Genomic DNA, 144,179 nt, shown 5'->3' with positions numbered 1-144,179 from the left:
AAGGTCAGAAAAGTTCAATAAAATAAATGAATCACAGAATGGAAGAAATCCATGCATGTAGCTATCCTAATTGCTTTCTTGGTTTTTGCAGTTGGATAAAGAAAACATAGTCCAAACCTCCATTGTAGATTGGTTAGGAATTGAATCAGATTTCTGCAATTATTAAAATAATGTAAAAAAAAACTCAAACCCTCATACTGTTGATCTGTCGTTGAGCTTGTGTGTGCTAAACATGGCCCACACAATGAATAAATAACTGCAAGAAAAGGCAACTGGAGGACAAAGGCAGGAACTGTAATTTGACCTCCAAGGAATCAGTCAAGCGGGATCATATTATTTCTGCAGCACCTCTGGTTGTAAAATGTATGGAGATGCCTTGGGCATTCTGAATTAATCTAGCAGCAGGGACAACTCATTTACACAAAAGTATGTGGTACATATCTCAGGGGTTTGTCATTTTTTTGTCCATGAGCATTTATCTACAGTGGCCACTGAGGATATGATAAAAAAGAAAACATGTCAAGTTGAGATCACAAGATAAATGAAAGTGTTTAGTTTAAACTGTTTTGTCAAAATACTGAGATTATTTATCTTGTGATCTTGACAAGCAGTTTGAAATGTCCAGATCCTGAGATCATTTTGTGGCAGGATGAAGGTAAGAAGGAGGGATCAAATCTGCCGCCCCTACCCCCGACAGGTGATGATGCTAGAGCTATCATCCTGCTGGTCCGCACCAAGATGGAGCATACCTTAAGCATAAAAAGGTGTTTCGAGCTGCGCCTCCATCAAAGCCAATGTTTCTCCATGGAGATCATTTTAGATTTTTGTCCCTGTCTTTATTTAGCCACCATACATATCTACATGTCTGGCACCATGTTCAGATCTTGACAGGGACTAACTTAATTTGTGCATGTCTGCTTTTCTTTTCAAACTGCTGAAATTTAAAACCAGACTTGGTAGGGAATGATTAGATTTTTTAGGTCAAATTAACTGGCCAGGGGTCAAGTTTGAAATTGGTTAATGAGAGACAGTTTCTTCCTATACCATTTATTCCTTGCTTCAGGTTATATTACTTGTTGTCAAAAATGTCAAAAAGATGCTGACATATAACATATTGTAATGGCTGAATATTACCTTCCTCCTACTCTTCATTTCAAACCATGGGGCTGCATTGACCCCTAAAACAAATCCAATTTTAAACGTACTGTTCTCATAACTGTTACCATATGTTTTACCATATGTAATATATTCCATTGCAGTACATTAAACGTGGAGATGAAATTGGGTAATGATGGGTCATATTCATAGAGCATAGAAACTTTAGCTGTGCTTAAACCCTGTGGTTATTCTTAGTCGCATATTCATAAATCATGTTTATCTTTGCACGCACAGTCTTTTTTAAATTGTGGACATGGCTAACCAGAATACAATAGAATTTGTTAAACAAGGGCAGAGTTTGTTTATGTCCTGTTAAAAGATCCTTCGCTCTCATTTACGCAGAACTAAACAATACTCAAGCCATTCATTACTCCACAGTGATTGTAAATAATCACTCCACGCTTACTATTATTAAACATTCCACGATTTCTTTCCAGTTTAACAGTATATTAACCCTTTGTCAGCGGCAGTGAGGTGAAAGAATCCATTGCTAAGAGAGATAGCAATGGATGATATGTGGGACATATATATAAAATAGGAGGAGTGGCAAACACTGTTGCAGCAGCAAAGGTCATTCAAAATGATCTAAACAAGATTCAGAACTGGGCAGACACATGGCAAATGACATTTAACAGAGAAAAGTGTAAGGTACTGCACGCAGGAAATAAAAATGTGCATTATAAATATCATATGGGAGATACTGAAATTGAAGAAGGAATCTATGAAAAGACCTAAGAGTTTTTGTTGACTGAGAAATGTCTTCATCTACACAATGTGGGGAAGCTATAAAAAAGGCCAACAAGATGCTTGGATGTATTGTGAAAAGTGTTGAATTTAAATCAAGTAAAATAATGTTAAAACTGTACAATGCATTAGTAAGACCTCATCTTGAATATTGTGTTCAGTTCTGGTCACCTCGCTACAAAAAGATATTGCTGCTCTAGAAAGAGTGCAAAGAAGAGCGACCAGAATTATTCCGTATTTAAAAGGCATGTCATATGCAGACAGGCTAAAAGAATAGAATCTGTTCAGTCTTGAACAAAGAAGAATCTGCAGCAACCTGATTCAAGCATTCAAAAATCTTAAAGGTATGACAATGTCGACCCATTATGCACAATGAGACTACATATTGAAGCACAGGAATGTGTTTACACAGGTTTTTTTGTTGCGTTCATTTATTTTAATTTGTACATGTTCAGTTTCCATATACAATACAATATGTATTTTTGATAGCACAGACTTGTTTGTTTAATGAGTATTTTGCCACTGAAAAATGGAGACTAAAGGGTCCTAAAAATGAGCTGAAATGTAACATGTGTTGATTGGAACAGCACATCCTTTTCCATTTCCTTATTCCTGTTTATATTGCCATTCAACCTAGCTTTTATATTCCACTCTTGCATTTCAGCAGTGCCTATCAAACTGAACTGGGTGGGCGTTGCCTTGATACCATTGGCTAATCCACCAGTGTGCAGTCGCAATCAATTAGACTTGACTCCAGTTTGCACGTGTATAAAGTTAAATGCCTGGCAAACATTGTTTATGAAACCACACTATAAGCCTCATTTACTAAACGGTGGTAAATGACCAGAATTACCGTGTGGCAGAGGGAAGCCACACCACGTGCAAAAATGAAGCTAGTTATATGTACAAATAAAGCAAGCTAAATGATTCATTTGCAAGTTGTCACATCACACGGAATTCAGCACTCAGAATTATGCACAAGGTTTACACACATTTTATTATAGTATAGAAGGGCGCTTGAAAGAAAAGGTGAGTATGGTTCTGAATTTGTCACAATGAGCGCAGGGGGAGGAGGTGTGTGTCTCGCTAGCCCCAAAGAATCACAGCTTCCTGCGAGACAGTCAAAGTGGAGAAAGTAATTGTTAATGCAACATTTACATTTAACGCTGCAATTCAAATCAATATTTGTTTGCTCAACTTGATCTCCCTTTGATTTATTTTGTAATATGAATCAAAAGCTAGCGAAGCTCTTGCTCAGTCAATTAGAACTTCACTAGTTACATTTCAAAAAGTGAAACATCCCTTTTTGAATGTTAAAGTGATGTCGTTTGATTGCTTGTATTTATGACTGCACCTCAACTCTCACTCTGTACATTTATTTATTGGACCTTTTATAGTTTCCAGTTTTCTTTTGTATATGTTAAAGCTATTTTAAGCATAGTCTACTTAAATATCACGTGTACATGGTGACAATATAAATATATTAACATAGCCAAAATAGGATAGCATAGGACAAAAAGCCAGCCAGCTCCATATACACCTGCCTCGTAACTTTCCTATATCCCGGACTGTCTGAGGATGTACGAGTCGGGTGCTGTGACCACATCAAGAATCCTCAATTTTGCCTCACATCAAAAAAAAAAAACAGCACATTTCACAGCGTGAACTATTAAACAACGAGAAACATTAACTGCAAACCTGAAATGACAAAACCGAAGCTTCTGTGGTTTTCATCATACACACTGTACATTTCTAGTAGGATGTAGAAATTATTTTTTATGAAGTTTTAAAACCACGGTCAAATTATCAGTAAATTATATAACATCACATATACCACTGGAGCCTATCAACCTACAAAAAAAATCTTATACGACTAAGCATAGACATAAACAGCTAGTTTATCTATTACAAAGGCAGACACACAGTTGAAATCAATGCCATTCTTAATGACAGCCTGATTTACTAGTACTACTGTTGTGTGGTTAACAGAGTCAAGATGCCGCAAATAAACAATTTCTGTGAAATTTGTGATATCATAAATATAAAGCTGGTATGATTCTGTGTTCAATCTGTATCTAGTTATTACCTCCTGTGCAGCTCTTCTGCTGGGTCTGTGACACCACCTGGTTTCAATAAGCGGCTGTGACGGAAAGAAAATTGAGTTCTGGTGGTAAATCTCCCTCCTGACCTGTGAGGGCGCTAAAGAACGGGAGGAGAAGTGTCTGGAAGCGCTGGCCTGACAGTTCGTTTCCGGGGCCGGGAAGTCGGTCAGCCTGGAAAGAAGCGAGACTCTGTTGTATGACGGTGTTGACCTGAAAGGTAAACGAGGGGCAGCTGCAAGCAATAAAACAGCTGCAACCGTTTACCAAGATGTCATATGGGATTGCATATAGGGGCCAGGCAGAAAGAAGGACTGAGAGATGAGCTCTCAGAAAAAGGAAGACGTGTTATGTGTTTTGTTTTGTCTGTGTTGTAATTGTTCGTGTTTTGCACCACCAGACAGTTAAAGCACAAATCTGGAGCTGTCGCCGAGGGTCAGCACGATCCGGATCACCAGTGCACCACTGTCACGAAATACCTGTGTCTGCACTCACCCAGGACTGGTGACCGTGTGTTTGTTTTTGTTCAGGATTGTGCCCTGTTTTGTTATTCCCGTGCCTTACACATTGTTATGTATTGCCAGGGATTTATTATTTTACGGTCACCAGACCTGGAATACAAAAAAAGCACTCTCCACTGGATTACAATTGTTTGCCTTTCACTCCTGCACCGCATCACGGCTACACCTGTTCCCCCTTCACCAACTGCTTTGCCACAGCGGTACTTTAAAAAAAAAAAAATCGTTTTTATAGTTTTGTATGCACATATACCTGTTCACTTGTTTACACACTAGTTTCTTTTGAAATGTTTATTTTGTTATAGTTTTTCCTTTTTTGAAGTAGTGCTTTATATATGTTCAAAAATAAACTCTTTTATGTTTAATTGTTCATTTAAATACGGTGTTTCGGCTGCGTAGATGTTTGATGTGATTTTAATATTGATGTTGTTTAAAATGTAACTGTCATAATGACTGCTGGTGGTGGTTTTAGGAATGAGTATAACCGTTCTAGTGTTAAGGCAAATTCAATAATGAAGAAAACCCTACTGAAAACCCCCTAGAAGGAGGAAACCTCCCACTAACATACATGCAGGTTTCTGTAATCAAATGAGTTAGAACAAAAATTTACTGTGTGCAATTATCATAGGAAACTTATTTCAAATCAATGTCCATATTTATTAAGTGATCACTGATACATGATTTTGAAGTTTGTATGCCTCCCAATTCATGGCCTCATAGAGATAATAGGTCAGGGGACTATGTAAAATGATCCCATCAATCCTGCTAAAGTCATAGAGAAACTTCAGTTAAAGACTAGTGTCAACACCTAAGCTGTGTAAATAGAGGAATCATTATCTGAAGTAATGGCATGTTGTATAACCTTTCCTCTGAACTGTTCTACCACCAGAAGATTGGGAAAGAACAAATACAATAAAAAAAGATTAGACATGTATAATTCAATTGATGCCTTAGGTAAAGCTGCACCTGGACACTGTCCAACCAATGCCTTCACTTTACCTGGTTGCATATTGTGTAGTACAGACACGTTTAATAGAAATGAGGCCAATTTCCACATATCCTAATGGCATATTCACACATTGCCAGGACATGTTACTTTCTCATCAAGATAAAAATCATGAACTTTTGTAATTCTTTTCCCATGATCTAACACAAAAACAACGTTAACTTCACAGTCGAATGACTTTTACTTTAACATTTTATGGGCCTCTTAGCAAAGGATATTAGCAAAGCGTATCAAATCGGGAGGTTATGAAAATATTCTCTGGTCTTTAATGCACCAGTCTGCACCCACCAGGGTCAGTCAGCTTCGCTCAGGGTCAGTCCACTCTTTAGATCATTCACTCTGCTTTGTCTAAGTCTCTGGTATGACAGGCTTTGTGGTGTACCATCAGATCTATTTTATTTTCAGCAAAGACAAAATTACTTTTCACACAATCTGGCAAATGCAGCAGCAGTTAATGCGGCTTTGCTCCCTGTTCTGTTGACACTGGAAACTAATTCCAGATTTCATACAGATAAAGCCAGACTCTGCAGTGCATCTCTGTGATCTGCACATGTGTAAAGCACATCTTTACGTGCATGACACATGCTCAATCAAAAAGGAGGCTGCATTATTTTTCAGTTACTCCAGTAGTTATTAATGCAGAGTTGAAACTACCCCAGGAGGTGGATTAGTTAGTCCAGTAGTGATTCGCACTCAAAGATGCATTAAGATGTGTGAACTAAACAGGTTGCGAGTCTTGCTTCAATACCGCTATAAAGTGCCAGTGTGAAAACAATAATTCAGGACCATATTCACAAAGAATTTAGGGCTTAGTTTAGTTAGGGCCAGTTATTTTTAATAACGTTAATGTTACAAAGCTTCAAATGAACTCAGGAGAGTGTCACAATATAGAACTTGCTAGTTATTAGCAGTATGTTTTACTTTTTACAAAAAAATGGTGCTAACATAGCACTGCAGTAAATGCTTTGTTAATGTCTGTCAGTGTTTCACATTGAACACAAAACACTGAACATTAAACGCATAGGGCTTTATTCACTAAACAGCGGTAACGTGTTTTGCACGCAGTAAGCCCCTTTACTGTATGCTTTATACACCTGCTGTATTCACTAACTAGTGTCAGGCAGTGTGGAAGTGTATGCAAATTACACTACCGCAAGGGAGGTATTTCATATGCAAACCATATTCACTTAAGGGTGCTACCTTTTTACTAGGTGCCTCAGCATGTGTTAAAGTAACATAAAAAAAGAAACTCAGAGCACAATCCACACAGATGTAACGCTTCTCAACTTTACCACATACTGCTCCTTCACACAGATATCAGAAGTTTTATTTTTATTGTATTTAGCTACTTGGCGTTGTTTTCTCTTGCGTGTGTCACTATGTATAGAATTTAATCCAGGTTGAGCTGCATTTGCCTGCTGCTTTGTAGTTTTCTGATTGAAATGTTTCTGCAGAAGCTCTGTGGCTAGCTTCAAGATGAAATCTCTCCTACTGATATTTTCCCTGGTGCATTCCTTGTACAAAATGAAGAAATTGATGGCTGCCAGTACATTGTAAAATATAGCAGCTGCCACCGGGGAGAAGCGGCCTTCATTGAGTACTGACGTGCTGTCTGGTCTAAAACGTCCTCTCCACACTTTGTGTCATTGTAGAAATCCAGAGCCTCCCATTTTTTTGTCAACAATCCCGATGGCAACTGGCGTACGAAGGGAGCTGAGAATAATTCCCTGCTTTTTCAGCTTGTACTTGTAAACTTTGTGTTTCAGAATTGTACTGGGGTACAGCTGTGGTTGCAAGTTTTGCGCAGATGGTGGAAACTCTCTTCTTGCTTTGTTCACTGTTACAACCAGGCTGTTTTTTTTTTCAACTCTTTTGCCAATCATCATTTTGTATCCTATGTGCTTTTGCTCCAATACGCGTTGAATGTGGTATAGCATTCGCATATCGATCAACAAATGAAAAGCACTGAGTTACGTTTTGTGTACTGCATGGGACCTGAGGTTTCAGTCAAAACATTTTGTGCAGTCCATCTTCCCACAGCATCAACACTGGGATTTATAGTTTCCCAATTAGTGCCATCCTTCCCAGTCTCTTGAATTCCTGTTCGTGCAGGTGATGCAGCTGGAGTCATTGTCCTTGATACTGCTGTGGATGAAGCATTTGGCATGGCTGGCACACCTGCAGCTGCTGCAGGAGACAGTACAGGCAAAGTGGCTGGAACTGCAGAGGCAAGTTCAGTGGAGATAAAGATAACAACAGGCTTGTATATTAAAATAGAATATTGTAAGTTATTTTAAAAACATGTATTATAAAAGGCAGTCAAATGACTGCTTTGGCAGGTCTAGGTGGGCGGTATTATAACGTCCTTATTTTCGCAATCCTGTCTTTCAAATGCCGCCAGGGTATTTAATACATGCATTTAGGCAAAGCCATTAACTGACAACCGCATAACTTTCAGACACAGAGTAATTTAAATTTGAAAACCTCAAACCGTCAAAATGACTGCCATGGCAGTTCTAGTGTTAAAGCAAATAAAAAGGTATTATACCCTTTGGGGTGGATGGTACAATTTGCCATACCACCTCATTAGTGTGGGGTGGTCCTAAGCTATCTTCTATCCCAAATAGAGAGGTGGCACTTCAAACAGGTTTCTAATTGGGCACTGCAATGTTTTTGATATTTATCCTAGTGTTGTAGGAGTTAATAACACAGTGACACATTGTGAACTATCCTTTATACTGTGCTATTCAATGATACTCTAGCTTGCTACCCTTGAAGGAATGATACCAAAGCAGGAGCTGAGGTTCATGCAGCAAACTTATTCCTGACAAATAAAACACAACTGTATTTGGAACAGGCAGTTTCATACAGCAGTATCCTCTCTCTCAAACTCCCAACTCACACAACAAGACATATTACTGAGTACTGACAATACTCCAGCACAGTATAGTAGGATTGGATCAGATTTTTGGGACAAGAAAATAACATTACATAAACAATTTCCAGTAACTGGTTTAAACTAAAACAGAGCTGAACCTATTTTTATTTTAAAATGATACAAAGTACCCAATATACAGCTGTGTCCAAAAGCTTTACATCAACTAGAATTTTAGGATTGAGGCATAATTAAAAAAAAAACTGCATGAACATAATTTAGATCTTTTATTTAACATTATGTAATCAATGAAACTACAAAATGATATCAGAAAAGTCTAACACAAGCCACAATAGTAGTAAAGTATTTCATGTTAGATTTTGAAATGCCACATTTTTTAATTTGTCAGTTTTTCATGAAGTATATGGAAAACTACAAAGTGGTGTGTAATTCAACATTAATGTAACATTATTCAGCTGGTTTCAGGGAAAAACCCCACCTGTAGGCAAAACATGTGAAATTTTCGGTCCTCTAAAATAAAGGGCTTTACATAATCTCTGTAAGTAAGATTTTGCAGTGTCCAAAGTGAAAACACAACACAAAATAATAAATTAACATCCAAAGTAGCACTACAGCATTAAAATGTTCAATACAAAAAAATGGTGCCTGAGTTACAAGGTATTGGTGTCTAAAAAAAAAAAAATCTAGATTTGATCTTATTGTCACAAGGATGGCTGGTGGATGACGTCACAGACCTGGAAGGAATACACACAGACAGGAATACTGGAGTTGAAACTGAGGCCTTGAAAACAATGTCTCATTCTTGCTGCAGACAAGACTCCTACATCACCTTGCCTTGTATATAGCCTACTGTCTGACTGCAGCAATTAACACCTGCTTTTCAGAGCTCTTAAAATAATCACACAAATACGAGGCCCGCAATTACCGGCAACTTTAATAAATTAGACTGAATATTTAATAGACCTCATCTGCAAAATCCCCTCCCAACTTTAACAGTTTCATTCAGAAACGCTCCAGAATTACATATGCATATACAGAATTACATATGCATCAAGGGCTAACCCGCACAGAGACATTGCCCTCGCAAATCACGTCTTAATTGCGTGTTTATGCCATTGCGTGTGTTTTATAAATCCCATCCAAGAATTCAGAACGCTCAGCGACTGTTTTACGGTGGTAAAATATGGCAATCCTTTTATAAATCTGGGCCTCAGTAGCTGGTTAGTCACGCATCCTCACGAGGGTTTCTTAAAATAAGAAAATAACAAATACTGGCGGACAGCTTTTCATCTGGCCTGTAAATCAAAATACATTATCATACCGGCTTTTGGCAGGTCATATAGTTACAATAACTCGTAATACACAAAAGTAAATAATAACAGCGCACATATACTGTATACATAGGGGGCGTGGCACTCTGCTACAGGATTGTAAATGGAAAGCGTAATCAATCAGACTGCGGAATCTGGATCATCTGATCCATTATCTGAACCTGCATCATCGATCATGCAAGCAACTGCCTGAATCATTCAATGCACAGAGCATCTGCTTACAGGCAGTTTATTTCTAATCACGTGAGCCACAATATTTCCCTCTGGCATAGTTATTAAAAACCGGAAATCAATGAAGAAAATTTGACTTTCAGCTAAGAGTTGGGGTGGGGCGATCGTTCAAACAGCAGCATTGACTAGGCAGAATCTGGTAATTAAAAAATACTGCAAACATGACTCAATACATATTAACAACTCCTGTATCCGTATTTATGGACTGGTTTGAGACATTATGAATTTTGCTTTCAGAAGAAAATGTATCAGAGCAGAAAACACTAAACCCACCTTCTATGGCAGAGCAAGCTTCCAACTGAAGCTATAAAGCATGTGGCAAATTAATTAGTTGCGGTTTCCTCCACCAGGGTTCTCCCTTTTTGTTTTTTAATTTAGTCGTTGCCAATTATTTTTATTTTCTCCCAATTTCAATTGGCCAATTATTATTTAAGCTCAGCTCACCACTACCACCCCTGCGCTGACTCGGGAGTGGCGAAGACGAACACACGCTGTCCTCTGAAGGGTGTGCCGTCAGCCGACCGCTTTTTTACACACTGCAGATTCACCATGCAGCCACCCAGGAGCTACAGCGTAGGAGAACAACACAGTTCCCGGGCAGCTAACAGACAAGCCCACAGGCGTCTGGCCAGACTACAAGGGTCGCTGGTGCGCGGTGAGCCGAGGACACCCTGCCGACACTCAACCCTGACCCTAACACCCAATCCTGACTCCCTGACACTCAATCCTGACCCTGACACTCAACCCTGACCCTAACACCCAATCCTGACTCCCTGTCACTCAATCCTGACCCTGACACTCAACCCTGACCCTAACACCCAATCCTGACTCCCTGACACTCAATCCTGACCCTGACACTCAACCCTGACCCTAACACCCAATCCTGACTCCCTGACACTCAATCCTGACCCTGACACTCAACCCTGACCCTAACACCCAATCCTGACTCCCTGTCACTCAATCCTGACTCCCTGACACTCAATCCTGACTCCCTGTCACTCAATCCTGACTCCCTGACACTCAATCCTGAGCCACTCTCTAGCATAGATTGCCAAACTATATAGTCGTTTTTTGACATGGACTAAAGTTGAGCAGCTAAACTGAGACCACCAAACTGGTTTCACTCGTGATCTGAGCTAGACTCGAACCCAACTTCCTGAAGGGAAATGCAGAGTAAAAAGACAAGTGAATTATAGCCAGCTCCACCACGACATAATTTAGAACCAAAAGAAAAAGTATTTAAATTCAAAGTTTGAATAATGCACACCCTTTTTTCAATCCATGTGCTCCTTTTTTTAAATGTTTGTATGAGGAGCATCTGTCATAAAGTGGGCTGCAAACATATCCACGATCAGCATGCTGTTCCTCGAGCAGCATGTAAAAAAGTAATAAGACTCTGGATTGAAGATCCGCGTTTGCTTTAATAACAAGCTGAAAGAAGGCAACTGCTGACAGGCTCTTGGGGAGCTTGCTTTAAAGACCACAGCACACAGCTCAACACCACTAATGGCTTCATTCACCAACAACATTGTCATGAGTCACACGGTTGCCATAGCGACCTCCACTCTCCCTTTGCTGTTAATCTCTATGAAAAATGCTCCTCGTCTTTAGACAGATATACAGATTGAGAGCTGCGGATTTCTCAGATATTAAGGGAAGTGGGAGGAATAAAGCCTTGAGATAATTCAATTTGGAGTTTCTCTTGTTCTTAAGCAGTTTCCATCAGGTTGATATTTGCATATCAATATGACATTGACTGAGGTGGCTGTGAAAGATTATTATTATTATTTTTTATTATTTTCATAAAAGCACTTGAAGTCAATTAGAGGGAACTAACTGTGTTATGGAATAATAAGTCCTGCCACTGTCAGGTCACACACGGCTGTAATATAATTGGTTGCTTTATACAGATGAAAAAATAATGTGCAGGAATTTATTTCATGCAGGGAGCACAGCAGGGAACAACTAATGTACAGAGCACCTCCCTCTCCAAATCCGAGGCCAGAGGGGCTGGTCTCAACCTTACAATAAGAAATATATGAAAAGTCTTACAACAATTCTCAAATCGATTAATAATTCCTGCACTATTTTATTTAATCAATCCTTTTCCAAGAAATCTGTGTTGATAACACTACTGTTGGAAAAAAAGTCTATTTTTCCTTTTTTTAAATACCTGTCACCAGGCCAAGCAAAGGCTTTACCCTGATTGTTGCTGAATTGCTGGAAATTAACAGCTTGCATTGAATAACTATAGAATAGCTTATCTCAAAATATATCACCACAGTCAAATTGAACCTTGGGTTTCACAGTGAATCTGTTGAGTTAGGGGTGGACCTATACTCTGATTTTTACACTAGCAGGGAATCCATTTGGATATTGCATTGCTGGCAACAGACTGGGAAGATAGTCATTTAGAAGGTATTTGATTTGTCAAGGCCTTGCTGACATTTTTAATTTAGTTGTGTTGTTGAATTAAGACCCTGGATTAAAAGAGCACACAGATGAAGGAATAAGCCAAACAGGACTTCTTTCAAAACCCACAGTAGAAGATGTTAGCCTAACGGTATACATTTGTGCTGCTCTGTTTACAGAGTGGTTTCCAGGATAATTGTTCAGAGTCTAGTACACGAGTGAAATAAATAAATCCACAGAAACACATATCCTGTAATCTCTCTGGTTTTGTGTCTGGGGTGAAATCAGCTTGTTGCTCCCAAGGTGACATCGACACCAGGGCTGCTTCCCTCTGTGTGAGCACACTAAGGGACAGTTTGGGGTTATTGTAGAGCTGGATTGGTCCTAATGCTCGTTAGGTTGGCTCACAGCAGGACAGCTGTGTTTACATTGGCTACAAAAGATCTCCGAAGACCTAACAGTGGAAACAGAGCAGACTTGAATTTGTTTCTTACGGTTTTACTGCAGAATTTATGGTTGACTGATGAAAGCTATGGATGAACATCTTTATCAGCTTGTACAAAAGTGCAAAACTGTAGTGTAGGCCTTAAAACTGGTCAATCGTTGATTTCAACTAAAGGCTGATGTAGTGTACATGAATGGGTAGCAGTTCACATTAACTGGCTTTAATTACTGTGTATTTACATAGTAGTTACTTGGTAAACACATGTATTACTTTATATAATTACAATGTTATTATGCATAGATACAATATACTTAATGTGCACATTTTTGTGCATGAGATAACCCTAATCCTAACCTTAACCCTAACCCTTTCCCTAACCCTTTTCTGATACAATTGTGTACTTACATATGTTGTACAAGAAGATGTATATGTTAAGTACACTGTAGCAATGCATAATGACATTGTAATTATATGTCAGTACACCTATATTTACTATGCAACTACTATGTAAACACACAGCAATTAGAGACAATGTAATTTGTTACCCACAAATGCTTATCTAATCAAGTCAATTATTACAATATGTATGCATTTGTTTTCTCTGTTTCACTGCTGCTTCTGTCCATTGACTTTTTTAAGAGATTTGTCAACGACCCATATTTAACCAGCATAGTGCAAATCATTTGAAACCCATGGACTTCTATTCAATTCTAAGATTAGGATCAGGCATTTAGAGTAATCAAGGTTAGTACAAGACTTCCCAGATTAAGCAGGGAAGCCTTATTTCAATAAATCCAAAACTCTGACACAATAGTTAAATACCAAGTAACCGATATACAACAAAAGGGGGTGATTGTTAGGAGAATGGGGTCTGAAATAGGATCCCTGATGTCACAGTCTTGACCCAGGAAAGTTTGAGAGCCCCTAGTCTAATTTTCAATACTCTTCAAACCCTTTTTTGGAAATTAGTGTGTATACCAGGTACAAGTGGTTTATCAAGACTAGATGAACATCACAGACCAATGATGGGGTGCAAACAGTGCATACAATTGCACTCCCCAGCCCAACATCTGAACCACTATACAAAACAACAAGGGTAGCTATGGAGCTGAAGTATTTTCTGAATTATCTTCCTGTTTAAACTGCAGAAGACTCATACCCATTCAATCACTGCATCCTCGGACATCTTCTGACCACTCAATCACTGCACCCTCGGACATCTTCTGACTCATTACAATGTGCTTTAGATACTATTACTATGCTATAATCCCAAAACTGCTCTTTCATTATATGGTATGAGAAAGGATCATAAGATCTTCTTAAATGTCGAATCACGTATGTTGAAGAAGATGAACGCCCAGAATACATTTTCCTATGGGTAGTATAATAAAGTATATCTATATATAATTATATAATATATAGGTAATTACAGAAACTGAAAGAAGTCAATATGCTATATGCATATTGACTTCTTTCAATCTGGGGCATCTGCATTGATATGGGTTTGAGAGGAAATCAATGGGAGCGGAAGGAAAAAATATCCAAATATCTTTCTTCTTTTTTATCTCTGAAATGAAAGACTCATACCCCCCCTCCTACACCTCCCAACACTTCTGGAAAGGACTGGCGGAGGTAGAGAAGAAGTTGTTTGAGCTGTCAGGACCTGATGAAGTGTTTCCAAGCCTACGGAAAAGGGGCCTCATGCTGGCTTCACTCAGGGATTTTTCTTTTTTTTCTCCCTGTGGCTGATATCCACAACTACAACACATTCCTTTAGATTAATTCCAGCTGTTCTGTGCCCTGCTGGAAGGCCCCATATATAATAGAATATGATCTGATTTACACAAGCATTTACCCCAACACTGCCTGAACAGAAGGGGCGTGGGGCGTGGATTATGTCGTGTAATACAGAGCCTCTCCTGCCTTTCTTGGGAGCAAGCGGCTATGTACCTCTTTTGTCATGACTAATCCTTTTGACTTATAACCTCGTTCCTATGTCTTTAATGGATCTTTTCATTACCTGTCGTCTTTAAGGACAACATAGTGTATTGCCTTTTGTCATCTTAAAAGAGCAGAACCAAAAACAAATACCCCCTGAAGACATAGACTGCCCCAATGGCGCTGGGGAAAGTAACAACACATGTTGACAGAGATGGGTAGTGTGTTTGCAATTACTAATTTCACTAAACTGAAACCTGACCCTTTCTTTTTTCTCAAAGTCTGCGATATTCTACAACACATTACAATAATGTGGGCATGTAAAATCATTTGAAAGCTTAGGCTGGACAACCCACATACTGATGGATGCTTTAATGGAATCTAAAGATGACAAAAGGACTTTGTTAAGCAAGATGATCCACTTTTCTCAAATTGATCTTGGTCAGTGACATAAGGTTTCTGTCTGGAAAACTTAGCAACCCTCCTAATTCATGAGATAAACGATGAAGTATCACCTTATTCACATGCATATGGCACACGTGACATTGAGCAGTAATAGTCAACAAGCTATTAGTGCTAGATAAATCACATGTTGTGTTTATTTCAAAATAAAACAGTGTACGCTGTCTTTAAACAAAATACTAAAGCCTATCATAGTCCCAAACACAAGTACAGACTTTTCCAAATGATTATAGATTCTTGAGTGGGAGATGAGAACTAATACAAAACAACATGTATTGCTCATCCTTCACATAATATTATTATCAAAAGTCAATGATAGGTAGTTGTATTTCCTGGGTGAGATGGAAGAACCCGAGAATCCCCTTAATTCAGCAACATGTTTTGGGGTTTGGTACATACAGTAGCTCCAGGTTTCATCTTCAGAATCTAACAACCCTTACCATAGCTGGTGAAGTTACCATATCTTATGTCATCATTTGGTTTTATTCTTTATTGCAGCAAGAATAAAAGCACCATGCTTCAGGGTCCACAATAAAGCATGTGTAGTAAAGTATTGAAGGTAGCATTGCTTATTCTGGTTGCCTGTTGGAACAGACAAATACCATCTTGAAAAAAAAATGATTTTGATTGATTGCAGTGTGGGACATTGCACTGTAGTGAGTGGAGGACAGCACACACAAATTGGACAGCCAAAATTTGCAGTTCAAAACCAAGTGTTTATTTAGACCGTACCAGTTTTGTTGCAGGAAACTTTACAGGGGTGGGGCAAAATAAAGAAACAACAAAAACACATGGGTAACACTGGGTTCTGACATTAACAGCCAGTGAATGAGTCAGCCCGAGTACCAACAATGGCACTTGCAAGGTAACACTGGGTTCTGACATTAACAGCCAGTGAACGAGTCAGCCCAAGTACCAACAATGGCACTTGCAAGGTAACACTGGGTTCTGACATTAACAGCCAGTGAACGAGTCAGCCCAAGTACCAGCAATGGCACTTGCAAGGGATCCAAGGAAACGCAGGCGCCGGCAGCCAGGTAATCCAACCCCAGGTTCACTTGGGTGATTCTATGTTACAAGTCTGAAGCAGGATCGATGTCCTCAGCAATCCTGCAAACACTGTTCACAGCACAAGGGCAGGCAGAAAATAATTTATATAGCTCTCTGTGTGTGGCTCCTGGCATCCCCCAACATGACTAACACATGAATATGCACACCTCCCCTATATATTCCAGACTCCACCCCCATCTTTAACCTACCACACAATGATTTAAAACTACAGATTGGTAGATAAAATGTCAAAATAATTCTAATAGCACAGCATTATATCGCTCATATAAATTAGAGAATAATGACTGTACAATACTTAACTTAATGTTACAATTCAGTAACACTTTACATTAAGTGTCTTTAATTACTGTGCATTTAGTGTAGATTTAGTGTAGATTTACACATCATATGAACTGATGTGCACCTTGGCTTTGTGGCACATATCTGTCTCTGGAATCTCTGTAATATCCAGCACATTTTGGACTCAGCTCGCCAACATAACAGAGCTTGAGGAATCGCCAGTGAGGTGTGCGTTTCCTTGGCTTGAACACTCATTACGCTGTTTTCCACAGTTTTCTTTGGATGCCTCCCTTCTATAAATCATCAGCAGTGTTTCTGTGTTCTTCCTGTCTGCCTCGCAGGTTCAGAAATGCAGTAGCCAGGTTTCCTTCCGAGCTCAAATGATTAACTCATCTATCTAGGTCAAGTCATAAAAATTATATTGTTTAATAACTTGTTTTAGCTAAGGTGTGGGCCTCCTTTAACAATTTGAATCAGCACACATGTAAGAATAATGACAGACACATGTGTATGTGTGTATACTGTGTATGCATTTATTTCTTCTTATCATTGTTCGTTATAGACGATAACATCTTCGCATCAAACCTAGCCATATTCAGAGATGTTGTATACTGTAAGGATTCACCAGCTACCACAGATTCTATTACACTGCATTACAATTCGCTTCTGCTTGTTTTTCATTGTCATTTCTTTATTTTCATTTAGAGGTTGGTTCTGTATCACAATTTATTTGTTCACCTCAACTCGAGGAAAGCTCCTGTCATGCCAGAAGATAATTCCATCCTTCATCATGAGTGAGATCTGGAAATATAATAGATTAGTTTGCATGTTAATTATATGTCAGTCCCAGGTGCTTGAAAGTGCCATTCATATTTGTACGTACTCCTTTTTCGATTGAGGTGCACATTTAAAACATGGCAAGCAGGGGTAAGGGATTTCTTGCAAACTATTACAAATGTAATGGGTTCAGTACAACTTTATTTATAATATGATTCTGGTCCTGGTTTATGGTATATTATTTCACAGCACATACAGTATGCAGAGCTGACTCGATCATGTGGCTATGTGTCTCTGTGATGATGCGTTCTGTTTTTATATGCTATCATCTTTCAATTACAAACATTTACCATGTATTACCATTATTAGCAAAGTGCATTTGGGATTGCAGTGTATCTAAAAGGCACTTCAGAATAATGTATGATATGTATAAAAATATGATACTACATATCACTCATTAAAACATGTTCCCGGGCCACCATGTTCAATTAATTGTCCATAAAAATGTCCTTGAATTCAGGAATAAAGGCAGAATTATTGCTGGCAACAAAACTGTTTAAAAATGTATGGAGATATACAAACAGAAGTCAGGTTGAATATTTGTACTGATAACCTTTTAAAAGCATTTCTGTAACAGCCAGAGAATTTCTAACTCTCGGACACCAAACTGCACAACATTCTCTACATAGCGTTAATAAAGCTCTGATAAGCCATCTTTAAAAATAGGAGGTGGTTCCCTCATATATTTTACATAACTACATTCACAAGATTAACAGGAAGATGCATTTCATATACATATATATATATATATATATATATATATATATATATATATATATATATATATATATATGTGTGTGTGTGTGTGTGTGTGTGTGTGTGTGAAATGCATCTTATACTCCACACCCCACTGGGATGCCATTTAGTGTTGACTTATCCAAGGTGTCGAGTTAACCACGGGTGCACACTAGCCATGGCATTAACATGCATGTACGTAACAGAATTCACACGTTTACAGTATTACAGTATTTACAAGTTTATTTTTAGTTAAATGTCCTTATGAAAATGGTTGAAAGAACTGCAGTGAATGAATCAATTATAGTATACAGCAATGCACAATCTCAGTACAACTCGTATAGTTTGATTGAAATACAGTCAGCACTCACATATCCGACCCTAGAAAACGTTGACTTCAGTACCAGTTAAACACGTGCGATGCATATCTGATCATTTAATTTTGGCCCGTGCCAACCCTTGTCCGCTTTACAGGAAATACAAAAAAGATACAATGTCAAAAATACATAGTGGAAAGGACTATTTTAAAATAAGTAGACTTCCATTTAGATGTACTTAGTTGGTTTTGTTGGTACAGTACTATATTTTCAACAGAAGAAGTATTTTAATTCAGAACAATATGATTCTGAAAATATCACTTACCAAAAGAGACGACATGTGGACTTAATACAGTACATACCGGTACGTACAGTGGCAGTATGTAAAATTGCAAGTTAATAACCCAGCAACAAAATGAAATCAAAATGTTACCCATGTTTAAATTGTACACGTATGTGTTTGGGTAATTGGTAAATGGCTTAGCTGTCCAGGTGATTAGTTTAGAAACTTGGGAAAAGTTTAGTTTAATGTTTCAAAGTGGAACTGGATTTTGTTTTGTTTGTTTTTGTTTTTGTAAATACAAATAAATATTTTATACAGGAAGACAGTGTGGAAAGGTCCTGAAGAGTGACAAGCTTACCCTGGTTTGCCACATATCCAAGTATCTAAAGTAATCACCTGGAAGGTTAAGTAATTTACCAGTTACCCACATACGTGTACAACACTGTACCTTTCCAGGTCTGACCACACAGGTCTCTTCTCCGATGACTTCTCAGACCTTAGCCTTGACACAGACCTGTTTAAATACCTGCCTACTAATTACAGACAGGTGCTTAACCCTGTTAACAATCAATATCTAAAAGTTATGACAAATTGTGTTTTCCGATGAGGACAAATGAAGTGAAAGGCTCATTTTCCACAGGCCAGATTCTGGAATTAGCAACCACAAATGATCTGTTGATTTCTATTATAAAATGGCTATTTGAAATACTCTATACTGATTGGTCAAAACAGGTCACATGGGGGTATTAAAATTACAGCATATCATCATGGGTCAGCACTTTATTTTCAAAAACGGGCAAATCACTGGCAAATATCCATTCACTAGAATTTAAAAACAAAAACGGCAGACATATTGGAATTTATCACAATTAACATGACCGACGAGATTTATGTAAATGTTGAACTTTTGGGAAACTGAAGTGTACGTGAGATATTGAATGAATCTGAATTGGACACCAATGATTAATTAAAGTAGTGAAAAAAAGCTAAAATATTCAAATAAATTCAAAACTCGCCATTCTGATCTTTCTGTTCCTTCTCCCTGAACTACGACATTTCCCTATCCCATTTCGAAAATAAATAGTTTAAAAAATATCTCTTAAACTTTTAGCTTTTCATAAAAGATTTGGGGTTAAAAGATGTTTTGTTGCCGTTGCTCCCGTTGTCTGTTCTTCGGTCTGCCTGCCTGCTGCCACTGGACCCACCCCCTGCGCAGCTGTGTGATCTTATACTGAACACTTATACATTCATCTCGACAGTTCCTGCCGTACCATTTAAATGTGCCCCGTATTGTTTTAAATGGTTTCTTAACACTGACCCAGTAGTTCTCCACGTTACCAAGCTGAGAATTGCAAAGTCAGTTTGATAAGTGACCGGGTATTCCATGCAAATTACGTCTTTCTCGCCACTGTGAAGCTGTAGCAGAAATCTGGTATAGATACCTAATGTTACTATCCCTGATAACAAAGGATGATTAAAAAAACGCACTCTCACCTGATACTATTGCAGGTCTTGTGAGGAAGGGTCTGCGTGATTTAAAGGCGGTTTTATTTGTGCTGCGTGATTCAAAGGCAGATTCATTTGTGCTATGTCATGATAAAAATGGGCAGTAATATTTTACTTTAAAAATAAACCAAGAATTACAAGAAGTGTAACGAATCAAAACTGCACTTTCAATGGCAATGTTCAATTCAACATCTGAAATTATTTTTTTAATTAATGCATTTTTTTATGTTCTAATGGATTATTTTTTCTAAGGTTAGGCAGAGGTGGAAGGATATTTAATAAAAATGACTTTTTTGTTAATTAAAACATGTTTTTACGTTTTTTTTTTTTTTTTTTTTAGTGTTGGTTGATCCATTGTATAAGTGCAATAATGCACTTCAGGTTGTGGGATATACTTTAATATCCACACGCCCCGGGCGGTTGAAGCTACTCGACTTCGCCTCGTGCCTTATAACACACCCAGGGTGTGTGGATATTACAGTATATCCCACACCCTGTCATGCCTTATTGCTTACAAAAAATATTTCAAGTAAACAGATTGTACCTGAAAATATTGTTAACAAATTGGAAAAGCTGTTAAAATGATTTCATGAGCTTGAAGTTTTAAATGACCTCTGGTCATTTATTGGTGCTAGTGGGATACTCATTCTTTCCTTAGTCATAGGATGAATTTCCTAACCCACAAAAATATGTACTTTATTAGAACCAGATCTTATAGCTTTGTAAGATTTCCAAGATGTTTATTCGAAATGAATGGCAGCTTTCTATTTTCTAGCTTTCTCAGCGATCTAGACCTGTCTCTGTTTTGGAGCACGCTGGTTCCCAGTGGGGGTCTGTATCAACCCCACCTTATTGCTGGGTGGGACTGAGGTACAACAACAGACTTATTTTCCACCAAGGAGTTAACAAAACCCTGAAGCCCGTATGCTCTCTGCTCTCTGATCCTCAGTTTGAACAGTTTAAAGTGATGTCAAAAGCTATGTTTGCTGTTTTGTAAATGTGTTTTAAAGAACGTGTGTGTGTGTGTGTGTGTGTGTGTGTGTGTGTGTGTGTGTGTGTGTGTGTGTGTGTGTAAAAATGATGAAGGTCACGATAAAGAGAGATTAATATTGTTTACAATCAAAGCCAAAGTCTTCAACTTACAAATACATTTACTGAAAGAGTAACAGCCACTCTGTTGTGATATTGCAATAACAGCACAGGACTGCTTCTATATCTCTAGCATGCAGCCTTGGCACACCAGTGCCCATCATTAATCACAGTCAGAATGCCAGCTGATGACTTTTGAAGGAACATACTCTTTATGAGAAACTATAGTTTACTAAATTAACTGGGTTTTAGATTGAGTTAGTATTTGGGTTTTAGACATAGTTAAGTTAGCTAGACAATTTTAGGTTTAATATTGATTGTTGGAGCAGGAAAGCCAGATGTCAGGGAAGTTTTTAGTGTACCTAAAATTTTATGACAACCTAAAAGGCGATTCCACTTTATTCTGTGTTTTAAGGGAAATGGCAGCTGTCTAAATGTCCTTTACCACAGTTTAAACTTCAAAGAATATTGGCAAAAGGCTTACTTCTTTATTCTTCTCTCTTCCTCCCTTTTCAACTATAGTTTTGTTGCCTTATGAGTGAAGCGGTGTTCTCTTGGAGATAGAAGAAAGTGGACTCACGTGGTCAATGATATGACTAGTTGAAAAAAACTTGATAAAAAATCAGTATGTAATTGTCTTTTCTGATAGGTTAAGGAATAAGGGGTGATGTCATAAGAGAAACTATATTAATCAGAACATTGCGTTGTCTTGTTGGTTCTATTATAACTTGTGCGTAAGGAAAACAGAGTACCCAGTTGCTCAGCTGTATCTAATAAAATATCTTTGTTGAAATCTACAACAGAGTTTGGAATCACAACAATGTTCTACTTACAGATGCACGATGGAAAAAAGAACATGAAGAAATGTATTTTAATTCCCTAGTAATTTCTACAGTGACTGCAAAGGTGAAGGAGGGGAGAAAGAGAAATGTGTGAAAGAAGCAAGGGCAGTGAAAGTTTCTAAAGGTTACCTTGTTTTTTTTTCTGGAAGTCAGTTCAGCTTTTTTAAACTCTATTGAAAATATTAATTTTGTACCCAGGTGTATTCTCGCAGCTAAAACATAAATGCAATACAACTCATTGGAAACATGAAGAAAAAATAGAAAAAGCACTGCAAAGAGCAGAAGAAAAGTAAAGATACACAGGTTTACCAGCATGACTTGTATTAATACTTTATCCCCACTGTCAGTGAAGCAGAATTTTTATTTATATTTAAACATCAGACTGTGTTCTGATTTTACTATGATGCTGTCTAATAAAAGCTAATGTAATACAACGTTTTATCATCTTATTAATAGTTGTGTTAAATGAAATAGTTTATTTAGTGTGAACTTTTGCACAAACTCCAGATGTATAATAATTATTAGTAACAGCATTGGAAGCTTACTTGTACAATGTCATGTGAACTGTAAACATCAATCCAATAGCATACTGTACATCTTAACATCTTAGTATTAAAAGACATGTGTTCATGGTTTTGCTTTACATATTTAGGTCCCATGCCAAAAATAAATAATTTGACAACAATGGCAGACTTGCACAGATCCTCCAGGGTGCTGTGTTCAGTCTCTTATGAAGTAATAGTAAACTCTGTCTGGACGAAGCACGCACACTGAAGCAGATTTCGTTTCAAATGGTCCCGGCTCTTCAAACTCATATTTGCTTTTCAATTTTGGATTGGATGAAGGATAAAAGATAATACAAAGAACTGCATTTTCATTTGCAGTCAATTAAAAAATAGAAAAACCACCTTCCACATTCAGATCAACATAATAATTAACCACTAAAGTTAAAGATAACACAAACACACACACACACACTCATATTGGCCATTAAGCTTGAATTGAGTGTGTGATCCAGCTATTAAGTGATACATGTCTTCTCATTGTAGTGAGACACCTTGCCTTTTTCTTTTGCACAGCTGAGATGCCCTACGGCCCTCAGAATGATCTGGAAGAGACGCAGTGCTTAATGTGAATTGCTTGATGCATGTCTGAGTCAGTGTCGTTAGCTAAGAAAAGGGTAATCTTCAGTAGAAATCAATACAGCCAAGTAGATTGGGCATCATTAAGGATATGTCAGTGGGCATCTGCTCTTCCCTGAGGGAGTGGGCTTGCAGCTTCGGGTTGAGTCAGTAATAGCAGGACTCTTCTTGTTGATTACAGCCACGTCAGTGACGGTAGTAAAGGACCTTGGACACAGCACCAAATTCATATTTTTTAGATGTAAATAGTTGGTAATCCCAACTGCATCTGTTGAGATGATACACTGACATGGTTAGTGGATGTAACGGATTTGCAGGGAATGTTTGGGAACACTGTTTTTGATATAATGAGGCTTGGATGTCAAGCTTCAGTGAGATAATGAAAATGCCGGATTAACATCCTCAAAGCTTGTTAACCCGTTGCTTTCCTTGCACTTTGACATTTCTCTCCAAGCTCATTCAAAGAATACCATACTAAACATGTATTATATCTACATGTATTATATCTCCTCAGTTTCCACATCAAATCAGCATATGATGTTCTCCCATCACCACAGAATCTAAACCTCTGGGTGGGTAAGGATCCCTCATGTCCTTTGTGTTCATCACCTACAACATTAGGGCACATTTTGACAGGATGTAAGGTGGATTTTAGCCAAGGATGGTTTACTTGGCGCCATGACCAGGTGCTGCGATGTTTGATCTTAGCATTGGAAGACAAGCGTAACCTGATCAATAAGTTGCCACCAATTCCATCAAAGCATTACACACAAAAGACAATATTTCTCCATCCAGGAGAGCAACCACCAAGAAAAGGTGTTAAAACCAAGACTCGCTCAGGACAACTGGAAGCTGCTAGAGACTGGAAGATGATGGCAGATGTTTGTCAACGGCTTATTTTTCCACCTGAGGTTGCCACCACTAACCTTCGACCAAACATTGTCTTGTGGTCTGGATCAGCACGCCTTGTCCATCTGGTAGAGTTAACAGCGCCATGGGAAGATGCTGTGGATGAGGCATATGAGAGGAAGAAACTTCGGTATGTTCAATTAGCTGCTGAAGCGGAACAGCGAGGATGGAGAGTCCGAGTTTACCCAGTGGAGGTGGGATGTCGAGGATTTGTGGCACACTCTACAACCCGGTTTCTCAGAAACATCGGGTTCAGTGGCCAAGAGTTGCGTTGCACAGTGAAGAACTTATCTGAAACAGTAGAAAGGAGCATCAACTGGTTGTGGTTGAGACGGAAAGATTCTGGATGGGGATCTCAAGCACAATAGAAAGGAAGCAACACTGATGTACAGGTAAGTAAGCTGGGCTGAGCTAAGTGCGGGATGGAGGGGGGTGATGCTGGGACGCCAGAAGCACTGTTGAGCCCCCTTGAGGTGTTGTGGGCTAGTCAACGAAACACTGAGGATGGAAGGTGCCCACTTGAAGACCCCAGAGATGTACCCTACTTAGCTCAATCCAGACAGTTGTCATGCTGATGCGCTGGGGAGACCGCACTGGGTTGATCCTCAGAGCCAGCATCGCAGCCATTGTGTGTGCTGATGCGCTGGGAAGTCAAAATGAGCTGATCCCTGGAGCCAGCATTACACTTCAACAATCAACATCAGACAGAAGGATATCTACATCATCAGATGGAAAACAATGCAAATGGGTGGAGATGCAGATGGATCACATTAGTTTACTGTAAAACTACATCTTAGGTGGTTCGTATCTTGGCGAGAGCCGAGTTCAAATCAGCATTAAGTTCAACATCTACTCTCATGTAATGGAAATCATCATATATTCAGTATGTTCGATAATTGAAATGTGTGGTTTGTTTTTCACTGAAATACTGTGTGTCAATTGTATGGTTTTCTTTTGTTATTATAGGTTAGGTATTGGTTTTTATTTGATTGCTTTACTATTAAAGGTTGGTTAATTGCTGTATGGTAATTTAATTTAAAGTCTAGTTTTAATATATGGCAATTGATTTGATTATGAAAGTTGAGTTACTGTATGAATTGATTGGATCAAGACACTATTTTGGATTATTGTAGCTGTTTTCTATTGTTGTTCAATTTGATTGTACTAATTTATATACCCAGATTATTTGAATACCTTTTTGTGAAGATGCTTTTTTTTACTATAGTTGTTTTCTGGTGCCTCACTCTGTTCGCTAGCTACCGTAATTGTAAAATATCCTACTTCCTGGGTTATCAAACATGGTGGCAGCTACGCTGCTCTGCTCAAATCCAGTTAGAACCCAACCTAGCCAGGACAGGTTTCGTTACTATATATATACACACACACACACACACACACACACACACACACACATATATACACACATATACATATATATATATATATATATATATATATATATTCTTATATGATAAGAGTGATTTATACATCGTATATACAAACACCTTGGGGCGCTGTGAGTGAAGACGAGTGCCTTCAACCCCCGAGAAGTCCTTATGTTCAACGTATATGGATGCCCTAAAGGGCTTTTTGCATTCATAATCCAGGTCAAAACAGTGGTCTATAAAGGAAAAAATTCTTTAATTTTAAGGGCAAAAAATATTAGTGTTTTTACTAATTAAAAATCCTCTAAATATCCTTACGCCAAATAAAGTAGTCCCATGTATAACTTTGAACTATATACTAAGTTAAAATGAGATGGTCCCATTTTGGATTTAAAATGTTAATTTCTCTTCCATTGTAAATCGTATGCGTATGTCCTTTTCCTAAATATATTAATTAAATATCATGAAAGGCGTCTGATAGCCAGAATCGCAAAAATGTTAAAGTTTAAACAGTTCTACCTTGACTCGCCACGCAGGTCAATTTGACCCTTGCATTACAATACATTTTTTTTTAATATAATGTAAGACATTCTTTTTTTTTTGTAAATACAGCAAACACGCCTCCTCTAGCACACGTGTTTTCAAAATTGTTCCAGTTCATTCAAATTCCGAGGACCGCTTGTGCACAGCCTTCTCATACAAAGATTCTCAATAAGATTTAGATCAGGACTTTGACTGACTTTTGATGTGTGCTTTGGATTGTTGTCATGTTGGAACATTGAGTTGCACTTTAAACCAAGTTTTGTAGCGGAGGGTTTCAGATGATTGGACAATATCTTTTGGTATGCAATGGAATCCATTTTACTGTATTGGAACTAAATTTCCCTTGTCATTAGAGGAAAATAGCCCCATATAAGAATATTACCACCTCCATGCTTCACAGTAGGTATGGTGTTCTTTTCTTTGTACACTTCACCAGACATTATCCAAACATAATGATTATCAACATGACCAAATAGCTTGATTTTTGTTTTATCACTTCACAAAACAACTTTGGACAAAACTCATATCCATCACTCAAATGCCATTTTGCAAACTCGAAGTGATTGTCCTTGTGACGTTTTCCTAAGAGAGGCTTTTTCTTGGCCTGCAACCGTTGAGACCTCCACCATGCAATACTCGACCTATGGTTGAAATGGAAACCCCAGTCACACTTGGAGCCAATTCACTTTGAATATCTTTGGCAGTCAATCTCAGATTGCTATTAACCTTCCTCACAATTCTTTGGCTTGTTCTTGGTAAAAGAACCTTCTTTCTTCCAGCGTTGTGACAGTACCATGAGTCTTGTACTTCTTGATAATAGAAACGTTGAAATTGGGATATTCAAATGCTTGGAAAGCTTCTTGTATCCTTTAAGAAAGAACTGGGGCTTCTAGTCTTTGAGCTTTTTCCTTGTTAACCCTAATTAACGGACTGCGATTTTAAGATGGAATACATGTTAGTGACTGGGGTGCTTGCAACGGAAATGTCAAGCAATACAAAAAGTGTGACGACACGGAAAGATACTTTTACTAAAATAGAACATGAAAGATTTGTTTGTGGATATGTCAAATGACATATGAAAAAGCAAATTGGAGAGTTAAGGGCATATCCCCAACCTAATGCTGAAACGTTTCCCAAGCAGAGAAAAAATGGTGTTCATGTTTTATTTTTCAGGCTTAAATTGAGAGATTAAGGTCTGACAAAAAAAGGGATTAACCACCAGGAACATTCTGATTTAGAGGGGATTGTTGCTATTATAAACCAAATTGTGCAAAAACAGTTAGTATCATAATGGTATTGCTAAAGAGTAAGCAGCTGAAAATGCCACTGTATCGTTTTACTGGATGTTTGCAATGAGTGTAGCTCCTGATGCTTCAATGGGGAGTCATCATAATGTTTCTCTAAATATGTCTGTAACCTGCTTCTTTAACAAACATGCTCATTTATTTAGACCTTATGACCGTGTGACCTTTGAACTTTGCTGGCCTCACCAACTCTACAAACATGTAATTCCTCCCAGAACACAGTTACCATTATCCTATGGTCTGCAAAGCAAAATGATAAAAGAAAATAAAAAGGCATTAAAATAATAAATATATAGCTACAGATTATTATTGTTTATACAGTTTTTAATGAGTCATGTTAAAGGTAGAAGTGTTGTGACTTATAGCTTTACACATTTCTAACAATGGTTATATTCAAAAAAGACAGTGGCGGTAAGCAATGGCAGTAGTGCTGTTATTACTAAAACAATATTTTTTATCATGGCATTGTGGTATGAGTTTACAGCCAGCTTCAAAAGGTTGTTCCAGTGGGGGAGTTGTAAATGAAGAGGGTAGGAAGCTTGCAAATTCTAAAATCAAAAGTCTTTACAAAATCATTGTAAAATCATTGTAAACATCCTGCAATATTAGAATAGCCTCTCCTTATTTACAATAAAATGACGCCCATTGACACAGCACTGATAAATTGTCATTGTAAACTCTTGTCAAAAGGAATACTAATGCTACTATCGTAGCGTGCTGCCTCTATTTTCGTTGGAAACAAAGACACACAGTTGCAAACGTGGCTTTTAATGTGAATTGCTTTAGATTCAATAACAAACACAGAACAGACTAAGCAGTAGTTTAATTAATCACATTTTCTCACACTTCACGGTGATGCTTTGGAATGGTTAATTGCACTGTATGATGTTAAGTGTAAAAAGAGGGTTGCCACATGCTCCCCAGAAAAGCAATACAGATAATAGAGCCTGTATATAAAACATACTTTATGCCCATTGTAGACATTATTTTATATCATAAATACATCATCTCATAACAATATCCTGTATAAAATCGTGACAAAAGCCCCTTAGGAAAAAAATAAAGGAAACAAACACATATTTACAGATTTCCCATAGTTTTAGAAAATACATTTAGATTGGTCTTGCAAAGGCTTATTATTGGGTATACAATGTGTTCTGTTAAAATACAGTTGCTCCATTGGTTTCCTATGTAAGCTCATGTGCCTGGGTCTGAGTGTATGCACCCCCATGGTTGATGATAAGTGCAAAGGTATATGGGTTAATAAATGTGCATTACTATACAACAGCACTGAAGGTTGTAATTGGAAAATAGATCATTAACCTCTTGACTGCCACCAGGTTTATTATTATTTTCTTTAAGGTCTAAAGGTGTATTTTCCCTGTGTGTACTATTTAATCTATCCTTATCTCCTGTCACAGGGGTTTCCACTGTAAACCAAGCAAGGCTGTATGTACTAGTGTGAGCAGCCATGAATAAGCTACACCAGCTTGTACTTGCACTGAACTGCTCCACACCTTGCTAGATTCAACTACTGCTCCGATATATAACTATTTACTACACTGAACAAAAATTTAAATGCAAAATGCAACAATTTCAAAGATTTTACTGAGTTACAGTTCATATAAGGAAATCAGTCAATTGAAATAAATTCATTAGGCCCTAATCTATGGATTTCACATCACTGGGAATACAAAGATGCATCTGTTGGTCACAGATACCTTAAAAAAAAAGGTAGGGGCGTGGATCAGAAAACTAGTTAGTATCTGGTGTGACCACCATTTGCCTCATGCAGCACAACACATCACCTTCGCATAGAGTTGATCAGGCTGTTGATTGTGGCTTGTGGAATATTGTCCCACTCCTCTTCAATGGCTGTGCGAAGTTGCTGGATATTGGTGGGAACTGGAACACGCTGTCGTACACGTCAATCCAGAGCATCCTAAACATGCTCAATGGGTGACATGTCTGGTGAGTATGCAGGCCATGGAAGAACTGGGACATTTTCAGCTTCAGGAATTGTGTACAGATCCCTGCGACATGGGGTCGTGCATTATCATGCTGAAACATGAGGTGATGGCAGCAGATGAATGGCACAACAATGGGCCTCAGGATCTCGTCACGGTATCTTTGTGCATTCAAATTGCCATCGATAAAATGCAATTGTGTTCGTTGTCTGTAGCTTATGCCTGCTCATACCATAACCCCACCGCCACCATGGGGCACTCTGTTCACAACGTTGACATCAGCAAACCGCTCACCGACACAATGCCATAAACGCTGTCTGCCATCTGCCCGGTACAGTTGAAACCGGGATTCATCCGTGAAGAGCACACTTCTCCAGCATGCCAGTGGTCATCGAAGGTGAGCATTTGCCTACTGAAGTCGGTTACGTCGCCGAACTGCAGTCAGGTCAAGACACTGGTGAGGACAACGAGCACACAGATGAGCTTCCCTGAGTTGGTTTCTGACAGTTTATGCAGAAATTCTTCGGTTGAATGCAAACCCACAGTTTAATCAGCTGTCCAAGTGGCTGGTCTCAGATGATCCCGCAGGTGAAGAAGCCGGATGTGGAGGTCCTGGGCTGGCGTGGTTACACGTGGTTTGCGGTTGCGAGACCGGTTGGACGTACTGCCAAATTCTCTAAAACGACGTTGGAGGAGGCTTATGGTAGAGAAATGAACATTCAATTCTCTGGCAACAGCTCTGGTGGACATTCTTGCAATCAGCATGCCAATTGTGCATTGTGTTGTGTGACAAAACTGCACATTTTAGAGTGGACTTTTATTGTCCACTCTAAAATGTGGACTAGAAGGATGTACCTGGATGTACCTGGCACATTCAGTAGCAGTCAGCTGGTTAATGGGTTGCAGAACATCATGCAGTATTTTCAGAAAACACAAAAGATGGCTCCCTGATTGTTTATCCCTTATTCACACACCAGCTGGAGAACCAAAAAAAACACATTTCTCCAGGAAAAAGACAGCATGTGTTATTATCCTTCATCAAGTTTTGATTTGAAATGTATCCAGGTGCTTTTTCTCTTAATCTTTGTTTTTTTTACAGTGCCTTTCATAGTGTACCACCATCACAAAGTGCTTCACAAGATATGGGACTAGTGTGTGAACTATGCATTAGTTGCAAAGTCAACAGTGACAACAGTGTCCTGGAACATTTTCAGGATTGTGGCTTTCCAGGACCAGGGTTGACCCTCCCCCCAATCTAGTACATCCAAATAACAGCTGGAACATAAGAAAATAAGAACATAAGAAAGTTTACAAACGAGAGGAGGCCATTCGGACCATCTTGCTCGTTTGGTTGTTAGTAGCTTATTGATCCCAGAATCTCATCAAGCAGCTTCTTGAAGGATCACAGGGTGTCAGCTTCAATAACATTACTGGGGAGTTGATTCCAGACCCTCACAGGTAAGCATCTCATGCCTTGTGTTCATCTGACACTGGAACTTGCTCTAAAGTTGTTGTCAGACTGCTACCTTTCATTTGTATATGGACACTGGTTATTCAACTTCCTCCATCAGAGCAACGAGGCCAGAGTGAACTCTCTCAGTCTGTTTTCCAAACTTGTACAAGTCCCTGTTGAAATGGAAACAAATGTCCAAGCTACTTTCAACTCTGTCTAACTGGCTGATGGAACCAGATCATTACAGACTTGACAAGCCTGTTAAAGACAGTTAGATTATGCCATGTCTACATCTGCACCATGAAACTAGTCTGCAGAGCACAATTTCATCTTTTCCAGTCACAAACTGGGGCTACCACTGGTCCTGTCTACAGTGTACAAGCCAAGCTTCAACTGGACGTTACACAAAAGCCATCGATGGTCTCTATGTATCACATTTTACATAACCTCCATTATTTACCAGATTTTTTAAACACATTTTTTTTTTTGCTGTAATCCGTAGTTTAAAACATGCATTTAGCATACTTTGCCCTGGACAACAATTGGTTATTTATTTTATCAGAGAGACGGGGTCAGATTAAATTCTCTCAGCATTGCATTTCGTACTGTCAGAGTCCTAGTTAAAATAGTGATTATATCCCTCTGCTAATGGAAACTAATCAGATTGCCTTCAAAATTACTGTCAACTCAATCCCAGTGGCAGATGGAAACACTATTACAATGCAATCATGCCATTCTTGGTGGACTGCTGGGACCACAGCAAACCTGTGTGTAGGGGAGGAAAGTAGAACTGAACCCAATGCAGAAGATGAGAAGACAACCAGCTTCCATTGCATACAATCCCTTGATGAGACTCAAGTGCCACTGGTACGTATGTCAACTGCTTGTTACACTGACTTGAACCAGAAGACGGTGGTCTACTTTGAAGAGTCCTGCTAGAATGTTCTTCCATATATATTTACTTTTAAATACTGTATGTAGAGATTTAACTCCAAATTCAATATGACCATACAGTAATCATAAATTCCATCTCACTAGCTATGTTACAAATGATTTAGCAGTTTAAATTTGTACAGATTAAAATACAGATGTAAGTAGTCACTTCTTGAAGATAGGTGGTTATGAAAGGGCAGAATATTGAAAGGTGTCACTGGAGAAAAGCACTTGTGCTTGTTGGGCTTTTTGGTAATATACTGAAGCTTAGAAGGAAGTTTGTCAAAAATATTGAGGTTGGTATATATATTTAAATGGCAAGGTATTGTCGTAACATGATGCGGTCATTTTAAGGTTAGGGTGTGCTGTTGAGAGGCAGTAGCAGAGGTACTGTTCAGGGGTTATACAAGAAAAACACAACACTTTCTGTAAGGTTTAGGGCTACCATGGACAGCCAGGATGTAATTTACTGAACGTGATTGAAGTCTGCACAGTACTACAGGTGTTTTGTAGGGATACCCGACCAGTTAATGACTACCACTTTATTAAGTGAATCAGACTAGGTTGTAAAGTCATTGTTGCTCACTAAACACCTGTACTTTACACACAACCACTTTCCAGCCTGATGCCTATCAGCTCTCAGTCATTTACTGGGATTCATCTGCATATCTTATGAAGGAAGGCCTACATGTGTGCCACATATCACAGGTGTACTGAATTTGTCTAAAACCAGTACATTAAAAAGCCTAAGGCATCCTTCTAACATGAGCATTTTGCTATTTCACTCTTAAATATGATTTCTGGAGATCACCCTGTTCTGATCAGATTTTATATCTAGCCCCAATATCAAATTGTACTGTTTTGTATTTGCTCTTATTAGGACATTGTATTTTGTATCTTGCTCTTAATTGTACTGTAACTCTTGATATGTATTTTTTGTATAAAACTGTAAGTCGGCCTGGGTAAGGGCAGCTGCTAAGAAATAAATAATAATAGATGCTATATCTAGGTGAAAGGATAGAGATAACAATCTACTAGCAACGATACCTGTCCCTGAATGTTTTGCCACATTATAAACGTGTAACTAAAGGAAGACTAACAGCTGTTTGTAATGTGTGCGCACACTTTTCACGAGAGCTCTTGTAGAAAGTGTCATGTGGTGCAGACAGAAAAAACATTTGAAGAAAACAGAATTAGTTTTGTGGCTTTCAATAAACTCATTTATTATTTTCACACAATGAATAACATATTAACAGGGTCAACTTTTATTTAAGTGCTCTACACTGCTAACCAATAAAATGGCAGCAAAAAGATGAGCTTCTCTTTCAAAATAAAAAGGGAAATTAATCCAACAACTAGATCATGAACAAACATGACCAAAAGCATGCCAGCATATATATATATATATATATATATATATATATGTGTGTGTGTGTGTGTGTGTGTGTGTGTGTGTGTGTGTGTGTGTGTATATGTACCTATATATATGCTAAATATTTGCAATTTTAATATCCATACAATGTACAAAAATGCTTCATGAATTAAAAATCCATTACAAAAAACATATCAAACAATGTACAAGTTTTCATCCGTATTTAATTAAAATACAAATAACGTCCCCTTGTCTAAAATATGTATACATACAATCAAGTTGAACATGCAAAAGAAAACAAAACCAACTCTATTAAAAGAGGTTAAAAACACTATGTATACAAACTAAAATATGCCAGCACTGTTAAGAGCTCCATGTGTGCTCCTGTAATATACAATGTTACATTAAAGTTTTATTTATTTATTTTTTTTATCTCAATACTTCATTTAGCACTTTATTATTGAAACAGCATTATCTGTAAAAACTTGAAAACACATTTTATCAATTTTAACACACAGCCTGTGTTGACATGGGTGTCAGTCTGGACATTATTTTTCTCATTAGTGTTTCACAGACAGAACAGGTCCCAGCTTTGTGAGGAGGGGCCAGTCTTCAATAATTGTAGGGGAAGGTGTCTTACCACATAAGTTGATTAAGCCTGACTCCAAAGGCTCTGTTTATTCCCTGATTTCTCTGAGCAGCCAATGAATATGGAACCGGAATTTCCATGAGTTCTGGAAGGCATCATTAAAATGTGTATAGCTCACGCACAAGCCCTCAGTTAACCCAGCTGTAAAAGGGTACCATGGTGCCAACAAATCACGGAATGACATTGTGGACGAGCCGTATGCTAGCCATATGTCCCCTCCTCTCTGCATTATGGTTATAAAAGGATACACCTTGACTAGTGTTTGTCCAGTGAGCCTATGAACTGGGGCAAGAGAGTTACAATAAATAATTACCAAATTGTGGTTGAAGCTGGGACTTCATGGCTTTTTAAAATGACCCATACCAATGAAACTGTTTATTCTCAAGCCAATCAGAATCAAATGGCAGATTACATTTGTGTTGCTGCTGTACAAGGGGCAGAAGAATGTGTGTTACTGGGCTACTTGACTGGCTGGGTAACTAGCCAGGCCAAAAGGTATTAGTTTCTTTACATTTCAACTTTTCAGGAACCTTCAGGCTCTTGAGGACTTGTCATGAACCATATAAAAGGGGACCCATGTCTTCATTACACAGTTTGTATTCATGCAGTCTAATCCAGTTTATATACAGTATTTACAGTTTCACTTTTACTTTATGAATTCAATCTCAGATTAAGGCTCCACTGCAAAGAGGACCTTCAGATCCTTTGCAGCAATAGTTGCAATGATAGTCACTTTTTGCTCAACTTGCAAATTATTATTACTACATTTTATTTATTTAAACTTAAATAAGACCACTTATTAATCTTTGTGAAAGGGTGGACCCAAAACAAAAATCTGAATTTACTGACTGATTTTATAGTTCTTACAAATATGCCCATCTCTTGCTACCAGCAGCTTGCTGGTGTATTTGATGCATAGCAAACACAGTGGGAAAGCAACAGGGCAAATATGATTGAGTATAAATCACAAGTGACCAGGATTGGGATCAGCAAGAACTTGGGCATGTGAGGCTACATCTGTAGTGGGTGCCTGAAGTAAGTGCTACAGTAAAACTTGATTTTGAATGGGTTACTCAACTTTTGAAGACATTTTTATAGCATGTTTTCTCTGAACACATCATGGATCAGTGACTTAAAACTGGACGTCCAATTTTAGTAAACCTTTGGAATCTGGTGCCTTGTAAAATGAACATAAGGCACTCCTTGTCTACTATTTATATTAAGGCTGAAAAACAAATTTATTGTTTTCCATCTATATTCCATGTAACTGGATCCCAATGCTGGACTCAAGGTAAAACAGGGTCAATATTTCCAGCCTATTTTTAAATCAAATTGAGATTGTTGTCACAATGATTTCCCTAGTTTATTGCCACACTGTTGGACTGCCAGGGTAATGGAAGAAGGAAGAATGAAGATTATAAAATGAAACGTTAGTTAATCCTTGACAAGCTTCTCTAAACTTTTGCTTTCTGAATGTGTAGAGTTTGCTCACATTGAGTTGGCATTCAGTTTGACAGGGTAAGTCAATTGGAGGGAGCAGGAATATAAAGTTTGCCTTAACACTGAGTCCTGCTACTGTAGTCCTGTGCAATAGCTACTGTATGTGATCACAACAATATTGCTTCTCTACAGCTCAACCAGCCCTAGATGAATACACCACACAAGCACGTCTCTAACAGGACTTCACAAATATAGAACTATGTAAACTAATGAGAATACATAAAGGGAAGTTCAGGGTTACATATCTTTAGAAACATGGAAGTGTAATTTAATTTCTCTTTTTTTAAACTGCTGGAAGAAACTTCATTTCACTTTCATTGACTATGTGATTTAAATCCTTCTCAACAGTCCCTAACTCTAGTATATGTTGGGTTACACGAGCTGGGCTAAGAGTTTTTATTTATTTATTTATTTAATCAATCAATCTAAACTCACTCCCCATACCATCCCCACTACCAAGGCATTTCTACATCTCTTTCAATTATTTCCCAAGGAAAACACATCTGTGTTTCATTAAATAAAGGGGCCCTCTGCACACACAGACTTACTGGAAGACTAAAATGGGATTTGTAATCAGGATGTTGGGTCCATCATTTTGAGACTTACCACAAACGTAAAAGGAACCAGCCCAATGGCAGAATTACCAAAATAACTGCTCTAAACTTGACACTCCTGACAATGTGGGAATTAATGGATTGGGATGTTTTTGTTTTTGGAAACACTCTTGTCTTGAGTCACACCCAGATCTATTTCTTTTTGGTTAAAATCAATACACAACTTTCTTGTTCCAGGGTACAAGCACTCATCCTTATTCTTCTTTTAAGCCATTCAGTTAAACATACTTTCTGAAATCCATTATACAAAAAAAGGCATGTACCGTCAGAATAAAATGTTCCTATATACAGCCAGACCTCTTGTGTATGCAGCTGTGTGGCAGCCTACATTAGTTCCTATGATTCCAAAGTGTCCTCCTTCTCCAACAATTCCTTTATACTACAAACACTTTATGAACCTAGAAGAGGGTGGTTGTTCAACAGACATTCACTGAATGCACTGTGCTGTGACAAAGGGAGAAATGCAAGACAATATCACTGAAGCTATGCAGTGTAAGCTAATGATCATTGTTCAGATACTTGCTGGTTATGTATGGCATAGCCATTGGTGCAGAGTGAAGGAGAGTTCTGGAGTTGGGACACTAGCCATTTGCAGAAGTTTGATCCATCATGACGGTTTGTCTTAAGATGGTCAACAAACGTTGCACTACTACTGTAGGTACAATAAACATGTATAATTTATTTTTTAAAGTAAATTCTGGTCGAAGGGACCAAGTTCTCCATTGGTTTCCTCAGAGAATGCCCATACAATTATCAAAAATGGCTAAAGTGCAAGAAGAATTCAATGGGCAGAGGGCACTGTTGGATAGCCGGCCGGTGTAAGACCGGAGCTGCCGTACTTTCTCCCAGTAATGGGGGTTTCTTCTTTCTCAATCCCTCAACACTTCCGTTGTCTCTTCGATCTCAATTCCTCTTGCTCCTTGTGCCGACGTTTGCGGCCCCTTTCTGGGGGCACCTTGTGCTGCTCCCTGGCCATGTGGACGACAGCCTCAATGGCGTCCATGATGGAGTCTTGGTTGGAAAACTCCAGAGGCTCGGGCACCAAGTGGGCACGAGAACTTCTTTTCCCAGGCAGGTCGATGCATTTCTCCAGCACAGGCATCTGACCCATTGCTTCCTCCTCCGAAAGCAAGGACTGCTTTTTGGGCCTGCCCCTCCTCCTCCTCTTCACAATGTTGTTGCCCGTCTTCGCCTGTCGCTGAAGCCTCTTGGCTTTCAGGATTTTGTTGACGTGGTCCAGGTTCTTCTTGGTGGAAAGGATTTTGGAGAATGTGCACATTTGGCGCACCTCACACTTCATCTCCTCAATCTCTGTCCTCTTGAACCTCTTCTTCAGTGGCGGACTAGGCTCTGCAGAGGGAAGAAGGAACACGGCAGCATTAATGTCAGAGTTAATCGGTTGATTGTTCTCAACAGTTATTTAAACGTCTCTGTACGTCTTTGAAGAACTCTGCAAGTTAACCGTCAGCATCGTCAGGTGTTTAAAGCTACCCAGTTTCACTAACAGGCTAAGATGTTTCATTCCTGTTTCAGTGCAGACATGCAGATGCACAGTCATAAATCTTCTGTGCATCTCTCACTCACTCTTCCTCAATCTCAGACTCACATATGTTCTTCTATAAACAGGATTAAAATTATTGCATTCCCAAGCCTGATCCTCATTAATTATATGTACCTATGATAAAACTAAACTTCCATATGGATCCCAACACCAATCCATTCTAATGAATCACTAGGAGAACTAAACATTTTACAACTGCCTTGTTTTAAAAAAATAAAAATAATACCATAATGACTATCACTACTTACAGTTGTGGCCAATACAAGCACTCTTATTTGATATGCAGAAAGAAAGGAGAAAACAAATAACACTCCACAGCTGCAATACGCGTGTAGGTTTTATTTCACACAAGGACTCACAAAGGCCCCTGCTGTAATGATTGGAAAACAACAGAAATGTCTCCTTCAGCCATTAACAATGTTGTTTCAACAAATTATCTCTCAACATCTGTGGTGCAAATAACTTTGGTGTTCTGTGCACAAAAAAGGCTGTGTATATAAATAGGGCTGGATAAGTGTGACTTGGGAATAACGGCCAAACGGACCCTTCTATAATCATTAGGGTGCCAAAAAGGTAAATTAGGGCTTTGTGTTAGTTAATAAACAGGGGTAGCCAACCCTAGTCTTGGACAGCCAAAATCCTGCAGGTTTTCTAGGTATCATTTAATCATCAATGGCTAAAGGCCTAGAAATAAAACGTGCATTGAGCAATTAAGAAAATAATTGGTTCAGTAAGTAACTGAGAACTCCGGTGAAATTAAACCCAGAAGACCTTGTGGGTCTCCAGGACCAGGGCTGGCCACCCTGCTCTCTCCCCTATAGCAGTGGTCCTCACTAAAACCTATTCACTATGAAATACTCAAATGGTAGAACATGTAGCAATACTAAAATCAATTGTAGCGACTTCAATGGTGACTTTTTTATAATTACAGTACTACCTGCTGCTAGTGTTGTTTTAAATTTTTTCACGCTTTTGTGTGTCTTAGGGATATGAATGTCTGTGTTATAAATATTAATATATATATATATATATATATATATATATATATATATATATATATATATATATATATATATATATATATATATCCACTTTCCATTCATCTGTTGGAAAAGTAAGTTGATTCAAACTCTTGAAGTAGTTACCAACTCAGACTTACATAAAGCACATCCATTCCATGTCATTGTTGGAATATGGAGTTAGGTTGCAGACTGATGAAATTACCTGATACTTCATACGGGTGAATATGGAATTTTGGTCCGGAACTAGAAGTTTCAGGCAAGATGAGGGAGCTAGCAAACAGTTCCCTCTTAGGTCGTTAATCATCCCATCTGGGCTGGCTTCTAGTATAGAGGTCCTACAGAAATATCCACATCACCACATGAACAAAGGGAATAATATTTTTTGTATATTAACATGCATCCTAAAACCACGTGTGCATAACATGTGCAGAGAAAACATCTACCTGATCAACTTCCATAAGGGTGTTATGAACTTTATGTACGACTAGAAGTATGTTCACGTAGAAGCTGTACACTCAAGTAATAAACAGAGTGGCTAAGAGGCAAAGGTGATTAATTCACTGCCTTTCCACTTCTGGGTTTTGGAACCAAGCCCAGACCAAAAACAGAAATTCTGCAGGCACCAGCCTCCTGTGGAATTAGTTCACAGATTCAGCCTTGCCCTCAAAATGCTGCTGGCAAATGTATTCCACCTCTGAAATCTACCCTGAGTACACCTGTCCTTGGAGGACTGGATTCAATCATATGACTGTGTTACAAAGGCATTTTGTAAATTGTATTAAAAAAAGAGTGCAGCATCACACTTTGGCGAGTTGGATGTAAATCATCACGCCGGTGGGATACAACATTATTATTATTATTATTACTACTATTATTATTATTATTATTATTAATAATAATAATAATAATGATATTTATGGTGACTGAATTGAAGCTTGCATGAGTAATCAAAGCTCAAAAGTAAAAATGAATTTCAGCATGCGCTGCAAGCAGTTTTACAGTTATGTCATCGACAAAAAGGATGTTATGCGCATGGCCAAGTCATTCAGTTAGGGTTAGGATTATAATTAGGATTTCACTGACATTTCGCGGACCTGTTTAAACATTAAATACACCTAGACAATATTTCATAGCACTATAAAAGCCTAAGAATTGCGGTTCTTGCTTTCTTACTAAAACAGAGTGCTGTCATTTGTTAAAAGGCAAGCATGCAACATCCCTAACAGTTGCTGCTGACATTCTCTGTCTGGTGTGGATTTGCCCATACATTGAGACTGCACGTCTGCATCCACTGAATTGGTTGGAAGTGCAAGGCAAGCTTTGCCAAGTTATACAGATGTGAAAATCAACTAGAAACAGTCCCAGAACTAGGCTACCCAAAGGTATCTGGCATTCTTTATTAAAGTCCATATATGCAGCACGTTCGTTGTCATGTTATTTGTCCCATCCAGGAATTTACTTTATCAGCACCCTGTCAAAATAAAGAAAACATGCCTATTTGGGTCAAAAATTCTAACTGCATTTAAAACGTAAACAGCAGGTTGTTTAAACCGAGGTAGCTGTGCTTGATTGTACCTGAAGTGCTGAATTAACTTGGGTACAACCAACACAGGAATACTTTTTTGGTCTGCGCTGCCTTTCCAGTTTGTTTTCTGAAAGCTGTTTGCTTTACATTCTGTTCAGCAGCCTCTGTAGTAGCCTTTTCTTTAATGTGTGACTCTGAAGCAACCAATCGTATTTTCTTTGTCACGTTACAAGATGTGCAATACAGTTACCTCTATCTGCAGGTACAGTTTATTTGGGAAATGTTTTGACACGATCCTCAGCCGAAATATACTTTGCTTACATTGCTTTGTCGTCCATTTCTGGTATTTTACATCTAATGCTGAAAACTAGATTTTAGCAACCTAAATCAAAACAATGCAGCACTGACTTAGTCCCACCCCCTACTGTACAGTACAGGCCACAGAAAAAAGCCAATATAGACACACTGATAGGCTGATTAAAACATTGCTGCCATCTGAACAGTAAATAAGAAAGTTAACAGCTTTTTTTTTTTTTTATATATTTTTCCACGTTTTTGTTTTTGCCTAAGTGCAATACACACAGGAAGGCTGGGGACAAAAAAAACAACCTCTCTACAGAAGAAAGATATGTAGTTTGCGTCACTTGAGCTGTGCAGAAGTTCATTTAAAATGAGGTTTCTATTCCCCCAGCACCAACTGAAAGTGTCCTGATTTTTCACTCTTGCTATCTGCTCACCCTAATCAGGGGTCACTGAGCAATTTCACGCAAGATATTACACCGAGTCCGACTACTACAGGACTATTAAAGAGCTGAACAAAACGTACAGGCTTAATCCCCCCTATCCTGAACCAAACGTACAGGCTTAATCCCCCCTATCCTGAACCAAACGTACAGGCTTAATCCCCCCTATCCTGAACCAAACGTACAGGCTTAATCCCCCCTATCCTGAACCAAACGTACAGGCTTAATCCCCCCTATCCTGAACCAAACGTACAGGCTTAATCCCCCCTATCCTGAACCAAACGTACAGGCTTAATCCCCCCTATCCTGAACCAAATGTACAGGCTTAATCCCCCCTATCCTGAACCAAACGTACAGGCTTAATCCCCCCTATCCTGAACCAAACGTACAGGCTTAATCCCCCCTATCCTGAACCAAACGTACAGGCTTAATCCCCCCTACCCTGAACCAAACGTACAGGCTTAATCCCCCCTACCCTGAACCAAACGTACAGGCTTAATCCCCCCTATCCTGAACCAAACGTACAGGCTTAATCCCCCCTATCCTGAACCAAACGTACAGGCTTAATCCCCCCTATCCTGAACCAAACGTACAGGCTTAATCCCCCCTATCCTGAACCAAACGTACAGGCTTAATCCCCCCTACCCTGAACCAAACGTACAGGCTTAATCCCCCCTATCCTGAACCAAACGTACAGGCTTAATCCCCCCTATCCTGAACCAAATGTACAGGCTTAATCCCCCCTATCCTGAACCAAACGTACAGGCTTAATCCCCCCTATCCTGAACCAAACGTACAGGCTTAATCCCCCCTATCCTGAACCAAACGTACAGGCTTAATCCCCCCTATCCTGAACCAAACGTACAGGCTTAATCCCCCCTATCCTGAACCAAACGTACAGGCTTAATCCCCCCTATCCTGAACCAAACGTACAGGCTTAATCCCCCCTATCCTGAACCAAACGTACAGGCTTAATCCCCCCTATCCTGAACCAAACGTACAGGCTTAATCCCCCCTATCCTGAACCAAACGTACAGGCTTAATCCCCCCTACCCTGAACCAAACGTACAGGCTTAATCCCCCCTATCCTGAACCAAACGTACAGGCTTAATCCCCCCTACCCTGAACCAAACGTACAGGCTTAATCCCCCCTACCCTGAACCAAACGTACAGGCTTAATCCCCCCTACCCTGAACCAAACGTACAGGCTTAATCCCCCCTACCCTGAACCAAACGTACAGGCTTAATCCCCCCTACCCTGATCCAAACGTACAGGCTTAATCCCCCCTATCCTGAACCAAATGTACAGGCTTAATCACCCCTACCCTGATCCAAACGTACAGGCTTAATCACCAAACCTGAACCAAGAGTACAGGCTTAATCCTCCCACCCTGAACCCAACATACAGGCTTAATCTCGCCTACCCTGAACCAAACGTACAGGCTTAATCCCCCTTACCCTGAACCAAACGTACAGGCTTAATCCCCCCTACCCTGAACCAAACGTACAGGCTTAATCCCCCCTATCCTGAACCAAACGTACAGGCTTAATCCCCCTCCACTGAACCAAATGTACAGGCTTAATCACCAAACCTGAACCAAACGTACAGGCTTAATCCCCCCTACCCTGAACCAAACGTACAGGCTTAATCCCCCCTACCCTGAACCAAACGTACAGGCTTAAATCACCCCTACCCTGATCCAAACGTACAGGCTTAATCCCCCCTATCCTGAACCAAATGTACAGGCTTAATCCCCCCTATCCTGAACCAAACGTACAGGCTTAATCACTAACCCTGAACCAAAAATATGCACTCCTCGTTCTGCATCTTTAACTTTATGTTTCTCCACTAAATACTGCCCAAGCATTTTTAAAATGAGAAAAGGTACTTTATTTATGCAACTAGATTCCGTTTCTTGTACAAAACAATTCCCACAATCCAGCAACACAAAGCTGCGCATGAAAAACGCTGGGATGTGAGCAGTGTGAGGGGTAGATAAGCATTGTATCATTTGTGATACAGAAACGGGCTAATTATGTTTTATCTTTCTTATATTTATACCCATCTACCTATAAAATATTTACACTTCTCTGTGAAATTAAAAAAACAAAAAAAACAACATAATGTCCACAAGGTATAAATCTACTAAAATGTACCAACCGTCTTTGCATCTCAGAATCAGCTCCAGGCTGCATAAACGAATGAAAACTCAGACAGTAATGGAAGACAGACCCACTACCCAGATAAGCTGAAGTGAATCATCTGTGGCTCGGTCAAATGATGTAGAAAAAAGTTTGAGTTTTTTAATATTTACTCCCAAAAGACACACCGCACTTTCAGTCAGAGCGAGGTCTCCCGATGTTTAATTGAATCCCTGACAACCCATCTATTCTAAAGTGCCCTGTGGTTCTAGTCAGGATGGTAGTTAAAAGCAGTGCTTCCTGCGGTGTTGTTTCCTTAAGGAGCCAGTGGTTTTAAACTGAACTAAGAGAGCTGTACCCACACTAAAGACTACCTGTCAAAAAATGGAAAAAGAAAAGGTACAGTTTAGTTGTATATTTATGAATTCTAGTCCAGTCATCCTACATTAGTATTCACACTGCATTCGATTTTTGTCAGATGAAGGCAAAGCAAAAATCTTTGCAGCCTGTATAATTCTGGAATAGTTCTTTTGACATTTTATTTCAAATGCGATAGCTGTAAGCAGTGTTTCCCACAGTCCGTGCTCCCTTGATGTCCAATAATTCAGGAATTCGGTTAATTTACTGCAAGGCCACATTGACAGGAAAAACTGTATAAAAAGGGCCGTTCACTTATTCACCGTTTTCAAGGTTTTTTGGATAAGACTGAGGGAGCAGTATGATCGATTGACTTTTTAATATTCCACAACTGTAATAAGCTTGAAGGTTTTATTTCACATAAGATTTTTATAAAATCAAGTTTATACTTTTATATGTTCCCCTAACAATTTCAATAGCTAATAGACTCTGCTGTTGCTTTTATAATGAAGCTTTTTAAAGCAATAATCCTTAGGTCACTTTTAATAAGGTTTTCAGCTTTTACAGTGCGGCTGTAAATCAAAGCAGAACACAGCCGGAGCACAATTTGTGATTCACACTGGGTGTCATTGTAATTTAAATCAGCGTAATGTGTTGTATAACACACTCTGTGGTATAACGGTGACATTTTTGTTATTTACACCTGCTTGCCCATAACTCTCGCTGATGCAACACAAAAAAGACATGGAACATTAAAGATTTCAGTTGAAATGAAGGTCTGATAGTATTACCTAGTGTACTACGTATCTTAAGATAAGGTGTTGTATGAAAGCATTTTAAGCAGGGATTCAAGAAGGTTAGGCCATCTGTGTTTAATATGCCTCAGAATTACAGGTAACACCTGCCAAATGAAATGCGGTTTACAAAAAGGTTGTAAAATAAAAAAAAAATAAAAAAACCAACAACAACATTGAATTTTATGGTACAGATTCCTCGAGTTGCACTACTGGCAGTAAAGCAGTTAAAAAGCAGTCACGGTTCCCAAACAGATCACTATCACTTGCCTATTAACCACAAGTCCACATATCTCATTCTGTAGGGCGAGCTGTCCAGGCATCAGGACTAAAAGCTATTGAGCATCTGCAGGATAAGCAGGACAGGAGTTAATGCAGACTATCAACACTTCCAGGTCAAGATGCCAAGCTACAGCACTGCAGTCACAGTGGGGTGAGGAAATATACCTCCTTCAACATATTTAGATATGATCAGCAAAGCTGTGTGTGCTTTTTTTCCTAACAATTTCGCATCAGGGATTTGCATGAGGCAGGGGGAACGAATCTGAGTTAGTGGAGTATTTTACAGCTCAAGTAAAGGTCATGTGTAATGACTGTTAAAGGGAACAGAGGAGCCATTTCCATAATGAGCACAGCTGCAACATTCACCACTATATTGTTTAGTTTGATCTCCCGCCCGCCTCTACCTCTTGCCCAAAATAAATCCCTATTCAACTGACACCCCCTTAGTGGGCATATTGATGGCATTCTCAATAGATTTTATTGTTGCAACTGCACTCTTCACACCAATTTAAAAAGACAGCTTCACAAAACAAAACAAAAATAAAAAACACACAACACTCTGCACACAAATTGTAAAAATAAACACTGCAGAGATGACCCTGATAATGTGGCAACATTCTTCATTTGCTTTTAAAATCAAGAGTTTTAAATCAACCCTTCCTTCCTGCTCCTTAACCTCCATTAAATCGCCAAAATCGTTGTGCAGGCTTCCTCTTTTCCAACAAGCCATGTAGAATTGACATTCATTTTCAAAGGGGTCCGTCACAAGCCATTTATCCTCTGAATCTCTACCTGCACACTATGTTTTTCATTAGGGACACTGATTTATGGACTTGCCACTGCGCTCCTTCTCCCTCTTTAATGCAGAGGCCTACTTCCTGTTGTCATGGTAACTGCAGCCCAGAGTTCAAGGTTAAAATATTCCCTGAACACATTTACTGTCAAAGCACAGATTCTAGCTGTGTATTTTTATTGACTTCTGAAGGGCACTGAAAGGTCAAAAGACAGCTCTGTCACAGATCTCTGCTTTGAGGGCAAGTCAATATTTTGTGCTCCGAAAGGCTCATCGGATGTTTGGAGACCTCGTTGGTCAATTACAGACCTTGAGAGTAACAAGGAACATAGTTGACATTTCACCTCTTTTCCGGTCTAGTGGCTAAACAATATGCTCAATGTCTCTGCAGAAGTTAACTGTCTGCAAATAAAAAAGACCCACGGGTCACAATGAGTGAATGCAACACATAGGACCCTATTCACAAAACGTTAGGACTACTTTAGGCCTTTTTTTTTTTTTTAAAGCCCTGTATTTATTTGAAAAGTGTGAATACTACTGAGCAGAAGGAAGCAAGTTTTCTTGCAGGACAACCTTGTACTTGGCTTGATTCATGCCAATGCTGCCAGATTCCAGCCTTGCTGAAGCCTTGAGAAAGACTGGTGGAGAGCATGCCAAGACGCATGAAAGCTGTGCTTGAAAATCAGGGTTATTCCACCAAATACTGATTTCTGAACTCTTCCTAAGTTAAAACATTAGTATTGTGTTGTTTAAAAATGAATCTGAACTTATTGTCTTTGCATTATTCGAGGTCTGACAACACTACATCTTTTTTGTTATTTTGACCAGTTGTCATTTTCTGCAAATAAATGCTCTAAATGACAATATTTTTATTTGGAATTAGGAAGAAAAGTTGTCAGTAGTTTATAGAATAAAACAAAAATGTTCATTTTACCCAAACACATACCTATAAATAGTAAAACCAGAGAAACTGATAATTTTGCAGTGGTCTCAATTTTTTCCAGAGCTGTATACACACATACACACATACACACACATTGAATAGGACCCTTAAATGGTTTCACATTCATTTCTTCAGGTAGTAAAGTATTTGATGATTCAGTTATCTTGGAAGGCACATAAATGACCAGAAACAATTCTAAAGATCTACAGATTGAGCACTAACTAGTTTTGTGTGTGTGTGTGTGTTTAACATTACTATCTAATCAAGTGGAAGATAACACCACTAGGAATCCAAATTGCCAGCACAAAAATGAAGAGAGAAGCATAAAACAAAAAATGTATTTCCAATTTCTGTTCTGCTGTGTAAATTAAACTGGCTAACAGCGTCAATCACAAGCACCTGCTTAACAAAGGCCACAGAGAACCCCAAGCCAAATGATAATTAAACTAACATACTGCTTTGTGTGTGTGTGTGCGTGTGTGCGTGCGTGTGGCCTGTTTGACAACATCGTCGCATTCTGTTCCTGGGCAGGAAGTAATCAGGAGAAACAACTACAAGGTCTTTTAACAAGAGTAATAGGTTCCTACCAGTCAGCTGGAATGAGAAGAGAGTAAAGACTAACGCTCACAATGAATTCCTGAAAGCATAAATGTTAATAGCTCTTGCAGGAATCTACGTTTGTATTGTGTTCACAGAGGGAAGCCGTAGATTTCCAGCAAGAGCTCCTAACAGTTGTTCGTGTATATATTTTAATACAGAAAAAATCATAATACAGCGTGATATTACATTTCACTAGACCAGTCAGATCAGTCACTGCAGAATAAAATATAGTGGCACAATCTACAGCTCTGGCCAAAAGCTTTGCATCACCTAGAATCTTAGGACCAAGACATAATTAAAAAAAACAAAAAAAATTCATACATTTTAGTTTCTTGATGTTTTACTATGATCGCAAAAGTGTACCGGAAGCCATAACAGTAGTACAGTGTTTCATGTTAGATTTTGAGATGTCACATTTTTCAACTGTCAGTTTTTCATTATGTATATGGAAAACTACAAAGCAGTTTGTAATTCAATATGTTAACATAACATTATAGCTGTAAGACAGTAAAGAGCAGTGGCTCTCAATGGTTTAGTAAGACAGTAAAGAGCAGTGGCTCCCAATGGTTTAGTAAGACAGTAAAGAGCAGTGGCCCCAATGGTTTAGTAAGACAGTAAAGAGCAGTGGCTCTCAATGGTTTAGTAAGACAGTAAAGAGCAGTGGCCCCAATGGTTTAGTAAGACAGTAAAGAGCAGTGGCCCCAATGGTTTAGTAAGACAGTAAAGAGCAGTGGCCCCAATGGTTTAGTAAGACAGTAAAGAGCAGTGGCTCTCAATGGTTTAGTAAGACAGTAAAGAGCAGTGGCCCCAATGGTTTAGTAAGACAGTAAAGAGCAGTGGCCCCAATGGTTTAGTAAGACAGTAAAGAGCAGTGGCCCCAATGGTTTAGTAAGACAGTAAAGAGCAGTGGCTCCCAGCCCCTGTCCTGGAGACCCCCTGTCTGAAATTGTTTTCAGCTCTTAACAACTGCATATTTCAAGTTAGCTATACCATTTTATAAGTAACTTGAAATCTGCAACTGTTTAAGAGCTGAAAACAATCAAAAAGGTCTAGTTAAGAAAATGATCTGTTTAATTAAGGGTCTAGTTAAGTAATTGAGAGCTCGGTTGGAATGAAAACCAGCAGACACAGTGGGTCCCCAGGACTGAGGTTTGAAACCACTAGTATAGAGCATACTTTTTGTATTGCTTTTTATCTACAACACTGCCACTGGTTGTTAAGCACAGCTAAGAGCTGATTTTCTGGCTACCTCCTGCCAACACTTCACCACTAAGATCCTTCCCAAAGGCATCAATAAGTGGATCACACTCTCTCATCTCTAGTGCTGTAGTTCACTCCGGGGAACAAACAACAAGATGACAGCACAGAAAAGCTCTAGAAAGATCATGAATACCAGAACCGAAACACAGGCAACAGTCTCCAGAGGACATGCAAAGTAAGGTACGAACTTTACATCAAAAGTACCAGCAGTACTTGAATCAATTGTACATACGCGTGGTGTCTGATGTGCAGCACAGCACCGGTCGAGTGCATGCATCAAAGGACAACCTAGTTAACCTTGTGAAACAATGCTACCGCGTCACAGCTACAGGGCAGCATGTATTCACATACAGAAACGTGCACAACATTTTAAAATAACAGGAGACAATCACTGGGAGTTCAAGCGAGTGCTTTTCACTTTCCACACTTAGGGCTTGCTTTTCAGAGCTTGGTAACTTGGTAAAAGGTGTGCGCATATTTACTTCAACATGGACACTGAAACACAACCTAGCAAGAAGTTTAAATGCAAAAGGAAAGCAGAGTTATACTCTTGAAATCAATACAAAGGTCAGAGCTGTTCGTTGCTACTACTCTACTTAGAAATAAGATTTCACGTTTGACAGGAGTGGATTCAGTGCCTTTAGCCTTGTTTCTGTAAAGGCCAATGAGGGAAGCATGTATGAGGCCTTCATTATCAGCATGGGCTGCAGCTTTCACTCAGACATCATGTGAGCTATGGTCTGTTGGAAACTGGGCAGCCTTCCCTTCAGTTTTGTACAAATTATTTCGACGCTGTCTCTCATTTCATTTAACCTTGCTCTGGCTGTTTCTTGCTGTTGGTACATAATTGACAAGTAGGCTTCCTCTTTTATACAAACAAATGATGAAGATCTATGCTGTGACCTCAACTCGGTATGCTGGGCAGCTCCTTGTTGACAGCAGAAAGCAGCAACATTATAAATGCATCCAATCGTAAAACTGGAATGCAGTTTGTACGAGGGCAGTAACACAGGCCCAGTACGCGGATCGATAAAGGCAGAGGTTCAGTAGATCACAAGCACAGTCCTGGAAAGACTTCCTCTAAAGACTGAAAACTTTGTTTCTGCAATTTTATTTGATGGTTCCTATATACACAAGGTGGTATGTCTGTCTGGCACAAACACGTTTTAGGAAAAATTTGTTTGAAATCTAACTCCTTTAATAGCAAACTGAAAAACTAACAAAAAGTGGCCAACCAGTATTTCTGGCTTATTGAGAATATTTCTTCCCTGCAACATGCTAGATAATTGATGTTAAAAGAGCAGGACTCGGTCAAAACAAACAAACCAAGTGTGCAGTTTCCTTCCCAATCCAGATATTATTTTCATCAAAATTAGACGACGGGAATAATGGAATACAAGTGTGTACCAAACATGGAAACAACTTAAAAACAATAAAGTCACATGGAATGTGAACAACCATATCCGAAGGTCATGTCACTGGCACATTTGCATGCAGTAGCGTAACATTACAAATATGAAGTCTGAATCTCAAATGCATCTCATTATGGCAGCGCAGAGACAGCTGGTAGATTTACCCTCCAGGAATGTGTAAAAACAGAACCTGACCAGTGGTTTGGAAACAGCCCATGTACTACTCTATACTGGCATATTACTCACATAAACAACACACACTCATTTGCCACTGGGTGAGGTGTGAACGACTCTTTAAAAAAGGGCCCGTCAGTTGAAAACGAGTATGTGCTGATGGCTAGACAGCAAGGAAGTGCAACTGGAATTCACCCAGAATGTTAGAAATCACACGAGGAGGCATCTCATTTGAACTGAACCCACCCACAGGGTAAGTAACCCTGGACACCACAGCATCCTCAAGAGAAAGATCTGTGAAAACAAGTGTGTGCGTCACGCTAATCCACAAGCCAACCCATTTACAATCCTAGCTTAATGCCATTTCATTATCTAAGCATTACACAGAATCTGTCCAGCAGAGGGAGTCACAATCAAACATGATCAGGACCAGAAAGATGCTCTTAAAATCATACCCGTATTCTGGAGAGATCAAGAAGACACAGTCAACACACCAAACAATGGCAATAAAAAAACAAAACACGCAACAACTAAAACAAAACTGCCTTCTGGTTAGTACTCCATGAAGAATGTAACAATACGTACCAAATCATCAAAATTTATGTTCTTTACTTTGAGGAACAACAATCCCAATCAGACTTAAAGGAAAATCTGACCCAGAACAAATCAGAGAGACAAGTCTAAAACAGGACGAGGAGGAAGAAAGTGGCTGATTACACCCCTGACCTAAGATGCACAAAATACAACAACTGACATGCTTTCCAGAAACAAAATTGAGAGTGTCTTGTATTCGACAGGTTTGTCAAAGAATTTTGAGGGAAATGTCCCACTGATTGATCCTCTTGGGCTGGGTTTGGTGGTGGCAGGGATGAGACAATTGCTGCACAATGTCCTAAATAATTGTGTGTTTTTCATTTGTATATTTATTTTAAATTAAATGAATTAAAAAGGCAGACGTGACAAAATTATATAAATAAAACTAACGAATAATCCTACAAGAGAAAACGATTTAGTCTCTGCAATTTTTCTTAACAAATGAGAGTCAAGGGCACAGCTGTGGCACGATTTTCTATGCATGCATGTAAAAAAAAAAAAAAAAATCCTTTTAATTTTAACTAGTTAAAATTCTGTGAAGTGCAGAGAACGTATGTGATTCAACTCCCCCCCCCCCCCCCCCAAGGGAGTGGGAATGTAATCTAAGTGAGCCCTGGGCTTCCAATTCCCTTCAGTAGAGTAGGCCAGATTCATTAAACTCCTGGCTTCTTTCCAGGTTTTTTAACACAAGAAGCCATTACTACATTTCTGCAGAAAATAAATCAGAAAATGAGTGAATCATATATCTCTCAGAGGCTGGTGGTTGAGGGGAGGGGGCTTTAAATAAATACATAAATAAAAAGTCTGATGATGTTTAATTTATCTATCTATACATATCATCTTTAATAGTAAATAGATTTTTGTTGTTGTAGCTCTGAATAACCTGCATCTGACTGGTTACATACTAATCACTATCAGAAAGAGTTCAAACACATAGCAATCAATAAACAGATACGCCCGCTTCCTCTTCTGGGAATTCATTCCAGCCAGATAACTCAATGTATTTATACAACTAACAAACGTTACAATTCCATTTTAAATATGGCACCACTATTCTAAAAGCAATTTTCAAAATAAGAAATAAAAAATTGTCACAGACAACAGTTTGTTTCTGGAATTGTATGTAATTCTACAATTGCACTAAAAAGTTATCATGCACACAGTTATTCTTTTTATTGAATATTTTTTAAAAGCTGATAAAATGAGCCATGGTATGTTACATCTCTCATATTACATAACAGTTTTATACCACAATCCTCTTATACAACACAAGTAGTGTTAATCCCGGGGCACACAGCCTGACTCAAGCCGTCGGGACTCCTCTCAACTGGCTGTAGTGTCTGGATGAATTGTAGCAGTGTGTGTGCCCTTAAAACCAAGACTATCCAGATATCAGTCAGCATGTCTTCAGATCTGAACATTAAACATGTTGAATCGTTTTCAGTCACAGTTTCGTTCAGATCAGTCTGTCTGTGTGCGGCGATTGCTGACCAAGACTGACTGAGACCGATTGATTAGTCATAAGGGTGTCAACCAATGGTGAAGCAGGTTTAAGTGACGTAGCTTGACATGTAACTTGTCATACAAGATGGCGGAATATTGACAGCTTTAGTTCCACAGGTAAAAATACATTAGTCTCGAGTGTCCCAAATTAAAAACATACCAGATATGTACTTGAACAGTGTTTTAGGCGTTTACTAATCAAAGGTAAATTATCAATTTACCTTTTTATTATCAAATCTACTGGCAGCCTATATTTTCTTACTGAGCTAAAACAGAAGTAACCGGTGCAGTAGACAGACTGTACAAGAAGTCAAACACTGCCTGAAATGTTAGCACGGTGTAAATGGTCAATAGTTAAATTAATAGGCTAAGCGCTTCTTTTGGTTGCATCGCCGCGCTGTCTCTGCCGTCCAATCAGCATACGATGCCATGCATAATATATGAGGGTCGTGATGTTGGGCTGAGTTAAGACAAAAATGTGTACAGGGCAGTATTAATTAAATCTGCATGCATAGTAACCACCAGGATCTAGTTGTGGTCAGTTTAATTCAGTCTTAGTAGGGTGAGACACCCAGTCAGGAAAAACTCAGTTGTGACGTCAAACCAAAACTGAGCACAACTGATCACAGAATCTGTGCAAACTCAGATGAGAGGAGTCGGGACAACTCGAGTCGAGCTGTGTGTGGCGGGCTTTACACTGGGGGGTGGATGCGGGTGGACTCTGTCCACACACTTTTTGATGAAACTCCATCTTCACTGTTATTTATCTTGAATAGTAGCCTATTTTATTTCTCCTCAATCTTTCATTGTTTAATGTTCCTGACGCAGCTTTTCCTTGTAGTGTGTGTGTGTGCTCTCTGGAGCTCTGGAGCTCACACCGTCGCTGGAGTCTTTGGGCTGAAATTGATAAGCGGCACTGCGAACTGGTTTTTAGAGGGCAATTACATTTAATTTTTAAAAAAAAATGTTATCACATAATAACATGTGTTGATTCGGTTAAGACATTTGTATTTTTTCTTCCAAAACTAAACAGAGACAGACTGAAAAAACAGCATTTGCACTGCCTCCCTCCCTCATTGATCCTGCGTTCCTAGCCAGATCTCTCGATTTGCTGAAAATAATTGTGAAAGCTTATAATACAATGCAAAAGTTACTTAATATTGTGTCGGTACTTACAAAGACACTGCACACCCGTGTTTACAGGCTATGTGATCTGTGATGTCTGAATGGTCTTTATAGTTGTTATTGTAAAAGCACTTTGGGATACTATATTGTCTGTAAAAAGGGCATAAGTGTTAGGCTATTGTCAGATTTCTTTTAAGCTTCAGTTTGTATTTGCGACCTGCAATTGCATCATTTCTTTGTAAAGAGGTTTAGGACCCTTATAATGAAGGACACTATCTAACAAAGATTATGATAACCGTTACTATTATTAGTGGTAGTATTATTATCATATTATTAATAATTACACCAACGATGGAAAGCAGGAAGGATGTTCAATGTGTGTCTATATGTGACGTCAAGGCCTTGTTAGTTGCCTCTCTCTCTCTCTCTTTGTGGACGATATATCTTTGTTCTCTGGTTTTAAATAATCATTGTCTAACATGTATTTAAACATTATACCAGACATTTACTGCCTGTAATATAATAACTGTTTTAAGTTTTAAATGCTTAAACAATTCTCTCTGGGACCAGTTAGATGTGAATAGTCAGATTGTTTTCCAAATGGCTTAATGTGGGTACATCTGGCATTAACATTTATGAAAATCCAGTATTACAAGAAATATAGCCTTGCAGCCAAATAATATATTTTTCAAGAACAGGCAAGGAGAGCCCTCCTAGTTTAGAGAGTGAGAGTTTCCTTTTCTTTATTCTGTGCTGGGAATAAACATTTTTCCATCCAACTAACAGTATGGTTTTCATGGACACAAGCTCTCCAATGATTATCTTCATTTTTTTTAGGTGTAAAACTGACTGCTTTACCCCTGGACCTCACTGGGGGCCTGATAGGTCCAAAGACCCCTTTCTCATAGAAAAACGTGCGCAGTTGCTCCATATTGCGTAACTCTATAGTCCACTCACTATTTTCTGTAGGGGTCTTACCCTGAACACAAGTGGACATACATTCTATGTGATAAAAATGTTATGAAAACATGTGACCAATAGATACCACTGTGATGTCAACCAACATTCTGCCTCATGAAGGAACAGCTTTTTTCGCTTTCGAGTTTAATTGTTAAAAGTATGTGATTGCAAGAGTATGAGATTGCTTTTATGATGATTTATCTTCATCTGAACCAGGAATCCGCTGCAATAATGCGAAAAGGAAAATACAGCAAAACAAACACAAGTGTTGGACAGAGACACTGAACTCTGTACTTGTATTAATGGCTCAAGGCATTTGAATAGCATGCAATATGAGCAATACATATGTCCTTACTTGTTGATGCTACTGAAGGGGATTCGTACATCTTCTCACTACGGCCACTCTTAAATGGGCCCATGTTCTGCTCCCGATACACCCCAAAGCTTTCCAGGCTCCGTCTCCTGCCCCCAAGGCTAGATTCACTATCCCTGGAAGCTTGCAAGTCCCCGAACAAGTCAGCCTCTTGCCTGCCCCTGGTGCCTTCAGAGTGCCGCCGGCTGCAGGGATCATAGAAGTCTCCAGCTGGCTCGGCTCTGTCTCGAGTACGCTTCCATTGCTGAGACTCTGAGAGGGACAGCATGGAGAGGGTGTCTACTTCAAACATGTTTCTGGAACTCCTTGGCAGCGCATCTGTGTTTTGCTGGTGTCGCTGCTTCTCCTTATGTTTAGTCAAGGAGGGTTCTTTGTCAGACATTCCTAGTCTCTCGCTCAACAGGCTCAAGTAGCTGGGGTTCTTGGCTCCACTGAAGAGTCCCCCAAGATCCTCCCTCTGCGAGCCAGAGAGCTGGTCATCCTTGTGCTTGTGTTTGTGCTTATGTTTGCGCTTGTGGAGGCGGCCACTAGGCAGGCAGCTGCCCCCAACCTTAGGAGCCCCAAGGGTGGACTGGGAATCATCTATGCCAGTGGAGGGCCCCTGGTGGGTACCATGTTTGGTCTTGTGTTTGGCAGTGGCAGTTAACTTCACATGAGCACCAGAATGGAACTGGGGAGGAGGGACTGCTGGTCTCATGAATGGGGAAGCTGCTGCCCCAAGAGTGTGAGGCAGGTACAAAGGAGTTGGATACTGACCATAGTAGCCCAGGTTCATCATATTGGTGGCAATAGGCATTGACGTATAAGGCATTGCGTAGGGTGCATAGTAATTGCCGTTGGGAATTGGGTACCCAAACCCTTGGAGGAAAGGCATCTTTGTCATCGGCTCATTGGCTTTGGCCGGCCTGCCACGTCTCTTCTTGGACTTTACCTCGGAGTTCCTGCGAAGGTAGTGCAGAGGGTCATAGGGGAAGTATGGCACAGGATAGTAGTGGTCAAAGTTGACCCGGAAGATGCTAGGGTATGAGTTTTCATGATAGAAGGTGTAGCTCCGGTGGGAGACACGGAAGACCTGGAACTTTCCAATAAGTTCTTCCAGGTCAGCCAGAAACTGCAGGTCGTCTCGGCTCTGGAGACCCTTCCGTTTGCGCCGGTGCTTCTGCTTTTTCAGGCTTTCGTGGGACAGGTAGGTCTCTACTGCTACCGCAGTCCCGTGCTTGGGGCAATGCCCTCGCTTGGCTTTGTTGGTGGCCTGAAGTGCAGCAGCAGCTTCTGAAGGATCCAGGGTGCAGAAATCAAAGGAGTACCTCCTGCGGGATGCTGGACCTTTCTCGGCCTGATCAGAAGTGCTATTGTTGTCAGTGCCAATCCCACTGTCACTTGGAATGGTCTCCTCACTATGGGACTCGCTGATGGGAGACAGGGTCACCTCCTTTAGAGAAGCCACTTCAGAGAGATGGGAAGGTGAGTTGGCCATAAGCCTTGGAGGAGAAAGCTTCCAGCTGCTGCCGTGTAAACCCTTAGGAGCTTTGGTGGGTAACGCACTGATGGGCTGCAGGTTTGGCATGGTCTTTAGCTCCTGCAAACTGGTCTCAGTGCTGGCAGGGCTTAGGTTCCCACCAGGCCCCACAGCTTGGACAGCAGGAGGCTGTGCTGACCCAGGTAAAGGCATCCCGGCTGCAGGCTGTGGGTTGGAAGGCACTGCTGGGTTCTCATACTGTCTTAGAACAGGCACAGGGTGCTTTTCACTGACTTTGTGCTCTTCTTGCTGGAGGTGCACCTCGGCTCTGGGCTTTCTCCCCCTCTTTTTGCCGATGTAGATGGTCCCTCGCTTGCTCACATTAATCTGCTTGCCTAGCCGAGCTTCAATCGTTGATGCCACAGTGGTACCTGCACCTGACAAGGGGACCTTAGACTTAATAGCCAAGCTGCTGCTGGTAGTAGAACAAGATAGGATCTCATTCAGGATATTCGTTCTTTTAACCATTTTCATCTTGTTAATTGTCCTGATGGTTTTCTTATCTAGGACACCCACGTTCCTCACTTTTTTATTTAGCTTCACATGGTTCGCAGGTGCCTCATTTGCTGAAGCAATCTGTACCAGCTTTGCCAAACTCCTTTTCTTCCTCCTTTTCTTCACAGCCCCTGGTGGCTCCCGTGCAATAGGACTTATGGGACTGGTAGAGGTGCCCTCATGTATAGTCTCAACTGTTAGTAAGGGCTGCTTTTTGGGCCGTCCCCTCTTCTTCTTGAGTGGAGTGATGACTGTTAGACTATCTGTGTTGGTATACAGTGGGCTTGAGGGGGTGATGGGAAAGGCTGATGGTGGTTCTACAACAGTGGTCAAACTGTTGCCATTAGTCTGCAGGCTGGTATTTTTTGACTTGATTGATGTCCATCTCTGCTTGGCCTTTTGCTTTGTACGTTTGACTTCAGCCTGCATGCACCTGGACCTACCAGCTTCCACAAACAGTTTAGGTCTCCCAACAACTCCTTGTTTTCGAAGTCTGCTTCTACCATTCTCAGGGGTCTCACCTTGGGTCATTTCAACAGCTTCAGGCTGTCCTTCCTTCTCGTCAACTCTGGATGTTCTCAGTTCCTTCTTGTTAAAGCAGGTGGGAGACAAGTCTAAAAAACTCTTACTGCCTTCATCTTTTTCAGCCAGCTTAGACAGAGTCTTTTCTGCTGAATTCTCCAAGGGGAATTGACCTTTCAATGATTGTCGATATCTCCTCTTCCGTCTTGGTTGCCCTGTGGAAGCCTGTGTCTGGACAGAAATGGACCCCCGCATACTATCTCCCTCCTTCTCCTTGCCATTCCCAGTGAATGCACTGTCTCCACTGGGCAGCTCCCTGGTTGTTTTATCAGGCTGTACATACTTCTCTGTGATATTCTCTTGGTTCTTACCCTCAGACTCCTTTGTGGCCACATTAATCCACTGCCTCCCCAGGTTCTGGGATCCAAGGCTCCTGATGGAGTCCTTTCTGCCATACTTTCTCTTAATGTTTCCAAACATTTGTTCAGCAACTTCCTGTATGACCCTCTTGTGATTCAGCATGGAAAGACTCATCCCGGTGCTTTCAGGCTGGTTGGAAGCCTGTGGTATAGAACCCATTCCTGGTGTCCGTATTATTGTGCCAGTCACCTGGCTGGAAGTCGCAGTGCGGAATGGACTAGCTGCAGGGCCCCCACTGGACTTATTTAGCTGTTGTTTAGGTAGCATGGCCACGGTATCTGCAGCAGAGCTCTTACTCATTCCGGTTGTTTCTCCAATAGGTTCAGTTTCTGTCCCAGTACCTTGGGAGTTGGATCCTCCTGCTGGTGTTGTGGACCACTCCAGATGATGCAGAGTGTTCTTTGACTGGTACTTTGGTTTCATTGTTTCCCCAGAGAAGTCTACCTGAACTTCTCCTTCATTATGCTCAGGAGGTTTGTACGGTTTTTCGTAGATCTGTTGAGGAAGAATAAAAAAAAATAAATTAAGCTTATTGACACTGGATTTTTACAACAGTAGTTTCTAAGGCAGAGGTTAATGCATATTAATAATAGTTATTATTTACTTTATATAGAATACATCTGCAATGCTAGAACTCTCAATAACATGACAGTTTGAGGTACAGTTGAAATTAGGTTTTGTGATTACTTCTCCTCTTTGCATTTCACTGATCGGACCAGGTACTTCTACATCTGAAGTAAAAAAAATCACTAAACAAAAAAGTGTGGATGACTACCCACACACCTGAGGGAAAATAAAGAGAAAGGCATGTTGCTTTTATACAACTGATCACATAGCATTCCAACAGTAATTTAGTATCATGTCCAGTAGTTGTCAACAGTACACCGGCCTATTAGGTACCATTTTGATCTGTTGCAGTGTTAGGGACTTGTTTCCCAGGAATATTGATTGGAGTTCCTTCTAACTGTTGTGCTGTGAACCAAACCCGCCCCATGTGATGAGGAAATCCTATTTATTTACCGATAACAGGCACTCAACTTGGTAAGCCACTAGGGGTGTTAATTGTTTAAACATTAGTAAAGTGTCAAACATTTTTCATTTTGCTTAGCTGTTTAAACTTTTTTTTTTTTGGTCTACTTTCTATCTTTGTAACAGAGACCAAAAGTAAAACATAGGTTGTGCTCTGCAGAGCTTAGTTACAAAGGCAATACAAGAACAACATTAAAGCACGTGGAAATAAAGTATCCTGTAACCTGAGCTGACATTCTACTGAGGGAAATCTTAGGTTTCACACTATAGCTGGCAGTATTTATATGACTCTTGGTATTTACTATTCAACCTCCAAATCTATGTTACACGGCAAACCAACAGAGAAAATTATGGAGTCTTTTGTACTTTACCAGAATTTACATGAGCAGAATTTTGCACTGATGATGCAAAAAAAAAAAAACGAACAAGGACACGACCTCCGAGTCCTCATAGTTAGTTACGACCATGTCTACGATGTTAATGCTCGCCCTCTAATCAAAACAGACAAATATCGTACCACCAACACTACTACTTTTTCATATTGCTTCACTTTTTTTATACATTTATTTATAATAGGGCCTCTGATTTTCGGTGTTTTACCCCGACTTTTCTACTCTCCTTTAAGAATTAAACTGATATCCGTTAAGTCATCCGTGTAGGTCAATCACAATGAAGTAAAATATATTTCATTTAGTTTTTTTTTCTTTTTTTTCTGTGAAACAACTTAAATGGGCTTTTAAAAAAAAAACTCGACCAAGCCTTGATTTTTCATTTACAAGCAGAACATACAATCGAGATTGCAACATGTTAATAAGCAACTAATCTTTATTAAAGCCATAATGAAAAATAAAGTATTTGATGCTGGACACACTTTATTACAATCGTTATGCGTAACTGCATTGACAATAATACAGATGAGTCGCTTCTGATTTTAAACGAAAAAGTAAAACTTATGATTTCAAAGCCTATTTAGTTGTTTCACAGAAAAAAAAAACTGTAAATTACATCAACTTTACTATTAAGGGGAACTGTACTCAAGGTGCTGTAAATAAATGCTCTGTATAGGTAACAAATGCACCTCGCTGCGCCAATTTTGTTAAAAAGTCGAGCGTTTGGCCAGTATTTCAATTTTTCTGTCAGATTTCTGGGTCAGCTGGAAATGCAGGCCACCGCCATATTGGATCCTTTCTGGCCCCGCTGTTACGTCGTATCGTTGACAGTTACATAATATAGGAACGGGACACATGCTCATAAGAATACTATGTGACTACTAATCAACGACAGGACGTCACACGAAGCGCGACAGAAGAGAGCTCCAATACACTCAATGTTAACTTGGTTAAATGGTTTTTATACAATATACTGCTCTAGGAGAGGCTGGAAACGCATCAAGCTTTAGTTCATATGTTTCCTATTGAAATGATTATAGATTAATTTGCATTAGCTTCCCCTTTAACACGTTTCCCAGTTGTGATTGAGATACACAAATGGCTCAAGCAGGTATTAACTGTATTTTTTAAAGGAGAGTAGTAAAGACTGAAAATCAGGAGATCTATTTACAGACATATATACAATAATTTCTAAAAAGCTATTTCAAATCAATCAAATGTATTTTATATAGTGCCTTTCATGCCAAGGCATCCCAAAGCTATCTGTTTAAAATTAAGTAATAGCACTCTCAAAATGTTAGTTTTTATTTTAACATTTAAACTATACTTTTAAAAGTTTCATAAATTAAATGGAATCTAGCATTCATATCACACTGAAGTTGCATGGCTCAATATTACAGCACTTCAGAAGTAGAATGGAAGGGTAAATGAAGGATAGCAGGATAGCACTGGATAAATACACACAGTCCTAGGGAATAACATCTCTTTGCTTAGGAACTGTAAGAGGGCCCATGCACAATAACCCAAGCGCTACCTGGATAATAGTTCAGCAATTCCCTGGACAGCTTATTTGATAGGTGTCAAGTTGCTACATGATATTTAACCATGATGACTAGAACATGATAAAGATATTATTATTATTATTATTAACAACAACAATTTATAATGTTTTTCACAATAAAAAGTGCCTCGAAGCACTTTGCGTGTATAAAAAAATGGACAAATTATTAATAAGAAAGCAAGAACTACTAAATAATGTATTTTTTTATTACTACCTTTCAGTCAAGTGTTGATGACACTGTAAAGCAAATGGTAAAAATTTTAAATGCTGTAAAAAGGCAGCCTGGCAATGAAGCGGAGGCTCATCTGGAATCTTATGTTACTAGACTGCAGTAAGGTATAAAAGCAGCTATAATTAGCCAATGAAATGGCTTCATACAGTTCTATTGCCCCAGTGTTAAACACATGAGAGTGCTGCGCTTTGGAAACCCAAGTTCAAATTGCTTCAAGCACTCCTGAAACGTTTCAAAGTAATTTTTCGTGGGTCCATAAATCTGTTAATTTGTGTTACCTTTACCCAGCAATCTAGACAATGAAAAAACAAGTGCAAAATTCTTTGATAGATGAAATGTTAGCCATATTAGTCCAGAGATGATAGATGATGTTTCTCTCTTTCCTACTTTCACCTGAAGAAGAAACCCTGAGGTCTTGAAATCTTGTGATTAATTATTATTTAGTTAGTCCAATAAAATGTATCACATCTCCTCCTCTTTGTCTAGCACAATTCTTTAAGCTAAATCTCAAATTCTGTTGTGTAACAGTTAGTTTAGTTCCCTTTGATACTAAGCTCTACTTTATTAAAACAAAAACAAACAAAAAAATGGTACAGTAAAAAAGATGCGGCTTCACCGTTCTGAAACATGGGTATTGAAATGAGTAACTCGCTTTAAACTTCTCGCTTGCCTGATCTGTGAAGCAGTTTTGTTCTGAAAGCCAGTCCCTGAATGTAACCAGAGTTTTGTTTTTGCGCATCGGTCAGCTTCCGTTTCACAGCTCTGCAGCTCGGAGCAGCACAAGAGTGGTTTTGCATTCTTCTTTTCTCTCTGCGGTTACAGTTCAGCTTGACAGAGGCTTCTTTCATCTTATATTTGTGTCCCCATTGGCCCCTGCAATGTCACGCATGAAAGAGGACGTGCAAGGTTCTTAGCAACACCCCGATATCTCTCCTGAAGGAAATCCCAAATCCAGTACACAAATAGAAAATCGGAGATTTCAAAACTAGACATGAACTTAGAATGGCGACGTTGTTGTGTTTATCCAAGTTATTACTAACTGGTTCAGTGTCAATGGTCCCTGAGCAAGTCGTTTAACCATCTTGTACTCCGTCCTTCAGATGAGATGTAATACAAAGGCCCTATTGAAAGTGATGCTGCACAGTTCACCCCCAGTCTCTAAGTTGTTTTGGATAAAAGCATCTGCTAAATGACCAATTAATAGTAATAAACAACAACAAAATAATTCAACATACAATTAGATTTACTACTGTTATCCTATTCGTAGTTACATTGTGATTTTATTATTTTATAAATCCATGTCCTGCCTTCAGTCTAAACCCCAATCACAGAACACTGATGTAGAATTAAAAGTTTGTTTTTAGATGGACAGAGAAAGATGAACCCAATCGTTTAAGCTAAATTGAAGGAGTGGGCATTATCACTACTTGTCACTGAGGTTGTTAAGAGGACTTCATTGGGTTACTTTTCCTGTGTGATAAATGTAATGTTCTTGACAGTACCTTGTAATCTTTATTAAGAATGTACATATACAATGTGGCCTTGAAGATTGATCTTGACTTTCCTTGCATGCATGTGTTTATCAAACAAGACACTGAACCGTTTAGAATTATTCTAATTATCAGTCACAGTAAAATTAGTTAAGGATTAACAAGCTTCCTAACCGCCCCTATTCAAACTACCCACTCTGAGAAAGCTCAAATGACATGGAGTAGTGATGGAATTAAGACTCCTATTGCAAAGTCGTTCCTGGTTTTACTATGAGCTTAATAAGACACACACTGGGGTAATCAAGCTTTCGGTAATCAAGCAGGAGTTTTACTGCCATCCCTGCAAAGCACAAAGAATAAAGCTTCTTCTAAATAAACAGTGTAACGCATGGCAAGGAGACTAGAGGCTGAACAACTGTAAGCAGAGTCTCTCAGGCAGCTCCATGAAGAGTGAGAATGACCAGGGGAAGTGTAGTGGAGGGAGGCATGTGTTTTGTAGCAACACTGGTTCAGACTCCTCGGAGCACCTAATCCTCTCCAATATCTTTCAATCAGTGGCTTTTAATTAAAAAGGCTGCCGTTGAGAGATGCATTCACTGTAGATCTCTCCACTGTAGCAATTGCTCTTTTTACTTCCTCTGCTCTGAGCAACTGCATCACCTTTCAGCTTCCTAATCCTGTAATCCTTTAAGGAATTCAGCCTTCCCCAAGGCATCAGGATATAGTATGGGGTTGAGAGCAACAAGCCTTCCATTGGTCACATTGTGTTTAGCTTTCACCCTACATTCTCCTCCTTTCAACTGAAAATAATTTAAGACACAGCAATTGAGCATTCCTTGAAGGGATGCATGTGTAAACCTGACACACTTTCAACACCTCATATCTCAGAATCCATTTGATATACAGACATTATTATTGTAGGGCTGAAACAAATGGCATACGTAACCTTAACTAGACCTTTGACTCAACGGAAACACAAATAAAATCTAAACAGTCTGATACTTGAGTCTGCTGGGCATGTGTTTGAAAATGACCCAGAAACATGTGAAGGAGGAATATTAACTTGCAGATGGAGTAGGGTGTTCATCACTCCACAAAACCTTTGACCAGAACTCATGTCCATCATTCAAATGCTGTTTTGCAAACTAAGCGATTGTCCTTGTGACATTTTTCTACCAGTTGCTTTCTCCTTGGCCTGCGACCATTGAGACCTTCAACAGGCAATATTCGACCTATGGCTGAAATGGAAACCCCAGTCCCACTTGCAGCCAATATCTTTGGCAGCCAATCTCAGATTGTTATTAACCTTCCTCACAATTCGTGAATGAACCTTCTTTCTTCCAGACTGAGGGAGTGTTATACTTCTTGATAACAGAACAACAGTTGAAATTTTCTTCAAAAAATCTATTTCAGAATGGTTAAAGAAGAGCAGCAAATTCAAGGTTCTGGAATGGCCTAGTAAAAGTCCCGATCTAAATCTGACTGAGAATCTTTGGTAAGAGTTGAAGACGGAGTTCAAGAGAGAAGTCCTTGGATTTATAATTACCTGGAACAATTTTATGTTGAAGAAAGGTAAAAAAAAAAAGTCACTAAAACTCGCTGACAAATATCCTAATCGTTTACAAGAGGTTATTATTGCTACAAAAGACTTTTCCTAAAATTCTTAGTTTCAGAAATTTTCTAGAAATTATAAATTTCCATTCTATTAGGGTATATAAACTTTTGACTATAACTATATATAGTATTGAAAAAAAAAGCGAAAAGTTTGTATGGTTTCTGAAGTACTTTTTAATGTTCCTCAGAATGTTCTGAAAAAAAGGACACCCTTTTTAAGATAACATTACCACCCAATCACTCAGCAAATAAGCTTTTCAAAGCACTTGTAAAGCCAGTGTATTTATTTATTTTTTTTCCCCCTCTGTCTTGATTTTATTCATGGAATTATGATTGCCAGCCTGTGTCGTGACACTTCGCCACGTATATCTATTCGGTAACCAGGGGTTACCATGAGTCACAGCTACCCGAAATAGCCACCTGAACATTCTACCAATCCTCCTCTGTCTGACCCTGAGAGGGGGGGAGGGAGAGAGAGAGGCAGTGTGGCCAGTATGACATGAATCAAATCGTAGACGAGGAGCATTCCCTTCTCTACTGCTCAAAAAATATACCAAGATAAGAGGCAAGCTCTTTACAAAGATCTCCCAGAAAGATCTCTAACTTCAGGACACTGATGGTGGAGGATAAGGTGGTAATTATTCTGTGTGAGAAGAGTAACATTGCACTCGCAGTTGCTGAATATATCAGTGTCCTGAACTGAGACAGGACCGGTAAAACACTACAGAAACTCCCTTCCATCACACATGCACGAATAAATATCTTTAAATGTTTTATTTATTATTATTATTTAAATACAGGAAAATACTGCAAGAGAATTTGCTTTAGTCCGCTAAAAAACTGAAGATTGGGAGGAAATTCACCTTTCAGCAGGACAATGATCCCAAGCACAAGGCCAAAGCAACACTGGAGTGGCTCAAGAACAAAAAGGTGAATGTCCTACAGTGGCCCAGTCAAAGTCCTGATCTCTCTTTTTGCAATCTGTGGCACTATTTGAAAATTGCGGTCCACAAGCGTCGTCCAACCAACCTGAACAACCTGGAGCAAATCTGCCAAGAAGAATGGGTCAAAATCACTCCAACACTGTGTGCAAAGCTGGTACATACTTACCCCAAAAGACTTAAAGCTGTTATTGCAGCGAAAGGTGGCTCTACCAAATATTACTGTGTGGGTGTTGAATACTTATGCAAGCAAGATATTTCAGTTTTTTATTTTTCTTAAAAATATTTCCCAACATAAAACCAATGTCACCTTACAATAATTGCTTTTGAGTTTAAGTGTTTTAAAATAAAATATCTAACAGAACGACATTTCAATGTACCATTTGTAATTCAGTAATATGAGAGAATTGGTCAGGGGTCTGAATACTTTTGCAAGGCACTGTATATTTATATATATATATATATATATATATATATATATATATATATATATATATATATATATATAATATATATATATATATATATATAAAGAGCTAAGGCCTAGGATAAGAGAAACGGAATGAAAACACAGTGAGAAAGAATTAAGTAAATAGCTAAAACTCTTTACTGAGGGTGGGAGTGCATCTTGACAATAAGGGTGCTGTATATTTGTACAGCTAATCTGCCGTTTCTTACCTGTTTTTTTAACAAATACAGAACTGCAGGAAAGCACCTTCCTCTGTACAACATTAACTGTCAGGAATAAAGGTGCACCTTGCAGGTGGTTTGCCGTTTCAGCCTTAGGCAATGGCAATGGATGGGAGAAAAAAAGAGGCAACAGAGCAGAGGATACAAGGGGAGACAAAAGCAAGAAGGAAACTTAGAGAAAAGTCAACTGAGGAATATAATGAAAAAGAAAGCTGAGAGAGCATGGGCAAGTGTCAGCTAAAGTCAGAAAAGCTAAGCCTGCATTAAATGTGTTAAATAAATGAAAGTGTAATGAGCGATTCAATAAAGTAATAGCTGCTCCGAATGACTAATGGAGAATATGAGCTCAGGCTCACGGCTCCATTGTAATAATATACACATCTTTAATTTACTCGGATCTCATTTCAACAGACTGCTCTTTTCAAAGTGGATATTCCTGAAGAATAAGCCATCCCTCCCAATGGACACTAAGTTTCTAATAACAGTTCACAGAAATTCATAGCCTTTTTGTTTAATCCAAAATGAATCTTCCTTACTATATCTGGTTTGGTAACTACTACTCAGGCTGGCTATTTTCATGCAAGGTTTTACAAAAACACCAGTGTTTAGTATTCCTAACGCTCAGGCCAGTTGAGGTTCACACAGTACAAGGAGGTACTGTATGTACAACAGACAATTTTCATATACCGTACCTGAATATCTGCATATTTTTTGTTTTGTTTTTTGCAATTACCTTTAACTTCTGTAACTCATAGTTACACTTAATTTTAAATAGTCCTATTCTATACAACTTAATCCAAAATTTTGATGGCAGATTGTGAATGGATTTACAATAGAAAAAATGCTTTAGGTGGCGATTCAAGAACACACAGTAAAAACTGGTTAAACCATATATTATATGCTTCAGGCAGTTTTTACTGTGTTTTTAATGGTCTTGTCTAACATTCATTAGTTAACATTATAACTTCCCAGCAAATACAAAATAATAAAAGGTAAAAAAATAAAAACCACAAAGCAATTAAGATACTGTTGTGCTGTAATTAATTAGCCACACAATGACATCAGCTGAGGTTTAGCACACCTATTGGGTATGACCCAAATGTAATAGTGTTGCTATTGATGAATATAAAATACTATAGTCTGCTCAAGGTTACATGACTAATTACATAAATGCCTCCCCCCTCCCCCCTCCTTTAATCCCCTTGACCTTTGTGGTATTTCTGGTAACTTCTGTTGTCTTACTGAAAAACAAAAACTAAATGGAGTGTACAAATACCTCATAGAAAAAAAAAGCTCTCGTCCTTCGATCTAGGTGAAAAGACTACTCTCTGCTTCAAGAAGTCTTGGATTTAACCCAGGACTCCTGGAACAGTCAACAACTCCAAGACCAGGGCATGAAAAGAATGGAAACTCTTCAGACTGCTCAGCTCCAGAGGAGCAATGCACAATGATCTGAGGTTTGACAGGTCAACCAAATGTTAAGTGTGTCAATAAATAAAAACTGCATCAAAAGGGAAGAGTAGGTCTAGAAAGAGGGCAAGAAGGTTGGGGTTAATGGTGTAGACTAGAGAATGGAACAATGTCAGAGACAGCTTCCAATACCAAGTGTGTGGCTAGTACAAGAGCTTTGGGTTTGAGAACAAAACTGATGTATCTGAGCTGAAACCAAGTCAATCCTCCTCCCCACCACCGCCCTTTCCCCTCTCCCCCCGAAATCAAGTCCATGGAAAATAGGAATGTCTTGGCATGGATAACAGTTTGCCACAAGCTGCTTCTACTTACTTGTCAGCAGATCCTTGCTTAGGAAAGGATACACAAAAGAGCAGGTTTTCTGAGGGAAGAGGAAAGGCTTGTGTGGCGGCTAGCCCAGAACACCGACTTCTCCAATGCACAAGGCAGATTACACTCCCCGTTCCAAAAAAACAAGAAACAAACTAACACTGCAAGACACCACAGCCTATCTTCAGACAGCGCTCCTGGAAATCGCATCTTTCACTTTCACCCCTTTGGCTCAGAAAAGACAAGAAAAACATTGGCGCTTAGGGCTGCTGTTCAAACATCGCCATTTTTTTTTTTTATGAACGGCACGTCCCTTCCACTACACACACCCTCCCCTCTGTCTCTCTCTGCAACACCATTCCACATTGCAGATATTACTCTCACTGCAGATTCTGTTGTCTTGCTGCGCTGGTAGCTTTTTGGCACAGGTTCAGTTTGTTGTCTGCCTCCCCAATCCCCCGCTCTCTTTCTGAAAGCTTTCTCTCCTTTTTTTCTCCCCCCTGCTTAAACATCTGAAAACGCAGAAGACAAAATCAGGTCCCTCTGATGAAAAATGGCTTTGTGGCTGACTCTGTTGTTCAACCCTAACAAACCAATACACCTACTCACATATCCACACAGAACAGCTTTCCACAGTCACTCTAATCTCATTCTGCAACTCCACACCTAAAACAAACTCATATTCTGCACTACTAGTCTGCTTTCTCCACAAACCCAAAAGCTGGGGTGGTAAAAGGCACAGGGGGTGTGGGTGAGTAGTGCTGCTGCGATAACGTCACCTCTTTTAGAAGAACAGCTGTCATTTCTAATCTTCATTGCTTCCCCACAGGATACTCGCAACATAAAAGGACAAAGATGGCACTAGCCTGAAGGAAAAATAAGTTAGTAAATAAAAAAAATAAAAAAATTTCTGGGCAGTGGCCTGACCTTCCTTTCCGAGCTGGATTGCTGCAGTAGGCCTGCAATGGTCATAAATGTAGTATAAATGTGGAAAACCCACCCACTGAAAGGGTGTTGCTAAAATTTCCTAGAAGTCCACACAGTGCTGCTGTTACTAGCAAGCAAATACAACAAAACAAAACACACCTCACACACTCGAACCCTAGCGAGGGCATAAACTTATAAGAAAAAAAAACAAAACAAAAAAAAAGAGACTTCAAAGAGCAGCCTTGTGATATGTTTAAACTCCAGCACCTTTGCACAGATTCTCACATTCAGCATCAACCTCCACTGATGAACACACACAGGCTCAGTAACACTGAGAAACCACTGCCTGATGGAACGCTTCCACATATAGACTTCACCGGCACCAGCCTGTTTTCTGTTTGCAGCCTCACCTAAAATGAAGCCTTCTTAATTTGGACTTCACCTCTTATGAAAGGCCCAGCTGCTCCTGCTCCTGTATTTGCCAGTTTAAAATTGTGTACTAAGGTTGGCTGAAAGGAATTGAAGTTGGGCATCATGAATAAATGAGCTATATTAACAAAGGTGCATCTCTCTTCTATATGGATGTACACAAACTAAAAAGGGACACTTAAAAACAAGCCAGGAAAGATTCAAAACATCCTTAATATTGCAGTTACTCACACAGCAGTCAGGAATCCGTTCGGGTACTGCATTATAAAGTTATGGTATCCAAAATACTGCATGCATATAGTTTGTTGTGGTACTGTATACATAGTACAGCAGCTTTTTTCAAAAGGACTGGTTAAACAAACTGTATAATTTACACCTGGCTATATTAGCTTGATATTAACTCTCCAGTGTATAATGTGTTCTTACAGTTTAAAGAGAGATCCCCACAATTAGAAGAGTCTTCCTCAGGGTATTGCAGGAAACAACACTCCTGTTTTTGCTTGTGAACAAGAAATTCAAGTTCTGAACTGGTATTAAGAGCAGGTGAACTAGAGACTTGAGGCAGTCATTAAACCTTTACACCTTACAAGACTTTTTTTACCTTTTTGTCACAAGCATAAAAAAAGAGAATACTTAAATCACCGGAAGAGAGATTCCTATAGTGGCAATATGTCACTGCAGTGGAAACAGCACACTGCAAGACAGAATTGTATTAGCGTGAACAGAATAAAGAGACTTCAAAGTTAAATGTAGGCAAAGGTAGATTTTTTACATATACAGACACCACAGGTCAGCTGAGTTTGTTGACTTCAGAGTATTATTATTATTATTATTAAACTTCCTGTGATCAATAACAAGCAACAAATGATTGGCAGAAGGACACATCACAGTGCCTAAAAACTACAGCACTTCAGCTCACCAGGATGCTGTTTATCAAAAGTCACTAGTGTACAATAAAGCTATGGAACTTATTAAAAAAGAAGGAAAAACAAAAACACAATCAAAAACATGTATTTGTTACATTCCGAGCTAGCACAAGGTATGCAATGGAAACAATTTATCCCTGGCTGTTTAGGGGTAAAAATAAATAAATAAGTAAATTGGATTATGCTTCAAAGCCCAGCTCTCAAAGTAGTAAAATTTGACTTGTATCACAATTGGATGGCTAAATATCCAATGCCGACTTTGGATGAAATAAAAGAAAACACTATCAGAGGACAATTTTTTTTCAATGTCCAACACGGGAGGAGTCATTGCCCTTTCCACAGCTTGCATGCTCATTCTTTTTACTTTGGGTAACATGATGTCCAATGCTTTTTCTTTTTAAATGCTCCCTATGCCAGCCATAGCAAAATGCTGTATAGTTGGCTTTTTGACCAAAATCCTGTCTATTATACCTGCAGCACCAACATACAGCCACCAGGGGTCAGCTGAGCATGTTTGCTTCAGTCAATTTGAACATTAAGATTATTATTATTACTATGCATTCCCTGTAATCAACAACTGGCAACACAGGTTTGTCAATTATAAATAGCTGCTGATTATAGAAACAAGATGGAGCATGTAGGTTCACTCAGTCAATACAGCAGACAGCAGTGCATGCTACAGTATATCTACACAAATAAAAAACAGTCTAAAATCGTCCTCCCTGCTCCCTGTTCAGAAACTGTCTAAAATCCTCCTCCCTGCTCCCTGTTCAGGGACTTTCAAACTAAAAGAGCCCTTGCTAGTGCTCATCATTCCCACACAAACCCCCTCGTTGCACACTGTCCCACCTCCTGCCTCTACATGAGAGACCTGCCATTAGAAACCAACACAGGAGGTGCTTTACTGCCCTACAACGAGCTCATACTCTTCATTCCTGTGATCTTACTACACACAGATGTGGGGCGGGGAGGGGTGCAGAGACAGACTTACTCATGACTGGATGAACTCACAGAAGCCAGACACTTTCAAGTAATAATCCCAAGGGTACAACTCAGCATTTCAAAACATGTACATGTGATCTTTAAAACAATGATGACAATCTTCACAATGGACCCCACAATGGAAGTCAATACACCTATACGTCCTGCATTGGCTTGTAAAACACTCTAGCAAGCTCTACTGGATTGAACTTGGGGTTTTACTAACACTGTGTCTACACAGCAGGTTTCATAGCAATAAGCATATTCAACGGTAAGAGGCAGAAGTGTACTACACTATACAGAGAAATATAAACACATGTATCTAAATATAAACATATGTAAGTTTAAACGTGTCATCTTTAGTACTACAATAGAGTTTTAGTATTAGTATTTGTAGATTCCTAAAGGCACAAAGTGAATACAACCAAGCAAGAATTTAATCAGTACTGTCAGATGTGTTTTGTTTTTTTTGGGGGGTGGGGGGGTGGGGGGGGTATGGCTTTTGTGTACAGGGTAAAGGTCTTCTGTGATTTCACAGCAATAAAGTGTTAGAATGTAATACTATTATCTGCACTGCTTCAAACACTTCAGAGATCTGCAGATGTATGTAGGGCACACATTTTCAGTGTGCATATCTGATGCCAGGCCTGTGGTCACATTGATGTGTGAGAAGCAGACAACAGGACTGGTATGGACTCTGGACAATTGGGACCCCACAAACCCCCCCTTACACATTTAGCATGAATTTCTATAGAATGGGGTGGGCATTTAAATAAAGGATGAAATGATTTGAAATGCTTAACATATTCACATCTTTGAAAATCCATGAATTAATTAGAGCCATGTACACCACGCTATGTACAAATATAATCAACATATATATATATATATATATATATATATATATATATATATATATTATATATATATATATATATATATATATATATAAAATGGGATGGGATTTTGACAGAACCGCCTGTGTCATTAGATCATCTGTTCTAACCACTAGATGACACTGCTTTTCACTGATGCTCTCATTTCTTTTATTTTGTTTAGCCTCAGTACATTCAGTGACTTATCCTCTTTATCTGTGAGAAAGAAACACATGGGCCTTCCTCTACAAAGCCCAGGCCTCCCAACAGCTGCCTGCAGTCTCACTTTCACCAAGCTGCAGGGTCGCAGCAGGAGGATACGTCTTTACAAGGGGAGGGCAAGTGGCAGATTAACTATGCTTGCCCACAGACAAGACACGCTAGCCTGAGGGAAAGCAACAGACCAGAACCTCATCGTTCTCAATACACTGGTTACACTAGCTGCACAAATACATTTTCCTCTTCGCTAAACCAATCACGCAATCAGAAAGCGAAGTGGGAGGTCAAACAGAACTTTATTGTAAATATATAAAAAGTGCTTTTTACTACAGCCAGGCCTCGGCTACTATCGGCAGCAGGCTTCCTAGTGGCCCAAACTGGTTTTAAATTAAATATCTAAATTTGGTTTTAGGACAGATAACCTGTAGTTATGAAGAAATCCAAAAGGCAGGGTCTCCAACGACTTCAACCTAAATTAAAAGAAAATATGTCAATGCTGCTTTAAAATATTTAAACCCCAAGAGCCTGGTTATTTCTACTGTATTGAAAGCAGGAGCAGCTGCGTAAGATGAAAGCACCTGGCTTTGAGGAGTATCCCGGGAGACATTTCAAACAGAAGCAGCAGAGAGGAATTGAACCAGTACATTGGACACCGATGGATGTCAATCTGTAATATTAAATACACAACAAGGCCTCAGATTTACACAAGAGCAGGCAGTAGACAGCAGATATAAAATCGGAAACGTTCAACTTGCTGGAAAAATGGTATCCCAATCTTGCTGCAACCATCCCTCGCTAAACACACACACACACACACACACAAACACACTATATTGGGTTCTTTGGAGCATTTGTAAGATCCTGGGCAGATGTCCAATAGCTCTTCCTCACAAAGGAGAAAGGGGGGGGGGGATTCCCCACTTCTTTAATAACTATTCCCTCCAAAAACAGTGATTAATATGATCTTTACAGTTCCCTTGGCATTGAAACAACACTACCCAACCCCCAGCCCCTGCCCCTGTCCCCTCTTAACCTCCCTTTTTTCTCCCTTTCCCAAAGACCCCCCCCTCCCCTGTGGGAACCACGCTCTCAGACCCTAACCCCCAGAGACCCCCTTGGGTTCTATTGAGAGAGAGCCTCTGCTCTGATCTCCCTGTGCTGTGTGAGAGCGGCTCGACGGGTCCAGAGCAAACAAACAAAATGAATCCCAACACGCCTTTGTGTCTGCTCTGATGAGGAGTGCTTTAAAAAAAAAAGAGAGAAAAGGACTGACATGCAGCCTCGTAGTCTGGTCTCCTCGCAGTTCACAGTCCCCTCCGCTCTATATATGGCAGCAGCTGTAAACCAAGTCCTTAATGCCCTGCAAGTCGATATCAATTCCTGCTTCTAAAAGCATTAGTCCTCCAGTCTGCCACAGACACTGCAACGAGAAGTACACAACCACTGCTCTTACCTTCATTTGAGTTTGAACGTTTGGGAATTAACACAGTACATAAATATACTTACAACCACCTCCCCCAGCTCACATATGCAATCACAATGTATGCATTATATAAAATATGGTAATTCCTCAGTAAATTCCCTTCCAAGTAGACCCGCTGTCAGAGGCAGGAAATTTCATCCTGCCACCTGTCAGCCAACAGCTGCAGTCAGAAAATCTGGTTAAAAAAAGAGACACATTTAAATGTAAACACATTTCTGAAAAACCGTTGTTGCAACCATGTCACAAGCTTACATGTTTGCCTTGTACAAGACTCTTTTTTTCTGGGGAGATGGGGGAGTGTTATTTATTCACGAGTCACTAATTAACATAGGGATCCAATACACGTAATGCTGTCTGAGCCACTTTATTTTAATATTCTGGATTAGGCAGCTTCGTGTTGTGAGAAACACAATCCAGAAATAAGACTGCAAGTCCACTGTGTGAACACAAGCACCAGGATTGACACATCCTTCTCCTCTGCAGGGCAGACATGCCAAGAGTGGAATCCCAACACAGCCCTGTGTACAACGTGTACACAAATACATAAGTAGTACTGGCATAGTGGGAAGCCATTCCAGCTGCGGCTCTTCTTAAGTTTATCATCTACTCCAGCTTCTCACTCCTTTGAGAGCGCTGCATCTCGCTTCCACGAGGTGGACAATGAATCATTCTCTTTCTACCGAGCTTCAGCCAGCATGGCACTCCTCCTTTGTTTATACTTTCAACTCTGTTTCCAAAACCCATAGGGCAAGATTTTTAGGGCTGCAACGAAGGGCACATTACCAAAGAAAGGTTTGAACCTTCAATGGTACTCATTTGCATAATTTACTGGCGACGTCACCATACCTGCTTGTTAATATTTTACTGAAAATCCTATTATTTTACAGGTGAGCCATATAAATAGAATAAAACACTCATATATAGTTTAAAAATACATTATATAGAACAATAATCATGTTTTTATAATTTAAATAAAAAAACACATTGTTTATTTACATGTAATTGATGCTGCCTGCATACAGTTAGCTTGCATTGCAGCAGCATGAACTGCAGCAGACTTAGGCAAAGCAAACTTAATTTAACAGCCACCGTTCCAAGAAGGTTATCAGTCAGTGTCACACTTTACTACTACTAACAATATTACTACAAATAACAATAATAATAATATGAACTTACCATTGTAAAGTGACCACAGAGATTGGATGAGATTGCTTGCACAGTTTGCATTCAACTTTTGTTTTGGTCTTCTGGGCATTTAACAAAAAAAAATTCTAAATAGCAGAGGATAGCAGAGGAGTTTTGAGACATTTCTTTCAACACAGCTTACGCTATAAAACGCTTTGCTGTCGAGATGATGAATGAAGAAATTTGCCTCTGGTTAACACAAGCTGGAGTGGGGGTGGATGGTACTCAGTTTTCGTAATTACAATTATTAGTGTTAGCGTATATTTTTTATGTTTCAAACATATTCTACCACAGCACTTCTCTTACACTGTCTTGTAATCTAGGTATTTAGTACATATTTTACTGAAGCACTACAACCGCTATAAGTACCCTCCCAGTGCTTTGGCTAATACACTCTGCTCCATACACAGCAGCAGCTCCATCTAGCTAAGATTTGGTTGGATTTTAATACAACAACTTTTGTTTAAGTAATATGCATTACATAAATAAAAAGATTGAATTTTGCATGCGAGACATTTAATGTGTGATTTAAACAATTTCCGTTAACAAAAACACACATACAGCGTGTCTGACGAACCTTCGAAGGTTTCAAACAATCTTCAAATTTCTGGCTAGCGAACGAACCTTTGAATTATAATACAGCCATAAAGATTTGAAAAACTGGGCGAGATGTTTGAGCACATTTTAATTCTTTCCTCAATTCCAGCCCCCACAGTATAAATCCTCATTCCTTTCACATTTCAACTTTATTTCTCTGTTTTGCTCAGATAATGTTATGTTGTTAAATATGCAAACATTTTACAAAGAGCTTCAGGCCCCACCTACCACATTTTAAAATAATCTGTAACTATTCATAGCATGAAGAAAATTATTCTAATATAATAAGGGCTGAACACTGTATACTGTACATACAATGCTCAATCATATCACTGATACAGATGCATTGCTGTTCAAAACAAATACTCTACACGTTGCATGATTGAGTCAAGTTGTTTGCAGAAAATAATGAGATGCCACAGGAAGAGAGCAGGATTCTGGCTGACCTTTGTTCTTCCATTTGAACCATTGTGTGTTTAAAATTTAGCTCTTAAAGAAGCTGTAGCCTCTTTGCAATGAGTTCATTTCCTCCCAGTTGCTTTGTGATCAATAATGTCCGCAAGCAGATGGACCTTCGATTCACATCCTGGGCCAGGGAGACAAAGGCTGCTTGTACTGGTGACTCTGAATTGAATATTACAACCACAAGAATTTCAAGATGGCGCCTGTTAGTATACAGCTGCCACTGCTTGCAATTATTCCGAGAAGCCGTTGAAAACATTTAGCATGTACATACAGGCTTTGATTTTCAGAAAAGTATTTAACAATTTAATTCTGTATTTTAACTTCCATTCAAGTGTGGGCCAGTCAGTAGACACAATCTGGCTGTTTGCCTTCAGGATAGATAAAGACTGTGAATGATGAAGAGGAGGAGCAGAGCTGGAGAATTTGGCCTCCAATTCCATATCATTGACCTCACCAGGAGATTTTTTCTTGAAGCTATCAAGATCTGAACACATGCACAGGTTTGCAAAGCTATTCCTTTGGTACAGACAGGTAGGCTATAGAAAACGTTTTTTTTTTTTGCCATTGGTTGTACAATAGCTTTGTGTCCTGGCCATTTGGGCTTTACAGTTTGAAAAATCTAGCTTACTTGACTATTTTCTTCAAGTCTGTGACAACAGATAAATGTGCATGGATCCATGACTGAGCATGTTTCTTAATTGGGTTTTGGGTTACTGGAAATGTTAAAAAAGCAAAGTTGTAAATTGGCCAGGTTGTTCAACTACCTTCAACTATCCATGAAAAATAGGCAAGCAATCAATGCAATCTGCTGCTGAAATGGTATTATTCTGGAGAGTAAGATATATCCTCATCATGTGTAACTGTGTTTATGAATGGTACAACACAATCTGCAACACAATGTGGTGCATTAAATATTTAGGGACAGCCATGCACTCATAGGCTTGCTGAGATAGCTGTACACAGCTCATATTGAACCCAAACACAAGCACAGGAGGGGAGAATAAGGTGGCTGCACTTTGTGTCCCAGGGTTAAACTGCTTCACTGCTTCTATTCGGCTCGCAAAGTCAATGTTAGTCAATCAACAGACTGCTCCAAGCTACAGAGATGGCTTGGCGTGGGTTATAAGATTGTGTTTTACAAGAAAAATAAACAAAACCAGGGAAAGAACAGGGAAAGGAAGACTAAAAAAAGAAAAACAAAACAAATCCAAAATGTGTTTTACAAATCCAGACAAAATCTTCAGTTATATATTAAATGCCTTGCAGTGTGATACAAGCATAATACAAATAAAAAAATTAAAAAAAAACACAACACATCTGTATTTTTAATTATGAAAGCAACTGCATTTATTTAAGTCAAAAGTACTGTCTATGCCATGAGCTTGGTAACTATGTTCCCAATTCTATAAAAACCCCACCCGGGTATAAGTGCTCTAGTGTGTTACACAAAGGGGCTGTATTTTATCCGAATATTATATGTTGTCTCCAGTCATGCCGCTTGTACACATATTTTCATGGTTATCCCTTAATCCAACACCCAAACCTTGACTAAAAGACTGTTAAGATATGCAGCCTAATGACTTAAACCAATAAACAGGATTGCTTGGCTTCCCCCCTTTGGTAAGTCAACAAAGGGCCTTTTGTCAAGAGTGCACTTAGCTTCCCCAGCAGCTGCTTTTACTCCTTGAGAAGGATCTCCTACTCTACAGACATTGAACACAGAGAGGTGTACAGCAGTGGACAGTCAATATCAGAGCTTGAGTGCTTCAGTACATTCAACGCCAAAGGACTGAAGCAAGCCTCATAGCCCCTCTATAGACACAACAGTGTTACAGTAACATGAAGCACAGTGTCTCTAGTGCTAGGAACCAGTGCAGACCCAAGATCCTTCTTAGAAACTAATTGGAAAAAAAAATTGAGGCAGTGTCTATTTGAAAATGTACTGTTAGGCCTTTCATGTTTTAAACAAAGCGAATGCAGGGAAGAAAAGCACCTGCATCACCCCAGAGCAAGAATGGTACAATTCTACAAATCACAGTTTGAATTTTGTTTTGTTGTGAAAGAACACATCACTGCTTGCATCTGCAGGAGCAAAAAAAGGATGTTTGGTTAAAGGACATGAGAGATATTTCCCGATATGCATTACTATCCTATTGCAGGTCTCACAGTGTCCCACATAAAAGACACACACATTAGGGTAAACGTGTATTTCATTATTATTATAATTATTATAATACTTATTATAATACTGCCCTGCATTTAAATTAGTGCTGGGACAATTACCTGTACAAATATTTTTTTACATGTATTCAGATATAAAAATCAGATGTTCGTATTCACTAAAATTACAAAAATACCTTGCACTTCTTTATTGTTTCAACAGAATTTGAGCAACACATAGCAAATGATTAATATATAAAAATGAAAACACAGGATCAACACAGCCACTCTTGAGCATTTTTAAAAGCTTTAGGACCCCAAAAAATAAACAAGTCAGGCTATGCGCATGCATCCGCAGCGATTTCTATGGATATCCATCTGGGACAATGTGCTGCTTTAGAGCAAGCCAGAATCTCATGGGACAGAAAAAAGGCAAGCACAGTCATTCTGAAATGCCTCTCTTAAACAGTGCACTGCCCAACTTGCTGAAAATGTTGTGCAGCAATTCTATATAGACTGTAGCCTATATATTATATATATTTTGCTGTGACTTTGTTATTGGAATTTGTTCAGGTCAGCAGTTCAAAAATGTTTGCGATACCTACAAGTGCTTTTTAACGTAACTAACGAACATGGTTTAATTGCTGTTATCCCCTTATTTTTACCACAAGGACACCAAACAGGTTTTTAAAGTTTTATCTGTTAATTAATTGTTAAACCTTTAAGATTTTGATATTGTTGTTTAATTACCGCGATGCAGCATGACGATACAATACTTTTATGAAATTCCAACAGCAAAATGCATCTTAAATATTGTTATTTTCATTATGTAGTTTACATCCAAGCTCAGACATAGAACATACAGGAAAACATCTGTTACAACTTTCCATAATAAATTCTGTTTCCAGGCAGCCAGCTGGCAGTGTAGTCAAGCTGCACACACAAAATACGATTACACTGAGGCGATTACGAGTTTTCATTGAAAGACGACCGTACGTGTATGTAAATGATTTGCACATTTAGGCTTTGGAAAGTAGGTACCTTTTTAAGTGCGTCACAGTGACTCAGATTGCATATGTTACATGCGGGAACGAGATTTCTGAGTAAATTACAAATGCTTCTAGGCTGCCACAATTTACGCGATCGTACCACAAGGACAGCTTCTTGATCCAGCTTTCGATTTTGTCAGGGAGAGAAAAGCAATATATCTTGTCCTTGGAGTGATGTGTTAAAATATTGAAGCGATAAAAAATTACGATAACGCACTTTTCTGAACTCGATTCACAAAGTAAAAAGTGGCAATAATAATAATAATAATAATAATAATAATAATACATGAACGTACCTGTTTCTTAAACTAATGTTTTTAATTGTATTTCACAGGTAAGTATTCGACACAACTTTGTTTTGACCTCTCCATCTTTACACTCCTATTTTGATGCCAACGGCTGTGCTCCCCGTACGATCACCAGAAATTGACAGTGAGACTAGTCCGATAGATGAGTTTTCAGTCGACTAATCATACCTAGGGGTCTACTTAAATCGCGGTAAATACATATTTTCACTGGTAGGTTGCGGAATAAAATTAGGATTTTGTGAACCTGTTTAAACGTTAAATAAACTCAAGCAGACAGTATTTCAGAACACTATAAAGCCTAAAAACAGTGGTACTTTCTTCCTTACTAAAACAGAATGCTGTCATTTGTTAAAGGCAAGCATGCAGCATCCCCCTGCGGTTGACTTGCCCATACATTGACTGCACGTCTGCACCCACTGAATTGGTTTGAAGTGTAAGGCAAAGCTTTGCCAAGTTACAAAAAGCTATACAGATGTGGGATACAATCAGAAACAGTCCCTAAACTTGGTTACCAAAGGGCATCTGGCATACTTTAATAAAGGCAATGTATGCAGCACGTTCGTTGTTGTGCTACTTGTCCCATCCCATAATTTATTTTATTAGTCAAAACAAAGAAAACGTGGCTATTCGGGTCTAAAATTCCAACTGCGAAAAAGTAAGCAGCAGGTTGAAGCGAGGTGGCTGTGCTAGATCGTTTTAGTACTGATTTAACTTGGAGACAATCGATCGTATTTTCTCCTGACACATTAAGATACGCAAAACAATTACAGAAGGAAGATACGTAGCTTGCGTCTCTTGCATTGTGCAGTAGTTCATTTAAACAAAGTTTCTCTCCGTACTTGTCCATATACATTGGCCCCTAAAAGTTGTGAATTTCACGGTGAACCCCTAATCATACCTAACCCGACGTCATATGTTGCCAAATAAAAAAAAAATACAGGCGGTGGACTTGCAGAGTTCAGAGGCAGCGCGTAAAATGCACGTTTTGTTGGATATTTCCTTTAAAAGTAGAAAATGCCCGACACATTTTATCAATTTGTATTATGTTATTTTTTTTATTTTTTTTTTAAAGTATGCATTTATTTAATCGGTTAACCGTTTAACCTATTAAATCCCCAATTTAAATTATGTTCAAATAGTTTATTTATATTAATGTCTTGATTCTAAAATTCTAGGTGATGCAAAAGTTTTGGCCACAGCTGTAAGCTGCTGGTTAACAGAAAACACCATCACAATTTTCTGAATCAATAAATTGTTAAGTTAAACTGTGTTGTTTCTTTCTGTTGTCAATAATTAGCTTTATATATGAATCCTACACTTTGTCCTTGACTTACCTTTAGTGGGGCTTGGTGCCCTCTACAACGGTATTGAACTGAAGGCCATTTTGGCCTTGCCCTTTGTCTTCGTAAATAAATACTTAAAACAATTCGGACTGTGAATGGAAGCATTTGATACAAAGGTACGTTTGTGAAGACAGCAGAGGCTCTCTGTGTTTAGGTTAGGGTTAGGGGTTGTGAAGGCAGCGGAGGCTCTCTGGGTTTATGTAAGGGTTAGGGTTTGTGAAGGCAGCGGAGGCTCTCTGGGTTTAGGTTAGGGATAGGGTTTGTGAAGGCACGGAGGCTCTCTGTGTTTAGGTTAGGGTTAGGGTTTGTGAAGGCAGCGGAGGCTCTCTGGGTTTGGGTTAGGGTTTGTGAAGGCAGCGGAGGCTCTCTGGGTTTGGGTTAGGGTTTGTGAAGGCAGCGGAGGCTCTCTGGGTTTAGGTAAGGGTTTGTGAAGGCAGCGGAGGCTCTCTGGGTTTGGGTTAGGGGTTGTGAAGGCAGCGGAGGCTCTCTGGGTTTAGGTTAGGGTTAGGGTTTGTGAAGGCAGCGGAGGCTCTCTGGGTTTAGGTTAGGGTTAGGGTTTGTGAAGGCAGCGGAGGCTCTCTGGGTTTAGGTTAGGGTTTGTGAAGGCAGCGGAGGCTCTCTGGGTTTGGTTAGGGTTAGGGTTTGTGAAGGCAGCGGAGGCTCTCTGGGTTAGGGTTAGGGTTTGTGAAGGCAGCGGAGGCTCTCTGGGTTTGGGTTAGGGTTTGTGAAGGCAGCGGAGGCTCTCTGGGTTTGGGTTAGGGTTTGTGAAGGCAGCGGAGGCTCTCTGGGTTTGGGTTAGGGTTTGTGAAGGCAGCGGAGGCTCTCTGGGTTTGGGTTAGGGTCAGGGTTTGTGAAGGCAGCGGAGGCTCTCTGGGTTTAGGTAAGGGTTTGTGAAGGCAGCGGAGGCTCTCTGGGTTTGGGGGTTAGGGTTTGTGAAGGCAGCGGAGGCTCTCTGGGTTTAGGTAAGGGTTTGTGAAGGCAGCGGAAGCTCTCTGGGTTTAGGTAAGGGTTTGTGAAGGCAGCGGAGGCTCTCTGGGTTTGTGTTAGGGTTTGTGAAGGCAGCGGAGGCTCTCTGGGTTTCTTAGTACTGCACTCCGTTCTTGTTTTTGTTTTTAATAGCCGGCCTTTCTTCTCACCTGAGTGTATGACAGCCCGCCGGTGGAATGTGTAACTCTAGAGGCTGTTGGTGAAAGGTCATGAGGAGGTATGTAACATTCCACTGAGTTCAAGTCAGACATTCGCACTGCAGTGGAAAATGTATCATTTTCTCTGATCCTGCCAACAACTTGGAGATTTTCAATGACAGTCAGAGTAAGTCATGGTCCAATAATAAAATCAGTATATATAAATATATAATATTTTGTTTTACTGTGTGTTTGGGGGGGGGGGGGGGGGGGGGGGGGGGGAGCTGTTCAGAAACTCAGTAATTTTTTCTCACTTAACTTCCATTTGGACACTTTGGAACTTTTTTTTTATTTCTTAATTTTTTTTATTTTGCTTGAGACTGTGGACTTCAATCAAAACAGGGAGCAGATGCCAGGCGTACTCAGCTGCCTTGACCTTCCAAGGTTACAGACCACAACAAAGTGAACAATGACCATTTAAACCTCTAAATCGAACCATGCTGACATTTCCAGGCTACCTAATTAAAAAAGCACCAGACAAGGAGACAGTTGCTGTAAGGTTTTCACAGCCTGAACAGAACCCTGACACTATCGTCTGTGACCTGCACCTTTTACTTCAGTAAAAGTCATCGCCTCCACTTGCCTCGACCCCTTTGTTTGATCTGTGTAAAAGGAGAGCCCTATGTCTAGTGCTATTAATTACCTGCTTTTCAACTGGTGTTCTGAGGAAGGCCTTATCTGAAAAAAGATCTGGAGATAAGATCTTATCTCGCCGGTGAGGAGAGGAGTCTCTTATGTAGTGACAGCTGATTGACCTGATCAAGTTTCACTGACAAACTCAATCGTGCTTAAGTGAGATCGAGTGAAAGGCAATGCCACCACCCCTTACCCCACCCCCAGGACAGGACAGCAAAGCTAACCTTTATTTCAGTCCATCTATTATACATCCAGTCTGTGACACACACACACACACATTAGTGCTGGGACAAACATCCAGCTATGCGAACATTTTTTTATTTTTTACATGTATTCGGATACAAAAACTAGATGTTTGTATTCGCTAGAAATGGCAAATACCTTGCACTTATTTACCACCTCAAAAGAAGTTGCGTTAAAGAAAAATGGCAAATGAAAAAAGAGTTCTGTATCATATGGGAGATTAATATATAAAAAAAAACAACAACACAGAATCAACATGGCAGCTCGAGCATCTATTAAAAGTTTTAGACAGCAAGAAGGCTAAGCAAACCAGATTATGGGCGCGCACACATAGTGAACTCTACGGAAAGCCATCTGGGACAAAAATGTGTTGTGCTGCTTTACAGCGAGTCAGAATCAAATGGGGCAGAAAAAAAGTCAACCACATCATTCTGAAATGCCTGGCTTAACCATGCCCAACTTGCTGGAAATGTTGTGATGTAATTTTTGTTTTATATAGATTTTCATATAGATTGTATATTTTTTGTTTAACTTGAACTGCTATTGGGCATCCTTTGTTTTGTTGTTAATTCACTGGGGTGAAGTAAGGCCTACACAACGTATTCTTTGCTCATGGGATATATATTTTTACTTTAAACGTGTTACACAGTCTAATGCCTTGCTGTAAAATACAGGCACACACACACACAGTGGCCACACCTCCTTCCCCTGCTGCTATGCTGTCTCTGCCTGCGTTCTGAGCAATATAACGGCTTTTATTACTTTTTGAAAACAAATGAATATTTAACATTATGAGCAAATATCCGAACATGAAAATCCAGTGTAGAGCGTCTTTTTTTTTTTGCTTTTTTTTCTTTTCCCATGTTTTGACAGATCTGGCCTCATAAAAGGAGGAAACAGAGATACATACTCTAACCTCAAACACACACTGGAATCCCTAACCTCTCTCTATTGACCAGCTGAGAACTTACCACAGGTTAATGTGCGGTTACTAATAATACAGACACAGCAGGGAGGACCCGCAAGCTGGATCTCAGTTCCGCAACCTGCACTGACAAGCAGCCATGGGAGAGCGTGCTATAGAGAATGCCACAGCTCCCAGGAGAGAACTACATATACCAATCAGCACCGGTCAAGCCTTGCATTTGAAATGGCTACAGATATCCTTGTGTATTACTGGCAGTGCAGCCTTGTAAACCTACTGACCAAGGTCCATCATCCAGAAACCAAACACTGACCACAATATGGCAGCCATCTTAAGTCACTGGTCAAAATAATGGGTACCAAAAGTTTGCATCTCAAAAGCTTAATGAATACACTATGATGTTAGTCTGTAAAAGAAAAAAAAAAAAACACTATAACGCAAAAAAAAGGTCAATAATTAAACAAACAAACAAAGTGCAAGTGAACAGGTTGCCATATTAAACTGATAAAAGTTCTTTTTCTGAACTTCAAGAAGCCAACGTTATCTTTCGCCATTCAAATCACTTTAGTGTCATAGCAAGATGTTGTATTTTTAGCAGTTGAATATGGTAGCATATATTGGTGACCAGTTGTTTTTTTTTTTGGCCCAGGAACCATTGACTCCTAGAAAGTTTGTCTGGAGCCCTGCAAGTTACAACATAGTTTTCCTGTATCACTCGTATTACAGTGTAGAATGAATTGGAGTAGGTGTGGCTGAGAACCATTAGAGGCTCAGTGATCGAAATCAGGTTTAAATGGAATACCTGCTGCCTGTGAAAAGTTGCATAAACAAAGACAGAACAAGCTTGTGCATGTTACCTAATGCCCGTTAGAGGTGTACTTTACACCTGTTACTCATCACACATATTCCAGAAGCCTGGCCTGATCCTCAGAGCTCTTTCTCTATAGCAGAACAAGTTGCCGCTTAGGTCTGAGGTGTTATCAAGACTTACTGGTTTCCACAAAAACTGAGTTTTCGAACCACAAGAAACTGATCAACAGAATCCAGATTCCTAGTGCAAAAGAAATCTGTTGGCTGTTCAGTTCCATGCAAGCTACTGGTAACAGACCCAATTCTTAAAGGGTTTCTGAACCACAGCACTTAAGCTGCAATAACTTTACACTCAGCAAGGTCAGGTTAATAAAGGTTAATATGACAGGAGCCAACAGCAACTAAATCTAACCCCTCCCTCTGACACATACAGACATTTCTGTGTTAGCAAATCCTAATATCATTTCTGCACAAGCACAGGGGGCTAATGTTACTAATCAAACACTCCGGAATGAAGACAACCACCCAAGCCTGCATGCTTGGAGATGCATGTTTCTATGGATTCAGCACAACAGCTGGGGTACAGTGGGCAAGGTCATTTGTGTATGCCTGTTCAACCTGTACTGTACACACTGGTGCTCTTCAGCGGTAACAAGCAAGCGACTAAATGTAATTTAGCAGTGAGTTAGACATTTACTTCACAGATGTAATACAGGTTTCTGCAAGTATGCTGCGAAATGTATAATGAATGTAACAAAAAATTAGCAGCTTGCAAATATATTAAAAGCTGTAACAACCTTGAGCAGCAGGGTTGAGCGCGCCCCATTCTGAGTGCCAGCGCTGTGACGTGCTGGAGCACATGTTAAAAATAGTGCATGTGTGTTTGCACAGCACGTCCTCTGGGCTTTACTTTAGATAGCAATGTAACTTTTTTTTTTTTTTTCCCTCCACTGTGGCATACTGACCTAACATGGCTCAACTCAAAGGACTACTGCTTTCAAAACACAGTGTTTAAAGAGATTGTGTTCATTAACCAACAGCACCACCCGTTCGAGTTTGTCAGGAATCCTCTAGCCATGCTATTCTGTACCAGGACATATCACCCAATACACTTCAAAGCACTTTACTTCCACACATTTCTGAGTCCCCAACCAGTCAAGTCTGGATGGAAACAAGATGACGCAAGTCGTCTGGGCCACCCTGGTAATTAACAGACACAACAAAGCACACTGTGTGTGACTGTGTTCTAATCATTGGGCCTGGCGGTCTACCAAAGAGCAATTTCACATTTCAGCCGTTTTCTGAAATCACTGGTCTTATTTAAAACACACACAGAGGCAGGCTTTTAGAAAAATAAGACAACGTTTAAAAAATAAATTACTGTCATTATTTTTTATTGCAGTTCAATTTGAGGCGACGCAAAGGAGAAAGCCGCTTCTTGCGTGGGTGTGGCATTTCAGGAGAAGGGTTTAGAGGAGTGCATGGAGCTGCAAGGACCACCTCCGATGACAATACAAAATAAAATAAAAACCCACATTCCTCAAACACTTCTCCTGAACCAAAACAGTCATTAAGTGTGCAAAGGGTTAACTGGAAATCTGAACAATCAACAGCTTCACTTTCCAGAACACACAAACAATAGTTACATTGAATAGTCAAAATGCCTCAACTAACATCTAGCAAGCGCTTTTGTTAGTAAACCTCCACAGGACAGAATGTAAACAAGAAAAAGAAAAGATAAAAAAAAGGCCTTTAAATTTCTTTTAAGTCACTTGAAACCACCATCCGCAAGCTATTGAAAATCCCATCTTACTTGAACCTTTCTGCCACTCATGGTCTGCCATAACAAAGCACGCCCCACGCTACGATCTTGGAGTGAACTGCTCCTAACAGCTAGCGGATGATGAAATGTCAGATGTGCGCTTTGTGGGATTCTCTGTAGAACTGTCTGTGGACGTCAAACGTGACCTGTAAAAGGGCTTAGAGTTAGGTTTCCTTTCCGCCCAGATAAAGGGCAATAAAAAACACTGCCTCACTAAATAAGTTGAGGGTGAGGATGAGTCTGCTGTAACTCGCTATTTCACGGTCACTCAGTGACTTTCACTTTACATATTCCGGTCTAAAACGTTTACTTGGGATTCAGGTTGATACAGTTCAATAAGTCAACCAGGATTCCCAAACTACAATATTGAGATAACAACTACTGAAGCAACATGTTCAGACGCAAGGGGAACAGGTTTGTTCACATGCCAGACACAAATCAGTTCCGAAAATATACTAGAATCTCCAGTTCAGACCAGTTGGTAGCTTTCAGATTAGAAATTTGACCATCTTGTTTTGACACTTTTCCAACTTAGATTTAATCTAAAAATCATATAATCATATTACTTGCTGTGATTTCTATTTGGAGGTTGTGCTCCCCTCTGCACTCCCAGACTGGAGATCATTTCACACACACACATTCCTGCACCACTGATAACAGTCCCACAGTTTTCCTATGCAATATGCCCTATGGGCTTTTCCCTGTAACATGTCATCACTAACACAGTACCTCTTTATACAGGTTTACAGTTTTGGATTTGACCATCACAACCTCCTGCTGTTGCAGGTAGAAGTAAGGACATGCTTGATTAGTTGACAGTGTGGCATGAACGCATCAAGGAGGGAAGAAGATTCTCTGTGCCTACTACTGCATCCACCTTCATGGAGTGCAAACTAACCCGCATTACTCTCAGTTCTTAAAAAGAGCAAAAAAATAAAATGAGTTAAACACTTGATTAATGGGTAGCCGCCAAACAGAATCTCTGGCTTATAAAGCAAGGGGTTCAAGAGGTTGTAAAATAAATGCTCCTTATAATTCCCACCACTAAACCCAGCTCCTTTATGAGGTTAATCTGTGACTTCTTTTAACAGGATGAAATGATTCATTATGAAATCACTGAAGTAGGTGGGCTAACAGCCTAATAAAACACTGAAGGCAGAAGGACTGTAACCCCAGACAGTGGCCTTGTTCTCCAGGAAAATCAAACTCTGCGAGAGCAGGTCTGGGCGGGCCTAATGGATTAGTGTTTGTGGGAATGGGAGGGTGCAGTAGCACTTTCAAGAGCGCTTGGGTTTTGCTCTGAAACGTTATTAAAAGAGCAGGAAGACAGCTTCCTTCCATGTGTTACTGGTCTGTATTCATAACCAAAGGGGTCCAGAGATAAAGAATTGCAGGTCTTCAAATGACATTGCAGTTCTCCCAGCTCTGGAAAAAACAAACAAACAGTCACCAAGTTGCCATGACCCAGTTAAAAAAAAAAATGTAATAAATAAAATAAAACACAACTGAAATGTACACAATCAAAACATGTTTTTTCTTAAGCACAGATTATTTATTAGGCGAAGTAGCTAAAGGCAGAAACCACTGTTGCACACAGACCGTGTCTCTGCATTCCTGGCCAAAGGTTAGGAATCTGAACGTGAAAACAGGCCGACCCCAGTGACCTTCCAAGAGCATGCATTTACCCATTCTGCCTTTTGAAACATTACATGATACAGAGACAAGTGCCATTGGAAGTTGCAACAGAGAAAAGATAAGTAGTAGGACATTGTTACAAGGTATGGAAAGGCCACTCTGGGAAACTAACTAATCAACAAAGTAAACATGACGGTATGAAGTTTATCAAGCTCTTAATGTTTTTAAACAGAAACATTTGGTCTAATTGTATTACTAAATGGAGGATTACATTACTGACCATGCATAACAAAACCTATACTAAGTGTGTGCAATTACTGAATGCTCAACCTGCAGAACATGCAAAAAACAGTTCTATTTCTCACAATCGTTGTTTCATTTGATATTGCAATAGAACAAATTGTAGTATTTTTTTTGTACTACAGTGCTCTCAATTTTTCACTGACTTCCACATCAGAAAAGGTAAAGAAACCTTTTTTTGAATTTGTGAATTATCAATTCATAATACAACAAGAACACTGAACGTCATAGGAGGAAATAAACATAAAAAAAAGGAAAAGTGATTGTTCTGCACACGGGCTGAGTTTATAAAACACAAAGACTTAGGGATTGCAATGTCAGAGGTATAGTGACCATGAAGTAGAAAATACTGTCCCCCAGCCTTCTGCTAAGATGCAAATCAGGGTAATCTGCATTCAGCCACGCTCGGTCCAACATTTCGTTTTCTCCTTCCAGAACGGTTATCAGTAAATTTGCATCCGCACAGCAGTAAGCAGTCTAGTAGCTTTCTGCTCAGCTAATCCAGGTAATTTGCTCCCTGTTGGACCCAGCTAAATGTCACAGTTGTTATTTCTCCTTCTTTCAGAAGCAAACTGCTTAACTGTCTAAAAGGATCTGGGAAAAACCCACAAGGATAAGAGCCTCTCCTATCAGATCAGGTCCTTTTTGCTGAAGCTCATGCATTTGCCAGCCTGGGACAAGCTAGTTTGTGAAAAGGGGTGGCTTTGGGTAGTCAAGACATAGCTGGTGTTTAGATGGTAGTGAAACACACCGAAATAAGCCTCACACACACACACACACACACACACACACACACACACACACACACCCCAGCCGCCCCTTCTCCCAATAAAATAACCCCTTCCGGCTCAATGGATCACACAACAAAGTCAGCCACAGCTTGCAGCCAGCCAGCCAGCCAGCCAGCCAGCCAGCCACCAATCAAGCGTGAGACACAAATGAGACGGCTTCATTCAGGGTCCCGTGGAAGCAGATATAGGAGATTGAAAGAGATCTGCCACCACCAGCAGCCCACTACAACAATATAGTAATCTTATACCATTATCACAGCTGGGGGTCAATTCTGAGTAGAGACGGTGACTATGGAGACCGCAATGGTTATGGGAACAGACAGAAACCGAACACTAGACAGCAGTTTAAAAAGAAATGGAAATACAAAAATAAAAAAAAACTCATACAATTTATATAAAATCGAGAAGTGTCGAGTTTGTTCTAATCTGAATACGGTACCATGTTATGGGTTACGGCATAGCCTCGACAGACACATGCAGAGGCAACTTCTATTCATTTACATATAGTATATAAAATGGCACAAGGCACAACCTTAAATTCTGAAATTGCTAGTAGGATCCTTAGGCTTGTGTTACAATTTTAGCTTCTAAACATGGATTATACAAAGCAGCCGCTTCAAATGACTGCATTCAAGGCAGTGGCTTGTGTTGCTCTGGGTGAGTCTCTTTTTATAGCAGATTGTTTTTTTTTGTTTGTTTTATTTGTAAATACTCATTATTGCCATCCTATTTAGGGATACAATCTGCAAGGTTATGAGTGGAGCTGCATATTAGTTTCTGCCATTTGCTAAATGACTCACCACAGGAGGGATGCCCACCCTTCTACTGGAAGCAGGGTTTCATTTCCACCATGGTAAGCCAAAACCACAAGATGTCTTCCTACACTTAGTGCTTCACACAAACAAGACATTTCACCTAGCTAGGCCTACACAAACCAATCCGTTGGTTCTTGCACAGAAATGTACGTAGGATATCTGTTCTTCCCACAACATCCCCTTCTCATCAGTCCCGTGCGAATCGAGCTGTAGAGAAGATCACTCAAGTCCAATGTTGTGTAATAGCAGCCATTACAGGGTCATGTGTACTACAGTATCATTCCTCCAGCAAGATGCCTTGACTTAGTCTCAGTAACAACAAGCCACAATCATTAAACAGCACAGGGCTCCTAGTTACTTAAGCAATACAGCACCCATGAGTCAACAACATGAGCCTAGATAACCACTGGATTATATTCACAGATAAACAGACTGCCTATCTAACCATCTCTCATCTACAGAAACCGTCACCGATGGAAAGCCAGCATTAAATTAAGTAAACAAGAGTACCCAATAAATACTGTGAAGCCCAAACACCAACTCAGAGTAATGACAGGGAATACCTAAAACAGCACTATGATACCGCGTAGCAATACACACCCCAGAGTGTCACGCATTCGATTTTGCTCCTGTGGTTTACGGTCTTCAGCAGAACTCCTTGGAGTGCACGACTTTCGCTTGTCTCAGTTCCATGTGTATATTTCTGTATGTCCAACTCATAATCTTTTGTAGCATGTTACAAAGCCCAAATTTGCTCAAAACTTGCCACTGAAATGACTCAGATTTAACTTCAAATTATAATTTACTACTTAAAGTCCTCAGAGGCAACAAGTTAAAGAAACCTTTGATTTACGTGCCAACCCACACACACAAATCCGCATGCATTGCACTGTCCCAGTGTCCCTGTCTACAATGACACACAGTTGTGATGTCACCAAAAACCACAAACGCTGGTAAATCATTTGAGTGTGAAAAAAAAATATATTATAATACAGATAATAGCACCAACTCCACCCCCCACCCCCCAATTTCAGATAGCACCAACACCACCACCACTAAAGTCAAGTCCTTTCCTTACTTTCCTTCTATTATATCACCCCTCCCCAGCAGGGGCCATTTTAAACAGGCTCCCCATATGCCTCGATTCACTTGTTGGCTTTTCCTCTTTGCCACCATCTGGCCTATTAGTTCAGCCAAAATAAAAAAAATAGGGTGGAGAGAGACCCAGACACAATGAGACGGAGGCAGCCCATCTGCTCAGCGCCAGACTCCCCAATCATTACGGCACAAAGCCACCGTTTAACCCAAACACGAACCTTCGTTTATTTAACCTGTTCCTCTCCATCAACTGAACCAACACACAAACTGACAACCCTGTTAGAAGGGGGGCTGAAATGAAAACCTATCCACCAGCTTCAAGTAACATGCCTAGGAACATAGCTGTAAATGGGCTGACTGTGGCCGTGATCAAAGCATCTCTATGGGTGGTGGACTGCAGCCTATAGCTGTCAACATTTACTGTGCAAACACTCTACAAGTATTGTGGTACCAGCTCCAGGTAAAACTGTAGCTATGTAACCCATTCAACGGTTATGATGGAGCACCATGGCTAGATCGGCCTTCAATGTGTTACATATGAAAAACATTTTAATAGACAAGAAAGAGTAGTGTTTCAATATCTGGCCTCAGGTGGGTCTAATTTACTGAAGCTTGCTAAAAGGCTTGCCAAATACAACTCCTAAAGACAGACACATCACCACAATCTCCAGTCCAGTCATTCAATCGTATTTGTTGCATCAACAGGGATACTTGGTCATTCTGTATCACTAAACAGAAATATGCTATTTTAGGAGAGCACTGCCATCCAATAAATGAAAACAAATAGATATTAAATGATGATGTTGATGAGCAGGACATCAATACCCTGGGTGGAACTGGAAATTTTTTTTTTCAATCCTCAGAACAGATGGGACATCAGTTTCAGCAGTTTAGCTGGCCTGCTGGTAGACGTACAGATTCCTCCAGGGTATACAAGTACTTCCTATGGGAACATACATACATCAACACCACCTTCAAATCTAAAATCCTAGGTCACACATGCAGCACTCACGAACACTTCAGCTAGTGGGCTAGCGTTCACCAAAACATCCCCACCACTCTCCCAAACAAAAAGGAAGACGCTCAGATCAGAAACCTCAGTCAGTAAGAATTACCCTGATAGTAATGTGATCACCTCTACTGCATGTAAAAAGAGAATACACACAATTAATTGCCATGTCCTTGAGATAATGCAAACTGACAACCGGCTCAATCTAATCTGTGCACGGGTTCTCCATGCGGTCAGGCTGCCCAATTACTAATGCTGTCTCTTCGCTTTCGCACCTTATAATGAAGCGATGGCATGACTGCTGTACCTCCTAATGCGGGTCTAGCACGTTCCTCCAGAGCTAATTGCTGTCGGCTCACCCACTCACTTCAGCACTGCAGAGAGGGACTGAAATAAAGGGCACATCCAATCCATCGGTGCCTCCCCAAACCAAGAGGCTGACACTCCCCCATCGGATCAAAGAGGCTGACTCTCCTCTTGCTGTCTCCCAGATACAGTAAACACTGCAGCTGCCCCTTTGAGTTTGTTTCTGCTTGAGAGCGGTTTACTGAAACACAGGACAATGGAATACCGAAGCCCTTGCTTGTTATTAATAGTGACTCCAGAGCTTGACAACCAGTTATTAAGCAACAATCCCGCGCTCAGAATTCACTGCAGTCCCAGAGAGGTTTCAACAGCTGCTGTGCAATCAAAAGCAGAATGGTTATTTCTCAGAGGGAGAGCTGCTTTTTGAAAACCTCAAACCATAAGCAGGAGCATTTTTTTACATTAATTTGCTGTTTGCTGTATAATGTTTAGTTTCAGAAGTATTTTTTTTAAGGTTTTGTAGAGTATATGTAATACATGTAAACATTTTTGCTCAAAAGAGCCAACTTCCTAATGTTTTCTATGTTTAACATTCCTTTGTCAAGGGAAAGTTTGTCTGAAAACAAACAGTGGAGGTACTTAAAGGCGTTTGATGCCACAGTAACTACAGTCACTTATTTAGATTGAAATCTATTAATGTGTTTGTGATGTCATTTACTACATAGTTAATGATTTAATGATCTACTGTTCCTTACTATTTAAACCTTCAGGCACCACGGTATTGAGTATTTATCCATTCATTTTCCTTCATTCTTCTGTATTGTACATTCATTTAAAAATGTTTTTAAATTGTAGGTCATTCGTGTTACATTCATCATTTGTAAAGTGTTGAACTATTGGTTTGTTTACTTTTTGTATTTCTTATGTTTAATAAGTGATTCTGCATTCTTTCCATGTGTATATAGACATATATTTGGGCTATCACTAGATTAAAATATTTGATCATTAGATTGTTACCTTTACTTTAAAATGTGCACACAGTCTTAAAGCAGGTACTGCAAAGTAATACTTATTGCAATTCCAAAATCTTGTGTTATTTTATTCCTAGTAACTCCCATTTCAGCATTGAAAAGATCTCTGTTTAAATATAAACCCACTGCTTAGAAAGATACTCAGTAAGCCTATCAGTGCACTACAGATTTGCATTATTGTCTGGTAATTTACAAGTGCATTGTGGGCTTACAATACAACAAACAAAAAAACAAAATCTACATGTTGTTTCATTTACTCAAATAAATTAAAAGACTAAAACGGAAAAGTGGAACACAAAAGTTAAATTGCACACAACTGTACTAGTACTTACATAATACATTGGAGCGTTTCATTGTTTACTTTCAAAAGAAAGGTCGGCAGCTGTCCGATGCAAACTTCATCTCGATGCAGATTTTGTTTATATATCTGTCACAGCAGCACTCTTACCAATTCTGAAATCGAGTGCTAATTTATTCCTATTAATGCCCTTTACAGCAATGAAGAGAGACATCTCTCTTTTAAAATAAAAAAAATAAATTGTAAAACACACTTGCTGTAGCCTTTTGCATTGGCGCTGTCCACATGACTGACGTTGATGAAACTTTGATCAGGACAAGTAAGCAGTCAGGGCAGATATGTGACATTTTATAACGTGATTTTATATATATATATATATATATATATATATATATATATATATATAATCTGCTCACTAAATTGTGAAAAATTAACCTCCGATCAATTCATTAGTTCATTAAATCGACCCGATTAATCTGTTAATCGGAGCAGCCCTAATTTCTGTCTATCTATCTATCTATCTATCTATCTATCTATCTATCTATCTATCTATCTATCTATCTAAGCTTTCTGAAAGCAGCCCAGTAAAGGGCAGGGTCACTGCTCATTCAGGGAAAGCAGCTGTCTCAGACACTCTGGTTTTTTCTGCCCTTAGCAACTCCTGACCGCTTCTAATCACTTCCTGACCCTTCACCCCTGTCAGCTTGTAAACAGGCAGAGAGAGGGCTTGTTCTGCACTTTCACATTTTCATTTAATTCAATACTGCAGCAGTAAAGGGTGCAAGTATAAACTGGGAAAGACTAGTTTAGAAAGTATCGATTGCACTTAGATATAAAGTACAAGCATGTCACAATCTGAAACACGTGCATTTTGATTACACCAACAATGATAAAATATGACTATTGACATCTGACCAATCTGATACCTGCAATGGCTCATTCTGGCAGCTTTGTTGCACCAGCAAACAGCTGGGGTAGAGGAGGCTGCATCTCTCTGTTACACCCCAAAAGAAGAGGCATCAGAGTATGACCACTAGGCCCATAACACTAGCTTCAACCCGATTGAAAACTGTTCTGTTTGAAGTCTGTTGCATTGTTGACCTTCTGTCCTGCTGGTTTTGAGCTGACTTGAGCTGACAGCAGTATTGCCTGACTGGATTAGACTACTTTCCAGGCACTCTGTCCCAGCTCCCCAGAGCTAATCAACTGTAAAGTTTAGCCTCCAGTCAGAGAACAAAACCTCCAGCTTTCTCGCAAGCTCCATTTCTGTAACAGACCCTTAATTAGGCCTTGGCTATGGCTAAGAGTTGCCACCTGCACAGTTTGAAACATAGGCAGCCATGTGCTGGCAGGCTTCTAAAGCTGGTACTATACTTTGAGGTGTCACAAGCCCTACAAGAAGACAACTACAAATCCTCTTTTTGGTATGTGGATTCTGTTTGTCAAACATATTACACGCCCATATTTGAAATTATTTGAATGATGCAACTGTTCAGTTAAGATCCATGCAGGAGGATTATACAGCTCTTGTTTGTTCCTCAGCTTCCTTACCTTGCATGTTGTTAAAAAAAAAAAAATAAATAAAAAAAGACAACCTCGTTTACAGTCAGTTTACAAATCCAATACTTTTCCACCAACAGTGACATGTACTGACTTTAACATGAAAAGAACACAAAAAATCGATCTATAAAACTGCAATATTCAACACAAATTTCCAAAGCTACTGCCGTAGATTCAGACTTTAATTAACTGAAGTCTGTAGTGAAAGTTCTATGCATAGCTTACAGTAGAAACATGTATGCTGTCCCAAGCTAAAGCAGTACAATTGAAATATTTTGTTGTTAAATATATGTAACCTTGTTTTGCAATGAACACAATTTCTAATACATCTGACTGCAACCCAGATGCTGCACAGCACCCACACTCATATGTTGTTACAATTAATGTGGGCCTAAAATATTTTTTTTCTATTCTTTCAATAAACATGCTAAACAGCAGATGGCAAGGTTTCTATTCTACAGCAAGCTACTGGTTAACACCCAAATTCCACAAGGTTTCTGGGACAAAAACAAAACAAACAAAAAAAAAAAAATCAATTTTAGCTCAGGAGCGCCTGCTCAAAGCTGCTGATGCTGGCAGTTCCAGTTTGCTTCTGCAAGCAAGCGTTTTCTCCCTAATTACATTCAATTACTTGACAGGCCTGTAACCTCACAATGCAGTCCTTTCATTCTCCCAGAAGCCTCCATTTCCCTTGCATGAGAAAAAAGGGGGAAAATAGCTTTGGCAGGAAACATTAGGTAAACAACAGCTGTGAAGTGCCGCTCCCCCCTCCCCCCTGCCCCCTGAAATCTACTCTCCTGGCCCACTCTGTGAAAATGGTACATTTAATACACTGATAAGGCATCGATTTACAGCTGCAGTTTGCTCATTAAAAAGTTTTAAGCTTGCTACTTTGTCGGATATTGATGACTTATCCAATGAAACAAGTGTTTCAAATGTGTCATGCCTGGAAATGGTGCCCAGTGTCTGTCAGAGATACCTGTTGGTACTGGTATATTTAAACAGTATAAATGAGCCTTTGTTCAAGACACTACTGTGCTCAAACCACATTGTACCAGCTATAACAACCTTCAACTGCAGCATTCTTCAGGCTCCAGCGACTTGACAAACACGAAAATCACTTCAGAAGTCACTCACAGACATGCAACCTGACTAATAAAGCCTTCGCTAGACTGACCCTCTAACAGATCAGGTAGAGATTGCTCTGACCGCTGCCCACCACTGGTCTTGAAAGTTTCCTGGCGGCGAGCAGCTTTGTAGCAATTAAGCAGATATGTTTAACTGTCAGCATATCCACAAGAATAATGCATTAATTGTGCCAGTCTAAATAAAGCACAAGAGACAGGGAGGTGTGGGGCAGTGTCATCAGCCTTCTGCTGCAATGAAAATTCTAGCTTAATGCACAGGTTTGTACAACAAACACCGATCTGAATCTTTGGAGAAGATATTAAAAGGCAAAAACTATTCCAGCTCTCCCAGTAGGCCTTATTGCATAACAATGAGATGTCGCACAACATGTGGACTAGACCTGAAAGCAGTGTCACCAATTTGTGTGGTATCACGTACTTCACTGGCCAATCTAGTTCTCTTACCTTCTTTTTGGGAAGCACGTCCTCCTTGGCCCCCTTGCTACTTTTCCCCAGTTTGGTGGCCTTCTGTTCCCCAGGCTGTTTGGTGGTGATCCGGATCTCAGGGGGGCAGATGTAATTCTCAAGGCTTTTGGGGGGCTTCTTGGCCCGCTTGGTGGTCTGGATTTTGAGCTTGAGGCTCCCCTCAGAGAAGCTGGCCTCCTTAATTGAGAACTCTTGCTCCTCCAGCCCGTCCCCCTGCGCCCACTTCTCACTGTCCGTGTTAGAATCCACATCCCTGCCCAGCCCCAAGTCATCCTCCTCTTCAGGGTCGACCCTCTCTCCACCCGCTGGGACCCCTTTGCCAGGGGCAGGGAGGGGGCCTCCAGTCCCATCCAAGATGTTGCCCGGACTGGGGGAACCCCCTCCTGGGTGAAATTCAGCCTCACCTCCCTTTGGTCGAGAAGGGCCACTAAGTTCTCTTTGCTCCATCGACGATCCCGACACTCGCTTCGGGATAAGGAATTCTTGAGTATCTCAGATGGCTGTGCAATAATCCCGGTGAGAAAAGGCTCAGATATCCCAGCAATCTACTGCTCCAGCAATCCCAGATATAGACACAACTTCAAAAGTGTAACTGTAAGAGATAAAAAGAAGAAAGACGATTAAATAACTTTGGTACAAATCAGTAACGAGACTCTGGATAACGACACACAATGGGTTTATCAGCCTCATGGTGTTGCTTGAATGTGTGCAGCAAGAGGCTAACCAAAAAAAAAAAAAAAAAAAACATTTTTTCAGGAAGACATTTAAAATAACAGTATTTGCCTTGTTTGAGATCAGACTTCAATATGGTAAGGGTTATGTACAGAACATGCAAGTTAATTACATCTTGTGAGTAATTGGGATAATTTTTTTTCTAATCAGAGGGTCAATATTACAGTAGTAAGACATATCCTTTTTTTACCTGCTTACTAGAGACAATTCATACACTTGATTTTATACAAGGCTCACTGCTAAGGGTTTGCATGTAAATTCAGCAAAAAATGGTTAATTCCCAAAACATCCCACTCCTAAACAAGGATAAAGGAGGACCAAAAAAAAAAAAAAAAAAAAAAAAAAAAGCAAAAAGGGCAGGAATATTAATTTTTAGAAATGTAAAAGATGCTAATAAAGTGCACTAGCGTAGGTATCGACACAAAGTGGAAACAAAAACACATCAGCCCAGAAGCTAACCATGCAGAGCACAACGACAGCACAGACCTACTGTACGTGCGTCTACAAAAACCACAGAGCAACCAAACCGAGTGCACCGGCTGAGAACTGGGTCAACCTGTCGTGAAGGGTACAGCATGCTTGTTACAGCAGCTACCCACACAAACCCCATTCCTTGCTTAAAATAAAATTCTCAACTACAAAAGAAATGTGCTGTTTCAACTTCTTTTTACGGTTTAAAAAAAAAACAGGTTTAACACAGAGTTAAGCAGCAGCAGTATTTGGATACATCACGGTGTAGACCTGGGGTGGTCAATAAGAAATTGATTACATTTCAGATATAAGGCCTATCGGATGACTGCAGTTCTCTGTGCCTTACAGAGGTCTTCTGATCAAAGCAGTGAATCAGGCTTATTCAATGCAGTTCACCGCAGTGGATAAAACAGCAAGTTATCCTTCTTCAAACTCCCAACACAGACACACTGATTGCCACCAATGACACAGCACCACCTAATCTGACAGTATTTAAGTTTTTTTTTTTTTATCAACTGAGCAAGTACAATATGGTAGTCTGTATTTGCAGGCACTCCCCCACATATAGACCCGACAGCGCACCTTTACACCTAGACATCTTTACGCCTAAAAAGTCTGCCTCCCAAGTGGACAAAAGGAGAATGTTTACATCTCCCAAAAGACTGCTAACAAAGATGAACAAGTCCTACCAGAATGGCGGCTTTAGCTTACAATACAAGCCTTTGTGTTGCATCAACACAAGGAGGTTACATTTACTGAACAGTTAATGTTTAAAAAGATACACAATTTAAAAATCCCTTTAAAAAAATAAATAGGCAGACAAGTATAACTGTCTCCTCCCTCAAGCCCACAAACATGGGTTTAAACTGGGCATACTCTGGACAACAATCTGAGACAGTCATACATGCATCTCCCTAACTCCAACAAATGTTTTCTTGTTATTTCCCCCCAAAAAACATTTTAAAACCAGTCATCCTTTCATTCTAGGCTTATGAATGTGGATTAAATGCTTAAATTTACATGGAAAGCCTCAAGAAACAATAATCTCATTCAATGGTGTTGGGAGTAATAATACACGGCAGTCCTGACAATGCTTTAATCTGGCTTCAAGTTGGACATCAAAGCTTGCGGATGAGGGGAAAGGGTCAAAGCACAGCGAGAACAGCTCCATGGCCTATCCAATCTCAGCTGCCCTCTGTGCTGTCATCGAGAGCTCCCCGCTGCTGGGAGCCAAGTGCTAGAGCCTGTTCCCGTGGCAACAAAAGAGGGCCCCTCACTAGCTGACACCTCACGGATGTGGACTGCCAAGGTGCAAAATGTTCCTTCCCACAGTGAAGTGTAAAGGGTTGGTAACTCTTCCAATCATCTCACAATGGAGGAGAAACCTATTCCTGGGCACAAAGATGAAAAGGAGACTGACAGAATGCATCATGCCCATCCTTGCTCGCCTTATAACAATTTAAAAACAGCTGCACATCTATTTATACAAACATAATATACCCCTTCTATGAAACAAGGATATGAAAATGGTGGGAATAATTGAACTGTGGCAGTATGCTGATACATTGACATTTAAGCCATTAAACAAACGGCCTTTATAAATAGATCTGGTACAAAAATATTTCAGAAATCAGCAATTACAACAGATTAGCTTCATAGCTGTTCCAAAACATTCTAAAGAAATCCTTTTTGTAGGACCTATGAGGGAACAAATAAAGATCAGGCTGTTCCCTGCAGTGCTGCTTATCAAAGACCAGCTCAGTAGCACGTTTTTGTAAGTGTATATCTCACAGGATTAAGCAGTGCATGCCACTGAAACAAGACCAGGGCATTACAAGGCTGGAACTGCTGGAGTGGATCCTGCAGCTGCTCCAGTGCCACCCATTGCAGCAGGTGGTTAGGCAGTCGCTGCTTGAGGAGCCCCAAAAAATGGAATAAAACAGGGAAAATCTGGCCATCAGCACCCAGTTATTTAAATTACCAACAACCAACTAGCTGTTTTACTCAAGGACTTCCATTATGGTTTAGAAGTTTGAGACGCACGGACAATTGGAACGAACACACTCTGCTTTTCCAAGAGACTGGCAAGCAGGTTTTGAAAAGGCCATTAGCAGAGTCAGATACAGGATGAGGAGCTGGGGGTTTTCAGGTCCTCAGAATTACATGTACTGCTTTGCAGCCCCGGTGGCTGTAGGAATGAAACCCTGTTAAGACTGTCATATTGAGTTCCAAGGACTTCATAGGAATGCATGCCTCCTTCTTTAACCACATCAGTGTCTACTTTACACTCTAGTAAAAGCTTAATAGATAAAACCTGTTGTATTGTGTTTTGCACAGCACACACAAATTAGTCTACACAAAATCTTAAAATACCAGCTGACCCAATGCCTCAAAAGGTTACATACTGTATTCAACATTCAGCAACAGCCAGGGAAATTGTCATTTTTCAAGAGAATTGCAGTAAACATTTTTTGACGTTCACACTTTAAGTTTAAAAAATCATTTTAAAAACACTTTCAGAATAGATAAAAATACTCATCACACTTAGGGTCATGTTTGGTTTTGTTGTATTTCCCACCCCAAGGACTAAACATGTATGTGATCAAATAAACCCTGCTGAATCAAGCTCTTTTGTAAGAAGGTCATCTTTCCAGTTAAGAGACTATAACTATCAAGATAATGTCGCTAATGTACTGCCTTAGTGGTCTGACCTTGTGAACCCGCTAAATTCAATCCCAAGCAAGTGAGGAGCCCTTATTGATCTCATCTTGCTTGGACCAGGGTCGCCATGGGTTGCATTAACAGTGGTTAGTGAACACGAGTTTCATGCTGTGGGATACACTTCTGTTATCGACGTATATATGCCACAAAATACTATTTTCACACACATCTACAAACGTACCCTCTGATCTTATTTTGACGTGTACCATTAGGAGTAACTGTGGGTACCTCTATTTAGAATGAAACAAATCATTACAGTAAAGTTTGTAAGAAAATATAAGGTTTCCTTCACGGGATGAATACAGTCCTTTGTTTAAAGGTAACATGCTTTTAGACCTTAACATAACACGTGCTGATATGCATCATGGCACAACAACTATACAACTTGATTAACAAAGCTCCAAGCTTGTGGAAGTTCAATCAATTGAAATATACAGGCTTTATTTTTCAAAGTGTACCATTTCTGATGGCAAAATTAAACCTTAATTAGCACAGAACAATCACCTTGATGTAGAACCACACAAGTAGCACACATGACAGACTTGTTGATTTAGACGCTTCCGCCTCTGTGTTTTGGGGAGGGGAAATGAGCCATTCCATGGTAATGGGGTACAAAAAGTGGGACAAGACCAGCAACAAAAAATATTCACAAAAATGATAAATAAAGCTATCATAGTAATCTCTATTGTGTTTCTTTTCTATATTTAACAGTTAAGATAGTTTCCTTCAGCATTTCATCATCAGAGCTGGTTCAACACCGTGATCATTTTATAAAAACGTATGTAACATGCACAGACGATGCCATGAAAAGGGAAAAAAAAAGAAAAAAGTCATAAAATCTGTTGGTATCAGAAAATCTCAGAGCAACAATTATCTCGCTATTGTCACAAGCAGTGGGATTCATTTGTACCACTAAAGCAGTGGTTCTCAACCTATTTACCACTGTGGGCCACATATGCAGCTCTATGTGTTATGTGGGCCGCACCCACACAATATACTGCCTGTACATCAACAAAAAATGCTACATGTTTTGTATCCGTTATCTAACAGCAATGTCATAATACGTTTTTTAATTTAGCTAAATAATTAGGGCTGCAACGAAGGGTACATTTTGACCTTCGAAGTTTCGGAACAAATTACCGAAGGAAGATTGAACCTTCAATGGTACTCATTTGCATAATTTATTGGGGATGTCATCATAGCTGCTTGTTTATATTTGATTGAAAATCCTATTATCTTAAAGGTAATCCATATAAATGGAATAAAACATTCACATGTAGTTTATAAATCGAACCACAATCATGTTTTTATAATTTAAATAAAAAAAAATTGTTTATTTACTCGTAACTGAGCCTCCTTGCAATATATACAGTAAGCTTGCATTGCAGAAGCACCAACTGCAGCAGACAAAGCTTTATTTAACAGTCTCTGTTCCACGCAGGTTATCAGTTACATTTTACTACTACTAAAAATATTAATAATACTAACAATAATAATAACTTACACTTCAAGTGACCCCAGAGATTGGTTATGCCTCCATGATACGAGTCGCTTGCACAGTTTGCATTCAGCTTTTTTTTTGCTTTGCTGTCGAGATGGCGAATGAAGAAATTCAACGATTGCCTGTGGATAACATGAGCTGGAGCGGGGAGGGGCGGACAGTGCTCAGTTTTCGAAATTAAAATTATTATTAATAACGTATATATGTTTCAAACATATTCTACCGTACACTAGGCATTTAGTACATATTTCACTGAAGCAATACAGCCACTAGAGGTACGAGCCCACTGTTATGGAAACTATACCCTGGTCCATATACAGCAGCGGCGCTAGAGTTGCTACGTGTAACAATTTGGTAGCAGATTTTAATAACATTTCTTTACGTAATATGCATTATACAAACCAAAAGATTGAATTTTGCATGGCAGTGACATTTAATGTGTAATTTATAGTATTCACACATTGTCAAACAGTTTCTGTTAATAGGAAGAAAACAACTAAGAGCGTGAACCAGTCTGGCAAGCCTTCGAAGGTTTATAACAATCTTCGAATGCCTGGCTAGCAAATGAACCTTCGGACACAGCCCTATAAGACAAAATGTATCGGTTAAAATGAATCAGTTTTTACACTTGCATTAGCGGGAGACCTGGCAATGTCCTCTGTTCAAAGCGGTAATTGCTTCACAGTCTGGCTGAAGACGGGTGACAGCACACCGCAGCTAGGCATGAAGGACTTTCTGCCTTCCATTGCCAAGCTGCGATGCTTGTTTCCTTCATCTGTCCCTTTACTTTCTTTCCTTTCTGAAGCCTCACAAGGTCTCTCTGCTAACAACAAAGCAATCCACTTTCTTTATTCTGGCCTATTCAACTGCCCTGCTCTAACGAACCAATACACCAAGTTATTTTTTATTATTATTATTTGAGCAGGATGTTTGCCGATTGGGCCGCGGGTTGAGAACCCCTGCACTAAAGATTTCTAAAAACCAGCTGCCTAACCATTTCACCGCAACCTTTTGTGTTCGCTTACATTTTCCCTTATTAAAAAGGCATTGCCTTTATCAATGTGACAGTATGTGGTGAGCTACAGTAGCGTAGTGGACCTGGTGAAAAGGCAAGCACATGATGAGAACACTCTGTGCAGAACCTTGGTAAATGGTCTCCCAGCACTTCAAACACCACCTCACACAATTGCGTTCCTACTACTAGACTAGGTTTTTTTCAAGCGACTTCAGTTACAGGACATTTAACACAAAAAAAACACCCTCTGACTGCAGACTGCTCATTTTTCCAAGCCACTGCTCGCATGCCGTCAGCACATGAATATTTAACACATTATATAATTTCCTGTGGCATTGACCATTTTTTAAATAAACCCAGCATGTATTACAAGTATAATACAACAAGCAGGCCGATTCTTCAGTCTTTAGCTTTGGGTATTCCATGCTCTCTGTAGCTTTGGAAATCTTCAGTATCAATACTGTGCACTGCTAATGCAGTCACTATGAGGGTATTAAGGCTCACTTGTCTAAAAAGACACTCCCTTTATTCCCCCAGTTGTCCCACATCAAAACGCTGGCCTTCTTAGCAGCAAATGCACGAAAGCCAACAGCTGTGCAACTTAAATATGACAGCTTTCAACAACTGTTTGCAGAGCTGGATGCTGCCGTTATACATGACAGACAGCAAAGACAGCCCACCATTCCACCACTAGAAGCTTACAAGTCCAACTGGCAATTGATTTATACTACATTCTCCTTGTTCTTTCAATTCTAATAATTGGCAGGGGCATTGGTCAAAAGCAAAGGCATAATGAAGGTAGTTTTAACAAAAAAAGTGCAAAGTAACAAAAACAAAGTTTTTTGATTTTGTTTAATTTATTCACTTTGGTCACATAATTCCTTCCAAACCTGTATCTATACCGGTGGTTCTGAATACTGGACCTATGGGACCACTTGAGTCCAGATTTGTATTTCAACCAGGAACCAATGAGTGTACAAGCCAAGGTTATAAGACAACTTCCTGAATACTGATCAGAGCAATCTGAAGCAAAGGAAATAACTCAGAGGCAGAGAAGTGAATTAAAAACAGAGCCGGGTCCAAACACCCAGTAAACACAGAGTATATATATGAAGAGGTACACACAGAGTACATTGATGAAGATGTACACACGTATACAGGCACACAAACACCTACTACACTGTAAGGATGATAATGGATTTTAAATCACCCCAAAGTGCACCTGCTTCTCAATGGGAAAAATGGCTATCAGATTTTAATTATAAATATATGAGCAAATGTTGTTGACGTCTGAAGTTAGTGTCCCATAAAGCGCAACTTCATCCACTGTTAGGGAACTGTTAAGACTGGGCAAGCGCTTTTGTTTGTATCAGCCTCCCATGTGGGTTTATAATCTAATTTTCTACACACACAACATTGCCAAGGAGCAATGAAAACCAGGTCTTCTTCCCAGCAAAGACAGCCAGGTTTGAAACCTCCCCATCCATTATCTTCGATGCACACATTATACAGTTTGAATTGGGTGACAGGCATCACAAGATTAATAAGCCTGGCGATAATATCAGGCAGCACAGGGAGAAATCAGTGCAGACGCCCCCTGGAGGGCTGCTTCCTGGTAAGAACACTTGTTATTGCTTTTCTGCCCATCAGGGAAACTGCCTAACTGCCTTGACAGCAACACAAGAGAGCGATGGGAGGAAGAAAGGCACTCCGAGAAAAAGGGACACTCGGAATTCACTCATAAATATGCATATTAGACCATCTTTGATGTCTTTATCTGGTCTCAATAAAAAAAAAAAAAAAAAAAAAAAAAAAAAAAAAAAAAAAGATTTTCAAGGCATGTTTCAACTCTACTCCAGCTCCAGTCGGAAACTGAATCTTACTGAATTCAGCTCCTCCCTGTGGCTCTTCATTGGCATGATTAGCATGCGCTCAGTGCTCAGCAGGGTGAGCTTAGGGGTTGTCTACCATAATGTTTTGGAGGCCAATTGTCCCGCCATGGCTCCCATGTTGGTGGTGAATACACAGTGATTAGTGACTTGGTGCAGTAGTTGTAATCCAGGTTTTCATGTTGGCTTGACAGCGACAGCTCCCAGGTGTGTTTAGCCATCTAATAATTAAAAATAAACACAAACAAAATACAGCACTCACGGTTATCTTACCTCTGTACTCATTTTACAGGTCTGTCCGTACCCATAACAAAGGAACAGATTGCTTGGCAACATCCCCTGAAGTACCCTTAGTCACGCCTCCTTTGGTGGCAAGTCCAATCACGTATCCTCCACTCTGTGAGTGACACACCACCTACTGCATTAAGATGACTTCTGGTACTGTGACTCCACCCCCTTTCTGGATAGCTGACTTCCAACTAACCGTGGAATGAACTGTCATACCATCCAGTCTGGAGCACACTGCTCCCGTTATACTGTGCTCTCACAGGTCGGGAGGGAGATTGTTGATTAGGATTCATTCGCTCTCTGTCACATTTACTAATAGCAGTAGTTTGTACAATAGTTTGTCTGATTAGCAGAAGTAGGAAAAAAAAAAATCATAACTGGACATTCCAAACTGGGGGCAAAAAAGTAAATAAAAATGTATTTGCAGACACCCTCTTGTTTTTAATATCTGGCCTGCACGTTTTTGACAACGTTTAAACAAAATTAAAAATGTTTGACACTTTACTAACTTTTAAACTCTAAACGAGTAACATCTCTTCTCAAAGTAAAAACTATACAACTGACTGCTTTTACAAGTGGATGACAAGAGATACAGAAACCGATTCTGGCAGAGCAGATAGGAATCAACACTAACATATTTAATTAAATGTTGCATCATGCACACAATGGATGATTCATTATAAAAGGAAGCAGTATTTTTTTATTCTTCTACCAGGCTCCTGATGTCGAAAAAAAGGGCATATCTGACAGCCCCATGCACCACAGAGATAACACAGACATAAACAAAGGAGATAGCTGCTTCTGCAGTCAGCGCTCAAAGAATATCACAAACATTTGCAGAGCTTTTTGAAATGTTACAGTAATAAAATAATTACTTGGATCAGGAGGAGTTTGATGATAAAACGAGTGATCAGGAGAGGATTTATCAGTATGCACGACTATAAAGAGGTATGTGAAAAATACAGTGAACAAGGGGCTTGGCTGGAGATGCAGTACTGAGTGTCCTTTTGTGATTCAGTGCCTTTTAAACCTGTTTTACTCAAAAAATAATAATAATTAAACAGCATGTGTAAAAGAAACAGCGCGTGTGAAAATAAATTGGACCTGATGTCCCTGACTAGCGTTGAATAAACGCACCGCTAAGGGTTAATCGAACACACTCACAAAACACAAGCTCTATAATTAAGCTTGAAGCTCTGAAACCCAAAACAGGATGGTGGTGGTTAACGTTGCATTCACAGCAAGGATATAAAAAATAATAATAAAAACAGATATAAAAAAAAACTTGAACAAATCCATCCACTGTAACAGAATCCAGAACATTTAAATGACATGTGTTCCTAAGATGCCTCCCAAAGCCTTTATTTCAATGGAATTCTATATGATGCTTTTGTTGAGGTGCAAACAAGATATTAATGAGAGAATCAATTTGCCAGAAACAAATCGGACTCATATTACTAAAGCATTTACAAATCAGCTCACAATAACTGGCGTGTGTCTCTCAATACCGGTTTAGGGGCTTGCACAATTACTGCGATTAATTCAGAATGACAGTTTAAATTAATCCTGCAGCTTGGTTACACAAAGCATGCAGTTTGTGCAACAATGAAATACTTATGGTTTCATTTACTCAGAACATTCAAATAAGTGGAAGATGCAGTCAACAGGCTCTCTGCCAGTCAGCCACACCGCTCACAGATAACAAAAACAGCCACGCATTGTAGTGATTGAAAAATGTGGTTGCTAAGATAATGAACGACTGCACTGAGTCAAGTACTCATTGTAATTGTAACTGACCCTGTTCAGATCTGCCTCTATAGTTTGGGTCAACACACTATGTTTAAAATCAACTGATCTGTGTTTAAAAAGGGTGTACAAAACACAAATACAGTACAACCTGCTACCAGATTTTGTTTATGCTAGATACAGAGGAAAATGAATGTCAAACTTAAGTCCAAATTTACTCCAAAGCAGCAGAGCGTTTAAATCTTCCAAAGCTGACCGTGCTGGGTGTGGTCCCACAGCTAATGTCTGGACAGTTATTGTCTGTGCTCCCAAGGGCAGTACGTATTTCACATTTATACACGCCCCCTTAGGTCTAAGTTCATATTTATACACGCCCCATTTGGAGTCTTATTTCACATTCATACACATGTGATATGCTCTACATTTATGAATCTTGAAAAAAAAAAAAAATACTGTTTGTATTATATATCACTCCCAGATGTCTAGGTGACTATTTGAAGAAGAATGTAAAGCAGACTGGTTAAACATCCCCTAGATCTGTCTTCAGCTCTTAACAACTGCTGTCCATAAAAGACAAGATAAGTGAGGTTTATACACTACTGCCCGGACCACAATCCCTACCAACTTCAACAATGACCTTCAAGTGTTTTAACAAACACTCTGTGGGCTTCAATCCCTCTGAATATACAGGTTCCAAAGAGTATAGGCACTTCAGAAAGAGAGGAACTAGCGAACACAATACCTTTTAAGGTCACAAGCACAGGGGCCCTGCAGAAAATCAAAAACAGCTCTGCCAGACTGCCGTAGACTTGACGTGTCGGCAAAGGGCAGTTTAATGAGCAGACAGACCTGAGAAATGAAAGTCTCCCGCATGAAAGTCTCAACCAAGACGAGACGGAAAAAACAGCAGAATCCTGGTTCTAGAGTCCCTTGATACTGATTAACCTGGAAAAACATTCACTCATTTAGTTTAAAAGTCCCCCAACGCCTATAAACATTCCAACCACAGGATTGTGAAAGAGAAGGCAGCCTCTTCTATTACTCTAGAAAACTCTAACTTTAGATCCTGTTTCCACCAGTCATGTGATGGAGATTAAGCAGTAGCCTGCAGAGCGGTGTAAGAAACATCTCTGTTATGCCTCTCAATGAAACAGCAGCATGCTGCGATGAAGCGTCGCACAGTCTAGGGTTCCTATTCTGTTCCACTGTGTTACATTCAACATGTCGTTACCCAAAACAGCAGAGCGGCAACACTTGTCAGTTAGAGAACATTTGTGAAACGCGAAAGCACTCCTGAAGTCGGCATCATCCTAGCTGTGCACAAGTCAAACAAGAAGTCCCAATTAAAACGCATATCGCTGTAAAAAGCAGCAGGTTCTGTCTACATTATTACAGCATCTGTTGCTTTCACTCTTCTGTGTACGGTTTTCAAATTAAATCAAGAAATCTTTTTGGAAAGATGATTTTTTTTTCTGCACACTCAAACATTCTTCGATTAACACTTCTGTATTGGCCACAGAATGAATGTAGCTTTACTTCCTCCTTACTGAACACTTATTTGGAAAGAAAAACCCCTTCAAGCAAAAGGAGGCAACCCAGACTACAGTTTTAAACACTGGCCTTTAGAACAGAGGCGAAGGAGTTTCCTTCAGTTTTGCCTTCGAAACCAGGTTTAAAAAACATATCTTTTGGTGTGCATACTATCCTCAAGCTATTTCTGTACTTATTTTTTAATCCTGCTGTTAACACTTTGGGTGATTGTGTGCTGACCAGATAACGTAACTGTTAATCCTGTCAGAATAACATGTAAAATATTAAATAAAAACAAGAGCCGACTACACTAAAATCAAGTCTACTTTTTCATTGAAAATGTGTATGATAGTTGAAATGGTAAACAAATATTTACAGAAAAGGCTTGATATACAGCCCTGGTAGAATCCAAGTACAACTACACCAACCCATACATACGTGAAATACTGTACATCTCTATTTATCCACCAGTCTGTAACTAAGAAGACATGCATGTGTGCATATAAGACTCATATGACAGACGGTAAAACAATTGCAAAAAAAAAAAAAAAAAAATATGAAGCCAACAGTTGTGTAGCACATAGTCTGTTTGGCTGCAGCCTGGAACACAAAATGGCTGTCAATGAGAAAGATGAACTTTCTACTCATGAACACTGCCAACAGGTATGCTTGCTCTTAGTATTCAACCCTGATAACCTGCCAAAAACTCTGCTCGCTCTTGGTCGTCTCATCTCTTTCCTCCATCTCCTGTCAAGGGGTTGGCTGGTTTCCATGGAAACCAGGAGACACAAGCCAACAGGAAAATCTAATCACATCTCAAGATGCTGAAAATGTGCAATTCTGGTTAATTACTGGATATGAAAACTACCGAAGGATACAACATGTCCTTGGCAGAAATAATTGAAGCAGGTTTTCAATCCCACAAGCCTTTGTGTTCCACAGTATTTGCAGAAGGCAAGGTTTTGTTCAGGAGTGGTAATATGATGCCCATTGTATAGCTGTTTAGGTCATTAAAGGCTTTACTAGGAGGATTTACTGCAATGTATTTCACCACAATCAGTGGGTTTACATGGCCAGTAATATTCTACTAGTATTGGGAATACTGAATAATCCCATATACACTACCGGTCAAAAGTTTTAGAACACCTCAATTTTTACAGTTTTTATTCAAATTTACGCAGTTTAATGTCTCAATGTACTCTGAAATTAAAGCATAGATCAAATAAACAATTGGAGATAAAAAATAAATCATGGAATCGTTTTGTTTAACAAAATTTAATCTAAATTTTTGACTCCTCAAAGTAGCTACCTTTTGCAGATATAACAGTCAAACACACTCGTGGCATTCTTTCTACAATATAAATCAAATATTGTTCGGAAAGTTCTTCCCAACACTGTTGCAGAAGTTCCCACAAATATGTTGCACTTGTAGGTTGCATTGCTTTCACCCTTCTGTCCAGTTCATCCCAAACCAGCTCGATGGGGTTTAAGTCTGGAGACTGTGCTGGCCATTCCATGATTTGAAGCCTACTGTCTTGTTCTTTTCTTCTAAAGGTAGTTCTGACATAGCCTGGAGGTATGTTTTGGGTCATTATCTTGCTGTAGGATGAACTCCTGACCAACTAGGCATATACCAGAGGATATTGCATGGAGCTGAAAAATGCTGTGGTAGCCATTCTGGTTCAGGGTGCCACTCACTCTGTGCAAGTTGCCAACTCTGGATCCAGCAAAAGAGCCCCAGACCATCACGCTTCCTCCTCCATGTTTGACAGTTGGTGTCACACACTGAGGAACCATCCTTTCGCCTACTCCACAGCGTACAAATACCCTGCGTGATGAACCAAAGATTTAATTTTGATTCATCAGTCCATAAGACCTTCTTCCAGTCTTCAGTAGTCCACTGGTGGTGCTTTATGGCCCAGGCAAGCTTTTCTTATTTTGCCATCTTAGCAATGGCTTTCTTACTGCCACTCGACCTGTCAAACCTGCAGCTCGAAGTCTTCTCTTCACAGTTGAAACTGAGACTTGCTTACTTCGACCAGTGTTAAGCTGTGCTTGAAGCTGTTGTCCTGTGAGCCGCCTATCACGCAAGCTGTTGACTCTCAGAAACTTGTCTTCTGATTCTGTTGTGGCTTTGGGTCTGCCAGACCTCTTCCTGTCAGAGTTTCCTCCAGTTTCCAAGTGCCTTTTGATGGTGTAGGAAACTGTACTCACTGACAACTTGGCTTTCTTTGCAATTTCTTCCTTAGTTAATTGCCTTTTTCTCACCATTATGACAGCAATATACTACTTCCTGCAGTACAATACTGTCCAAATAATGCTTAAGAAGGTGTAGTAACACAGTCTGTTCCAACACTGTTTTTATACAGACAGAGGGTTTGTAAGTAATCAACAAAAGTTGGGACACCTGTAGGAATTGTTAGCATCAACTTTCAAGGCTTAATTTACTTCCATTGCTGCAGAACAGCTGTAAGTTGTTAACCCATTACTTGTTCACAGAAAAAGGCCTTTTTGTATAACTCTGAAATGTACATTATTTTTCAGTTTTTGGTAACCTAAACTTTTTTTTTTTTTTAACCTCTGGCAGTTTACCGCTTACCTTTGAACCATTTCAGGTTATTCACTGACTTGAACTGCTTAAATTTCAATAAAAACTGGAAAAATTGGGGTGTTCTAAAACTTTTGACCGGTAGTGTATATTCTGCCATGTAAACAGCATGTTCGGAAAATGAAGAGGAATATTTCACCTCTGCATATTCGGAATATTGCAGGTGGCATACTCTGCTAGTATTCTGAATACTACACTTACAAACATATATTAAAACCTGGAATAGCACATGCTGTAATGCAATGCAATGTAAGACTTGCTTTATTTTTTAACATTGCATTCAATCATTGTGTTTTACACTTTCCCAGCTTTGCATCCCTACTCTGCTATTCTGGGCCAGCAGAATGTATATAAAATGTGCACGTGCAGGTCATTAAACTCGTACAAACACAGTTCATAAGACACAGCCTTAATTCTTCTTTCAGCCTTCACATTCGACTTTCACATTCCTGCCCAAAAGAATGGCACTACCAGCCAAGTTGTAAGATCTAGAAATCTTGACTCACTGTATGCTCAACAACTGCTTACAACTGATTGCTGGTACCTTAGGTCACAAGTTACAAACTAAACCATTCGACCATCATCCTAGCAACCAACAGCTATAAATAACCAAGCCTTTGACCAACATCACGTTCATGATCACCTTTTATGGACTTGGCTACTAGCATATGAACTGTAACAGGACAACACCATAGACAGGGGACGCCTTCCAGTCAAGTCTGGTGGAAACTGTGTTATAAAGACTGAAATATTCCTACCCAGAGAATATGTATTCGATCCAATACTGACCACACTGGCGTTTTGCACACTGGCAAAGCGATCCCGGTCACGTCCTTGTCTCAGAGACACAGACTTGCTTCTTTTTACATGAACATGTCCAGGGCCAGCTGGTCTGACTGGCTGTTCTAGTAACTTGGATCATGATACAGAAGTTATCAATCTCAACAATCACTAACAGAAGGTCAAAACAAGCAGATCAATGTGAATCCTGTGGACTGTTTTAATGCTGTGGCTCTGACTCTCGTTCAGCACTGCTAAGCCAACATGTCACACAGGTATTTACCAACACCCAAAATTCAAGCTATTACCTTGAGCACATATTTTATTGTAGATTTTAAAAGAAAGCATTACAGTTCTTGGTTATTTACCTACTAACAGAACAACCACCTGGATCTATAATTCTTTGCATAAAAGCAGCAGTAAGACCTCCTCATCAGTAGTCACCTACTGTAATCAGAATAATCTCCCTCTAGAGGTTGCAAGGAAAAAAAAGGAAGACACTAAACTGGATGAAACTACAAAGAACCTTACCATTCCTGATGTATACGGAAACCAGCCCTAAACCTTTTTTTTTTTTTTTTTTTAACCTCAAGATATATTATTGTAGATAACATGCCTGGGTACTGCATTGTTGTGACTCAGTAAAGCTGAGGTAACATGAAATAAAAACAAATCAACGTAAATCATCAACGTAACCATGAGTAAAAATAGATCAGCAAACCATCCTGGCTTAACTCTTACCTCATTTATGGGAAAGATTAGATACAAGACAAACACACTGCCAACAAATTAGAAAATTAAAGTTCAGACTTGCCTCGTTGTGCTGAATTGCTGTTTGTTTGTTTTTTTTAGGGAAAGCTAAGTCTTATGGGATTTAGCAAGGGTGACTCTTTGACCTGACAGCGCATTATGATTAACAGTGTCATCTGTGCTTCTTGGAAATAGTGCCATGTGTTCCTGTCCTCAGATTAGCTGGCTCCATTTCTGCATGCATTGACTGCTCTTTCAAATACAGGAACGTGCCCCAAGCCAATGCGGCGAGTTCAGGTCCTTCAGGAGGGGACAGTCCCCTTACCAAGCCACCAGCTTATTGCACCCTGCAATGTGCATCCTACAGAGGGCCACTGGCTGAAAAGCATACATGTGTTTTCAATATGGATTCGCTGGATCACATTTTTTTTTTTTATATGTTCGTGTCTTCCTTGTGCTTCCATTTTCTTAATCTTTGAGCTTCATAAGTTAAGGTCTCATCCAGGGACTGACCAGAGTTGATGTTGCTTTGCTTCAGGGACCTGACAAGATAAGAATCTCTGGGAGCCTAGCTGCTGGAGGCCAGTAATTACTGCTGTAGTTGAATACTGTGAATTCATGAAAGCTGTTCTGCAGTTACACCTGAAAAACCCTTGCCCCTTCTGGCTCTGTTTGCCCAGCAGCAATCTACATTCAATGATGACGCAAAGCAATCCAACTCGTCTGGATACAGGTTTGTGGTTTTTGCATATCAAAGTTTCTGAAGTGCAGGTCATATGCAGAGCAGCTATCCAAAATAAGCCTGGATGTGCTCCTACCCAATGAGCAATGGAATTGGTCTTTGGTAGTTTGTGACCCATGACTCATTAGAGTCTTGAGCACTCAGCTCCAGGGTTTCAGTAGAGTATTATTACTGTAGTATATTATTCACCCTTCCTCACAGATACTATTAAAACAAATGCTCTTCAAAACACCTGAACATATTCATTAGATTAGGGCTTAAAAAACTACTACCGTAGCAAGTTTCTACACATGTGCATGGACATGTCTATAATCTCATGTTATTATTATTATTAATGACTTGAAAACACATCAACTGAAAACAATGGGTGAGCTTGGAGCGCTCTGCAATACTGATAGACTCATCAGGCTTTCTACCTGTATGTCATTTACAAACACAGACAGCTAAACTCGATCTAACAGTTGCCATTAATGAACCGTTTCTTACATTATTCAGCCTGAACCGAGAAACAAGGTGTTTATTACGTTGTCTTTCTCCATTGGCGTAGTAAATGATTTCTTATTTTCAGACACATCATTGTATTCCAGTCCACCATTAAAAACAGACAGGCACGGATGGCTGATGCCGAATAAATGTGTGTTGGAGAATGCTGGTGAAAGCCTCTACATTATAAATTTCAATAGATCTGTCCTTTCCACCACCCCCTCAAAAAGCAGGTTAGCCTTAGCAACTGCAGTGGGCTATGAGAAATCAAAGGGGATTCCCTATGAACAGGAACCGAGTCAATTTAAACTCTTTTCATCAGATAAGGTTCAAGAATATATATTTCCCCCTTTGACTGCATACACCTGCCAGTAAGGAAAGGGCAACAAAGTATATATATAACTTGGCACTTTGAATTCAAAACCAAGTTTTGCACAATTAGCGCGCGCACACACACACACACACACACATATTAAATGTTTTGCAAACCGTGGTAATGTATTATACACACTTGTCTTAAATACTGTAACACAGCTGTAGAATACAGAAAGATCTGTCTTCTAAAACATGGCATTCAAAACACACACTTCACATCAAGTCATGCTTTTCTTCGCGGGGAAAATACATTTTCCATACATTATTCAAGTTGCACAAAAGTTTTTTTTTTTTTTTTTTTTTTTTGGTTTTGTTGTTGTATTTACTTATTTTTTTTATATAAAGCTAGCCTATAGTAATGGCTGTTTTTCTGTACAGGAAAAAAAATAAAAGGCATCTAATTCCAATCAACCAGCACGTTTAAAAAAAAAAAAAAAAAAAAAAAAAAAAAAAAAAAGCCTACTGGGGTATGCAATCAGTACACAGAGTACACACCACGTTTACGTTTTCTAAAGAACTGCATTACATTTTACCAATAACCGCGAAACAAACAAAGGGTTTATTATTATTATTATTATTATTATTATTATTATTTATTATTATTATTATTATTATTATTTTTTTTCCAAAAGTATCATACGTGCACGTTTTTAGTTTTGCTGAGATCTTACACAAGGAAAGATTGCCAGTCACGTCTTTCTGTGCAGAACTTTAATCTGGCAAATTATATACATTATATATGGATAGTATTAGTCTCATATGTTAATTACTACAGCCCCCAATTTGACACTGTCAGATTGCTTCAAAACTATCACAAAATGTATACAGTAAGTGCGATTGTGTATCTTACACTTCCACACACAGACACATGCTGCTACATTTCGTAACGAATTACCGCTCGTCTTTCAGTGTGCCTGCAGTTTGCTAAACAAGACTAACATGTTTTTACAAACAGAGCTCATTAGATCATCGTACTACTCACAAAAACAGCAATGCATAGTATAGTTACTTACTAACCCATATCCAATGCAGGCTCGCTCTCCCGGGCAATCTCCTCTCTTTATTTTACATTTGTTGGTCTTTTTTTAAAATCCACCGAAATTATATATAAACGCGCAGCAGCTGCAATGCCATCTTCGACAAGATCTGTCAAACAGAAGCAGGCTTTAAAAAAAAAAAAAAAGAAAGAAAAAGCAAAAGGAAAATGGCGTCTGTTGAAAGCTTAGTTAATAAAGAAAACGCTGAAATTAAAAGGTTTCTGTAGACAAATCAATGAGTACGATAGATCCCTGGTTCAAAATCGACAGATGTCCTTGCTTTCTTTCGAAAACACAACGGTTAAAGCCGCGAATCAATTGCAAAAAATACCCCTTGCCGTGCTTAATTTGACTGGTCAATCGGAGAAACCTCCATAGCTCCCCTCTCAAATCCTAGACCTGGAGTGAAAAAAAAAAAAAAAAAAAAAATCTAGCTGATGTTTTGCAGCATCGAAAACAAACGAATATCCTTAATAAATCCCGAATCCCACTGGCGGAGTTGTGACGATAGTTTGTCAAGATGTGAAAGACGACTGTGTATGATCTGAAGAAGGTGCTTTTCAGTGATTTTCCACCCCTCTGGCTGTGCTCAATCAGAGTTGTGACTGCGCTCTTCACGCTCCATCTCGGTGTCTAACTAGTCCTGCAGCGGTTTCTGATAATGATCTCACACACAAGCAACAGCAAAGCGATGCGCTCCCGAGGATCGCGAACTCAATGCCGCCTCTACCTGTCAAAAAGGGAGGCGCACCTTCAGAGCCGCTCAAAAGCTGCAGTATCCCCTTTCACTTGTAAATCAGAGCCGCGTGTCCAGTCAGTATGTATCACATTCTTTAGTGTCCCTATCTGTAAAACTCGACTGTGCACTGACCTGCTGCAATACGTGCACGTGAATATTAAAGCAGTGTTAACCAATTCTCTAAGAAAACTTGCATTAGGGTTAATTTTTTTTTTTTTTTTTTTTTTACTGGTCCTCGTTTTATTGTGCTGAGAATAAGTGGACCGTTTCTGCTATCATTAGTTGATGTGTGACATAATATAGTAGTCTGTTATTCTTCGGAATAGCCCTATTCGTGGGGAGACATCAGTAGCGTGAGCAGTCTTGGATAAAGAGCCACCAGTGCTAAACCAACTCTAGGCGCTGTCACTAACTATCAAAGTCTGTTGGATCTGCTGCCTTGCCCATTGTGACTGAAACTGACTTCTGAGCAAGGGCGCTGGAACTAGGGATACTGAGGGTGCCGCAGTACCCCCTTGGCTTTGCATGGCTTCCATCATATACAGGGGTTACAGTTTTGTTCAATGGCTTCACCCCCCCCCCCCCCCCCCCCCCCCCACTAAGCAAATGGTTCCAGTGCCACTGCTTCTAAGCTACAGAAAGTGAAACTCAAAAGCTGGACATGCACATTAATTAGGAATGTGACCCATTGCTAATGAACCCTCTAAACCTGTAGGTATCTGTCGTGGATCATGTGGAGTTCAGCGTGTTAATGCTATAAAACCTTTGCTTGAACATGGCACAACATTGCGGGAAATGGCATTTAAACCTGAAGGAGCTGGTTGTTGTGATGAGAGTGATGGAATTTGAACCTCAAGGAGCTGGCTGTTGGGAGGAGAGTGATGGCGTTTCAACCTCATGAGAGTACCCCAGGATCTTGCCTCCCAGCACCAGGTTACAGTGGAGATGAGTCTGTGGTACAGATTGTAAGTGTCTGACCAACACCTGCATGTATCATTAGTGCTGTTGTTGTTTTATTCATTTTTTTCACACACAGGCTTCTCAAAATATCCCATGTGGGGAGCGGTGAGGCAAGCAGTTGTTTGTAGACCCATGTTAACTGGCAGTGAGACAATCCAACAAAGCATACAGGTTCATTCAGGTCTCAGCGAGAATGGTGAGTGTATTAGTGAGCACACAGGCCGCTTGACAGGAAAGAGGGGCGCACATTATAAACTTCTTTTGAAAAGCTGAGATTTAACTTTTTTTTTAGGAGGGATGAAGAACAAAATTAAGTTAATGTATAACAAGCAATAAATAACAGTTAATTATCATAATAATAATAATAATAATAATAATAATAATAATAATAATAATAATAATAATCTAAAAAAAATATTCAACTTTCAACCCAATGTCACGTGTAAATCCTATACACCGTCTTACTTTTATTTTACAAGGTTGCTGCTTACAGCTGGTGGAAACGATTAACGTTCAAACATACTGTAATCTGGGGTAAATGGAGGCCGTATGTCTATATGTCACATTTACATTTTATATTTAGAGAACCACTTATCCCAGGGTAATAAAACTTTATAGGGACACGGTTTGGCTCATGCTTATTGATAAAGGCTGTCTGTCTGCCTGCCATCTATGTCACACTTACATTTTTACATATGTCTAGATAGCTAGTTTAGTCCAAGTTGTTAGTGTGGGTATGTAGAGGATGTCTATCAGTTTGACCATGTGTCTGCATGTCACACTTTCATTGTAACGTGTATCTCTAGAACAAATTACGTTGCAATTTAAAAGGGGCATTCTTCAGCACAAGCTTTTAAGAGTATCGGAATCTAGGGGAGGTTTATCTTTATGTCTGACAATACTTTACTGTTTTGACCTAATGTCACATGCTGATGACACTGAAGAAAGGAAATGAGTGCTGCACTCAGCTGAGCACACAACTAATCTGCAGTGATATGAAGTTGAAAACCAGACTCTCCTGGTTCCTAGTGCTCAGTTCTAACCACAGGACCACTATGCATCCCCTTTCCAAGTTACTGGCTCTTTTAAGACAGGGAGCCTGACAAGCTGGCCTGTGGCTGGGGTGATATAAACTTGAAAGCACACATTCATTTTAAACCACACAGAGCCTTCACAACTTTTTGAAGACATATGAAAACATTACTGTACTGTATACTTTAAAAAATAAAGTTTATTTTTTGGTTCTAGTCACATTTGTGTTGTATTCTTTCTCTTGTAGTAATATTTATTTTAGATTGAAAGTGATATGAACAAATTAAAATAGGATTAGGGTTGTATAGTGTTATTATGTCATTGTAGATTAAATTGTTGTAATCCTAATTTGTTGCATTTGATTTCATATTGCATTTTAGTAGTATAATTTACTTTAAAATACACTGTATTTTAATATGAATCTTGCATTGTTACCCTGTATTGCCCTGTAATGCCTGAAAGTTACCTTGGATAAAGGTGCCTGCAAGATAAATAAATAAATAAATAAATAATATATAAAAAGATGTATACATTAAGGGGTGATGTAAGGATATGAGCAAAGTGATTTGCGGGTGCAAAACCTCCATAATGCTGCTGTAAATCATGTTTAGCAGTCATAAAGCGAGATTTTACCGGTCACTACAAATGCAGCGTATGTAAAGAATGGTGTTCTGTTCCCACAATCAAATTTGCACTTTGCCATCATTAATCCATTAAAATTATATTAAAATGCATTCAAATGAAGAAAACAGCATGGAATTGGGCAGGATCTAGATACTAAGGATTTAGTGATTTAAGGATTTTGCCTTGCACTTAAGCAAATGCTGATCCTCCTAAAACTTTACACCTCCTCTTACAAGGTGCAAACCATTGTAGAAGTGAGTAACTAAGAGCTGTATAAAACCACACACCTGCAGAGATGTGAATGCTGTGTTCTCTGCACTACTTAGCCTCTGGTTACTTTCAGACCACAGTTGGAATGTCTGGAGGCATAGCCCAATCCACCCTTTCCAGAGAGCAAGGCAAATGTCATGCTAAAAAGGGTAGGCCAGTACATACCATTTCCTAAGGATACTAAGGTAACTGATATTGGCTGAGGCTTTTCCAAACAACACTGTTTCATGAGTGATCTCAGCTATAAGGACTCTCACCTCCTTCCAAGAATATGTTTCTTTTCTTTTCTGTGCACCAAGAGGACTTTGCTGGCCTTCCTCTGACATTTTTTTTGCTTTGCATTTTCATGCCCCAAAAATGCCACACAGCAACTACTGCTCTTTGTACACCTAATTGCGGATCATTATTTGTGCATTTTGAGTAATTTGCATTGCTCTTAAGCTTACATTGGGTGCAGTGCAAAATAATTGCCTGGTCGCAATGCAATTTGAATTTTGCATCCGCAGTTATTTGCATTGCACCTATACTTACACCACTCCATAAGTGCACTGTAACTGTGCATAACATTGTAAGTATGTGTAAGTACACATGTATTTACTAAGTAACTACCATGTAATTGCACAGTAATTAGAGACGCAATGTAAAGTGTTACCTAAATTAAATAGCTAGAATGAAAGTGCATTTCAGAATCCTCAGAAGCCTACACTCCAATTCAAGAAAACAGCAGAGTATGCAGGCTGTAAGCAGGTTCTTATTACCTGAGTACTGGAACGCTATTGATAAAACAAATAAGAAAAACACCTTTTTAAAATATTGTGCATAAAAATGCTAAAATAGACCTGTCTGATGTAGTTCTACTTTGCGATTGTTTTATTTAATTGTTTCTAGCAGTTCTTGGGAAAATGTCCAAATAAATTCTACCTTCACAGTGATGTTTAAAAACAAATGCAGATCTGTGGTTCCCAGGAGCAGTGTATATCATGTTTAAATGTGTGGAATCACGCAATCGCATGTGACAGCACAGACAGGGCTGAATGTATTGAAATAAAACACGTAAGTAAACAGATAACCTGATGCAGGGTTCAGGGTCGCCACTGGGCCACAAGCTAAAACCCCCGCAGGAGCCCATCAGGGTATTTCATGTCAAACTTTGATTTTAAATCTAATACCCCAATCTCCCAATCTCTTGTGTTGATGTGGCTCTCTATACAGCACTGTGGTACTTTCTTTGGATGGTAAAATCAATGCATTACAAATGAGAAAATCCACCACCTTCAAACAAATGAAAAAAGCTGATCAGTTGTTATGCAACAAAATAAAACCAATACCACAAGGAACCACGACCTTGGTGAAATGTTGTGGTATAATTAAGAAATGACCAAGCCCCTGTTTTTCAGTTCTGTGTTTTCTTTAAAACCTTGTGTTGATCTGCTGTGTTTTATATTGTTTTGTTAATCCGTTTCCAGCATTGTGGCAGACTTGTGCAATGTTACCACAGTGTGTTTATTGTTTATTCACTATTGAATTGTTTTGAGCATGGCATACACTGTGTGTGTGAGTATGTAATTTGTTTAGTTTTCCTATCCCTACATGAATGATCCTGCTGGATTTTAGAGCATGTCATCAATTTCTAATGATTGACAGCTGTCTTATGCGTGGGAGCAAGGTGGCATCAGAAATGATTGAACCAGTTTCTGCTTGCGGCTTATTTAAAACTACAAGCCAGGTTGGAAAGAGAGAGAACGGAGAGGGCAGAAAATAAAGCACTCCTGTGCTTTGTGTTCGCTTGCTTGTCTGTTTGTCTGTCTGTCTGTCTGTTTGTTTGTTGCTGTTGTGTGATTTGTGTGAGATATCAAGCTACCTTCTGTGTTTTGTCTTTTTAATTCTAGGTTTTTGTGGCAGAGCAAAGCTCTGCCCTTTAAATTGGCAGGGATGGGGTTAACTTCCCCTACCTGCCTGGGTTTATTATGTTCAGGTGGCTGGGGTTGATTAGTTGATTAGGTTGATTAACGATCAATCAGTGCCCAGCCACCTGATATAAAAGGAGGCCTCTGCTTCTCATTTGGAGAGAGGGAGCTGAGGAAGCAGGTTGGTTTTTTTTGGGTTGTTTGGAAAGTTTGAATCCAGTGAAGGCATTGCCCAGCCTGGAAATTGTTATTTTTGTAAGTTTTGCTTTTTGTCTTTCTTTGTGTTTAAATTGCTTTGTTTTGGCCCTTGTGCCCTTTCATTTTTGTGTTTATTTATAATAAAATAGTTATTTTTTTGAACTGCAGTCTGTCTCTGGGCCTCTGTCCACTCGCCAGCCTGCCACAGTTTTGTTTTTGCATTCACTATTATCCTACTGGACCTCGTTACCAGAGCAAAGAGATATTGTACAGTACATAACTCTTAGAATAGAAGTTCTGAGCTATAAAGCTCTTGGGTTGATAATGGTCCCAGCCTGGTTGTGCAAGGTTTAATTGATTCAGGTTATTTGGGCTAAATTATATTCCTGATGTCCTGAGGTGTGTACTAAGTGCTGCCACTTGCAGGGGAGCAGGATCTTTTCGATGTACCATCATCTGTACAATAGAAGGTTTGGTGGCTAGTCATGTAGGCAAAAAGCATAGTCAATGAAATGGCGTCATTCAGGTAAGGGGGAACTGGTGGTACTGTGCTTGGCTGCCTAGGACTATTCCAGCTATAAGTGCTTGTGTGTCCCCTCAGGATATCAGGATCCTAGCCATTGGGGTGGGGAGTGATTGATGCTTTTTAAACATACTCATTTACAAGAGACTGCTACTGTGTATTGATTGTTGCTACCCATTTTGAAATACTATGTGGTGTTATTAATGATTACTGATATCTATTGAAATGTTATTTGATGTAATTAAATGATTACTGATATCTATTGAAATAACATCTGTTAATTGCTGTTAACTGGAACAGTAGTGATGAAATAAAAGTCAATCAATACAAGAGATAGTATGTTTTCTCTTTTGTAAGGGAACGGGCTCTGCCGGGCTGGCCCCCTGGTACAATATGAATAATAAAAGTCAATAATGAGCTTGCCATCATTTTATTTGATGATTTCCAACTAAAGAGCCAGCTCTGCAGTCAAGATTCAAGTACGAGCCTCATAATGATATCAGTGTTATTATCAACTCACCAGCCGCTATGAGGAGATTCATTACACATTGTCTAGGGTGTAATAAAAAAATAAAAAAAACATGAGAAAAAGTATCTTGTACTACAGAGGTAAAAGCATAGAAAAGTGGAAAGCATAGTAGAATCCCAGTGAAACTCTGATAAAGCACAGCCAAGCGTAGTAATTTACAATTAACTATGGTAAAGCATTTTCTAACCCATCCATGGTCAACTGTGGTAAAGCACAATTTGACAGCAGTTACACCAAATGAATCCATTGAGCAAAAGCGTCAAAGTACAGTGACGTCATCAGGAATTCCCGTTCACTACAGGTGGGTTTACCTTTAAAGACAGGCCTTTTGTGCTCACGGCATCCAGCAGTACAGTATTTATCATACGAATCACAAGGCTAACAATAGCAACCTTCATTAGAAAGGGCATCCATTCATTTGAATTGAAAAGAGGACATTATTACAAGTCTGTTAGCAGTACATTTTGTGCTTTATGCAAAGAGGGGTATAACTTGCTATCTGATTTATGATGATTAAGCAGACCTTTCTTTTCTAGATCAAGTCTCACTGGGTATATTAAAGGGTACATAAGGATTTTTTATTTGATTGTGTTACATGTTCCCATCTGTTGCTACAACTGTTAACATAAGGTGTGTGTATTGTTTATAACATATATATATATATATATATATATATATATATATATATATATATATTACATTTTTTTTAAACTTTTAAATTGTATTCCCTACCTCAAGATGGCTTCCCATGTACCCACATGGACCGTTCAGAACTACATTTCCCATCATCCTCCTGCTCACTGGTAAATCCATCTCAATTACACATGTGAGCAGGAGGATAATGTGAAATGTAGTTCTGAGAGGGAAGCCATCTTGAGGCAGGGACTGCAATTTAAAAGTTTAAAAAAATGGTCAAAATGTAAAAAAAAAAAAATTTAAAACAATACACACACCTTAAGCAAACAGTTGTAGCAACACATTTGAACATGTAACACAATAAAATAAAAAGGTCCTTATGTAACCTTTAACATGTTTGCACCAACTTTTGTTTTGCAAATTCCTATTACTAAACTCATTAAAAAAGTAATATTTGCTAACATCTGACCATAAAAGCGCTATATAGGTACATGCACCATGAATAATATCCTTTGTAATATTTTTGGCCCAAATAATATTGTATTTTAAAATATTTGACCATGAAATAACACTGTCAGACACTGCCAAACCAGGAAGCATGCAGTGACCCTGTGCGACTCATCTTATCAGTAGATGGTATCCAAATGATTTATTTGAAAAAGCAATGTGCTCACCTGGCAAGGTATGCAAAGCACCTGAGTATTATTCATATACCATGCAACTTTGTGATGTGCACTGTTTGGTAGAGTTCTTCCTCACCGGAACAAAAAAGTCTTTATTGCTAAAACCAAATTGATGGTAATGAACGGCAACCGCTCCACTATGAAAACAAATGTGTCTTGGTAGTAGGCTCATCATTATGAGTATTCATGTGGGGAGGCACTTAAAAATGCTGAAACAGGAGGCTTGGTTATGTACAGTAAAAAGTGTTGATTATAAATCAATGGAGCTTATTGTAAAATACCCTGGTGAGACCACACTTAGAATGCAATGTTCATCTCTGGTCTCCACACCACAAAAAGGGCACACAGCTTTGGAAAGTGCTCAGAGATGAGCAGCTGTACTAATCCTACACTGTAAAAAATGTCTGTAAATTGAACTGTAAAATTATGGTAAACAGTGAAGGTGAATTGCCTTCTCTTATAAAATGACAATTTACCTTAAATACCAGATATTTTCAGTTGTTTTAACAGACCACATTTCTTTTAAAAAAACATGGGTGGCATTGACGGTTAAATACCGTAGATATTACATCTAATTACGTTACAACTGGAATCCCAGAATCCACTGCAGGGCTGATTGCAAATCGTAGTGTTTTACAGTGTTATTTGAAAACACCCATCATATTGCAATTGATTGCACCTGTACCAAAATCTGACAGCGTACCACTTTCAATGTGATCACGTACCACTTTCTAACATTACATGGGTAGGTTTTGGTATGTGTACCAAATTCTGACGTTGTGCCACTTTCTAACACTACATCGGGTTTAAATAACTAATTTACTTGCACCTTCTTTTTCGAAGGCTAATAACCATTTTGTCAATTGAGTGATATGTATTCCCAAACAAATCTTCAAATGTACATTAAAAGCATTTTTTTTTAAGAGTCACCAATTATGTTTTGTATTTTTGCCTTTCCCTCAAGGGAACAATACATGTACACTCATTGTCCAATCTTTTTTCTTTAGTTAGAAAAACTTTTGAGGTGGGGTGTGTGTGTGTGTGTGTGTGTGTGTGGCAGAACGGGCAAGTTAGGAGATACTTGTTAAAAGCTTCTTATAATCCTAGCAGCATCTACGAAAGTCAACCCCAGTCACAATTTCAAAGACATCACATCTGGATATCAAATGGAGATTTAGAACAGAGGGTAGAGGCACTTTTTCACACAGAGAGTGTATGATACAAGAAATAAGGACAGTTGTACCAAGTGCAAGACAGGCTGAAAGCAAACCTTGCAAACAGAGCTTTCTTGAACCTGGGATAGTACCAAGTATCATTCTTTACAATGAAAATGCATGTTGCCTATACGTGTTGCTTTCAGAACTGCGCATGTGAAACTAGTGCTCAAGGAATTACTTCATTAACTAGAATCCCTTTGAGTCACATTCTTGACCTGGCGGCTTTAATTAACAGTTAATATATATTTATTGTATTGATTAAGAGCTTTCTTTAAGATAACCCCACCCTGAGAGTATATATAAGAATTGTAAGCAGCATAACCAGTACAGCTGGCAGTCATTCTAGGGATCAGGTGACATATTGTAGGATTTAACATGTATGTTTATAATTACTTGTGGTACTCGAGTGGTTGAAAAAAAAACATATTCAATGACACTTTAACTAAAAAATGTAAAAGAAAAAAAAGAGAAAGAAAACATGCCACAGCAGCATCGCAACAGACTTAGAAAAACCATCAGACATCAAATATCTGACAAATAAATAACACATTTCAATGTTAACATGAAAAGAAGAGGGAACAAAGCAGACGTTGTCATGAGGTTGTCCAGCTGTGAATCTCAAGAGGACTGGAAGGTAGGGAAGCGCTAAAGATTTCTGTTTGCTTGTTTCAGTGAGACGTCTGCACTTCACCTCTCTCACCTCCTCAGCAGTAGAGAAAATGGAATTTCTCTACTGACATTTCTCTCTAGCGGCAGCCAGGTACTGATTGAGTGTATCTTGCAATAATGCAGGGAGACCTTTTTGCGAAACTAGGGTCAGCAACAGTCCCCAATGATGAATAACTAAGCTATTTATTAGTAAACATTCTTTACAGAACAAAGCAGGGTGACTTTAGAAATCACTGACCCTGCCAGTGCTGGGCTTCTGCAAAGTGGAGTGATTTCTTTTGGATGTGTTTCCATGGATACCTTATGCAAGTGAAGAACTCTGGCGTTTTTTATATTAAGCTTAGAATATTGGATTTTTTTTTACCCCAAGGCAAATAAAACTAGATACTGTGATGATATTTGAGTATACAGTAAATTATTTTTGTTCTCTGTGAATTTTCTACTGTTTTGTAAGACCACTGTGGTCAAATACAATTAAAAATAAAATAAAAAAACATTGGATAGCTTTTAATAACCTACAAATCTTTCACTTATGTTCATGTGTTGCCAAGCTGAGGTTTTTCCCTACATTTTGTTGTGTTAACACTGTTGGGGCTTAACCTTCTTGTCTTCATCCAATGTCTTCATTTACAGGAAGGAAGAAAGGAATTAACATTCATAGCACTCCTTTCAAATACAGAGTTACAAAAGTATACAACTAAACAGAGCAGCAAGCAGTAGCAGCATAAGAGGCAGACTCTCACAATATCACCCATGAGGGAAAAGTTTGTCAACTGGGCCCACCCACTGCCTGTTGGCATGAACGTAAATATATTTTGTCCCCTAAAATATATTTTCCTGCATTTGAAGTTGGCATGCATTGCAAAGCAACTAGTAGCTCTATTATGTTTGGCTGCAAGTGGGTGCACGTGGATGTTGCATAACTTATTGGTCTTTAAACAACAATAGTTTTGGTACTACACTGGTTCACATGAAGGATTTGAAAATCTTTTGTTTTTAATCTTATTGCAAAATGGTTCTGTTTTGCATCTAAAAAGTCATCACTTCTAGGAAGAATTCAAAACTCTTTGAAAGAGCTTGATTAATGGGAAGTTCTTTCACTTCTCTAGTTTCATTTTAAAGATAGCAGTGAAGCATCTGGTGGCATTGGTTTTCTTTTTTGAGATTTGTGTTTGCAAAACTGTGCAAAGTTAGGTTAAAATCAGGTCAAAATGAGTTCTCCTGAGCTGCAGTGGGGAGTTGCAGCGATGAGGGAGCATAATGGGACATTTTAAATTGGTGACAATCGTTTAGTGAAACTGAATTTTTTTGTGTCACTGTAATCTATTAAAAGAAACAAGTGCATATACAGTATGTAAATATTCTGGAATTCCCTTTTAAAAAGACTACATTGCTATTGGTGCATTTCTAACCCATGTGAGAAGTTTCTTTACTACAGACACCACAGCCAGGCCTGTAAAACTGAGGACAAGGGCTTTTCTCTCACAAAAGGTTTATTTGGCCAAACCCTTGTGAGTTCAAGTTTATATCCTGTCAAGATGGATGGATGTTCAGATCCGCTATATGATGCATCAAGTGACAAGCACTGGAAACACACTGCCTTGAAGGGAAGTGCTTTTATATAATCCTGGCAGTCTGTATGTTCCTGGGTGGAATGTACGCATGCTATGTGTCTCTGTATCAGCACTGTGTATCTGAAGTACGTTCTTTGGCCTCTTTGACCTCATTTTGCAAGACTATTTCACAAGCTAACACCCTTGTCATGTCACACTACTTCGAATCAATACACTGCTGCTAGTCAAACGCTCTGTCTACTGTAAGCTTTCACAGCAGGAGAAGAATAGAAGAAGCCAATGAACTGAAGTGAAGTACCAAGGTGTGGCAGGCTGGCGAGTGGATAGAGGCCCAGAGACAGTCTGTAGTTCAAAAAAATAACTATTTTATTATAAATAAACACAAAAATGAAAGGGCACAATGGCCAGAACAAAGCAATTTAAACACAAAAAGAAAGACAAAAAGCAAAACTTACAAAAATAACAATTTCCAGGCTGGGCAATGCCTTCCTCAGCTCCCTCCTCCCAAATGAAAAGCAGAGGCCTCCTTTTATATCAGGTGGCTGGGCACTGATTGATCGTTAATTAAACTAATCATCTAATCAATCATCCCAGCAACCTGAACACAATGAACCAAGGCAGGTAGGGGAATTTAACCCCATCCCTGCCAATTTCTATAGAGCAGAGCTGTGCACTGCCACATACCTCCCCCCATGTACAACGTACACTGGCCGCAATCGGCCAACTCCCCCCTTCCCCCCACCCCCCTCCCCCCCAAGAGTCCAATTATGTCCCTTGGGTGGGCTGTTTTGGTGGGTGGTGGTGGGCGGGGTTGATGTCGGAGCCCCCAAGACTTCTTTGGTTGAGGGGGCCCCGAATCTCCAAGATAGCACGGCGACGACGGCGGCCCGGCTCCCTCTCGTGGCAGAGGAGGGGAATTTAACCCCATCCCTGCCAATTTCTATAGAGCAGAGCTGTGCTCTGCCACACAAGGCTATAAAATTAATACAGGAACCAATTACTATTACAAATAAAGAGTGGACTCAAAACACTTTATTATAGGAGTCACTTATAAAACAAGTATGTTGAAAAAAAATACATATTCATTATAGTTACATAATAAATTATTACAAATTGTGTAAAAAGCCCACGACATAGAATACTGTGAGTGACAGATTGCTGTGAAAAGCAATCCTTTTCTACACCATTTTCTCTTCCAATCTATCTCATGTTAATCTTATTTTTGGTAATTATTTATTTATTTAATGCTGTGTTTTGTATGTCTTGTTTTGTCTGGATTTGGCTGGTTAATGTGTACAGTAAAGGATGATTATGAATGCTCTTGTTATAAGAGCCCCCGTGGTTTCATCCTGGAAAGGGTATTGAATTGAAACCCGTAGACTGTAAGCGCATCTTCTCAGATCTTTATCTTCAGCAACAGAATGTTTGTTTATTTAAAGCCTGAAAGGATTGCTTGCTGAGAAGAAGGGTTCATTTCCTCCAAGGCCCCAGAGCATAAAGCAGCTTGTCAAAGATCAACACATTAGTCAATACTCGAATGCAGGGGTGTCCAATCCCGTTCCTGGAGGGCCATTCCACTCCAGGTTTAACAGGTAAAATGATATAATGTTAACTACTTCAGGGTCTGGATGGAGGTTTAATAACTGAGAACAGGGCTGGAACAAAAACCAGGAGTGAAAGGAACAATTTTGGCCACCACTACTCTAATGTAAGTGTACCTAGCTGGCATACAGATCTTAATTATTTGGTTTAAAATATATATATATATATATATATATATATATATATATATATATATATATATATATATATATATATATATATATATATATATATATATATACTTAGTGCATTTTTAAACATGGGTGGCTGACAGCAATCATCTGACAGTTTAATCACCAAAAACAGGAAGACTTCCATTACATATTTCACAGAGGTGTCACCCTCTTGGCTTACAAAGGGAAATAACAAAATGAATTGTCGGAAGCTTGTATCAGCAATCAAAATACACACGGCAAGACAGAAAATAATAAATGAAAGCAGGCAATTGTAAGAAACCACATTCTTTAAAGAAAGTCAAACAGGAAGCTGACAAGCCAAACAAGAAAAAAAAATGGGGGCTGAGAATGTACCGTAACTGGCAATCCATGGGTTGAGGTTGAAGTACCAGTGAGCTCAGGGCTGCAGCTGGGAGTGAGGGAAGCCGGACTCTTTTTGCAGATAAATAAGTGCTGCAGAAGATTCGCCTGGTTGAAAGTTGCAGTGTATCTATTTGTGTTCACAAGAGAGCCTGTCAAGTGTGCAAATCTGTTTCAGAAGGGGCTTTGAAACCATGCGAAAGTGGGATGCAAAAATATTTCTGCAGAGCAGCTCTTGAACAAGTATATGCGTGTCTGCAAACAGCCCTTGTCTGAACATCTAAGACAGGTTTGAACTTGTGACTTTGTGGTGTTTGTTGGTTTAAAGATCAACTGAAATATCAAAGTTACCTTAAATAAAATGCTCTGCTTGCTGTTTAGAATCACTTTATATACACGTTTTCTGTTCAAGAGGCATCACATCCTGATGGGTTTTTCAGGTACCTCCAGGGACTCAGTCTGGTTCTTTCGGTACACCACAATGGAACTGTTAACTTGTCCTCCTGCAACACTCCTGCCCCTAGTGAATCTGAATAATAAATTAGGAGTAACACATTAAGTTCTCTCACTACTGTGTATTTACATAGTCATTACTACATGTGTATTTAAACATAATTACAATGTTACTACGCTTAGTTACAGTGTAATTAAAGTGTACATTTTCCTGCATGATATAACCCTAATTCTATCCCTAACTCAAACTCTAAACCAAACCTTAACCCCCCTAACCCTAACTCTAAACCTAACCCTTTTCTGATACAATTGTGTACTTACATTTATTGTACAAAAAGATGCACACGTTATGTACATGGTAGCTATTTATAGTAGCATTGTAATGGTGTGTAAGCACACATGTATTTACTATGTAACTACTATGAAAACACAATAAGTAATTAGAGACACTTCATGCAAAGTATTACCCAGTTAGGAAGGTATACAATATAAAACAAAAGTGTAATTTTCTTCCATGCACTTCCAGGTCACAGTGTTCCAGAGTGGCGAGTTAGTGGTTACACCCTGGTGGACCAGCTGTATAGAAGAGACTTGTGAGAGAATGTTGGAGAACAAGATTGAGTTAGCAGGATGACTTGGAGCAGAATGTGAATCTAAGCATGGAGGCAGTGTAGTCTAGTGGTTAAAGTCCAGGGCTTGTGGCCAGGTCACCAGTTCAATTCCCACTTTTTGCACTGACTGACTCACTGTGTGACCCTGAGCAAGTAAGTACAGCCATTCTGGGACTTACCTGCTCAGGGGCACACTTACGTTTTCCTTTTGCTATTTCTTAAATAGTGTACAGGCTGCGCATTATCTCTTCCCTTGACCATTCCGTGACCATAGTGCCACCCCCCCACCCCCCCCCCCCCCCCCCAATGCACAGACATGCATACACTACCGCTCAAAAGTTTTAGAACACCCCCATTTTTCCAGGTTTTATTGAAATTTAAGCAGTTCAAGACCAGTGAATAACCTGAAATGGTACAAAGGTAAGCCAGAGGTTAAAAAAAACAAGTAATGGGTTAACAACTTACAGCTGTTCTGTAGCAATGGAAGTAAATTAAGCCTTGAAAGTTGATGCTGACAATTCCTACAGGCGTCCCACCTTTTGTTGATTACTTACAAACCCTCTGTCTGTATAAAAGCAGTGTTGGAACAGGCTATGTTACTACACCCTCTTAAGCATTATTTGGACAGTATAGTACTGCAGGAAGTAGTATATTGCTGTCATAATGGTGAGAAAAAGGCAATTAACAAAGGAAGACAGACAGACCATTATAACCCTTAAAAGTGTAGGTCTTTCCTTTAGAGAAATTGCAAAGAAAGCCAAGGTGTCAGTGAGTACAGTTTCCTACACCATCAAAAGGCACTTGGAAACTGAAGGAAACTCTGACAGGAAGAGGTCTGACAGACCCAAAGCCACAACAGAATCAGAAGACAAGTTTCTGAGAGTCAACAGCTTGCGTGATAGGCGGCTCACAGGACAACAGCTTCAAGCACAGCTTAACACTGGTCGAAGTAAGCAAGTCTCAGTTTCAACTGTGAAGAGAAGACTTCGAACTTCAGGTTTGACAGGTCGAGTGACAGTAAGAAAGCCATTGCTAAGATTGCAAAATAAGAAAAAGAGGCTTGCCTGGGCCATGAAGCACCGCCAGTGGACTACTGAAGACTGGAAGAAGGTCTTATGGACCAATGAATCAAAATTTGAAATCTTCAGTTCATTACGCAGGGTTTTTGTATACCGTCAAGTAGGCAAAAGGATGGTTCCTCGGTGTGTGACACCAACTGTCAAACATGGAGGAGGAAGCGTGATGGTCTTGGGCTCTTTTGCTGGATCTAGAGTCGGCTACTTGCACAGAGTGAGTGGCACCCTGAACAAAAACGGCTACCACAGCATTTTTCAGCGCCATGCAGTATCCTCTGGTATACGTCTAGTTGGTCAGCTAGATAATGACCCATAACATACCTACAGGCTATGTCTGAACTACCTTAGAAGAAAAGAACAAGACAGTAGGCTTCAAATCATGGAAAGGCCAGCACAGTCTCTAGTCTTAAACCTCATCAAGCTGGTTTGGGATGAACTGGACAGAAGGGTGAAAGCAGTGCAACCTACAAGTGCAACACATTTGTGGGAACTTCTGCAACAGTGTTGGGAAGAACTTTCCGAACAATATTTGATTTCCACTGTAGAAATAATGCCACGAGTGTGTTCGGCTGTTATATGTGCAAAAGGTGGCTACTTTGATGAGTCAAAAATTTATATTAAATTTTGTTAAAAAAAACAATTCCATGATTTCTTTTTTTATCTCCAATTGTTTATTTGTTCTATGCTGTAATTTTAGAGTACATTGAGACATTAAACTGCATAAATTTCAATAAAAACTGGAAAAATTGAGGTGTTCTAAAACTTTTGACCGGTAGTGTACATGCACAGATACATACATGCATGCATACATACATACATACATATACATATATATATATATATATATATATATATATATATATATAGAGAGAGAGAGAGAGAGAGAGAGAGAGAGAGAGAGAGAGAGAGAGAGAGAGAGAGAGAGAGAGAGAGAGAGAGAGAGAGAGAGAGCGAGTACACAAAGAATTTAAAAATCGCAAGCAGCTCTACATCCAAGGAGAATCCAGATACTCATCAATCACTAGAGATACATGTTATCTGAAGAGAGTGGAAGCCAAAATGTTTTAGCTAATTATTTAAACAGTGAGTTTTCAGTTTTTAATTTATTTTGTCTCTTCATTATATATGTCATGACATTGATGAAGACCTTGAACAAAACATCAATATGAGAAAAAAAATATTGCTTAACTCCCCAAATGTGATATTTTGTGGTAGATAATTTAAAATAGTATGAGTGAACAATGATTCCTTTATTTAGAAAAGGGACACCTTCATGCTGCAGGATAATAAACAGCAGGCTAGGTAGTGCTGGGTGACTGGATGTGAAACAGGTTCTGTTGGGTCTAGTGGGCAATAAACTGTCACAGAATTCCACATTGCAATCAGCAGTAAAGGCCAGCATACTGTGTACTGGCAAACTTTACTGCTGGACTTTTGTTTCACAACAAAAGTTGCATCAACTTTTTTTTTGTTTAATATGCATGTGGAAGGGTGGTGGGTAATTCACTGACACAGGAGTTATACTTGAAAACAACACACAGGTGCCCAGTTTTATTTTCAGGGTGCATTTTTACTTTATAGCCTGCAGAAGGCGCTGCTCACCGTGTTCTGCCTACCAACGACGGTAAAAAGAGACACACGTCAATACCACAGATGGTACAGTTCAAGAGCGGATGCACTCACGGGTGTTCAAAACAATAATCCAAAAACCAAAGGCGAAAGGAAAAAGGAAAAGAAAACACAGTAATCAAAACTACAAATAAAAGGTGCTGCACTTTACCCCAGTTGTTGCTACCCGCACAGCCCAGGTCTCCATTCTACCCTGACCGTTCCTCAGGCTTCTATATAAATACACTGGGGTCTGCCCACAGTTTCCCTGCTATTACTACTCTTCTTTTTCTTAGTTTTATCTTTTGGGTTTCGGTCCCAGCCTCTCTCTGTCTCGGCTCGTGACCCGAGCTTCCGTCCTTCCTGGTACATCCTAAAAAGGCAGACCTGAGGAAACAGTAGAGCATTATCTTATAGGGATAACAATCTCCCCAAGATCCTCCTCCAGCCACTCAGAGAGAGGGAAAGTCCACACACACCCTTTCCCACCTCCCTGTGTCAGTGCCATGACTCACAGGCGGGTATTGGACGACTGCTGCCCACTTCCTGCAGCACTATGAATACGCCAGCAGAGTCAGCACAGATTTCCCCCTGCTACAATGCATTGTGCAACTTTCCACAGCGTTAAAAAAACAACCAGGTGATTTGGATACATTTAATTTAACCAAGCAGGTTACAAGCCACAATCTCCACCAGTGGCTGTTTAAATGTGCTCAAAACCTTGTTACAGAGCAACCATGTCAGTGGTACAGAGTTACTTTGAAGTAAGCAGATCTTATTTCCAAAGCTTGTATGGTAGACAAAACTGAATTCATGTTCAGAGCACGTTAGCAGAACCATGCACAGAGAGTTCCTCAGAATGTATTGTATTTTTTCACCACATTTCTTATAAAGCGGACATGCCCTGCAATGATAACAATCAAGCCACTAAGTATCTGAGAGGCTCATCTCCTGACCCCTCCTGCGGTGTCTTCTTCTTGTGACCCCTGCATGTTCAGTAAGCCTGTAGAAAATGTTATTTGAAGAAATGTTCTTTTTCCTGCATAAATTTCTTGCAGAAGGAGCCTGTAGTCCTTGTGCCATACTGCTTGGAACATGCTATAGGTTTTTATTATAATATAGGGAGAAACCTTTATAAAAGTTCAAACCAGAGTAATTGTGCACTGCAATTTTTGCAGTTTTCCTATGCTTTTCTTATGTAGTACCATACATTAACCATAGTGTTTTTAATATGTGTTATCATACCTCCCTGGGCTTTACAATGCTTGACTATAGTTTAACATGCTTTCACTAAGCTTTTTAACACTGCTGTGCTTTTACTTTGGAAAACTTGTACAAGAGAAATGAAGGATCTGTGTTTAAGTTGATCGAGTTGTTTGTGCTTTAACATAGTGGAGAAAGCGGAACAGATTCCTGAGCTCCCTGGTGTTTAGTGTAAGCCAGACTGATGTCAACTCCTTCCGACTGCCCAACACATTAATAAGAGAAGTTGTAGATTCTCCTGTTGCAACTTCAAAAACCTGGATATCGCAACCTACGCAGTTTTACATCTGAACTTTTTCAAATGAATACTACTTACTTAGTTTGTGATTTCTAACCCAAATAAGGTCAATTATAAATCTTCAAAATGTAGAACTATGACTCCCTACCTAATGTATTGTGCAGACTTCTGAACAAATAACCTAGACAAGGCATGCATTTCATCTTTTGTGAACTAAACTAAAAATGTATAATATCAGCACACTATAAGGCCCTCAAATACTGGTATAAATAAGTGCTCATAAATGTCTTTGATACTTTGTTTAGAAAAGTAATATTTTAATGAATTGGCCACACATTCATATGCATTCATAGGGAACTTAATTCTTAGAATTGCTCTTACCCTCAAAAACAACTGGTGGATTTCACAATAGCTCTGATATCAGCCTCTCAACTGAAGAGCTTAGCTCATTTGACAATAGAAAGGGGGGTGGAGGAATCAATAGTTTGTAATTCATGTATTTTGCACAATGCATCATTAATCACCTCTGACAGGTGCATTTCAGTGTCAGGGCAATTGATTCAGATCGTATGATTTTCCATTGATGGCTTCTGACTGGCGTCTCCATAGAGACTGAATGGCCTTTCTGCCATATTGACCTGCCAACATGGTTGAGATTGGTGAGGGGTCAGGGTTAATAAACACAAATGTCTTACTGAGAACTCAAACCAGTAATGTTCCGTTATCATGTTGCAATGGCAGGATGTCAGACTCAAAGGTATGGGAATCTGTCCAGGGGAATTTATCTTGTGTGTTCTTATTAACATTGTAGCAATGGTATTTGATCGAGGATGATTTATTGTGTTAAAGCATTAAAGCAATTTACTTTACACATTGAAATCCATCCAATACTGTTGCTTGCTAGCAATTAGCTGCCAGTAGTCTATTGTTACCATGATGCAATACAGTATGAACATCAACAAAGATCCAATTATAAGAAATTAGACTGTGCACATGTTACATTATTTTTTTCTATTATAATAGCCTCCAACAAGTTTGACTGAAAGTGGAGCAATTGTTGCCCATTTTACCACACTTGCTTACAAAATGTCTTTGAACAGATATTTATTTGTTGTAGAAAAATGTAATAGACAAAATCATGGAAAATGTTGCTCATTAGTGCATCTGTAAATCTACTGGTGATGTGTGGCAAAGTGCCCTCCCCTGTGTGTATTTTGTGTTATGTGTTGTGTTTTAATGTTGGTGTATAGACATTGGTACACGGGATATAAACGGGTCTGTGTAACACAAGTGTTTAAAATGTATATTTGTATTTAGGCACAAGGATTGCACAGCACTTCACGTGCAAGTAAAATGTAATATGTGAGCACAGGGAATTGCACTTTTATTAATTCACGTGTATTTGTAACGCGACTCCAATTGAATGATTGATTAGCAATCGAGTCTCGGTACAGCTGCATAAAAGCAGCATGTTTTCACCCAATCGAGGTTGTGTGTTCGGTGAGTGGAGAACGGGATTGGAGACGGAGGTAATAATTATAATAATAATCGTTAGTTAAAATATCTGCTCACCGTGTTTTTTCTGTATAGTTCGTTTTGTTCGTCTCTTTTGTTTTGGCGAATGTGCCGTGTCCTGTATTTTTGTTTTTTACAACCTTTTTATTTTCTGTTCTGTTTATTTATTAAATGCTGAGTTCCACCAAACTCCACCTCTCTCTGTTGTTTATTTCCTGGCTGTGGTCTGACGCCACCCACTCCGGCCATCTTTGTGACAGGATGTCATACAAAGAAGATAAGTAAGCCCAGCCCAGAAAGAGGAGGTAAAACATTGATGAGTGAGTTATTTGGCTCAGACCTTCATCCTTCTTGGCAAAACACTAACCACTGTTTCCTCCTGGTCAACCGCGAATGAATCTTCATAAACTCATGCCAAACCTTTGCAGTATGGATTTATTCCTTGCCCTCAAAGATATTTTCACTTTGATAGAACTGGCACAAATACCATTCCATGACACTGACTGAAAATGACACACGTGCTGCGGGGGTTCTGTGCACTGGTACAATAACATTTGAATGTCCTTAAGTGTTGTCATCTTTAATTACAATCATTTTATGTTTATTACCCTCCTGTTTACACATCTCATCTGAGCACTAAGCATGTTGCTTTTCATCTTGCTGTCTTGAGATCCTGAGCTCGATATTATTAATGAATCCTGTTTCTAATTTTTGTATCCTAAGCCTTGCATGGAGTAGGCCAGTGAGGCTCTGAAGAATATTTGTGGGAATGCAGTTTTATTTTTATTTAGTAAAAACAGACAGTAACATACAGTAGCAGTTTAGCTAATTTTACTGAACGACATCCAGCAATAGGTAATACAAGGAACTCTGAATACATCCACAAGTCAAATAGAAAACAACAAACCATATTATCACCAGGACTACATTCTGGAAGGCATTCAGAATGGATGGCACATCCAGTGGTCACTAACAGATGATTAACTATTATTTTTAGATAAACACTCCCTTCTGGCTGATTAAACTCTGCTAACTAGATGATCTAAACTCTAACACCGCTAACACTAACTCTTACCCTAACCCTTTTCTGATACAATTGTATACTTGCATATATCAGGCACAAAAATGTATGCATGTATGTAGTAAGTAACTACTATGAAAATGCACAGTAATTAGAGACACCATGTAAAGTGTGACCTTGCTAATGAGGAGGCAGAAAATATATATCTCCCTCAAAGAGACATTTCTTAAAGGAATCGATTAGTTACATGTTTTTAAAGTTGTGTTGCTCTTTGTGATGGCTTTGAACTGTGCTGTTGTCACGAAAAATGAAATTGTCACTTTGCAGAAGACTCCCATCCCCGAATAATACAAGAAATCCAACACCTGAAGTGTTGCATAATCCTGGTTAAGCTCATGAAATCTTAACTGACTGTAGCAGCTCGCCGCATACAGCAGAGAGAGATGCACAAATTGTTTAAAATTCCTGGAAACTTATTACACATACTCTATGTAATATTTTTAATTCCTAGAAAAGAAAAGAAAAGACACAAATAAACAGTTTATCCTTTTAGAAATGTAGTAAAGAATGATTGACTCATCTACTACATCTGTTTGAATGGAGGCAATTCAAAGGTTGAGTTCCACATTCCCTTGTTTTATCAAGGCTTATTCTTGGTAAAGCAAGTGTTGATTCAACAGTACCTAGAAGTCATACTCCCAAGAGTGCTATTAGAATGCCCGTATGTACATTGGAACAACTGACCTTCTAGGAATGGGAGCATATTCTGTGAATTAAATAACTCAAACTTAAATTTGCTTTTAACTCCTATATAGTATCCAAGCAGATTCTTGATCTGGCAGATAAAACTAAAGCTTTATCTGTATTGTGTTAAAACACTGCACTGGCACAGGATTTATTTACAATTGAAAACAATCACATGACACGATCAGCAATGGTAGAACACGGGCTATCATACAACAAGTGTAACAAGGGACACAAATGAAAACACTGTGAAAGAACACTACAAACTAATGGTTTCCTTTTGAAGGCAATGAGGGATACTACGCTATTCAAGGAGGTCCCGCTGACACATCTCTTTATACATGTGTGATTTAAAAATCCCTAAACTGATCCTAACTCCAAATCAGGATAATCAGAACCCTGACCCCAGTCCACACATGCTGGTCGCAGATTGTTTTTATTTTATTCGGTTGTGACATGTCTGTTGTCCGGGGCAATGTGGACGATCCTGTCCTTAGCCACAGCCTGGACGTGTGTCAGCTTACCCTCCACCAGGACATGCCCATCTCCTGGTTAGGGATCCACAGCCTGAAGGTGTGTCAGCTGACTTCTTTAATCACAAGACTCTCTGCAGGGTCACACCCACCTTCTGGTTAGGGAATCGTAGCCAGCCAATCCCCAGTTGCTTTTCCCCCACAACTAAACCCAGCAGGTAGCACGTCCCTGATAGAGAGTTTGACTAAATTTACAGAAACAAACACAAAAAAATCCAATCAAACTCCACATTAAACAATACACACAATTGCAGTGCCTCAGCCCTGCCACATAGCCCTATAGCTGCCAGTGGTGTAGCTTAGCTGATATGACACATCACTAAAGAAAACATGTTCCTCCTACCTCCCAGGGAAGGTTATCAACTCCTGTGTTACAATATTACCTGTTGTAAGATCGTTGGTGGTCCAGTATTGTGAGTGTTCCTACACCGATCCGTTCAGATGTGTAACAGGACAGAGGCTGGGCGTGAGCCAGCAACCCTGTGCACCGCAAGCAACCATCTAGACCACAGATTCAAAAGAGCCAGGCTCCTTTCCACCTGTGGTTTCAGAGCTTTAACCTCATCTAATCTCACCAGCAGTGGACACAATCCATAATGGCAGTTCATCACACAACACTGCCTGTTACACTTGCTTTCAGCCCATAACATGCTTTAATCTAGAAGAAACTGCTGGAGTGAAATGAAACACTTTGAATCAATGCAAATGTCAGTGGTGACACGCTATGCCATCCACTAGACCTAGATAAACTGTGTGAAGGCTGTGTGCATCTATTCAGCAACAACTATGAGAGAGCAAAAGAAAATCAATAGTCAGCGCTGGACAAGCCCTGCCTGTTTCCACTCCAAGGATGATGTTCTGTTTGTTTGGTGAGTCAATGTATCTGTGAACACATAATATTATGGGGTTAAACTAAAGGTCCCCTTTAGAACTGTGGTAGCTCTTTCATTTTACCCTGTGCAAGCTTCCATTGTACCAGAGAGGTTTTTATTTTGAAGAGCATGTGATGAGTCAAAGGGGTTTCGGTCTGTGATTCAGCCTCCCGACAGTAGAAGGCATCAAACCAACTCGGGACTTCACTTACCAAGATCTCGTGACCAACACGAAAGTCATCTTTATGAGGGGCGGCACCTTGGTGAGGGTCGGAAGTACGAGTATGTAAATTCCAGCCACTGGAGTCAAGTGAAGGATAAGGACACGTGTCGGTTGGGGATTGGTGTTCCACTGACTACAGAGGCGGGACATTACATACTAAAGGGAACGTACTACTGTGTTCGGGGTTGGTCCAAAGGTAAAATAGGCGGAGTAACGGGCGGAGGGAGAGACGAGATTTAACAGCAGGGTTTTTAAAATTTTTATTAATTTTTTCTTTCTTGTCTTTCTTTGGTTTATGTCCGGGGAAACCGAGAAGACGATTAAGGACGTTTTCACTACCTGTCTATGTGATTATTACTCCAGCACCCCCTCCCTCACGCCGTTTTGTTTTCTTTGTTATTTGTTTTATTTGTGTAGAGGAAATAATAATAAATCAATTTATTTCTTTACACATAAATTACTGTCTGGACATTCCATTAATACACTCTCGACTCACAGAGCAGTTAAGGGTTGATGTTTAAAACATCCTTACGTAAGCTGCATGTGGGACTAATCAAAGATAGTACATCACACTTCTGGCTTCTGTGGCATTTCCTCATGACTCTCTCTGTTGCTGCATTAACATGCTGATAAGATGCTGACCTTTCCTGTCATAGTTTCCGTTTTTGTCATTCCTCATTCTGGGCCCGGGCATCTTTCTTTTGGAACTTATGTTTTTCACTAATATTTAGTTTTTGTTATGCCCTTTAAATGTATTGCTGGCAGAGTGTCCCTCTCTAAGAACCCATTATACTGAAGAGGTTGCTTGCTTATTACTCATGTAAGGAAAGTCTCATTCAAATCTATTACTCTTACCTGAATTCTCACTATGCGTTTCCATCTTGGCACGTCCCTATCGTTGCTGCTGTGAGTATTTGGAACTCTAAGTATATACTCTATGCATAATAACATTGTAATTGTGTGTACGTACATGTGTATTTATTAATTAACTACTATGTAAATACACAGTAATTAGAAATACCTAATGTAAAGTGTTACCCAGAATTCAACCCAAATAGGCACTGACTCCACTGACATTGTTTGCCCAGTTGTGGATAATGAAGTAAGGTTACTGTAGAACATCATTCAGTCTGCTAAGAACTGTGGAACAAAAGGGGGCCTTTGGTTTCATGAACAGTGCTGTTATTTACAGTAATTATCCAGCTGACAGTCTGCTGCTCATACAGGTCCACTATATAAAATATATTTAGAAATACAATTTCATTCTGGAAATACCCTGGTAATGATTTTGAACACAATGCACATCACCCAGATCCAAAACAAGCAAACAGAATAAAGAGGATGTGACATGCCGACGTGCAAGACTCCCTTCATTATCATCGTACTGTATCTTCCTACTTATCCCTGAAATAACCTTTCTGTCTGCATATGCATGCCTTCACATTCTGCTGTGGTCATCTGTTCAAAAAAGTGGTGAAGGATAGGCTGACAAAGAAGCTGCTAAAGGCAGAGCTGATATTGTGAGCGAGCTTTGTGTGCTTTATGTAACTACAGCATCCTGCACGACTCAGGCAATAACCCTGGAAATAAGATACTACATCTAAAGGTGACAGTAATAAATTATGCTGATTATAAGAAGCTTTTAGAGCACTGATAATCAACTATATTTCTCAACCAGTTACCCCAGGAATACAAATGACATGATGGAAGTCTGGCAAATATATTATATTGTCTCTTTTGTTTTTATAAAAATATACAGCTTCTTCAAAGAGCTTAGCAGATGTTCTGGAAAAGGATGACTTACGCATATATTAGTAGTGGTAGATTATGCAATGCGATACCCGGAGGCAGTTCCATTGCGGTCTACTAGCGCAGCTACAATTGCCAAGGAATTAGTGCAGATTATATCTATAGTAGGAATCCCCAAAGAGATATTGACTTATCATGGAACTAATTTCCTGTCTCAAATGTTGCAGCAAGTATATAAAATATAACAAATATGACCCATCAGGACATCTCTTTTCATCCTTAGACGGATTGTTTGGTGGAACGTTTTAATCAGACCCTAAAGCAGATGCTGAGGCGGTTTGTGATTCAAGAGTAAAAATATTGGGCAACGCTTCTTCCCTACCTCCTTTTTTGCAGTGAGAGAGGTGCCGCAGAGTTTGAAAGGGTTCTCCCCCGTTGAGCTCTTGTATGGCCGACAGCCACGTGGCATCCTCAGTTAGTTGAGAGAGGGGTGGGAAGAGCACAAAGGCTTGTCCAAAAATGTAGTGCAGCATGTGTCAGTCATTTGGCCCAGGACAATCTAAAATCAGTTCAGCACTAGCAACAGCAGCATTACAACCAAAATGCACAGATTCTGACCTTTCGACCAGGAGACAAGGTACTATTGCTTCTTCCCACTTTGGAATCCAAACTGTGTGCTAAATGGCAGGGGCCATATAAGGTGATTTGGGCTATAGGGAAAGTGAATTATGAAATTAGGCAGCCTGATCACTGCAATGACGGGGAAATTTACCATGTCAATTTACTGAAGCCCCAGGTGAGGAAGAGGATGATTTTAGACCCTTTACAGAGGCCTCTAGCACTCAACGTTCCGATGGGGGAACATTTACTTCGAGATCAGAAAAGAGATCTGTATTGGAATTAATTGGAAGGTTCAAGCATGTTTTTTCTTATGTGCCCCTGCAAATCTTATCTTGTTGAGATGCCATTATCACTCCCCAGGTATCATGGTTCGAGAGAGACCTTACTGGATCCAGGAAAGTTGATGAATTGGCGTTAGATATGGGCGATACTCGAACTTAGAGTGATAGAGCCTTCCAGGAGCAAGTGATGCAGTCCAATTGTGATAGTCGCCAAAAAGGACGGCACCAATTGCTTCTGCATTGATTTCAATAAGATAAAGGCTATTGCCAAGTTTGATGCCTACCCCATGCCTCAGGTCAACAAGCTTCTAGACAAACTGGGAACTCAAGGTTCATCTCAAGTTTGGACCTGATGAAGAGATACTTGCAGATCCACTTATCTCACAGCTCAAAGGAGAAAACTGAATTTTCTACCCCTGATGGTCTGTTTCATTACATAATCATGCCGTTTGGGCTACATGGTGAACCTGCTGCTTTTCAGAGACTAATAGACTGGGTCTTATGCCCACATCATGAGTATGCAGTAAAGTATATTGACAGTGTGGTTATTTACAGCTTCACCTGGTGAGAGCATATGGCTAGGCTCATGGCCATCCTGCACTCTCTGAGGGTAGCCAACTTGGAAAAATGTGCATTTGATGGACGTGACATACCTGAAAACCAAGTCCCAGATGAGGTCTCTCTTGGGGTTGGCCGGTTATTACCAAAGATTTATCCCTGAATATGCTACAGTGGTCAACCCTTTAGTAAACCTCACTAAAAAGAGCACACCAAATTCAATTAAATTGACAGGAGAATGTCAGAGAGCATTTGATACCATTAAGACTCTTCCAAGCCCCTACCCTAATCATACCAGATTTTGATAAGGAATTCATTCTTCACACTGACGCTTCTGATGTTGGTCTGGAGGTAGTCTTGTTCCAGCAGGTCGACAGAGTAGAACACCCCATCCTCTACATAAGCAAAAAAAGTGTTCCCCTAGGAGCGTAACTACTCTGTCATTGAAAAGGAAAGTCTGGCCATTAAATGGGCCACTCAGACCTTACCCTATTACCTCTTGGGACAATCAGATGGTTATGCACGATGAAGGACAGCAATGCCCAGATAACTTGTGGTATCTGATGTTGCAACCCTTCATGTATTTAATGACACACCTTGCAAGGAAAGTTCACCAAAATATGGATTACTTTTCCCAGGAGGGGGGTGTTATGGAGAAAGTAGATTCAGATGAGTGTTCCTTTGGCTTCACTCTGAATAGTGGGATATGTGACAGAGAGCGAATGAATCTGAGTCAACAATCTCCCTCCTGACCTGTGAGGGCACTGTACAACAGGAACAGTGTTCCCCGGACTGGATGGTTTGACAGTTCATTCCAGGGTCAGTTGGAAGTCAGCCATCCAGGAAGGGGGCAGAGCCATAATACCTGAAGTCATTGCCTTAATGCGGTAGGCGATGTGTCATTCATGGATTGGAGGAGACATGATTGCACTTGCTACTGAAGGGGGCGGGACTGAGGGTATATCAGGGAATGCGGCCAGTTTCTTTCTTTGTTATGGTTACGGATGGATTCCTAAAACTGTAAAATAACCAGCCTGATTGAAACCCAGATGAAAGGTATGAAAGTCCATGGATTAGCCTGCTACACCATCTAATCCCCTTCTCACCTTGACCTTATTCCTCTTCTCATCCTAACCTTATTTCTAATACCCCAGCATGAATGCTTTGCATTTATTTACATGAGACTATCTTTCACATCTAAAGTTCAGTAATACAAACTTTCAATAAATACGCCTACCTCCTGATAACTATATCAACAACTGGAGCACAACATCAGAGAGAAATCTGTATCCAGCAGCCAAGAGAATTACAAACTGCAGATTATCAGTCAGCAAAAAAATCTCATATCAAGATTATTGTGTTAAACCTACAATGTCTCTCTGGCCTGACTCCCAGTTGCAGATTGGCCAATTACTTGCACTGAATCATATGAAAACATGGCTTTCTCTGGGCCTCATAACGCTAGCCAGAATACATTCTTTTGAGAGAAGATTACATTAGTACACCTTGCCTACCATCGACGGCATCACATTAGACTGAATGTCACAGTTTTCCGATGTATGTATATCCAACTCAACCTTCAGTCGTACTGTTTAAAATATTATTTATTAATTCACCAGTACCTCCTATACCAATAGCTTTAATTTTATATTCCCAGAGTTACATTACAAGTTTGTTTTTGCATTAAGAAAAAAAAAATAAGCAGAGCAATGCAGCCCTGTAGTAAATGCCTAATGGATTTGACCCATGCTGTTATATTTTCTATTCTTAGGTCCTGGAAATCTAGAGCAGGTCAGGTGTAGCTCCTTCTTTGGCTGCTGGCATTATGCTACAATAATTTTTTGTCTTGGTTGATTTTTAGGATCAGCACTTAAAACTAAATAACAGATCCTGAGTTGCTCAATTAGTGAAAGCACTGCAGTTTGGAGTGAAAGGTGCGCTATTAGAGTACGGTTTTAATCAGCTTAGCTGGGGTCAGGGATGAATGTCAGCTAGGGATACATTCACCTCATCGCTCTTCAGTCCAGAGGGACACTGCACTGACTGGGCCCCAGCCTTCAGTGTTCAGCAGCTTTGTTAACTATCGCTGCTTGGGTCCAGTGGGTGAAAAGAGACAACTGCCTTGATAATGGAATAGATGACAACTATTGATCCTTACTCCTCCTGATTGTTCAGAGGGATTCAATGCTGAGATGACGCTCTGACTAGCAATTTAAATTTGATACAAAAAAATACAAAAAGGAAACACAACTGTCTCTGTGTAACCTGGTGTCGCTAACTTTTCTGAAATAGCAGGCAAAAGATAATATGATATTAACAATTTTGAATTGCAAAAACTTTGGAAATATTGGAGAGAGAGCAGACAAGAAGCCAGACCAACCCCTTCTCACTGTGCATGCACACAGACAGTCCATTCAAGAAGCCAGACCGACTGCTTCACACTATGCATGCACACAGACAGTCCATTCAAGAAGCCAGACCGACTGTTTCACACTGTGCACGCACACAGACAGTCCATTCAAGAAGCCAGACTGACTGCTTCATACTGTGCATGCACACAGACAGTCCATTCAAGAAGCCAGACTGACTGCTTCATACTGTGCATGCAC

The 144,179-nt window shown here is 39.6% G+C and overlaps 1 protein-coding gene across 2 annotated transcripts; it reads right to left on the bottom strand.

Moving 5' to 3' along the window:
* Positions 1-33,041: 33,041 nt before the first annotated feature.
* LOC121304992 (SET-binding protein-like) lies at positions 33,042-115,150 on the bottom strand. 2 transcript variants are annotated; one of them, XM_041236467.1, is made up of 4 exons: positions 114,482-115,150; positions 95,817-96,429; positions 54,116-57,584; positions 33,042-37,320 (listed from the first exon to the last, which is right to left on the bottom strand). In XM_041236467.1, the coding sequence occupies exons 2-4, from the start codon at positions 96,282-96,284 to the stop codon at positions 36,848-36,850; spliced, it is 4,410 nt and encodes a 1,469-aa protein (XP_041092401.1). In that variant the 5' UTR covers positions 96,285-96,429; positions 114,482-115,150; the 3' UTR covers positions 33,042-36,847. The 2 variants fall into 2 exon arrangements, with proteins under 2 accessions (XP_041092401.1, XP_041092393.1); XM_041236459.1 differs by having other exon boundaries at positions 114,486-115,150.
* Positions 115,151-144,179: the final 29,029 nt, after the last annotated feature.

Source organism: Polyodon spathula, chromosome 2 (genome assembly GCF_017654505.1).
Source record: "Polyodon spathula isolate WHYD16114869_AA chromosome 2, ASM1765450v1, whole genome shotgun sequence".
In the NCBI taxonomy this organism is placed as follows: Eukaryota; Metazoa; Chordata; class Actinopteri; order Acipenseriformes; family Polyodontidae; genus Polyodon; species Polyodon spathula.
Note: the sequence above shows the minus strand (reverse complement) of the source record. Positions and strands in the feature narration are given on the sequence as shown.

Excerpts from the sequence above, each read along its gene's own strand:
- LOC121304992 (XM_041236467.1), bottom strand. The coding sequence starts at position 96,284 with ATGGAGCAAAGAGAACTTAGTGGCCCTTCTCGACCAAAGGGAGGTGAG. Across the intron at positions 57,585-95,816 it reads ACGTGCTTCCCAAAAAGAAG|ATCTACGAAAAACCGTACAA; the intron begins GTAAGAGAACTA and ends CTTCCTCAACAG. Across the intron at positions 37,321-54,115 it reads CCCTTCAGTAGCATCAACAA|AGCCTAGTCCGCCACTGAAG; the intron begins GTAAGGACATAT and ends TTCCCTCTGCAG.